Source organism: Pieris rapae, chromosome 8 (genome assembly GCF_905147795.1).
Source record: "Pieris rapae chromosome 8, ilPieRapa1.1, whole genome shotgun sequence".
NCBI lineage: Eukaryota > Metazoa > Arthropoda > Insecta > Lepidoptera > Pieridae > Pieris > Pieris rapae.
This window is the reverse complement of record NC_059516.1, coordinates 4,217,093-4,344,124: the sequence shown is the minus strand read 5'-3', so window position 1 is coordinate 4,344,124 and position 127,032 is coordinate 4,217,093. Positions and strand designations below refer to the sequence as shown.

Sequence of the window (127,032 nt, the reverse complement as noted above, 5' to 3'; positions counted from 1 at the left end):
CTAGTACATTTACAGCGACATCTAGCGTGTAGCGTATAAAGTGTGTTTGGTGTACATCATACATAATAATATTACTACAAGAACACGTGATAGTTATGTTATTTTCCCGTAGATGTCGCTTCAAAATTTGTGGCGGCGTAGCTGATGAAATACAATGTTTATTTTTAATAGTAGGATACTTCATAAGATGTCATCCAAAGTAAAAAGTGAAATATTAATAACACTGTGCCGTTTTTTTTTGTAAGCTTACATATTGTCAATCAATGTCACTAGAGGGCACAACAGTCAATATTTACACATCTGTGCTACATTTCTTATTGTTTTTTTTTTCGTTGTCCTCTTTTGCAACCCTGAATAATGGATAAATAAACCAATGTAGATTTTACATATAGAATTTAGGAAAAATACTTTGGCGTAGAAAGAAAGAAATCCGGTTCCTTAAGGACTGACAGACTCTGTCTGTCCTTAACGCTTAAATAAATCTACAATATACGAGTATACGGAATCATATTTCCTATTCATGTAATGTAAAAAAAATATTTTAATTATACTTGTAGTGATGTGTTTATTCCCAATTTATAGTGGTATTGTAGGGAAAACACCTAGAGAATTTAAAAGGAAGATTTAATTTACAATCAAAATAATTTTAGCATTTAATATTTCCAACGTAGGTTACAAAATAAATATAATTTAATTATAAATGATGGTAGAAGGTAGGTGGTTAGTATGTCAAACGTTGCCGTCGGAAACTACTTATTAAAGTTAAACTAAACTTATTATTTTTTTTTTTGAAGTATACTTCAACTCGTAAACAGTAGATATACATAAATTGTTAAACTATAATACACTCAAATAATAGAACAAGTTCTATTTATTTTATTTAAAAAAAAATTATTTACGGTTAATTCTTGAATCGACAGATAATTTATACGCTTTTTAAAAAGTTTTAGTACTTATAGTAGAGGCCAAGAATTCAGAATATTAAATATGTACTTAAAAAATGCATAACATTTTATCGATCCCATCGAATATTCACCTATGTTTTTGTACGTATTAAAAACGGTGCTTGGCGCCCGACGAACAGCTAGAACCCAAACAAAATCGGTGCGGCAACGTCGCACAAATCGATTCCTTTTCTTATGACCAAAATAAACACATCTTGTTTATCTTTTTTTATATATTATTTTTTATACGAATGTAAATTAAATTAAGAACACATTTCAAAATTCGAATTGTACTCTTCCAATTATATAAGCTATTTTTAAGTAAACTATTCACTATTAATAATTCAGTCCTGGTAGTAAGAAGGACCATGAAAATGGTTGTTACCGAAATTAATTCTACGTAAGACGCTTATTAAACGTAAAATGACCATTATACAGGTGGGTTTAGCCATCGACGTTGTCTCATAAAACTAAAATTACTTTAGACGATATACAATTAAATTACATTATATTATGAGACCAAAAAAGGTCCCTGTGTAAGGCCGAATGCAACATAGGTCCCTGATGTTCATTCCTCTCACAAGTATACACAAGTTATGAAAATAGGCTATATTTTTTATTAATAGACTTGCTCTTTCGCGAATTTTGTAAACGTTTTTGACATTCATACGCATCTAAACTAAATAAACGAATTTTGAATGATTTTATTGATTGATTGATTACACAATTATTTTCACAATCTATACGTCTTTGTAAGTTCTTGACCTGAATCGTGAAAAAAGCAGTTCTAAAGCACCCATGTTGCACACATGTTACACCATGCATATTGACTATTATTATGATAATGCAGGAAGCGAAAGAGATATGTTGGCACTGAGGTCTGTGGATTGAGGGATCTACCCTTTGGGGAAGAGTCTTAATACCGACTTCTATATATTTGTATAGAATTTCCAAGATTATTTGATATTAAAAGACCAATTATTTCATTTTGATTAGGAATTACTTTACAGATTATATATACATAGTACATACTTACATGTTGTTATAGCAAATGCATAGAAACCCTTTATTAGTACTTCATAAAAGGTCATTCTCGCTAATAGGTATGTTAATTAGAAGTGTTGTCCCTGAGGTAGGTCCTGTAGGTTCGATTCCGGGTATGAACCAATGGACTTTCTGCCTATCCGCGCATTTATTATAGAAACCGGCTAGCCTAAGACCCAAAAAGTCGAAGGCGGTTTAATTATATTACATCAGACTTGGCTTACTATGACTGTATGAAGACATGATTCACAAGACTAAATCAAAAACAGGTCTGAAGTCTGTAATAAAAAGGCGTTAGTAAGTTAGAAAAATGTTAAATAGTATTTTTTATATATGTATAAGGCGAACGAGCCTGCGGGTTGCCCAAAAATGGGTGTCTATATTTTTAGTGGGTGCGCTGCCGTCCTTTGAGGTAGGAGTACGCTCGAATTGTGAAAAGTTAGATTTCTCAGGGAAGACCCCCGCCGGTAGTTGATTCCACAGTTCGCTAGTTCGCAAAAGAAAATGCCTTGTGAGACGGACTGTGGAAGATTTCCAGCCATCGAGGTGTCCAAAGTGTTTTTCAAATCCGTAGCTGAAACTAATGGATTGATGCTGTCTGCCCTTAAAAATACGATATCTGAACTTACTGACTAGATAACACCAAACATAACTATTACCAAGATAGCCGCTTTCAAACGATATCGAAAAATAACGAAACGTATTTAACGTAAACGTATGCACTCTAATAAACACATATACTTATAGAGAACATACAAGAAACACAAGGCATGCAAGTGTGACATTTTAATCTACTTAATTTATTTAAATTTAGAAATACAAATATTAAATCAAATATGCAATAAAAAAAATTTAAATTTTTCTTTATTGCAATTAATATTAACTGCTGTTTTACTGTAAAATCTTAAAGTTTTAAGCTTGATGCACGTAGCAATATTGGACGTTAAGTATCCCTTTTAGACGGTCCCCACAGCTTTAATCAAACTTAGGGGAATCCCCTCATTTTGACCGATTGCGGACAGTCTATTGTTATGATGGTCTTACAATAATTACCCGCACATTGCATTGTTGTTTTCGCTTTTTGACAATTGCAACGATAAGATCGTGATTGATCATAAATAGTGCTCGTACTTTTTAAACTTAGCGTTCGATTGAAAAACGTTCATTTGCCAAAATGTGGCTATGACATTAATGTCAGAATAATGAGGCCATGGCCATGGTATGAAAATTACTTCCGTTTTTGGGTTATTATTGAGTTATTAGCCAATGGCGTTTTGATATCAAACCTCAAAATACAACTTGTCACAGATTACATTTGTTTCAAACCGATTCAGTGATATTAACGAAACATTTTTTTGAAACCAAAATAACTTAAGTCCATTATTGTACTAAAACTACGAGACATCTTGTATACAATTCCCATCTTCATAATTCTGTTACATAACACACAGTGTACGTAGTCGTAAAATTTGTTTGTCAGCATTTTCAAGCGACAGGCCGAGCGGTGAGAGATATCTTGAGACAAAATCACTCTTGCTTTGAACAACTGAGCCAACCTGTTGACAACGGTACACTTGAGACAAAACTTGCTTTTATTTTCTTCTACGCTTTATATTTTACTTTGGTATCTATTACATTTTAAATCAGTACATCGCACTTGATAATCCAGTTATAAATTTAAGTGCCGATATATCTTAGTATCGTAAAATATACGTTAAGTACGTATATGCAAGTAATATATATTTTTTATGTAAACAGGAAAGAGCCTCATCTGATGTAAGTCATGCCGCCACTCATAGACATTCACTTTGGAAAATGACTCGCAAGTGCGTTGCCGACCTTAAAATATAATACACGTGAGATATTTGTAAAATTTTTGTATCTCAATCGAAGAGAAAATTCTATTTTATTGATTTGGAGGCAAGGTTACGCCTATCGAACTAATTAAAGTATCGCCAAGAATCAAAAGTAATTATGCGGAGGAAACCACATAATAAAAATAGCGGAAATATGAATCAACCAAAATAATAGTAGAACATCAATCATGTTAATTAGCATTTGAAACTGTAATCAATGAAACCAATGATACCTAATATATATCAACTATACCTATAGCTAATCACGAGAATGGAGGTATTTTCCGAGTTTGCAGACATATAAACTAATAAATCTTTTTATTTTATTTACAACAGCTTACCAAAGCTCGGCACAGCGGTACATAAGAAAAAAATGAAGATTTAAACAAACACTTATAGGGATAGAAAAAACACGAAGGGAAAAAATAAATCGATTCATGAATTATAAAAACTTACAGAAAATATATTTCAAAGTGTGAAATCCACTCAGGAATTTAGGATATCCAAACCTAGCTCGTTTATCAAAATGTTCAGAATATCAGTAAGTTTCGAGCACTCGAAAAAAAATTCTTCAGGTGCCATTTTATGATTAAAGGTTGGTTGTTAACAGATTGAATTTCCGAGCATCTTGCGCTAGACGAAAAAACTCGGCTGATGTAATGCCGGTCCACTCCTATACGTTCCTTTCCTTGTTTCTACCAGCTCGTCTCTTAGCTATCATAAGCTGCAACAGTCGTATAGTTGATGACGTATACGAGATATACGACTCTCCGTATTTTTACAGTCTGCAACTTTCATATCGTTCTGAGAAGAAATTGTTCACAAGTTAAGTAAGATACAATTCACAGTTTAAAAACATATGATACTAATGTGCATTAGATAGAAATATATAAACCGCATTATATTTAACACTGTTAGTACTTCGCTGTCAATCTATATTTTATTTATAAATCAGGTATCTGGCTTCCTGAAAATAATATAACCATAGCATAACCGAGTACAGGAAAATGCATGTCAAGGTTCTGTACCCGCTTTTTTATTTGTTTAAATGTCATTTAATTTATTAGATCCTAGTATTGCCTGCAAAGGTCCTAAATTTTTTAGCTTTTTCTCAGTAAAACTAATAATTATTGTAGCCATAGATTATATGCCATTATGCTCCATTTAAAAATACGCAATTATGCATTAATTTCATAGAAATGAGAAAGTAAGTTTTTTTCTTTGGCTTCAAGTCACTACAGAGTATCGATATTATGTATTTTTAGATAGAGTTATTGGATGGCACAAATAAATCACGTAAAAGATATTTTTTTACGAAAAATCATACAATCAAATAAAGGTTTTATATGACATAAAATCATTATTGTACATGCAAATAAGTTTACATTGTGCTAATTTTGAATTTGATTTAAAATGTAACAAGTGTTATCATTTACTTTTATGACATAATATTTGTGTCGGATTAGATGTTAACTTTGCCTCAGTATAATATTCAGAACCAGTAGGTATCCTAAATAACTTGACAAAAATTATATAAGAGTATAGATGAAATCTCGTAAAATATTGTACATTTTTCGATAATGCTCAATAAAATGCATTTTGGTCGACTACTACCAGAACTCGCTGCTTTTTGGTACACAATTATATAAAAAACAGTGGCGCTACAACTTTTTATGTCTGTTTCGTGATCATTTGTATTTTTCTAATAAACAAGTAGCGACTTTTTGGGTCTAAGGCATGCCGGTGTTCTCACAAGCGAGTAGAACAGATAGAAAATAGTACTTATCAATTACGCGTTCAAAACAGACGAAGTTATTGAAATAAAGTTTCAGTAGAATTAAAGGTTTGAAAGTTGAAATGAATATAGTATAAATATTATATCTACCACAGTAGCATGTAGTTCTTTTGTTACTTACTCTTCAAAATTTGATTTGAAACCTGATAATTTAAGAAAGAAAGAAGTTTTTTTTTTATTCATAAAAATACTCCTGTCCGGCGACCCTTAATTGACAAGAGTGCACAATTAGTGAGTTGACGCGGTGATAAAAAGTCCATAGACCAAGGATGGAATTTTAATTTAATTAGTAAATAATAAGTAAATCATTAGTAAATCATTATCAAGCAATATTATAAAGGGAGTAATTTGGTCATCATTGTGTCATTAGTCTATTAGAAAAGGTTGTATTGCCACTGATTTTTAATATGAAATATGCCTACCACTAAACAGCGACTTCTAGTAAAAATAATATATTTTACGACATTTCTTCTGTATGTTGCAATGTTATTTTTGAAGATATTACACAAACTTCTATAAAAAAATCCGTTTGTCCCCTGTTCTATAAAAACTTCTACGTACGTAAGAAAAACGGCATCTAGAAAGTGCGTAAGGTTCTGAAGAGAAATTAAAAAAAAGAACAATTAAAAGTATGCATATAATATCTATGGCTATCAGGACTGACAGACTTGTAACGCAACTAGAAAGATTTATCGTTCGAGAAAAAGATTTGTAGTTCTAGACAAGAATTAAGAGGTTCTGTTTTACTATAATTACTTAAGGTATATCTATAGTATAGTAATGTATTACAAACCAGATCACAAATAGCTAGCTTTAATGTATCATTAGGAAACATAATAAATAAATAAATAAATAATTATCATTTATATGTTGAATATTGTATATCATTTCAATGAACTAATTAAAAATTTCCAAAAGTGATCTTGTTACAAATAGTTCGCTGGTGGCCAGAAGGAGGTAAGCAAATTATATTTGTCTCTTTTTCTCTTAATAACGTAACTGGATACGGCAATAAATAGACAGTGCCCCGTCTCTTTTTCACGTGTAGAGGCTTCTCAATTCTTGTCTTTTGTTTATCAAATGCTTCTACGAACCTTACCAACCTTGAAGGAGTTTGCAAACTTGGAACTGAAGTTCTAATATTTAAGTTTGTGTAGTTTTAGAACAATATTACACGATAAATGAATCCAAATAAATAAGGTGGAGCAAGCAATAAGGGGCAAGCTCAAATCTTAACACTGACCTAATAACTAAAATCAGTATGGTAATGATCGAGGTAAATTTTGACAGATCTTAAATCTATATTGAAGCTGTTATAAGAATTTGAGTCGAATGTTCCATTTTCAAATTTGATTGGTACTACGTCATTAAAGTGTATTTTGTAAGATTGACAACAATTGGTATAGAACTTTGATATCTCTGGTATCATAAAGCTTAATTAGATGAGTTTGTTTTAATTAATCAAATTAATTGTACTCGATTTATTTGGTTTGTTTTCTCACATACGAATTACAGTATTTTTAATATTATATTTTTTAAATTTTATATTAATATAAAAGTATTCAGCAAGACGAGTTGGTTCCTATAGGTCATACTTTTGTTGGACTTGTGAAGCGGGTTTTATTTTGATCGCGACGCGCCGCTGCGATGACGTCACGGCACCCACAGTATTATTTCTAACAGTGTTCTCAATTGCAATTTAAACATGACTATAATAGCGCTATTGTCTTGATAAACGAGAGCTAAAACAAGTGTGACAATTTGTTAATTCATGAAATAGAAAACTAATATAATGTATATTCTATAATTAATTTAATTATATATTTGATAGGTAATGGGAAATGTAAATTAAAATAAACCTTCCACTAAAATTTAAAAAAATGAGATCTATTTCGTTAAAGTTTGATACATGTAATAATACAATACATAAGTTTATAAAAGTTGAGATATGGATATTTGCTAAAGAACCAAACGATGCTAAGCTAGTTCCTGGCATCCACAGTAAAAATATTGATACTGAGCTGAGTTTTATTAACACGAATATTTTCTGTCATATTGTATATTATACGGTTTTTTCGTGAAAGTTCCTACTGATTGTGTTTAATACTGTGGCGCAAGCTAGCAGGGAACTAACTCCAAGTCTCGAGTTTACTGTTCGGTGTGATTGTTCGAAACTTTAGACATTCGTTAAAAGCCTTACCTTTCACGTTTCTTAGTTTTTTTGCCTACATTTAGATGCCTAAATCTTAAATATTTATAATACATATTAGCTATCTTGTTTATACTCAATTTTATTTTGATTTAATTTACCTTATTCATAATCTGCATTTATCGTAAAGAAATTAAATTGAAAATTATCAATTAGATTGCCAATATTTTTATTCTGTTATTGGAATCAGATGACGTTTGTGAGCTTTCAATATGACGTTTGTTAGTTGGCAGCTTTTAAATCAAATAGGTACATATATGTTTACATTTTTCCAAGTTTTCACAGTATCAACATTATGCGGGTGATAGCTAAATATACACATTTAGATTATATCCCCAGTTATATTGCCGTTAAATCGAAGATGTCTTTTCTATTATTGTGAATTAAATATCAATTCAAAGTTCGGGGCGTAACATGACCGTTATCATAAATTTATAAGAAACAATATCCATATCTTTTAGTAACATACAAACTATTGTAGAAAGGTGTAGAGTGAAGTGTTAATCTTTTAGAATTCGTCATAAATAACAATCAAACGTGATTTCACAACGAGTTTATTCTTTATTTGATTGACACCGCGGAATTTAAAAACGCCAGAGCGTATTCATTGCAAAACTAAAGGCTGAAACGTGATACGCGACTTTTCGGCGGTGCTTAATTACTAGAATTACTTCTTCATTACCCCTTTAAGCCCATAGCTATCCCCTTTTCGACGCCGCATAAAGTAATACCTGGCAATACCTCGAAGTTTGAAACCCTATGCTCTTCAAAGTTTACAAGAGACCGTTGCCTCGTTCGAAGAATGGCGGAATCCTTATAATGCAGGTTGTATACGAAACTTGTTTGACCAGAATTGAGGAAAAAAAAGTGGCAGGCAAGTTCGCCTACAATAGCATTCCGCTTCGGCCCGCCTGCGACCCGCCCTCTATGCCTCCCCTCCTCGTCCCGCTGCTCCAACGTCGCGCAGTCCGCGATCAAACATTGAGTACGAACGCGTGTGCCGCGCTTACTGATTCAACTATACAAAACTAGAAGCAATTACTTACTACCACTAAATTGTAAATAGAGCATGTAGATTTTCATTTGCGCATGAAACTTATCATTCCCCAGTGTGCATTAGGCTACGATATATTAAGTAGAGTGCACTATTTAGTGCATTTGTATTGCATTGTTACTGTGTGAAGTGTTATATCGCTCCAATTATTCGGTGTTATCGATTTTACGTCCACTCATCCCGAACAGCTGTTTGGGCATGCGAAGGACCCGGCTGCCTCTCTGTATTTTTCTTATTTTACATCAAATAAATTCATATTTGTACCGGTTTGGTGAAAAAGAATTTCTGTAATTATAAGTATGAAAAACGATAGTTGATTTTAGTTTCAGACGATGATAATTGGTGTTGTGACGTGAATTTGTCTCGTGTACTAAAAGGTAAAAACAAAGAAACAAAGCAATTTACGTTTTCTTACAACAGTTACAGTGTCAGTGAAAAGTGAAATTAGTGTATCATTGAAGTGAATACGCATTGGATTTTCAATTCGGATGAGGAAAAACACCTATTCTTAAGGTTAGTAATCGTCTTAGTTTGTATATTTCTAGTTTAAACGCTGAAAATACTAAAGATTGTGTAGGAGTCGGCTCCTGAGAATACCCGTAGGCCTATCCGTGGCGCGGTAATATAAACGCACTTGTTAGTAGTTCTTGCATTTTAAACAAATTTAATTCCAAATTCAAAATATAAGCTAATATAGCTAAATTCACCCAATTAATCTATGATTGTACTGAATTTTTTTTTGTACTTTGTAAGTCGAAACAGAATTTTTCCTTAAAATCCCTAGATTCTTGGATTCTTGTGGCATTTTTAGCTTGTAATTTTTAAACCTATGCAAATTACCTAAAATATCAATTATTTCTGTAGTGTTAAGGTATGTGTGATAACATTAATGCTAGGGGATGCCTTGTTATGCATACTTGAATTGGAAAGCTTATTTTTACAGGCATGATACTTCTTTAAGGTGTAGCCTGCTGGGATTGATCCATGTGGATAGTTCATGTGTAAGGCTGCCTAAAATGTTCTTTCTCTTTAAGGTACCATTCCATTATACAAAGTAATAATAAGTACATGAGTCAGAACTAAGAACACCTCTTTCCCACTATTACCTAATAAGGATCAGAAGTTATTTGGTTGCCTTGTTAGATTTTCATTTATTTCGAACTTTTCATGAGAAGTAAAGAAACCTTAAAACCAGATTTGAAAATAATTAGTCTGAATATGTTTAGCTTAATCTAATGTTATATCGGACCAAATGTAGACTTTTATTTACTGATACCAATATTTTTAACAAATACAAGTTTTATAAGAGACTTATAAATACATATTTCCATAATCCAATCTGAGTTATTGTATAACAGTTTAGGGCTTATTCTATTTTTTATAAATCTAATCCCAAAAGTCTTCTTGTGTTTTCTACTTATTTAAACAAGCTTTTTCTTGTTTGTTTCATTATTACTTAGAATTGTGGATTATAATAGCAATATAACTGTGGTAATTTCAATATAACATATATGTTATATCCGTTTTAGTTTGTTAGTTTTGGTAGCTGCCAACTACCATTGTGGTACTCCATAAGTCTGGCTTATATCCATTAACCAATAAGTATAATAATTTCTTCTAACAGTATTCTGAACTAAATGTATATCAAACATTGCATATTTTCTACAAGTGTACATATATCTGAGATATACATTTATTTTTGTATGGATGTAGAGAAGCTACCAATATTACTTAAAATACTAAGTATTACTTATTAATATTAGTACGTACCTTTTACTACTTCAAATTTAATGACCACCACGAAGTATTGAAATGTGCTGCTGTTATAATAATTTTTATCTAAGTAGTGAATAAAACATCTGGACAGCAAATGTGTAATGAAATTTTATTAACGGATATTCCGTCATTCAGTATTTTTTATTATCATGATACTCGTGGGATTCGTATTCCTAATTCTGTTTCTTATAATTCTTAAATGGGTTTGTTTTTCTCTCCCTCTTCATGACGTACCTAATTAATAGAGAAGTATATAGGAGGCCTATCGTCTCGTTAAGTTTCGGCATCACATAACTATTAGAAACTTCTGTGTTTTTAATATAAATAAAGCTATTTGCGGTGCTGATTATAGACGCACCTATAACACGTCTTAACTATCAATCTTATTTGTGCACTGTCAATGCTTTAACAATTAGGTTTCTTCTACTAATTGTACCTGATCCAGCACTGTAAAGTGTGTGTAAAACTAACAAGAAAAAAACAGTTTGACACCGCATGAAACCTAGATTATAGTTAGATTAGCGTTGAAGAATTTTGGTATAATGGTTAGCCGCTAAAAGAAGGTATGTCAATGGAAGGGTTTTAGAAAGCCGATATATCATTTGCGTAAAATATAAGAAATCGCATAGAACAGATATCGTCTACGTCGTATACTCTGCCTCAAAACGAGTTTAAAAACAAGTTGAAAAAATCGATACAACGAATTGCATATTTTTTACTTGTAAAAAATAAATAATGAGTTGCTGCTAACCGGAATTATAAAACTTCTAAGTACGATATTAAATTGTGCTTTTGTGGGAAATTATTGAAATCGTTTGTAGCATTTCGTGAGTGTGTATAATTTTTCTATAATAGTAAAATCTAGTACATAAGAAATTGAATGATTTGGATGTCTTATGAACTTTTTGTTATAAAGATATCGTCTTTCATGCCAAAATGATTTTTGATTATTATATATGAAGAAATAATGCATTGCATTGGGTAAAATTATTGTAGTTTTAGTAGGGTACCTTATTTTTTCTCTTGCAATTAAAATAGCCGATATTAATGATAACGATCGAATGGTGAAAGAATTTTTAAAATCGGTCCAGTACTTTTTGAGCCAATTCGTTATAAACATACTCACTTACAAATCTTTCAGCTATATAATATTAGTAATGAATAAAATCTATTATTAAAATCAGAAAGTCTATGTCTCCTTAGTTGCGTTTAGTAATAGGACCTCATTGAATTATGAAAGCTAGTGAAACCTAGTAAATGTCACAAGATCTATACTTAGAATTAGCGAATATAATTTGGACAGCATAATATATAGCCGCGGCCTTAGATTACAAATGCGATGAGTGACTTTAGCGTGTGTTCTTAACTGCGCACTATATCAAATTTTAGTGTCCATCCATTAGGAGGACTGGTTGTAATTAGAGATCACAGTGACGGTTATAGAATGGCGTTTTTGTCTGGCAACCGTTCGCAAATAGAGACTTTTGTTTAGAATATTTCTCAAATTTTAGCTTAGGCGTTAAGGTCGGAACTTGCTTATGATTGTGTTACCTAATTGTGATAATTATTACTTTCAAAGACAACAGCCTGAATACCGTACAGTAAAACTCTAATACTTTGAATTAAAAAAAGTTGTACCGGTCGCTGAATACCACCATACCTCACTGAAAGGTTCCCACTATCTACCAACGCTGGTGCTCTATATCTTCCAGAAACGATAACGAACCCGAATTCAGTATTAAGTTTTTTTAACATGTAATTAATATTTGTGAACTCGATGACTTCCCAAACTAATATAAGCTAAATAATCGTATGAAATATGCTATAACACAACTCCAAAAAAACAGAATCGTTTGCATGGCATTTACGTCTTAGTTCTTAATATTAAAACCGAATTAATGTATAGTATGTATATTTATTAAATTTATGTCGATGATAGTATTGTAGAGATGCATTTTTTTTAAATTTACCATGGATACAAGTTCTTTAGGCGTTAAAAGCGTGTTAAATTATTATTAATATTATTAATACATTTCCAGTAAATCACGTTGATTTGACCGTATTAATTGTGACGTACAGATTTAATGAGTGTAAGTAATTTGCATTGCAAATTTATTGTTATCCTATTGAATGTTTAATTATGACAAAATTTTGTTAATACTTGAATTACACGTTTCCTTAAGTAAAATCCAAACGAGGAAGTAACGAAGGCCTTTAAGAATAATACAAAAACTTTATTTAAGGAAAAGTCGATGTTAACGTATTATGTAGAAGCTTTTGAATTAATTTCTAGGAAGTCGTAAACTTACTGTATTGCTACTTTATTACCGAGTAATATGACTATATACATCGTGAGAATTGACTATGATTAATAAAACTTATACAACGCATGTAAACGCGAATTCATTAATCTTTTGAGTGCTTTACAGAAATCGTAGCCATCGAGAGCCTGACACATCAAGTTGACAGTTAACCATTTGACATTTCTGAGTACTAAAATGTTGATGTACTAACGCCATCTATCGCCTAATAACACTCGAACGAAGCGAGGGCAACTGTTACTTCATTTAAAATGAGAACGTACAAAGCATACATTGTATCGTGTACAGAATTTCCTAAACACGTAAAACATTCACAAACAAACGTATCAAAGAACGTATTATGTTGCCAGTATTTTAAACTGAGACCTATATTGTAGTCTAGTTTACATTGTTAAATGTTTATTGCGACAGGATCAGTTTTTTAAACCTTCACAGATGTTTATAAAGACGAATTGATTTGATATCTCATGTGATATCAGTTTTAATTGTGTATTCAAACTCGTGACAATTGCACAATTTAATGATGATTTCGTAAAAACATTGATTTTCCCGACCGCGTCTGTATAAAGGAATGGTTTAAAAGGATTTATTATTAAATTATTATTATTATTGAATTAAGCATTTCTTTCCTTTTTTCCGTTTTAATAACATGACCTGCAGTAGTCTCGTCATCATTCTAGGATTCGTGTCCTTACAACATCGACGGTAAGAAATACATAAAAATCAATCCAGTCATTCTAGAAAGCTCTAACCTTTCATTAGCGACACTCGTACAAAGGATTTGAATCATAGACAATTATAATTTTCAAGTATTACCAGAGGATAAAACTTATTTCTAAGGTATGCAGTCTATCTGTGCACGCCTTTAATTAAAATACAATTTGATATATTTACGCATGAGGCCTCATTGCGAGGCTTCATTCATTCAACAGTCAACATTCAGATTAATAATATTTCAATGGCATAATATTACTTTGTTCTAAGACTTTGAAAACTCTATTTAACCAAAAGTAGGTACACGAAATTTCGAAAGTACTGTCGGTTTGCGTTATGAATCATACAAGTTAAGTATAAAACTTAGTTTATAATACGAGTATTTTGTAACGTTTTATTTAAAATCGTTTGTTGTCTATTATAAACAAGCGTCAATATTATAATTGTTAAAATCGTGCCTCGACTTTGCTCGATGCGTCAAAGCTTACATTTACTTAAAACGCCATCTGCCTATCTAACGACATTTGTCAACTTGTACTAATCGAGTCTATTTTTAGACTTGTAAGATTTAGAAACAAGACTAAGCGCGAACTAAGAGTCCCGAATGTCGAAATGCAATATGTTTTTCGCACAAATATTGTTTCTGATACTATCGAAAGTAACTATTGTTTCGCCGGCAGCGCAGGACTGTAAGGTTACAGCCATGTTAAATATACAAAGAGAACGCTAAACATAACTAAAGCTCGACTTATGTAGATTATTACCCAAAAAACTCTCTCTCCTCCTAGCAATCTGATCTACGAGTATAAAAAAAGGGTACGTTTAAATGCACGTCAATATTATGGATTTTGACAGATAAGAGCAAAAGTACGCTCTAAGTCTCGTTTCTGAATCTCTTTAGCTTCAAAGAACAATAGTAATAATGTCCAACATCAAATATTTTTTCTTAAGAAACTGTTTACAACACAAAGCTCAGGAAATTTCATAATTGTGTCTTGACTAAGCCTAAATGGCTAAACGCTTGAAACTTTAGAAGTTGATGTTGATATGTGTAGCTTTCTGATATCTCCATTATTTTTTTAATATGGGGCACATATAATTAAGGAAACCTTAGTTGGACCGGAGAATGAAGTATGAGTTGTTGAAGTAAAAACCAGCAACCTTGGGTATACCGACGAGAATACCGACTAAGGAAACTAATTAAAAGAGTGCAGACAAAGCGAGAAGTTTTGACTACACCTAAACAAACTGAAAACGCGAAGATAACCGATTTATTTTGTCGGTTATTGGTGTCCTATAAGTTGTCATACAACCCACGCGTACTGGTATACTGAAAGATCTAGACATATTAGCGTTACGTCGGTTCTTTGAAGAAGATCCCAGATGACCAAAAGTGCAATAACATAGTTGCTGCGTTTATTTAAACACGATCTTGCTAGAAAATTGATCCTTCGAAACGGAATTTCTCGTTAAAGAGCAAGACAAAACTCGTTGAGACTAATACTTCAGATTTTACTTTATGGCGCTAGATCCTCAACAATACGAACATCTGAATGGAGAAGAATAGATGCTCTGGAAATTTGGTGTTCTAAGCACTTAAGAAAACAAACGTATCCATGCTAAGACAGATACAGGTAAAGACTCCTCTTTAGACACCGGATTTTTGTTACCAACGGTGAACGGATACTGAGTTTTTAGACATGCAACACGTACAGGACCAGAAAATGTAGAAAAACTTGTTGTGATCGTCATATTGGAGGGCAGTAGACCTCGAGGCCGATTCATGCTCTATCCAATGTAACCTGTACTTTTCACGTGACACTTGCAAGGGAAAAGGGAATTTGTTAATTTTAAAATATTTTATTTAATAGGCTTTTGATATAATATTAGCAAAAGCAAACGCTTTTCTATTAACAAATAAGGAATGCAGTTTCAAACAAGGTTCATGATACAACATCTCTATTGAAAATGAGTTTTAGAATTAAGGGTCTGAGAAGAGCCAGTATTAATAAAGGACTAATCATACAATTAGTATTGCATTTAGTTATTGTAATATCTATCTATTATTCAGGTGTTTAGATTTATACTATTTGATATAGGAACCAAGAACGAGTCGTCAATCGGTACGTAATTGCGTATAAACACACTCCCAACCCTAATCATTATAATTTGAACGTATTCTTATCAACGCACGTTATAATTACGTACTCACATCTCGACGTGAAATATTTTCGTTCCAACGTGCAGCTAGAAGCAAGCGGCCTCCAGCCAAGTGAAATGCACAAAATCCATTCGCTTTTATCTCGTTAACTTGGGCTGACATTAAAAATTAAACCCTAAACCCTTAAAATAAGACTCAAACTCCAACTCTGTTATTTTTTATTCTATAGATTCTGTGTAACGTGCCGCGATCGAACGATTTTGATATTTGTTGCGATGGATTTAAGAGTGAGTTTCGCTGGTTGGTTGAAAATAAGGGTCGAGTAAACGTGGTTTGCTGAAATGCTACTTCTATGCTTGGTTTAAGGTTGGTTTTTATATGGGTGTTATTTAAAAGTTCTTTATGGTGTTCTGGCAATCAGCTGTTTGGGCACGACGTCCCCTTGCCGCGGATGATGTCAGCTCCCTTCGTTGTATTAAATTTTGTAAAATTGCGTCCCCTAGAGGTTTAGCACAGGATAAGTGCAGACTGTAGATATGTTGTAAAAACGATATCGAACTATTGCCATTTGTGGTAAACATTTCTTCACTTCGTAATGTTTTTAGTCACAAAGACTTTTCTTTCATTAGTTATGACTGAATTTAACTTGAAATGATTTTGCACAACAATTGTACGACGGTTGGATTATTGTCTATTATAGAAAATATAGTTATTTTATAAATACAGCCAATAAACTGTACTCGTAAAACAGGATACGATAAATACACAAAGAAGTGACTGGACTTTAACATCAATAAATTGTTTGAATCTGTCTCACTGAAATTTCGTTCTGCAGTAGATAGATATCCTTCTAAATCAAACTAATTCATGTTTTTTTTTTAATTCAAGAGCGAGCAAAAAGAATTGGTTATACCGCGTCACTGGCTAGCCACAGGAGTCTGTAAGAGAATCAAAATGTAGTAATTTTATTAGACAATTTAGTATATTTACAGACTTCATAATATAATCTGTTATCATAGATTTGCTTTATGTTGGCTTCTATTCAGAAATAGTTTTGCGCCTAAACTGGAAGTTTCGGGATCCAAGAACTGTTCCATCATCCACCACGAGAAATTCTCTCTCTATCAGTCATTAAGTTAACGGACATTATAATTATTAACCGATACATATTACGAGAATTTGTAGGAAACTGCTTCTGCTGCTCGTAGGAAGAAAGCCGTAGGACCGCCAATATTTATTAAATAAAATAAAAAAAAAATCTGGGAAGAATTCGCTTGATAAAGCCGTCCGTTGCGTAACTTATGTAACCTGTTTTTTATATGTATGTGTATAAGGTGACGAAGTGTAAATAAATAAATATATTATTTACATTGATAATACATCTATTTTTAAATTGTTTACTTCGTATAGATAGCAAGCTTTAATTATGTTTCCTTTATCACTAATGTATCGTTTGTATGACGTAGGTACGTTAATTAGGCTCTACCAAAACAAATTAAAAGGCGCGCTGATCCGTCATGCATAATTCATTTGACGGCGTTCTAACGTCTACTTTCATTAACTATTACTGATTTTTCTTGTTTAAAAGCTAAATATGTAACCTTTAAGAATCTGCTTTTGGTGGTATGACCGCCTATTTACACCCATTTTTTTTAAATCTTATTGTTTGTTAATAAAGTGTTCTTGACATTACCCTATTCTTCATTATAACTAATTTGCAATGTTTTAACCAATTTTCGGCTCTTGCGTTAACGCCGTGATAAAAAGAGACGGATGAGTAGACCTTAGTAACGGTGCCCTGATTTATTTTTAATGAGAGGGTAAAAGCTGAATAAATATTACGCATTTGAACATTTTATTGGATTTAAGTGCAAATTTGTATTTTCTGAATTATATATATAATTTGATAAATATCTCTCTCTGCCTATCTCTGCCACGCGTTTTCACCTGCTTTCAGTTCATCGATAAACTACTAAACTTTTTGCTTCGAGATAAGCGCGTTCTAACAAACATATAAAACTTTATATTATTAGTAGGTATAGACTTTGCTTTCGTGATAATTGGCGAGTTTAAATTCTTTTTTAAATTTTATATATTGAGAAAGATAATAACTATCTTACTAAAAAATGCTCTTCTTTTCGACATGAAACAAATCTTTACATAAAGTACTTACTACTAGGTACTTAATAATTAAATCGATTGGTAACAATAAAATCATTATAGTCTTACTATCTTATTAGATAATATCTTTATATATATATATATATATCAAAGAAAGCAATAAGCTAACTAAAATTAGGTGATGAAAACATAGGGTAGTATTACTTATAATTACTAACTTATTTATTCCACTGAGATACTCAGATGTCAAAACTCTCCTCCGTGACACTAGACTTATGGCGAAGTTCAGTAAGCAGTAGGTACTTATTATATTGATTATTTATCTATCTCAATTTACATAATTGTCTATGTTATATAGTGAGTGTAGCTTAAGATCCGGTTGTCTTAGAATACACAGCTGAAACTACCTCCATAATTCCCCAGAAACATGGCGTTACAAACCTCAACGTTCAGGCACAATAGCGTAATTATTTAGCAGACTTTAAAATTCTAAACAATATCGAAATCAAAAGTAAAAAAGAAATAAATCGAACCTGACTATTACAGATGTCAAATGACAAATTTAATCGGTCCGAGACAGATTAAAATGTGATAAATATAACTGTAGAAGTATTACCAAATATGAACGTGCTTCTATATTTAAATTTAAATTCTACGCTCTGTGGACACAATTTAATTTATGTTCTGTGATATTCCACGGATCTACGAAACCGAATCATGGATGTCAATTTTATGGTATTTTGCTTTTAATACTTATTTTTATACTTCTACAATATTACAAGGATAGATTTGATTGTTTGATTGCCATGAATAGCATCTAAATCTCTAAAACTCAACAACAATCTAGAATCTCATATTTGTCATGATGGTATAGGTTAATATTTTTTTACGATAAGGGGAACTTGTAACAGAACAAAGTGATGTGCTACCGTTTAAAGGAAACAAAAAAATCATACTAAAATTTTCGCCTTAACATAACTATTACAAATTATTTACGAACCATTCAGGTGTCCTGAGCTGGGATTAACTGCTGGTATTGCAATAAAATTGTTTTGTTAAGAGCAGCAGAAGCCAATGTTAAATGAAGACTTAACTTTGTATAGGATATTGAAGTTAACGGTTATGGACGAAACAACTTGCTACGCCGTGGCGATGTTAGACTTTGTACTGAGTTGTCTACTCTTACTAGTTACAACTTATATCGTCAACGTATACACGACATAACGGTCGATCTATTTTGAAGTAAGTTTAAGTACAAAAAAAGAGTGTGAACTAATGTACACGCGTTAGAAGTTATACTTCTTTGGCGTATGGAAAAAAATAACTAAAATGCAGTAGTTATTAACGATAAATATTAAAATTAATCAAAAAGATTTATTTAAATAAATAAATTATTAGTAAAACTATCACCATCGTATATGAAATTGATTTAAAAACACCAAAATAATATTTATTTATTCACACTGTTTAATTGTACTGTTACGAAACACGTATTCTAAATATAAAAAAACTAGAATATACAACTTGAACATAGTTATCGATTTTCATGCCACCTAGACCACACTTTACGATGTCGAATTAAGGTGTTGGTGTGCGCGCGCATCGTAAAAATTCACTCTCATCATTTTCTCCATCGCGCCAAAAGAAGTATAACTACAAAAATCCTTGACAACGACTCGTTAAGTATTTCACTTTTAGTAATGCGAACGAGTATGATTAAACAATGTTATAGTAACGTTACTTCTGTGAAATGCATTTGCTGTTCACACAATTGCTCAAATGAAAATCCAATTATACAATAACTAAAATTTAACTATTGTTGACGTGTGAATGAAGATATGTGTCCTTTTAATGTGGTTGGCGGTGTAGTCGAACCAATTGCAACATTATCTTCTTCAGGTGTGACTTTACTAAAAATCTCTTAACAACTTGAATTTTCAGGTATCTTGCGCCAGTCTAAAAAGCTCCTCGGCCACCACGACTTCTTCCTTCTACCAGTCCGTCTCTTGCCTCGTAGATATGCGACTTTCTGTATTTTAACAGTCTGCATAAACTAACGTGTCGTCTGGATATGTTGAAGGACTTCTACATTCGTCACTCTCTGAATACAGCTGATGCGAAGTGGTGGTGACACATCTCAAAAGCTTTGACGCGATTTTCGTATAGTGAATATTGTTACTGTATTTGTTTTATAAAAACATATTACAACTGGAGAAAGAAACCCCGAACCAGCACGATTATCTTTAAAAAAACAATATTGCAATTTATATATGAATGTGGGTTTTAGGAGAATTAACATTCAATGAGTCATTCTTGCCTCCTAAAAATCCCAACTTGTAGTCAACTCAAGATTCCTTTTAAAGGGCTAAAAAGGTTTCCCAGAACGATCTGTTCGGCTAACAATAGATCGTTTTGTCGGAGATAAATGTATTATTTACGTTTAAGCGGCAGGTGTTATTTAAATGTTTAAAACCTAACAAAGTTTTGTAGTTATGAGACAAATTTGCAGCTTTTAATCGGATTTTTTGTATTGCATTGTCGATCAAACTGGTGTTAGGTAAAAGAAGTAGGTATATGCGTACCAATGTTATAGAGAGGAAAGATTTTTATTTGTATGTGTTATAAAATAACTTGACTGATTTTAAAAATTCATTCACTATTAGAAGCGATATAATTTAAGGTCTGTTGTTACAATATTGTTGCATTTATTTACATGTGTTGGGACTAATTATTAGTATACTTCTATATATTTTATTTGTTTCCTACTCTTACTTGTATGGCATTGTTTTTCCGGAGACATTTAAGTACATTTCTCTAATAATAACTGTCAGTTTATATATATATGTTTGTGATTATATGTTTTTTTTTATTGATTTAATAAGTATTAAATAAATAGTTACATAGGTAAAATATGTCCAAAGTATTAAATGTTCATGTTGTAACAAACAGATATATAAATAAATAAAAAATATGTGATTTTTAAAACGTACTACGACGCCCTTTAATAAACGGTGTCAGAAATTAAAGTTCTTCATAAACTGATGCATTCTCCAGAGTGTAATGACCCGCTGAGCTCTTATTGATCCGAGCATTCGTACTACCTATATAACATTATACATAAAAACCTCTTTGGATACTACCTTAATATGTAACGTAATTTCAAATGCCATATTTGGCTTTGTTTGAGTCAATTGATAGTCCTTTGAATATTTAAAAAGTAACTCCGAAAAATATATGTTACCCTGGTTATAGGAACTCTCACTTCACCTCTTTAGATATATGCCGGTTATGAAAACTGCTCATAAAAAAATAGCGCGTACGTATTCATCAAACTATGTTTCTGAAGTTTTTCTGCTCAAGACGAGACTTTGACTTGAGATAACAATTGGAATATGACCCTAACTCGTAGTTTGTAAACACATTTTATATCTTAAACCTATTGGCACTCTGCTGTCTAGTCGTGGGCATGTTTAATAATTTTAATAGTTTTTGATATGAAATTAGTGACTGCAAAAAATGGTTTTCTATCCGACTCCGTAATCATAGGTTGTAGAGACTCCAGCAATAATTGAACGATTTTTAAGTCAATGTACTTTAAACTTTTTATCAAAATTTTCCTTGATTAAAAATTCTTCGCGGATTTTAATGTGGAACTTTGGTCCAACTAAGTTTTTCATTAAATAGAGTTTTAAATGTTTCTATCTTAATTCGTAAAACGTATTTGGCAGCATAAACCTACCTATATTATGTGGTCCGTTCATTGTAGATTCGTATAGTCCATTTTAATCATGTTGCCTTGGTACTCCTACCTAATCAGTATTAAGTGTTAAGAGGGATTTAACTATTTTAAATATTTATGTAACTAATTTAGTTTTGTTTTTCCACGTTATTTGTATGTCTAGTTAGTTATATTTATAGTTATATTATCACCAACAATTGGGACTTTCGCTGAAGTCGGTCTGTATCGATGTGTGTGTATAATGAAGTCCATAGGCATATAATTTAAGTGGCAAAACAACGTTTTCCGGGTCCAGCTTGTAACTCTACATATAAGAAAAATAAATTAAAAAATAATCGAAAAATATGTTGCTAAGCCCAAAACCATAAGACGTCGGGGCCAATTTGAGTCATATTCTTATTCCTTGAAATTTGATGAATTTGATTATTTAGATAGATATTTGAATGATCAAAAAACGGAAGTTTAGTACTTAGGTATTAGTTCCGGAAAAGCCAACAGTGATTGGGGTCGCATTGTAAAATGTTCCATATACTGGTATGTAGCTACTACAATGGATGGATATGTAAATAAATCATATTAAAACGAAACAAAGTTCGCGATGGTCAGTAATAATAAATGCAAGGACTTTTGGTAGTGTTTGTACCAGTTTTGCGGCCGATTACCACTTCTCTATGCGATTGTTTAAACATGCGCACGCATCCGAAACACGCTTGCGAAATCTAGACTCTGCTCTACTATTTACGAATCATTATTTCTGATGTTTGATTCATAGAAAAGTCTCATTACATACATGCAGAAATCAACAAGCACTTTATCCGTTGTCTTTACAGTATAGCTTTATGAATTTATGTTATCCGTGTAAAATATTATTTGGTGAATTAAAATATATTTGACAAGTTTACGCCCGAACCGATCGATCTTTTTCTATCTACATCTCACACCAACCAAACCCTACGAAGACAAACCATTTTTGACTACTACTTCGCTCTTCACACTCATATTTGATAATCAATACAAATAATATTAAAATATACATGTCTATGTTTAAAAGATATCCAATAGCTTTTTAATTATTAAAAAAAATTGATGTAAGTTAAAATCTTAACAAAAGGTTATTTGCACAGTTGAACTGTCATTTTCATACAAAGGTCTATGATCCACATACACCGATCCGACCTACCATGGATAGCTGGTATCGATAGATTTCTATTACAATCCGTCGATTGGTTATTTGAGCACACCTTTATCAATATTTGGATTAAATTGTCCATCTGAGATGGTCAAAAGGGGATTGAGATAGGTTATTGGGTTAGGGTGTTAGTCTAGATAATTAGCTATGAGAACTTTTTAAAAGATAGGCATCTTTATAGGCGATTGATATACGAAATGAAAATGAGTTAGAAAATTAACATAGCAGTAAATCTGGTTACGAAGCCCTTATCCGTAGGAAGTAATCAATCAGCCGGTTATCTTGAAAGTATTACATGCCAATGTATCCCGTATGTCAGTGGACAAAGATTGTAATTCGTGTGTATCTTAATTTCGTATAAACAGCTGTGATGTGTGCATACTGTTTACATGTAAAGTGCTATTTGCATTATGATTAAATAGAAATACTGTTTTATAATTTTAAGTGGGAAAGTAACCAAGTAGCTGGGTGATAAAGCTTTAGAAAGAAAGACTTTAAAGATAAAAGCTAATATAAATCTTGATGAATTTTACCCAAAACGCAGTAAGAAAACATGTTTTCTGGATTTTCTCTGATAGTTTTAATTAACTACAAACATTTTTTAGGAAGTACTTATAATAAAAATTGCTATTTTTTATTAAATTTAACGTAGTATGAAAAACTATTGTTTCTTTATGAAAAACAATGAAACAAAATAAATGATAAATTATTTAAAATATAATAATAATACTTTAAAATAGAATTCCTTCTCTAGAGACGAGTTGAAATTGAGTTTATACGTAAAAGTAATATAAATAATAGCATACCATAGAACGTATTAAGGACCGCACAGGCAATGCGGGTTACGTGTGGTACAAATGATAAACTTTAGCGATTAAAAAATTTATACCTCGTGACGCAAACTGAGCTTTGATTATTTTTCCAATAACAGATATAAAATGATTAGTGCGTGTGAGGCGCAAATGTGTTGCCTTATGAAACGGGATATAACTAATCACAAATGATTTAAGATGAGGTCTGGTACCACTGACTCTCAGAGCTAGTAATTTTCTCCCTAAATGAATCAGTGAGTCAATGCCGCCATCAAAAAACACTACCACAGGAAACAATTCTTAGTTTTCGTTGGATACAAGATGCTTTTTATTTTTATTATAACTTTGTTCGTTGAAAAATTTGCATATAAGTATACGTAATACACGATTGAAATTTAAAAGATTATATTGGCTGAAAAGCATTCAGTACTAAAACATGTGCATCTTCATTATTATTAACTTTTCTCTATTATCTTAAATTAACTCTCTTTGACTCTATAAATAAAATACTTTCTGATAATTTGTGGGTAGCATACGAATTTGGTAGGCCGCGAACTCTTTTAACTTGTATCACACGTTGTCGCACTAAATAACTCGAGGTCCCGGTGGGCAGTAAAAACGTTCAGCTGTAAAAAGGACCATTTCGTCGCTTTACAACGCTTATTGGCCTTACCATATTTACCTAGACATATTTTCAAATCATATTATATGTACACTAATTTTAGAATTAAGTAACATTTCGTACTCAGTTTCGTACATTGAATTAACGGTTATCGTAACTATTAAGTATGTATATATGTTTTTTTTATGGAACAGGGGGCAAAAGGGCAGAAGGCTCACCTGATGTTAAGTGATACTGTCTCGCCTATGGACACTCAATGCCAGAGGGCTCGCGAGTGCGTTGCCGGCCTTTCAAGAATTGGTACGCTCTTTTCTTGAAGGACCCTAAGTCGAATGGTTTTGGTTCGGAATTATTAGAGTAAGTAATAATCTCAACTTTAATGTCCGATTAAGGACTGATTTAGGATTTTCCTTTCTAGCTCCTTAGATTTGTAGTGAACTTTTTAAATGATTTGATTATAACAGCTGAGGCAGCTTTCAAGTCACGCAATTTTTGGAGATTCTTGACCCCCCCTCCATGTAACGTTTTTCTGTACCCAATACTATCGTTACCACCCAGGTACTCTTTATACGTAAAAGTTACTGTTTATGTGGTGTAAAGTATCGGAAAGTCAAACATTAGGTGTGTATAAGTACACATGTACCAGTATATGATCACTCCATGTATTTGTTATATTCACACCGTTTACAAACTGCATACGTGCTATATGATAATATAAATGAAAATCTGCGTTTACTGCATAAGACGTTATGAGAGAATTGCCATCCGAAGTTCTAAGTACTACTATACGAATACATAAAAATCTCGATCTCCCTTTCTCACTCTCTCTCAATCGGTCTCAATCGCTCTCTCCCTGTTCTTCGACAAAAACGCTGCACATCTTCGTGACGTTTTATCCATAAAAATGTTACCCTCAAGCGCCTAAAGAAGTTTCACTTCAAAAATAATTTTCCTTTCACTTCTAATTTTAGAATTATTTGATCGTACTCGTGGATTCGATTCAGAAACGATAAGTCTTTTCAGAATCTTTAGATGGCTTTTATGTGCTTTGACAAAATTTAAGACGATTAACCAAAACAAGTCACTTGTGCTCCTTGGAGCAGAATAATTCTGTTGACTACGAAATTTCTAAATACAAATATGTATGGACTTTGAGGCGCCAATCGTTATATACATAATTAATAATTTTGTTCATTACCATACGCGCTTCAGGAAAATGCTAAATCAGCCGTTAAAGATAATCGAGTCTCTTTTTCTATATAATTTTAGTTATTATTACAGTTAATAATTCAGTTTCGAGTGCGACATAATGTACAAAACTGTTTTAGTAAATGCATTTATCCTGCCGAAATAATTTGTTTTAGGCGGCATACTTTGATTAAGTAGATACATTAGGAATGTGGCTTCCGTAAGATCCTGTCATTCCGATTTCAATTAAAGTAGTTCACGCCCAAGTTCTTCATTATCAGAAAGCTTCCCCCGTGTCTAGACATCGCGGGAATATCGAAATTCTGAACTGTTCGTGGATGGGACGCGTAATTTGCTACTAAATTAAAACTGATCTGTTAAGAAAATGGCTTCTTGGATTAGTTAAGAAAATTCATTATATATGTAAAATAGCTAGCTCTAAAAAGCCTAAACTGTGTAACAGATAATAATAATTGGTTATACAGAGTCATTTGAGGTACACTTTAAATTGGATTCTTTCACACACTTACACTTACTCTCACATCCGTAACATTTACTATTTTAGCTAAGTCATGTTAAGTAGTCATCGCTTTGTATATTTTATGGAAGGCTGGCGACCTGTTACACAGAGCTTCAACAGCTTCAACATCAGCATCTCACAAAAATGGTCAATATTGCATGTGAAGAAAAATGTTGTGAAGATTTTAAAGGCGACTAACAATGTTAATATTGTATTGATACGATTGTCAAAGGCGACATAAATTTTAAATGTCTTTCGTTATCTACGGTTTAAATAATTAATTGATCATTTGAATTTTGACGAGTCGTATTATTTACGCGTACTTTTTTATATCTGTACTTATTTATATTCTAGGTGAAGTCGAGGTTGTACGGGGTCATCTCTCGATCTACTGTACTAAAAACCAATAGGAAGTTTTGTACCTAATATATATTATTAATTAACTCTTTGAGAAGAGTTTCATGTTAATCAGATTTGAGAAAATTGCGAACCAATCAGCGATATTATATTATATTTAAAAAAATCTCTACTGCGTTTTTTGTTTCTGTCCGTCATAAACTCAAAATCCCTAATGCACTGACATAAGCTGACGATATTGGTGCTGAAGCAACAAGTCCACTTATCATGTCATTTCATGACAGACAAAAGAAGATGACTGAGAAGAAGAATTACGTGAAAAAACCAAGGATAATATAAATAATAATGTTGATTAACATTATTTAGAGTAAGTCATAAATAAGGCTCGATCTGGGTCGAGTTGGACTGGCAAGCTAATTTGATCAAGCACATTTGCATTTGTATGTGTCGAGCATTTTTCGTTTAGGGCGTTACTTGGCAGACAATCCGACGAAGATGAATGTCAAATTTTATTCGTCTTATCTACATACTATTAAAAGTATAGACTTTTAACGTGTATTCGTCCACGAAAATAAAGCGCAATACATCGATCTTGAACTCCGCATACGGACTCGCCTATGCCGGCAGCGAATCTTATTTTGGCCATGCAATCAGTGGCATAGCTTACCTTGGGTGGTACTCGGTGCGCAAGTTAGTGGTGTCACCACATCAGTGAAAAGCAATAAATTTTATATGACAAAGGACATGGATCATTTATTGAAAAATCACGAGTGTGGGACAGGCAATCCCCCACGACATCGTCAAGCTCCTTTGAGGGAATCCCCGAATTCTACATACGTTCGAATAGACTTTGTGTTGGATTGTGGATTTTTTTAAAAGGCGATGTATCATGTAAGTGTAACTTAGTTTCATAATAAGCGAGCTTATTTTGATACGTACGAAGTTAAGTAAAGCAAGCGGTTGCTCTGTTACTTCCGAGATTGATTCTTCAAGATTGGGTTTTTGTAACCAATTCCAATATAGTTCTTTCAATATCCGTAGCGCCGGTCTCAAACATTGGATCGCGTATAAAGGCTCTATGTAGGTTTTACAAGTTACAGAATAACTGTGTATTAGGTCCCAGGGACTCTTTAAGGATAATCTTTTGTAGCAAATTATATATACTATATTTCGTAGGACACTAAAGGAAACACTAATTGAAATTAATGTAACGACGTCTTTATCTCGAAGCAAAAAGTGAAGTGAGCGGCGCCTTACGTAACAATAACGCAAGCGATTACAATTCATTGCACAAAAGTCCATTGACCCGTCACTTTAGCAGAGCCTCATCACTATCTGTCCAGCCGAGCGAGGCGCGCTTTACCTCGTCAACCAGCCATTGTATGCAGATTGGACAAAGAATCTACTAAATCTATCTACAGAGGCGTTTTTAAGTTTTTAGTTTGTACTGAATTATTTAGAATTTTAATTATTTGATTCTACTTAAATAGATATATAGATTATATATATTTAGAAAGAAAGAAAGTGGCATGATTTTCTTAGGACAGTCTTGTATGTGTGAGTTTACAAATAGCAGAGATACACCCATATGTATGAAGATATAATTTTTAGGTTACAAGTACCTTTACAGTGGACATCTTAAACTCTTTAGCTTAGAATAGAAATTTAATAAAACTAGTATATACATATTTACACACGTTTGTATGTATCAAACTTATGGTGTCAAACCATTTTAACTAAGTTTTGCTACGAACTATGCACAAAGGTAGACTTGAGAAAATTCTACCTTTTGCTTTGCGTCGATTAATAAATTGTCTATACTCTATGGTAAGTTTGAGATATGCGCCGACGATAGTGCTGACTCCTGAGGTCACAAGCGTTTCGCGCCAACGCCCCATTGTGACGTCACCGGCCATATACCATTAACGCTTTGAAATAAGAATATAATACCGCATATCGTTAATCTATTGTGAACATGATTATAGAAGGTGTTTGCTACCTAATGAACTAATATTTATTTATTTATTTATTAATTACAGACATGGCTAAACTCAATATTGAAATGTAATTGAAAAGAGTTGTGTTTCAATGCACAATAGTTTCATTTTGTTTGACATTCTAAACCCGTTACAAAATAATCGTTCTATAAACAAACTAAAACAAAAGGTGACATTTTGAACCTTTCACACGATCCATATAGTTAATTCAATGTTTGTAACATAATATGACATATGATAGCAATGTCGCAACATTGTTTTTAAGGCTAAACAATAAAGCGAAACAATAGTGATATTTTGAATAACAATGGTAGTTTTATGGTCACCTGGGTCATGTGGCATCAAGTTCGTCACGATTTGAGTCTATAATACTTTAAAACAAAAACTACACGAAGATTTTGCGTTTCGTTACAGGAAATTTTTGGATTCCTAAACAACTTTTAATTTTTTTACTTTAACTACACTAGTAGTTTATTAACAGTATTTATAGTTTTACTAGTGGATCCGAGAGACGTTGTCCTGTCTACGCGTCTTTAATTTCAAAATTTCAATTTTTAATAAGCCATTTTGATGAAAATTATTATTCAAATGTTATGACAATATCTAACGATCCAGCACATGGTCACACACGATATAACACAATGATAACAAAACTTTTTTTTAATTTCGGGACAGACTAAAATTAAAATTCGAATATTATTTAAAATTTGACACTGCGATGGTAGCGCCGTCTGTCGGATCCAATGTAAAACACTCCAAAATCAACAGCAACTAATAAATTGAAAATTAATTAAAAAAACATTGTCCAGCGGACAAAATTGTGAATCTAAACCATTCCCAGATCCCCTTGAACACACACAAAAAATTTCGTCTAAATCGGTCCAGTCGTTTAGGAGGAGTTCAGTCACATACACACGCACACAAGAAATATATATATTAAGATTATTATTTTGTATAACTATTTATTTTTATATTATTATTTTGTATTACCCGGATATCATGAACAGTCAGGAGTCAATCTCATGCAATTATCAATTAGGTTAAATATCTTATACATTCTATGTTTAAGTATCTCATTGATTAATGAACGGTAATGTATAGTTAATTAGAAGATCACATTAGTTAGTTTGGACAAACAAAATTAAATTGTAGGATAAACCAGCTAATGAAGGTCGTAGTATTACACTTAAGTAACTTTGCTAACTAAGTTTTGAGTAGGCAACTTTACTATACTTCGTTGTTGAAGTTTAAAACTTACATTGTGAGCTGAATAGTGTTATAGATAAGTCAAACAGGGTAACGATAGAACTTCACTAGAAAGCTCTAGATATTCAATATGAAGTGATGTTGCAAATTGCGATATTCTGAAATATATGATAGCCTAGTAGCCGTAGCTGAGATTCGCGTTTAAGACTCTAACATACGCCGATGACTTTGAGGATTTGACCTCTACTACAAACAATAATTTACTAACGCCATCTAGTCTAACAAAATAGTGAATAGTCTAACAAAACTACGTGAATACGAAACCAATTATTAGCTAAAATATAAAAATTTATAAATAAATATTGGTCTAGAAAAAATGGTGGCTGCCAATGATTTAACTAGTACATACATGATTTTTTTACATGTTTAATTCGTTCTGAGGTTAAAACTTTTTAATGTCAGTATTGCTAAAATACCGAAACCGAGTCATCATCATCAGCTGACGATGGACTCTGATGGTTGGTACTGGATCTCGAGGATGGTAAGCAGTAGACATACCGTCATTGAGCTCGTTGCAATCAGCTCAGCGAAACGATACTAGAAATGTGACTATATGAACCTGATGATGGACTCCGAAGGTGAGTAGTGGATCTCGAGGATGGTAAGCAGCAGACATACCGTCATTGAGCTCGTTGTAATCAGCTCAGCGAAACGATACTAGAAATGTGACTATATGAACCTGATGATGTACTCCGAAGGTGAGTAGTGGATCTCGAGGATGGTAAGCAGCAGACATACCGTCATTGAGCTCGTTGTAATCAGCTCAGCGAGACGATACAAGAAATGTGACTATATGAACCTGATGATGGACTCCGAAGGTGAGTAGTGGATCTCGAGGATGGTAAGCAGCAGATATACCGTCATTGAGCTCGTTGTAATCAGCTCAGCGAAACGATACTAGAAATGTGAATATATGAACCTGATGATGGACTCCGAAGGTGAGTAGTGGATCTCGAGGATGGTAAGCAGCAGACATACCGTCATTGAGCTCGTTGTAATCAGCTCAGCGAGACGATACAAGAAATGTGACTATATGAACCTGATGATGGACTCCGAAGGTGAGTAGTGGATCTCGAGGATGGTAAGCAGCAGATATACCGTCATTGAGCTCGTTGTAATCAGCTCAGCGAAACGATACTAGAAATGTGACTATATGAACCTGATGATGGACTCCAAAGGTGAGTAGTGGATCTCGAGGATGGTAAGCAGCAGACATACCGTCATTGAGCTCGTTGTAATCAGCTCAGCGAGACGATACAAGAAATGTGACTATATGAACCTGATGATGGACTCCGAAGGTGGGTACTGGATCTCGAGGATGGTAAGCAGTAGACATACCATCATTGAGCTCGTTGTAATCAGCTCAGCGAGACGATATGAACTATGAATATGACTATATGAACTTATTAATATTTAATATTAAATAAATATTAGGTAATATTTACTATAATACCACTATATTTATTTGAGTTTATTGAAAAAATAATCAATTTCAACGATTCGTCTTCCAGTTGAAATTTTAAATATTTTTCTTGGTTCTGAAACCTACGAGTGCAGCATGTTATATCTAAGCCCGAAAATGAAATCAGAGTCAATCAGACCCAGTACCCACCTTTGGAGTCCACCATCAGGTTCATATAACACATTTCTAGTATCGTCTCGCTGAGCTGATTACAACGAGCTCAATGACGGCATGTCTACTGCTTACCATCCTCGAGATCCGGTCCCCACCTTCGGAGACCATTATCAGGTTCATATAGTCAAATTTCTTGTATCGTCTCGCTGAGCTGATTACAACGAGCTCAATGACGGTATGTCTACTGTTTACCATCCTCGAGATCCGGTCCCCACCTTCGGAGACCATTATCAGGTTCATATAGTAAAATTTCTTGTATCGTCTCGCTGAGCTGATTACAACGAGCTCAATGACGGTATGTCTGCTGCTTACCATCCTCGAGATCCACTTCTCACCTTCGGAGTCCATCATCAGGTTCATATAGTCACATTTCTAGTATCGTTTCGCTGAGCTGATTACAACGAGCTCAATGACGGTATGTCTGCTGCTTACCATCCTCGAGATCCACTACTCACCTTCGGAGTCCATCATCAGGTTCATATAGTCACATTTCTAGTATCGTTTCGCTGAGCTGATTACAACGAGCTCAATGACGGTATGTCTGCTGCTTACCATCCTCGAGATCCACTACTCACCTTCGGAGTCCATCATCAGGTTCATATAGTCACATTTCTAGTATCGTTTCGCTGAGCTGATTACAACGAGCTCAATGACGGTATATCTGCTGCTTACCATCCTCGAGATCCACTACTCACCTTCGGAGTCCATCATCAGGTTCATATAGTCACATTTCTTGTATCGTCTCGCTGAGCTGATTACAACGAGCTCAATGACGGTATGTCTGCTGCTTACCATCCTCGAGATCCACTTCTCACCTTCGGAGTCCATCATCAGGTTCATATAGTCACATTTCTAGTATCGTTTCGCTGAGCTGATTACAACGAGCTCAATGACGGTATGTCTGCTGCTTACCATCCTCGAGATCCACTACTCACCTTCGGAGTCCATCATCAGGTTCATATAGTCACATTTCTAGTATTGTTTCGCTGAGCTGATTACAACGAGCTCAATGACGGTATATCTGCTGCTTACCATCCTCGAGATCCACTACTCACCTTCGGAGTCCATCATCAGGTTCATATAGTCACATTTCTTGTATCGTCTCGCTGAGCTGATTACAACGAGCTCAATGACGGTATGTCTGCTGCTTACCATCCTCGAGATCCACTACTCACCTTCGGAGTACATCATCAGGTTCATAGAGTCACATTTCTAGTATCGTTTCGCTGAGCTGATTACAACGAGCTCAATGACGGTATGTCTGCTGCTTACCATCCTCGAGATCCACTACTCACCTTCGGAGTACATCATCAGGTTCATATAGTCACATTTCTAGTATCGTTTCGCTGAGCTGATTACAACGAGCTCAATGATGGTATGTCTAATGCTTATCATACTCGAGACTCTGTACCCACCTTCGGAGTCCATCATCAGGTTCATATAGTCACATTTCTAGTATAGTCTTGCTGAGCTGATTACAACGAGCTCAATGACGGTATGTTTACTGCTTGCCATCCTCGAGACCCAGTACCCACCTTCGGAGTCCATCATCAGGTTCATTTAGTCACATTTCTAGTATCGTCTCGCTGAGCTGATTACAACAAGCTCAATGACGGTATGTCTACTGCTTACCATCCTCGAGATCCAGTACCCACTTTCAGATTCCATCAGGTATCAGGTTCAGCAACTTATTTTACTTGGTTGTACAAGTTGCACTTGAAACTTGACAACTCTAAATTTGAGTTTTGTTTGGGTAGGTACTTATATACATATACTTATAACATACAATAATTTCCGAAGTTCATGTCCTCGTCTCACTTGATATTTCTTTTTATATTTTGGCATTTCTAAAAAAATCCGCGGGTAAAAACTAAAACACGCAAATATTTAATTATTATTGGCTTCGACACATAAGCGTAGTCCTCCCGTCGCAAAGCGTTGAGGTGGACTGAAGACAAGCCGCATGCAGGGCTCGCGGGTGTGAAATTGCGGAGGGAAGCCCATTGCGCTTGAGTTTATTTACCTTTTATTACTTTCCATGCCCAGGAAACGAATTAATACAATATTTTTTTTATCAAAATAATAATATAAGCTATATCTAATAATACGTGTAAGATTAAAATAAATCGCATAAACCGTTTTGGAGCGAATTTGTAATTTATGTCTAATCTACGGTTCGATGGTAAATTTTTTTTTGGGAAATTGGTATTGCTTTTATCTTTTTTGATTTTATCAATCGATACAGTAGGCTTCAACCCACAATATATATTTTTTTCAAATGCATATGAGCGACAGTTCTTCCAACAATTTAATTTAAACTAGGGCTAGTTGACCGATTTGAGCACTGTTCAAGCCTTAACAGACGCCGTTGTAGAAAATCTATTTCCCGCCTGACTTTTCCGTTAGTTCTTAGGGCAGATGTGAAAACGGTTTCGGATATATGTATATAGGATAGATAGATAAATGAAAATGAGAAATACTAACACATTATATTATTATTTGATAATTAGCTAATTTAATATTACATTTAACAATCAATATACCGATTTTATAAATTTAAAATCCATTCCACATCTTGTTTATATTTGAATATACACAATAAAAACTACGTACATCCTCCATATAAGCACAATTCTGCGATGCGTGTTGTATTGCTGTCGAATGAGCTTGTATAAACCAGTAACGACTTTTATTTGAATAAAATATGTACAGGATACAAGTGGAAAAAAATTTGTTCAATGGAATGGAAAGTTTGCGATTATTTGTTAATTTATTTATTATTGTTTTTTTTTTGCAGTAGGTACACGTAATATAAATTTGTATGTTAGTAAAAATAGGTTTTAATAAAATTTGTTTTTAATTTTGATTATTGTTATTTTGTTTGTGTCTATGTCTGAAATCTTGTATTTTGAAATAGATACTAGGAAGTCATAAATTTTTTGATTTCTAGCACGATACATTCTGATTACAATTAATGTTCTTTAGATTAGAAGAAAGAGAAGAAAGATTATTTAATTCACGATTAACTGTATGGCAGTTAATGCGATGCCGTAATTATACTGTGTTTTACTATAACTTATCTGTATGTATATATTTCTACATCCTGTTATGACTGCACATAAGCTCTATTGTTTTCCTTTAGATTAAAATAACACAATTGTTTTGTCTAGCTATAATTCCCTTTTATTTAATTTGCAATATCTAGTGCAATGTTTACTAACTTTAGCGCTGTGTGGTCAAGTCAATCACCATTATTTAATTAATTTTATGTTATAAAATAAATATATTGCGAACGTCCCTTAGTTTTATTCTCATTGATCTTGAATTAATTTCGATACAAATTTGATATTTTTGTATTATGTAAATAAGATAAAGATACTTTTTGCGATCGTTGCACTTAGCGAATTCTTTTAAACTGATAAGTTTCCTGCTTCGATTTCAGTCCAGTACAGGATTATTTATTAAGTAATATTGTGTTAATTAATCTCTAAGTAATCTATTGATAAAATAAAAATCAAATGCAGACAGCCCAGTTAGTCTGTTCTAGCTGCATGAAAGCTGATTCATATCCACATACTCTTGTATCCCTAGTAGTGCTGTGAATGCCAATTCCATTCCGAAGAAAAAAAGGCGTTTACTTCTTTCAAAATCACACGTAAATCTCAAATTACACTTGAAATGCGTGCCATATGACACAATTTAAATCTTATTTGTACAACGTAAGGTCCGATATCGCTAATCATTAAATTCAAACGAGATCGCAATACGAATACGTTATCTTAATTTTGCATACCACAAGCGAGGCTTAGCAAACTTAGTGTTGCGGTTGTGAAAATTACATTTCTCTATGCAACATCTTAATGTAATGTTATAAGGGTTAGAATGGCGTGTTAAGGAATTTTAGGGTGTGGATATCGATGTTCTGTGGTTGCTACGGCGCATGCGATTTGAACCCAGAAGCGGCACCTGTGACCTTCGTCAGTGACATTTTGATAGCGGGGGAAAGAGGATGTCGGAAATAATATCGAGAATTTAGGTGTTATCTTCGAGTTTCTGAAAGAAATTCATGCTTCAAAAGACATATTAAAAATTACACTAGGACAACATGAATAACTTTTAAACAGAACTGATTACACATTATTACATAGTATGTAATTTATTATTTCTTTATCTAATTAAATGTATACGTAAAATGCAATAAGGTATTGTTTATAATAAAATAATTGGTAATAATGAACTTCTTAAGGCAGAATGTATATATTATATTAAATCTACTTGCTGTTGAAAACAATAAAGTTGCTTTGATACAACTTCTTTTAATGTTCCAGTTTACTAGTAGTTTCGTAGTCAACGTACTGTATGAAGATTTGTCCGCCCATTGGGAGCAGACTTTCCTGCATCGGTTTCCTTGAATTTCATTTGCCAACTAGGTGATCTTCTACGACGATTTTTTAGGTCTGACACATTACCGGTTCCCTCACGATGTCTCCAGCTATCTAGCAAGTGTTAATTGCGCATATAAAACGTATGAAAAGTATTCTTGAATTTATTAAAGATTTATCATTGAGAAGACATGTTTTGTGATTAATTCAAGTAATAATTAATACCTTATCTATTTTATACAGATGTAAATGATAATTGAATCCTGTATGCAAATTATCAAATGCGCAGGCTTCTAATTGAATATTATTATTTTTTTAAAGTATTCTTATAAAAAATCATTTTCTGCCAGGCAATAAACTGCTCTTTCTCAGTTATAGAAGTAACAAGACGTAGAAAGCCAAATCTTATTTCGGGCAAGAATTTCAACTTATTTTTAATTGCATTTGATTTCACTTGTTATTCAAATCTTTCATTTGTTTATTTAAATTCATAGCAACGGTATTTTTAACGTATTTATACAATGCACTGTAACACTTTTTGTTTAAGGCAACATTTCCATTATTTAACTCGTTAATGCTAGAAATGAACATTTTATTTTGATTTGAAAAATATTTGGTTCATGTCTTTGATCTAGTGATTACAAAAAGTAGCAAAGCATTAAATATATATGAATTCTTTTAAACATTATTAGTAACCTGTCCAACTATAAAAAAAAATTATAACCATGGGATATCATTATTTCTCTAGAAACGTTTTAATAGTAATACAACATCTATTCACATACATTTCACTTCAATATGACATGATTGTTATAATAACCATAATAATGGCCTTTTGACTCTTAATGCACGAATAGAATATACCTATGTTCCTTCCCCAACGCTGATAATAATGAAGAGGTCATTGGAGATCAAGAATAATGCATGAATAGATGAATTGAAGAGTTCATTTATAACTACAAAATATTGTTTAGCTATTGCCAACTATATTTGAATAATCTTGGGTATATTTAAAGTTATCATAAAAATTAACTGAATGGAGAAAATTTTTATCAAACTAGTATCCAAATTTTCGTTGTAAGACACTATAGACGATGTGTTCGATAACAGAGAAAAAACTCAATATCGCTATCTCTTTTATCCCTAGGGCTCAATTGACCAATGAGTAATGGTAAGCCCCTATACTGTGTTGCTACCCTGGTGTGGTGTAGGTTACAACCTCTAGCGATGTGATGAAGTCGGCATCTTTTTAATTTTTCAGATTACATAAATTTGTATTGTATTAATTAATAATATCCATCTTATATGTTTTTGAGTTCTATAGTGTACATCTATACACTGGAGAACTCGTACGTGGATGTATACAGTATAGTCTCTAGAAAGTCTCGCGTGTCACGTCTTTTAAGCCTTAATGGTGAGAAGTACACAAAACATACAAAATAAACTTTGAAATATTCTATATAAGATGAAATGGCGTCATTGCAATGCAATTTCGGTCCAATTTATGTTGTATTTCTTAAATCTTTTGTTGAGTAATCTACCATAGAACGAACAATTCACGTACAAAAAAAGCTACTATACTACTTATACTATACAATTTACGATTCGTTCAAAACGCGTGAGAGAATTATCGTAATTCTATGCGTAACGTATAAATTATCTTATATTTCTAATTTCCAAGAATAATCGAGAAATACCTTAAAAGAATTTGATTTAGTAGTTTTAAATTACGTAAATGTAAATTTTATGCGACTCTTTATTGTAGTTAATTTAAAATCCGACATTTATTACACATATAATGTGAAGTAGTAAAATGAAACGTGAATGCTTTTTATTTGTTGTTGTTTATGATGTCTTCGACTGTATATCGATTTGTTCCACTTTCGTATTGTAATGGTTTTTTGACAGAAAAGATGTTCATAACTTTTCATTAGTGTTTTTACGTAAAAGGCACTACTAATCACTAAAAACTATTCTTTTAATTGTCCTACTTTATTTATTTTATGAATGCTTCAACTAAAGTTATATTGTAGCTGGTATCGAATGTCATGCGCCGCACTAAGAATATATTTCTGCGTTTCTCGTCTAGGTTGTAATTTAATTTCTCCTTAGACCTCAATTAGTAAGAAGCCACTTTGAAACTAGTTGATGAAGATAGAAGACGTGTCATCTAGTAAAACTATTCTATTGCTCATTGTTTAAGAATGTTGATGACCGTAAGAAATAGAGAATATTGATTTATTTTAACACCCTCGCGCTAAAACTTTTCGTTTGAATAAATGTCAATAGTTCATTTTAGGCTTGAAAGCAAGACCGGGGTAGCAATACGTTTTTGTCATAGGCGTCTTAGTTTCGAATTTGAATCTTTTTCTTTCATTGAGGGGAAGATATTGTTCTTCTGTGACCAAGAGACCTTAAAAATTGAATACTAATTAATATATAGAATAAATATTTGTATGAAAAATATCGTTCCAGTATATATTAGTAGTTGAATACCAAATGAAGACAGTCTTACTATTGGTATTCACCGTATTCCACAGAACTATCGCTAGTAGTAGTAACTTAAAAAAACTAAATAAAACAATTTTCTGTTCTATAAAAAAATATGTGATAAATACTAGGAGGCCATAAAAGGAAGATTGTGGCGATTTCAATTACGCTATTATGTCTTGTGTCGTAAGTGTTGCGAACTTACACAACCGGTTTCAGTTTCAATGTTTCAATTCACGTTTCTGATAAGAAACTTTAGCGTGAGAAAGTTGCATGTTTTTATTTATGTTTGTAATTATTTATAAAGAATTAACTGATTACAGTACCATAGAGTTCGTATGTAGAATTTATGCCGAAATATTTGTGCGAATTTAGTTGTTTTTTTTTAATTCCGCATTTTTAAAGTTCGATAAGAATATTTTGTTAACTGTAATAGAGATGATTCAAAATGTGTTTTTATTATTTTATACTTTATTTTATCTTTGTTAGGTCGCCCAATGGCTGGTTTATTGATATAGAATAAACATTTGTATTAATATAATAATAGAGAAATGTTACTTTTGAAGTATATTATTACCAATACTTTAAATTGTTTTTCTTGTTACAGGTAAATAAAGATTCAAGCGGTCAGAGTCCGAAATTTTGAAAAAAATCAAGTATAATACTCATATCCAGTCGTCAATAGGACACAATTGTGTCCGGCTTTAGTAGGTATTGATTTTCCTATGAATATGTTTTCGTATGTATATCTTTAAGTGTAAAAATATATCGGTATAATTGGAACGTTTTAACGAAAACTTTTCTGTGTCTTTTCATTACACGGTTAACTCAACTTAACAGAAAGAAACGAAGGAGTACTTTAGAAAAAAAGTGCAATTACACTGTTTTAGTTCTAATAAGGGGATAATATCTGCAGTAAATTCCTTTTGGAGGATGTCCCGTATACTCAAGGTTTTTTTTATATTTCTATTGTATCGTGTAATGTCAAATTGCCCGTATTTTAAAACACATTCACATCATACAAATGTGAGAATTCTTAAAAATGCCCATCGTTTTGATTTAAACATACTTTGATAACGTCTTTATTGCTTCAGTAGCTGAAATTATGTATTGGACATTAGCTTTGTGATTTTTCTTGAGTCATACAAACTACAGTCTAAACTCTATATAACGACACACAAGAGACTGTGCTCATGTTGACATTACAAAGACTCGTTGTTAAGTGGAATTATTTCAGACTAGTGTTCGTAATAACAACACAATTCTTATTTGAACGCTATTGCGTAGTGTGTTATTTTCTCCTGGCATCTTTTACTGCACCAGAAATTACGTTGTATTTTTTACTTATTTTATTAATATCTTGCGATATTGAGGCATCTTGGTGATAGATTTATCAAGCAATCCCAATTTGTATTTAAAAGGACGGATTTCTTAGAAAGTTCGGTTCGTATTATGCTGATAGAGACGAAATAACGTCACAACTCCGCAGTTTTAACTAATTTCGGCAATTTAAAAAGTACTTTTTATTATTTAATTATCCATATTCTGGGTCTCTCATTGTATGGAAGACAAGCTTAACCAACCAAAGCAAAGTGATTTCGACGCTTTAGGAAAATTGTTGTTAAATGGAAGTACGTTACGTAGAGTGTACACTGTAAATGTTTAGCCTGCTCATTAAACCTCGAGCATGACATAATGTTCTAAGAAGCGATAACGCTGACTCAGCGTACAGACTGATTCAGTACATTGATTCATAGCTTTGAAATGCCAATGCAAGGTTTCTAAGGGTTGCATTTAATTTGTACGGAATTTCTCAAAGAAATGGAATTTACTTGATCAAGAATGAATGGAAATTTTGAAATATCGGATATATTGAACGACTTTCGAGGTTTACGAGTTCCAATTTATAAACAAAATTTAAACATAAACTTGCAGTATTAAGTATGTCATAATTGACACTGACCAGTAAATATTTCAGATAATCTTTTGTATACAAATTATTGCGTATCAATATGATACGATATAAAATAAAATAATTAATTACAACATTTTTAGGTCTGGCGTATCTGTTTCATGATCATTTGCCTAATAAGCAAGTAGGTTGCTTGTACCTGACACACTTCATTTGGCACTAAGGCAAGCCGGTTTCTTTCACCGTTCTAGCTAATCTTAAATGCGCACATAGAAAGAAAGTCCAATGGCGTATAGCTTAGAATCGAACCTACGAACTTAGGGATTAGAGTCGCAGCATGAATCCTGACCTGAATCCACTAGGTGAACTCTGCTCCTATACAATGTACTTAATAATACATTCATAAGTCCTCAATTGCTGCGCGAAATCTTTATTATTCCTCTGATAAGGACTACTCCACTGCTGATCTCGATTCTTCCCATATTTGTTACCTATACAAAAAATCATTATTTAATGAGCTACCTGCCCTATACAACGACTTTAATGATATATTTATATGCTTATGACACTATCAAAGATTTAATGTTACCTAATGAAGTCGACTTCAATACATAAATAAGGTTTCAGTCGTAGTAACAGACGTACCTAAATAACCCAAACTCTACGCACATTGTCTCTGTCATATTTGTCAAGTCTGTAAATTGGTTTCTAATTGGCGTTTCGATTATATTTTGTGTAAGGCTGTTTTTCTTAATAAATAAATGTTTATTTTTTTATTCACCATTGTTTAGAAACCTGGATATTATAATCATTATTTACGAAACTCATATTTCTGAGTTTGGACTTTGAAACGCTTTTTTTTGCTTAATTGTTCGAAATTTAATTTTATCCGCAGTTTTTACTTCGATTATCCGTTTCTGGTATACCAGGATTGTAGACATTCACAAGAGCCCTTTAATTAGATCGTTCACATAATATTGCATATGTACAACAAGCGTGTGATTGCAATAAATTGCAGCTGAGACCCTCCATAACAGAATTATCTTTTCACCTGCCGCAGGAAGTATGCGCTTAGGACCGGCCTTTGTTGATAATTCGATTTATAAACATATGATCAAAGATACGGTTTAGTTGCATTATGTCCTACGTCAATAATATAATTTCCTACTCGTATAGCAGTGATTACTTACTCCGGCTCTATGACATTATTATTATTAACTAGCGGCCCGTCCCGTCGCACCTTACACTTTAATCAGTGATTGTGTAGTATTCCAATGGGGAAAGAATTTTTAAAATCAGTCAATTTCTTTTTGAGCCAATTCGACAAACTTACATGCAAATGTTTCAACTTTATAATATTAGTACATACTTAAAGATGTCATTGTGTTAAGGAAAAAACTTAGCGATTAAAAATGGTGGGGGAGAGTTTATTGCCAGTTATTCTCGTGCTTTTTACGTCCATGATTTGAGAGCTGGCAGTAAATGTAAAATTAGAAGCATTTAGTATTTCTTTTTTGACGTTTATAAGTGTACATTGTGTTACCTATGAATAAATGATTTTGGTCAGTGATTTTGATTGAACAGTTATGCGTTCACAAAATCATAAATATTGTTTAGTCAACAAGAATGGATCACTGCTTAAGCAGACAGGGGAGATATTGGCTATGCCAATAATTAATTTGCAATTGTATAGGAGAAAATCACCGTTGTCTGGCAATCAAGTTTGAAAATTTACCAGACATTCAAAGTTCGTCCTACTAGAGACTTAATGGATTAATTTTGGAAAAAATTGGATTATTTGGCTGAAACATTATAATTGATATTATTTTGATGACGTAATAATATATTTTAATAATGTAAATGTAACTTCTAGTCTACCTTTTACGACAAATTTGTATTGGGCATGTTCATGCGTATTTTTATTTTACCACATTTTTGTACCATACTCGTGCAAATAAATTATTGCTATTGATAAAGAAATATAGTATAGGTTTCTTGTTTAATATGAAATATAAATGAAAACTTCCGTTTCTTACCGTTATAATGATTGTGTCTAATAGCTTGTTAAATTATTACCTAGTTTGACTCGAGCATCAAATTAGGCGAAATTTATTTATGAAATGCGCATTTTCTAGGAATAATAATATGTAAAATGTAAAACATTTCAAAGCCAATTAAGTATTCATAATTATTATAATACACATGGAGACAAAATATTGCGTTTCCTCGGCGGCACATTAATATTGCCAACGAACTTAAGCATCAATTTAATAATAATTACTATGCAGATAATATAAACATTTACATGCTATAATATTTATGACAGTTTTCCGTTTTGACCACACACCTGCACTAACGATGCTTTTGCCTCGTTATATTATTAGTGGGTTGTTTTATACTAGCTACCGTCTTATAATAAATTACTCTAATGTGCTTATGTTTTCCTGGTTCAAGACAATTTTTCACTAAGTGTGAAATTACTAATAAAAAAATCAAATTAATTTTAAATCGCACTCGCCATATGACATTTCGTTGGAGCACTCAAATCATGAGTTCTGTCAATATGTGAAACTATTTATATTTTTTTTTGAACAGCCAATTCAATTTTGAGCCAAGCTTTGTTCGTTGTGATTAAAGTTTTTGGCTTCTACTGACAAATAATGCATCGACACCAGCCATGGTTTCTTTGGCCATAGGCAACTCTGTATCGTGATCCATAAATTTACGTTAAAACAGTCTTTTAGTTTGGTTAAGCACAGAAGGCTCTACTATCACTGAATACAGAGATTTTTCTTTAGAAAATGACATTGTAATCATGGCAACAAATAGTACCTAAACTTTGTCGAATGCTAAACATATATTATAAATACCATAAAGCTCACTCAAGGCAACACAACCCGCAGCAACGAATAATATGTATGTAAGAGAAGAACCAATTCTTGACACTTTTCACTAAAAAAGGTTTACTATGGACGTTTAATATTATATTTGATTTAAAAAAAATCGACAAAAGTTTACTTAGCTATTAAAATTTCTTCTTAATTATTATTCTTCACTTAATTTACTTACTTTTAAAAACAATAATGTCCTTAACTAGTAATTCCTAAAATCCAATATATCAACATAGCGTCTATCGCGATATCGGTGTGTTCTAGGAACCGCCTACCTCTGCCCAGGTAGCGCCCTTGGTGTTACCTCGCTAGTGATGGAGTATCGATTGTCGATAAAAACATTAGTAGTTTTCCTGCTAAATTTCTTTCTTATAAAAGTTTTCTTAAGAAAGTTTCGTTGATCTAACGAGATAAACACGGCGACGTCGGATAGATGTTGTGCAAATAAATCATTGTGTTGGTAATGCGTGTGCGCCAATATGACTCGATTCTGTCTGAAATATCATCTAAAAGAGATGGGTAATTTGTCCGTTTTCATATTTAGAAAATCTTCTAGATATGAAAAACAATGACAACATTTTATTTTATATTAGATAAATACATTCAATAAAAATGTACAAAGTAATTAGTTTTAAATATCAGTGCGTGTTTTGTTGCAATTTATTACTTTTAAAATCTTAGTGCAATTTAAATGCAAATTTCGTATTTTAATTTAATCAAGAAAAAAGTAATGAATGAAGAAAATTAGCACTAAGCTCAATTAAATAGATTAAAATGAGATAAATGTTAAGTAGGATCGGTTTAATTGTGATAAAAAAATAACAGTCTTGTGCCGCCTCGTTGCTTCACACACCATGACAATATAAAGGGTACCAGTTATCTAACAAACTGTAGTGTCAGACCTTAGATATCTTTTAGGGAGTCATTAGTAAGTCTTTTTATGGCTGTTAAATTCTATTTTAAACAACCGTAAGTGATTGTTATGTAAATTACAAAAGCAATTATCTTGCGAGATCGTACTTAATTGCACGAATGCACCAATGAGCTGGCTATGCCGTGTTCGCTCAAGTATGCCGGAGTGTGCCTAATTGGTACGGTAAGCGATGGAAATGTTCTAAATAATTACAGCTATTATCATAGATTCACTGTTTTTGTTTGATTTAGATGTATGAAATGTTTTGTGTGAAACATTCATGGAATTTGGAAACGTTGGTAATTGTTAGATTTACATCAGACATTACGGAAAAGGCTCGCACAAAAACACATGTTTGGTTTTTGCTTAGTTTACAGCGATACAGTTATTTGATCATTATAGATATCAATTTAGATTTAAATTAATCGATAAATTTATGACTTAAGGTACATCTCTATTGAGTCTTAGCCGTAACTTCCCGCTGTGATGAGATGTTTTTTTGTTTTTTATCTTATTCTTCGAATTGCATCGTGTTTTTTTTATTTAAATCAGGCCTCTCTAGCGATGTTTAATTAGTCATTTTTTTATTTGGTCGTAGTGCCGTCGCTTAAAACTTAAAAAATATACAGCTTAAAACTTAAAATATATAAAGTAAGTAGTAAATTAATTAACGAATTTATTGCGTTATATTAAGTTTCAAATAAATTTGTTGTCTATCCGTATCAAAACTGAGCTCTATGTCAGCTTCAGTTTTTTGTGGAAAAATTACGTCGAAATTTTTCCTTAACTCCGCCATTCCCTCTTCTCCCTCTGAAATAGCTGGGATAATTACATCAGTGAGTACCAAGGCCGCATAACTGTATAGACGGTGGGATAGCTACCACCCCTACGCAAACATTCTGTCTGGACGTGGATTGTGCACTCATCTGTGTGCGTGCATTCCATAGTTTTTATTGTTATCTACATGTTAGAAATGGCGCCGTAGTAATTAATTATTAAAGCGTCGTTTTTATTAAGAGTACATACACTTCGTTACTCTTGTGATTGTTATGTTGATGCTATGAGGCTAATATTTAACTATCTTCAATATCCTATGGCATGTTTAGGAAGTCATAGATATAATATCACCATAATAAATGCAAAATATATACATATATGATTGGTTTTTTTGTCATATGATTTACAAGAAAATATTCGCTTTCACGAACTATAACAAAATAGCTTTATATTTTTGTGTAAATTATAAAAAAAACAATGTTAAGTAAGCATCGTATGTCGTCATTTTTCATTTTCCGTACTCAGACTTTGTATTATAAATATTTTAAGTAACTACTAACCAAAGCCGTAAATTAAACTGTTAACCGCACAATGACGTCAAATGAAGCTGAAAACAAACGAACGATAAGTTATCGGTTCCGGCCGATAGTGGCTTGAGCTACGATAGAAAAATATTTCGAAATTTCAAAGATTGCATGCATTACAATCGTAAAATTATTGAATAAAGTAACATTAGTATGTATAATACTTATTCGTTGAGTAAGATACTTGATATATCATTAAAGTACGCCTTGCGAATTTATTAAGGGCTAGAAATTCTTCAAATTACATTTTAGATCTTTATATATCTGAAAATATCAAACGATTTTTATATTATTTTTCTCGTTGATATTTTTTCGTATCGACATTGTTAACTTTTAAAAACAAAGTACCAGGATATCAGCAACATTAATAAGTTAATTTACACGTATAGCAATCATCACAATCACTTAATTGTTGAACTCCGCTCTATAATATCCAGTCGTGAGGGACAGATGTAATATATAATTAGTTTTTATTGGTTTTAACATCCGTTTATGAGTCCTGTGGTGTGATCGGAGTGGAGTCAGTAGGTACATATATCTAAATTGCTGGCAACACTTTGATATTACGTTTCTAGGCATAGAAATGATCCGTTACTAATTATTACTTTTAATAGAAATAAATTTAACACTGTCACAAACTGCACAATTTATTCATATCTTATTGGAAAACATGTTTTCTAGAAAAATCTTAGGATTTCATATGATTAAAAAACAATAAAATATGTGATTTACCAGAGTTCTCGAGCGTTCCAATTAAGAAAAGGAAAAAGTAGATTTCCTCTCTAGAGGGTGCTGCCTGGCAACCCTCTTGGATACTCCTCCGAGCTCATGACTCATGACGTCACTATCTGCACAGAAACGCTAGAAAACAGTAATTTTTAGCTTGTGGAACTGTAATAACTATTATTATAACAATCAACAGAAGTCGACATACCCATTAAATATTTGAATTTCAAAATATTTTTTTTGCCAATTGACCCCTACGATGAAAACAAACCGAAAGTTATATAATATATTTTGAAATTCAAATTATTACACAATGTATCACAATAATTTATTACAAATTAGTATCACAATGATTGGCTTTAGCAGGCGTAAGTAATTTTCTTTAAATACATTTATCGCGCATTAATATTATTTATTTGAAAGTATATATTAGTTTGCAATTTGAAATTTTTAATAAACAATCACAGGAATCACATTCGAAATTCGATTTGTATTCTTTTATTTATGCAACTACGACAATTTCAAAATAGCGCGCGAAACGTCGGTAATACCTAACCATAGATAATCAATGTTGCCAACATAAATACCAAATTAATTAGTGGCACTGACACAAAAAGTGGATAACTAGGATTTAATAACAGTTTTTGATATAATGTCATGATTATAAAATGTAAAAAATTCTAATTTGGATTCAACTCAAGTATCTACAAAATTAAGAGGTTATTTATGTTTCGCGAATGAATTCAAACTAGCAAATTATCTAAAGAGATCTTGAATGAACGACCCTTGATTTTAGACTCTATACAAATGTTTTTGAATCGTTTGAAAGGATTATGCAGGAATATTTTTGTTATAGTGGTAAAATGGGTTATTTAAAAATAAATTAGTTGCTAATTAGCGTAAGGATAAATGTATTTTGCATTTTAAAGCGCGGCCGGGCTCGATTTAGTGCTGCCAAAAAGAATTTCCCTTAAAAAATAATTTTCTTAATTTCCCTAATGTTTTCTAGTATCTAAACATAAATGAAGAGTCGTTGATTGATAAAATATAATTTTGAATATGACGTCAACTCCCAATGGCAGGCATAAATGTCCTTATGAAATACTAATACTATAACTATATTCTAGGAAGCGCATACGACATATATAACTTAAGTTTTATTGTAATTTGTCAAAGTTTGAAACGCTTAATGTAGAGAGCAGATTAGTCAGATCAGTGTATTAAAATCCAATAGATTATTGTCATGGGTACCTATGCCAGTCTTTGAATCTGTAAATTCTTATTCGTACCTCTAAAGCATAAAAGGAATCTGTCAAATATTGAAAGAAACACTACATTTCAGTTATTCTGTTACTTTATTAGTTAAGTATTTTGTTCCTTGTACCTCGTAAGAGTCGAAATACAGAAAGGTAACCAAATTATTTTTAAAAGCCAAACATAGGTTTAATTAATAAAGATTAAAGTAAATAAACAAAACAAACCATTCTTCCACTAATAATACAAGTTGCACGTTTAGGTTGAAGAATGTTAGGCAATAGTTTGACAAAGCATCAAGTCTTTGATCAGATGTGCTGCATCTAAAATTAATAGCCACTTGGTACAGAATACCTGAGGGCTTTGCCTTAGGTGCCTCGCGATGTTTTCCTTCACTGTACGAGCAAATACACTCATAGAAAATCCAAGTGGTGCACTGTCGGGGATCGAACCTACTTCCAATACAAATTAATGAAACGAAAATTGGAAATACGTATAAATCCAATACGTTTTTTACGTACGGGTGTCAGCTACAGTTCTTTTGGCTTTTGGCTTTTGGCTCTCGATATATTTAAAATATACCATGTATGTGTTCAAAATGGCACGTACAATCAGTATAGGTATATTTTTCGTGTGTGAAACGAGTAAAAACTAGAAATGGTTCGTGTATTCTTATTCTTTATTAAATATCTAAGTTAATAGAAAACTATTAGTTACTTACTGCTATTTGTTTATAAATAAAAAGTCAAACTCATAAAATTATGGTTAAAATGAGTCGTAAAAAATATCAATTAATAAAATAAAAAAATTATAGACATTACAATAATTATTACTCACACGCACACAAACAGAAACCCACAAAATAACAATAATCAAATAAAAAAATAATGAGGGATAACATTTTTTTTCTTTTCAAAAACAAGGTACGTTTTGAGTGTGTAATGCGTGTGTTCTGTGATTGTAATTGGCGGCTCAGTATAATGCTGAGGAATCAGACTATTCCACAGCATAATGAAACAAAAAAACATCGCTTCCTATTCAGATTCCTCGGCCATACTTTTCTTTTAAATCGAATTCGACGAAGTCCAGATAAATCGTCCCTTGGCCCTTACAAAAGTAAAACGGGTTATCGTTATTTATTATTCACACTTTTTTCCTTTCCTATAAATAGACATTTTACTCCTTATTAAATGGTAACACGGAATAAATTAGCTTTATTTGGTATTTTTTTGGAAATAAACACAATATTAATAAGAAATAACGCAAAAATGTTTTCTAAACTGTGGTTTAGTTGTTAGGAATTAATTAAATCGTGAATACTTTTTACAGATTTCGTCGTTCAAATAGTATTTATAGAGTAATTGTAAATTCTTTAAAAAAATATCTTGTAGTATACGGTTGTTACGTAATCTACTAGAAGACTGCGATAATATTTCCAGCGTATAAAGCAGCATAGCCAACATAAATAGTCATTTATTAAATGTATGAACATTGATGCTATAATAAGTATGTTTGTCGCAGGTGGTGAGGTGGTTCAGCACGAGGGGCGATGCTGGGCGGGGCGGCGGGGGGCGCCCGCTCCCGCCCGCCCTCTGATCTCCAACAAGGTATGTGGCTCTGGTACTTCGTTTTATCCTAGTTTCAGTTCATATGGATTTTTGCAATTGAATAAAAAAAATATTATTTTTGATGTTTTATGCCACCCTCGTGGCTAAGCTAGATGTAAGTTTCCAGGCCTAAAAATACTTTATTGCCTGTAATCAAAAAATTTGAAAACAACTTTTTAAACAAATAAAAAATGTGTGCGTGTACACACGTAGAAAGATGTGAAATTTCTTTGTGACCTTTTTTTCGCAAAATTACTTACTATATGCAACTTTACAGAAATTGGTTAAATTATATATTTTCGTTATTAATGGCGTCGAATTAACCGTGGTAGGGACAAGAAAAGATGGCGCGTTACGGAAAAATGTGACGCGTAACCGAAAAATATAACGGATTTTTTTTTCCAACGCCGATAAAGAAGTTTCACTTGTAAAAGCTTTCCACTGTATGTTCCATCGCTGGCTCAGCGACTTAAAAACAGTCTTGGGCCACGGAAACGAGAAACTTCCAGCGTAGCTCCTGTCTGTAAGGTTCTCAGATAATTTACGTGATTATTTTATTGACATTTTATTTATTTTTCATAGGTGTTGCGAGATTCCCGCTCTACTCTTTGTTCCCGAATCAAGGCACTACTAACAGGACCTCAATACATAAAGGTAAACCTTTAATGTAATGTTCTATAATATAACATAAAGTAAAAATTATAGTTTTTAATAAAGGTCTACAAATACTTAATATGTATATCTATTTTGATAGATTTTGACGGTAAGACCGAAACTATTAGAATGGTAGTTTTAAGTTTTGGTTAAATATTGGACGTTGTATTAGCATTACCTGCCATAGGCTATTTGACAGTTTGTAAAATAAAGTTTTTTTCAATTCTGTGCTATCTGTATAAAACATGTCTTTAAACAGCGTTATAGGCTAATATGACTTGTAAAGTCTATCTATCTTTAGTCTATCTATATATAAAATTCTCGTGTCACAATGTTCGTCCCCATACTACTCTGAAACGGCTCGACCGATTCTTATGATTTTTTTAATGCATATTCAGTAAGTCTGAGAATAGGCTTCTATCTTCCAAACCCCTAAAAGATAAGGGGTGTCCCAAATTTTATTTTTTAGCTTATTTTTTTTGTTTTTATGTTTAACGTACAAAAGTAGATACAACTTTTAATTTTTATCCCTCTACGATTAACCTCTATTTTTATTTATTAATTAAAAACTTATGAAATGATCTCTGAGGTTTTTATAGAGAATAAATCACAGAACAACCTAAAAAAAATTCAATCTCTGGGATAGCATAGCAAAATGTTCCATGTATTAAACCAGTAAGTAGGCTAAGTAAAATCACATAAAGGAAAAACAATCCTTACCTAAGCGTTGATTTTTATAAGTCACTTAAAACTGTCACAGATTAGTCGAATCGACGATGATGTAAGCATTAATATGTCTTCGCCTGACTAATCCTAATACCGTCTTGGAGTTTTATTTCGTCAAAGAATGTTATTGTTCGAAATATTATATGTATGTGTGTAATTTAAAATTGATAATTGAAACGTAAACAACTTGACGTTTGGCAGGCATGGTTCGTTATAGGGTCTGATGCGACGCCATTTTGTCAAGCGTTTTGGCGTTTCATTTGTATTTTTATAAATACTTACATATTGAAATTTCGAATTTATAGGTACTTAAGTCGCTAATAAATAATCTGGATTGGATTTTGAATTTCAATTTTCAATCCAATTCAATTTACTGCATTTCTGTGGACATCTCGAGTTCGTAATGGGACAAACAAATTCGAACGTCATAGTCGCGATAAAGACCATAGATAAAATCGTAGAATTCTGTCACAGATTGTAATTTATTTACGGAAAATATCGGTTTATTATCGAAATCTATGAGTGTTTAAAGTTATATAGAAATCACGAAATCGATTTTGAAAAGTATTTCAGTTTTTTTTTAATAAAAACAGGGTGGCTTTGAGGCCTCAGTATTCTGTATCTGTGTCGTGAGCATTTGTGCTTGACACGCGTGGTCGAATTTTCTAGTCAAAGGCATGTTGGTTTGCTTAATGTTTTTTTCACCGTTCTACTAAATGCTACTAAATGCGCACAGACAGTCCTCGAACGAAAAAAGATCGAACAAATGACCAACACTCATTTTCTCTATATATATACATATACTATTCTCGTATCATTATGTGCGTTTCCATACTCCCCCGAAACGGCTTGACCGTTCCATAATTAATTTTTATGTATATTCATTCAGTAAGTGAGAATCAGTTACTATCTATCTTTCAAACATTAAGTGATATTCAAATTCTTAAGGGATAACCAAACAAAAAGTTTATATTTTAATACAAAAATATATACATCCCTTAATTTCCATCTACTCTCTACAACCAACCTTATTTTTTATTTGTTAGTGAAGAAATTATAATTTGAACTGTGAGGTTAGTATGGAGCAATATAACAGAAAACCATCTGGGGTAGCATAGCAATTTGTTCCATGTTGGTCTGTACTAAAAAGTTAGGCTAAGCAGTTAGGCTAAGCAGCAGAAAAACGAAGTTCGCGGGGGAAGCTTCTATGTCTATAATAATATTAAATTTTTCGGATAATTATATAAGATAAGTCGAAAATGCTACAAAATACTCTCACTTTATTTTACATAAATGGGTAAACATTTAGCAAAACATTGGTTTCCTTTTAAAAACGTGTGTGTTGGGCTTATTATTATTATTTATCAATCACGTGATAAACAAGCAAAAATGTTGCCAAAGAGAAACCATTGATTTGTGGTTTAAGTTCGGTTCAAGCGTGACAAATTGGCTTCCATAGAGGGACCTAGCCAGCAATGAAAAAATTCTATTACACCGGGATAATGGGGATTGCGGTGTTACGTGATACTTTTGAGTGACAGCGACTAATTGATTGGAAATCTACTTGGATGAAATCAATTTGATTTAATTCAAACTATTTCCATTTAAGCATGTAAGAATATTCCTTTGGTTTGATAAAAATGTAAGTTTTTTTTTACATTGTTCATTTAATAAATTTTATTTCATGAAGTCGAAACTATTTTCATCTTGCAGAAGAGGGCTGTCTTCTTTGCCGATGTAGGGATGCCCATTCAAATTTAATGACGTGGATAAGTTATACCTGTATCTAATATTCCAAAATAAACATATTTTACTTTTTTCTTAGTCGATCAGACACATTATGATAGCGAACCGCTGCTTTTGGCCTTAGTATAGCCGATAGCGACAAAGAATACTAACGCTCAAAGCCAATCACCTATCTGAATTTTTTGACCATCTGAGATAGACATCTATCCAAATATTGTTAAAAGGTACCAATAACTAATCGACGGATTGTAATAGCAATCTATCGATACAATCTATCCATCGTAGGTCGGATCGGTGTATGTGGCCTTTCTATGAAAATGACAGTTCAACTGTGCCAACATCTAATATATTAAGATTTTAACTTACACCAGTTCTTAAAATTCTTAAAAAGCTATTTGATATGTTTTAAACATAGACATGTATATTTTAATATTATTTATTACGGTTTTATTTACATTATTTGTATTTATTTACATACTTTATATTGATTATCAAATATGAGTGAAAGAGCGAAGAGATTGCATTCTATCCATCGTAAAAATGGATTGTCTGCGTAGGGTTTGGTAATTGGAATGCAGTTAGGAGATCGATGGACTGTCATGGTCTGATTCAGATTTTTTTCAATCTGAGATTGTGGATTAATTATTGGGTAAGCTTGTTCGGTACCAATCTCCCCTGCGACCAGTCGTCTCATATGATACTGAAACCTGTTTTTTTCTGAAGCAAAAAAACGTGCTCTCCATACTTTCGAGTGCAAAGTATTTAGTATGTTTACGATATAGAATTTTATAACATCCTTGACGATGACGACATCGTCCAATTCATAAATTGCAACAGACTCAAGTGGTTGGTATATGTGCATCGAATGATAGAAGTTCTTACTGAACTTCACGCTGGTGGCAAGAGAAAATGCGGTAGGCCGAAACTTTGTTGGCGGGATTGAGTCTCGAAAATAGGTTGAAGACGCAAGATGCACGAAATCGATTGCAACGGTGAAATGTCCTTGCGGAGGATGAGGCTCACGAGAGGCTGCAGCCATTGATGATTATGACGAAAGTAGCGAAAAGCGATTCAGTCTGTCTTCATATTACTTAGTTTTGAAATAGATTTTTGTGTATAAAGGTATTAATTGTATATTAAAAAAAATGTCCATCATGATCAGACTGACTGACGACGACATCGCTGTTCCAAATCGTTTAGTCCATCAGATTTATTCACTTCATACAGAGTGGTCGTGTACTGATTATAGCTCACGCATCACTGCCTATAAACTCGTTTCACAGAATCGATAACCTACATTGCTAGTATACTATAGCTACTGTTATGTTGCCCTAGTGTATTATTTACTTTGTGTTCATAACATTTTTTAATAAATGGACGTTTAGTTTAATCATTAAAAAAACAACTTAAAAATGTTATTAAAATTATACGAGTAGTTTGGTTCGTGGGTTCTCTGTTATCTCATTTTTATTCTCCTCAAATCATTTCAAATAATTAACAAAAACATGTGTGTATTTATTTATTTACGCGTTAGAACTTAGACTTTTTTGGCGTTGCGATATAAAAATCTTTTAAAAAAAACGACACTAACAATAGAAAAATACTAAAATTTTGACTATAAAATAACTAGCTAATTTCAAGATGTCGGTTTTTTGTGACGGTGTGCGCGCGCATCGTTATTATATTATTATTATTATTATTTACTCTGATCATTTTTCCTGATGCACCTAAAGAAATATAAACCTCAAAAATCTTACTTTATTTTTATTATTTCCTAAGCTTATAAATTTAATAACAGAACTTCCTACCATTAATTTTGTTTCAATGTAAGTAAGAAACTTATAAATTTAGCTAACCGGTCAAATTGTGGTCAATTAAGTAGTATATATATATTATCTATTTCTTAATTTGCTTAATCTTTAATTTACTTTTATACGGAGAGAATATCTGTGGAGTGTCAGGCGTGTAATGCAGTGATGTGCCGGCCACTCAGTTCATTTCAGAATATTTGATTACCGCGACGAATTTGATACGTTATGAGAATTGTTTGCATTCTTCAGTGCGTCATGGAAGGCATTTTAATGGATTTAATAGTAGCTGACCTCTAGCTATTTCTGCTACCCTGGTAATAATGATGAAACCACATGACAGGCAAATTTTTGAGATTTCTTTTTAATACGAAAATTCCATTTTTAGAGACAGAGGGTTAAGTTTCACTTTCATCTTTCTCATTCAATAATCGAACTTTTCTTAACTAATTAATTTCCCGTTCTCAGGCTGGTGTATAAGTTTTTAAAATGGGATTTCTACATGTGTTGCCCGGGGCGCCTGACACGAACTTAATTAAGGTCCGACTCCCGAGGGACTCCCGAAATAGACACTGATTCACGGCTACGTCAAAAGATTTAAGCAAGATTATGGGATTTTAATATGCGTTTTAGGGAGAAAATTTCGTGTAGAGGGTTCCACATTTAATTAAACACCTATTATTTACTATGCGATACAGTTACCGTTTGATGACTACTTATGTGCCTACAAACTAAAAACTTGATATCCTGGTATCCAATGTACTAAAGTATACTTTTAAAGTTAATTTAACTATTTATTTAATAAAGAGACTCTTTTATTTTAAATCTCATTCAAGTCGCTCAATCGATGTTTAAAACAGATACACCCTTGGGGCAGACAGCCCCGATTTTTCTTATATTTAAATACTTGGACGTAATTAGCTGTTTTAAATTGCTCCCGTTTTATTCCATTATGAGGTTAATTAATAATAAAAACATACTCATATTGATCAGAGTTGGACTCGAACTTTTTTATGCTCGATTAGTTTACGTCTCTTAAAATGTAGCATAACAGTCTGTAAACTTTTTCGCTTTCAATTAGATCTATGGTAATTTTATTTAAATTGCCTTAGTAACATTTTAATGTTCATTACCACTTATTCTGGGTGCAGATGTGAATATAATCTTGACATACGATAATTGTTAATTCAAACTCGAAAATTAGAATCCGAATGAGTAAGAATTGAAAACTACGTACGTTTCTTTGCTATTGGAAATTAGTCGATGCTATAAATGTTTTGTCGTTTCAGTCATTAAAGATAATGGTATTTCTAATATAGTATTTGAAAAACAATTAATTGTCAAGTTTGGTTCTGAGTTAATAATAATAATAAAAGTCTTTATTGCTGTGTGTGTGTGTATGAAATACGAAAAAATTAAAAATAAATACTAATAATTAATCAAGTCGGTTGATTTCTGTTATACAGCTTGTCCTAGGTCATAGGCCTCCTCTAAGAGCTTCCACTCTTCTCTGTTTCGAGTTTTACGCATCCAATGAGGGCCAGATGCTCTTCACAAATCATCTACCCATCTTTTCATTTATCTTTCTCGTTTTCTTTTGCCATAGAGAGGAAGCCATTCCGTCTCTTTCTTCGTCGTTCATCCTTCATCTTTATCTTCTCTCATAATGTGTCCTGTTAGTTTCCATTTCAATCTTACTAGAAGTAACAGAATTTCTAAACTTTTTCATGTCTTTTTTATTTCTTCTAGTTTTACTCTATCTTTCAAATTCAGACCTAGAATACGCATTTTGATACGATTCTGACATAATCTTAGTTTGTTTTCTATTCTTGTTTATCAGTGAGTGACCAGGATTGACATGTCAAACATCAAATACTTTTCTTGTGTATAAGTATAACATTTTCAAGTTTCTGTTTTTCATCATTTCTGATAGTGACTAGTATCTCTTCCAAGTCTCTATTTCAAATACAATTAATTGTCAACTTTGGTTTTTGGTTCTATATATATTTTGCCTTGCTGGTAAATTGCTGCTCGTGTGTCGTTCATTTTTACTATTATTATATTACATATATATAATTAACAGTTATTTAATTTTCGTAAGTAATTAAATATCCCTTTGAAGAATTATTTCAAATTACTTTAAGAAGTAAGAATCCTTGTGTAGGTATCTAAATGAAATTAAATAATTGAAGGCCTTAGGATTGAATTATTCCCATATTATTCACAACGTTTCGCATTTTCTTGCTTATTTCTTATACATTTTGTTACAGTAACGGAGAGCCTTTTTTCAACATCGCTGTCCACGTTTGGTGTGCCAACGCCGCCGCCAAACTCGCCATATTCGCCGTTGCAGTTAGAACTACTCAACTGCAACCGCCTGCTGCTTGCTGACAAGTAAGTACATTTTTTTGGTAAAAACATTCACACAATACTTTTGAATTAAATTGAAAGCTTGACAAATCAGCGAATCGAAAAGAAATTGTTTATATCATAATTATTGTTTACTACTTAATTGTAAACTTGCTTTTTATTGAACCAGACCCAAAAATGTATGCGGAGTATATGAAGTTGAAGGAATGGTTATTTAGTGTGCTACATCAGAGTAATTTTGCTAGATTTTTCTTAGTCGAACAAGGATTGTGCATTTACTTTTAGTTAAAGAAACTTTCTGCTCTCAACTTGTAAAAACCATGCTATTATCAAAATAAAATAAATGATTGAAATATGTATATGTATGTATCTCGGCGTATTTTATTTATTAATTTTTTTTACAGGGAGAGTAGTAAAATGGAAGAAGCCAAACTGGGCAAATGTATGCCAGAATCTCTTTGTTGCCCAGACCAACGACAAATTATGGAAGGTGTCAATATGATGCAACCTTTATCTATCAAAACCGAACAGGCGAAGCGGACCTGCAACACATGTCTTACTAATTCACCTAAAAAGGTATTATATATTTATTACTCTGCTTAATTTCTTTAAAATCCATCCAATTATATTATTAAAAATACACATCTTAATTAATCTTTATCCAAATACATAGTACAGGAATCTTTCCGCCATCTAGAACGCTAATATCTTTTAATAGCTACCTCCTATCTCCAAAACTCGCATGACCAATAAACTAAAAGTAGGTATAAAAATATCACTCGTTTTCTTAAACAGCCTTATTTATGACTGGTGGCATTGGTGTTGTAATCAATTAAAGTTTGAAATTATTTACATTTAAATGTGTTATTTACGTTTAATTAACAGTAACACTATTTGTTAGTTGTTGTTATCAATATCTATCAATATAAATGAAATATCAAAATGTACATAGTAAATGCAATCTACACGTCAATCATTAAGTCCTAGTACTATTCTATGTAGGTTATCCACACGGATGGCGGCTGCAGTCGAACTAATCCTGTGACGTGGCTTGGTGTGGCTGGACAGAACGTCCAAGTGCAGGTGAAACGAGAGCCTCAGCACGTCCACATGTCAGAGCTGGTGGCTGTGAAACTAGAGCAGGCCTCTCCTGGCAATAAGCCTGAACAGCCCACGATTCCTGTGTCTCTTAACAATGGTGAGTACCGAGTGTCTTAAACTTTACTGACAATTTTTTCATGTCCATAGGCTTTGGGAAAAGTGTAAAAAGTACAACAATTTCAATCAATGAAAATATAATTTGTAGATAGTAGTCATTATACTTATATTATGTTGAAACTGCGTTTTTTAATGCAATTAACAAGGTAAACATAATGCAACTTATAGGTATTTATTTAGCAATTGCCTAATTAATTATAAGTACATAACCACAATAAAAAATGAATTGAACAAAAAAACCTTTAGTATTGGGCGCGTTCCACTCTTAATACTTTCTGTTGTTCTGGTCAATGGAAAGCCACAATTTGTGTATTATCACGGTGAAGGTTGAGAAACGAGGTCATCCAACACAGAACCGAAGACAAGATAAGATCGACAAACTCTATAGTCGAAGAATATTGTATCTCTTTGTAATTTATTATCGCCTAGTAGTTGTACCGTACAAATAACGGTTCAGTTAACTCTATTTACGTCACCGAAGATGATGATGATGTCAGAGGAAAAAAAAAACAATACATTAAAAATATATATAAACAAACGCCTTTTTTTACATAAAGCGGTTATAATTAAAAAAGGATTGATGTAAAAATATTAGAAGATTTTAATGTTCCCAAAAAATATACATACTATTTTTACTTTTTCCAGGGTCGATTCCCGTGGGGATAGCGGTTGCGCGGCAACGCGTCGGTGATGCCGGTCTACTCGCTGCACTCTCACAAAAAGATAACCACCGCCTACATGATATTGGTAAGCTAATACTTTTTAAACAGATTTTACGGTACCTACCATGAAAATTTAATATGCAAAATCTTCCCTAAACAAAGCAGAGTTCATGAGAACAGTAGATGAATGAATTAGTCGTTATTAATAAAATTAATATATAAATAAAAATAAAAAATAATTAAATAAATAAAATATTTTATCCAATGTCCTTTGGGTTGTTGTCCTTGTTGTTGATGTAATAAAGGATTTCCTCTCATTTGTTGTTAATATTATTAATATTTCACTTGAGGTTCGGTTCGCAACGTAAGCAACATATATACATATCTACATCTTCGTTAGTTCTAAGAGCCTGGTAACACTATGTATTTACAACGTTTGCGATATTTATAAAAAATGGTGCCATTTTTTTTATTAACAAATAAATCCATCCTCTAAAATTATTGTTATATCCCGTCCCGTTGGTGTTGGTGGCCTTGAACCAAGGAATTTTTATTGAAGAAAAACACGTCACCGCCATATATTTACTATTGGAACCATAACTAAACTGTTGGTTATATTTCTTTACTATGAAGTAATTCTTATTTATTTATCATCCATGTTTTTTTTACATAAGTTACGAAATCGTTTCTTTGTACTGGTACATGATATCAATATATGTTCGAACCAGTATTTAATTAACGTAACCAGTCGACGTTAAAGGTCAATGTGGTTCATTCATAAATATTTTTAAATGAGGCGCCGCGATTGGTTTGTCGGTGTTTAAAATTCAAATTGGACTCATTTACAGACGATAAAAAAAGTATCGTATTCTTAACATTTTTAATGAAACTTTACGTAATTAAAGAAAATTTATAGATATGTCTTATAGAAGTCAATTTAATTTTTTAAGCATAGAAGGTAGCGTAACATTTTTAGGTCTCAGATATCTGTTTCATGATAATTTGTCAATGTCGTCTTTGGGTCTATGGCAAGCCAGTTTTCTCACGATGTTTTATTCGCCGCTTGAGCTAAAGTTAAATGCGCACATAGATAGAAAGTTTCTTGCATTTTGAACCGAACATTTTGACCTCGGGAATGAGAGTCGCATGCTAAAGCCAGAAGTCCGCTCTCATATACATTTATAGGCAGTTCTAATACTTCCCATCATTCGTAGAAGCATTAATTTATAGTTGCAATGCATAGTCTTTGAGATTTATGACCAAGAGCGATTCGCATCCGACAATTATATGCTAATGGCACGCCTGTATATAATTACACGAGTACGCAGTTAAGTCTAATGTTACTATAATCTATTTCACCTAGATTTTACTACGATTTTGCACAGGAAGCGATTTCTTGCACATTGTGCGTTCTTTGTTCAACATATGTACTTGTTTCTACGTTAATATATTTAGTATATCAATCAGGCTGTAAATAACTAACACTTCGATAGAATTTGTTTGCACAAATTGCATAAATATCAATAAATATCAACATTGACAAATTAACCTAAGAAATGGAGATGGGAGTTTGAATTTTTTAAATACTTACTCGTACGGTGAAGAAATCCTGTGGAAACCAACATGTTTGTCACAAAGACAAAAAATAAATGATAATAAATAAAATAAAATAGAAATAAACTTTCGAATATTGTTTTCCCTATCGAATAATTAAAAACAAGATTAGTCTATAACCCTTCGAGTTATGATTAAAATTTTAAATTTTATTGCAAGGTGTTTTTAATTAGTAATTGCTCATACATATGTCGTTTACACCTGTCTTGTAAAAATATCATAATATTTAAGGTACAATTTTTAAATAATTTGACACTGCTGACTGCGACCCAAATTACTTCATTATATACCTACATTTTATACTATTTCGTGCTGCATTAAAACAATACATTGCTTTAAAGAATAATTACTAATAGTACATCTAATTTAAAAAAAAAAACATTTTTATTATGGAATGAAGTAAGATACAGGTATTTTTCAAATTTGCCGCAAAGTGTCGCGCGGTTGCAGCGCTGCAGCCGCACTGCTATCGCTAAGTTTGAGAATCGTAGTATAGTACATAGTTTAACAATGGACTCTGACGAAGAAAGACTTCTGCTTAGTGTTACTATTAAAACGAAAAAGGATTCATTTTGATAGCCCAGAAGGTTATTTGTCTTGGCCAGAAATTAAAGAAAATATGAAATGATTGTATTAAAAATATTATACTTACGTACTTCAGTTTTTTCACTTGCGGTTATGTTTATCTAATAAATTTATTGCATATTTATTACCATATCTTTTTCTTTTTAATTTTATTGCTGTACTTTTTGGACCTCAAATCCCATATCGCTGGACGACTCTCAACGTCATTGATAAATTCTTTGACCTGATTTTCGTTCATGTTCAAGCGCGCCTTGTGGATTTCCATAGACTTATAAAGAACCGCGGTCGCAGCACTGCAGACGCGCTGCCACCGCGCGGCACTTTGCGGCAAATTTGAAACCGCCCTTATTCCTCGTCATTAAATACGTCGTACTCATACGAAATAAGACAGTGGGTGTGAGAGAAATGACTATGGCAAACATAAGAAACCAGAAGGAATTCATCAACTTGAATAAGTTCAAGTTAGTAGTAGAAGTCATTTGTCCAAATCAGTAACGATTCTATTCAATAAAACAATAAAGTCATACTCAGACGCAGGTAAAGCTAGATAAGAATCGTACCGGATGTAGGCAGTAGGCACTGCAGGCGAGCCAATTACATGCTAATCAGAGTTTACAATTACGATAAATTGCGGACAGCTTTTATAGCTTGAAGAATTTTCACAAACCCGATTTAGGGTTCCCCTCGTGTTTATTGTGCAGGTTTAATTAATTTTTTATACTTTTCCTATATCGATCCTGGCGGTTGAGATGACGTAGTGACGTCATCGTACTAATTGAAGCATAGGTATCATTTAAATATTAATATTGGAGGAAGGAACTGTAATATCCGCTGAAAAATCTTCAAGTAAAATCAAATTTTCGTCGCAGTGATAAAGTGCACTTACTCAACAAAAAACCCACGATATCTGGTTTTTAATCTGCCCGAAAATATTGTTCTATTTCTTATTGTAACAATTATTCTTATTTTTTTATTTATTATTTTACCAAACGTTTACACACAAATCTTCCAAGACCTTTTCACTTATACTGTTAATTTTTTGTATTACCATTGCTTCTACTATTATTATTATGACATACTTGTTCTGATTTTGCGTCTGAGGCGCAAACTAACTGTTTTGGTCTCTGGAAGAAAAACTAGCGCTGTGGAACGTCTCCTCCACAGACCACAATATACCTACTGCTGAGCCAGGGCTAGCTACTACCAGAACACACACGTTTTAAGTGTGTAATAACACTTAAAACGAACATTATTCCTTTTTTCCTACCCTACTTTTTTGTTAATTTTCTATTTTGATTTTATTATGTCTGTTTTGTTATAAATAAATGTTATGTCTATGAAAGAATTATAGTTGAGAATTAATTTGGTGTGGAATTGAAGAATCACTATACGTGTGAATTGTAAGAAAGACGCTTTATTTTTCTGACAAAGAGTGGACTTTATACGTAATATATATATTTGGATATAAACATTTGTTGTTGTTAAGTAGCGGTAAGCAATCAACTTGGGTATTAACGGTAAAGGGTCTGGACCATAATATGTAATTTGTAGATGTTTCGATGGATCGTGGATATCTGGGGGAAAAACAGAACTCACACTTTTAATGTTCTGATGAACATTATGAATTTATACTTTATTTATTATTGACGCAATTATTTAAAAAATTTTTGATTATTGTTAAGAAGTTTGTTCTTTACTATAAAGTCTATAAAAACGTGAGATTTTACATGAACTAACCTATACAATTATTATGCTAACGTAATTTACAACATATTATATTAACAATCTTAAAGTGTTGTATTTTTGCACTACAATCGTGTGTCCGAGATAACGCACTCGCACTTATATTCACTTCACTACACTAATTTCACTAACTCCAAAGGTTTAGTTAATATATCTTGTTCTCGTCTCAAGAAGTGCATTGCCTCAGCATTCATATTCAAAGGTTGTTATTTTTAAAAATAAATATTTTTTAATACAATTATTTTTTAAATATCAAAATACCGGAACCTGTAATAAAGCCATAACCGACACGCACTTGACATGTTTATTTTACTTTCAATTCGCGTCACGTACGCTTATGACTATTAGACATGCGAAATGTGCATAAGTTTTTGTTAATATTTACAGAAAAGTACGATTTCATTTTTTGAAAAATGTAAATACTTATTCTGTATGTTCTCCTAAAAGGCAAAATAAAAAAAATACTGTTTATTTAATTAAGGGGCAACACCGTACCGTTAGCTAGGTACATATTATTATACCTAAGTATAAACCTATATTGATATTTTCACAAACAATATCGGGAATTCGAACCATAAACACCTTATGCGACCCTCCAGCTATAAACACATTATTGCTTTTTTTGATTATATTCCTCACTGTTTCTTCTACTCTATGGTTCCTAGAATAAGGTTCACTTTTAAATACCAGGCTCACATAAATTCAAAGAGTGATTATTGTTTAGCATGACGCATTTATTTTAACGTTGAAAGAAAGTGACCTCTATATGTTTGAAATAAAGTTGATTTTTGCATTAAACTGTTACTCACTTTAACCGCAGTGGTTGACAACGTTGGGGGCAAATGACAGAAATATGAATTGTTTTTGATATATTCCTACCGGTTTAGAATTGATCGTCGAATGCCTTTTGATGGTAAATGTAAACAAAAAGTTTGATGCTCATTAGTAAATTCCGCAGTTTAGGTATAAAATTAAAATATTATAATAAAGTTGTAGAAATATTATATAGACTATGAACAAGAACAAGAATATTTGAGACGTGAATATACCTAATTTGAAAATAAATTTAAACAGACTATACGCACTTTTTATAAGAAAGTATTTATTTATTTCTTTGAACTGATTATATTAAACTATTATTTTTAAGAAATAAACCTAATGAAGTCAGGAGCATCAGCTTCTTTGTTCTATGAAAATGAATTACAAACAGGAACAAACGTCAGTTGTTTAATTTGTAAGTCACATTAATTTCATGTACATAAATTAACAAGTACATACAAAATGTTATGTTGTTACGTGAAGTGCTAGATATAATATTTACCGAATTTGGTAATCATTGCCTAGGTTTGGTTAATGTCACTGGTTATATTTATTATGTATTTTTTATATAATTTAAAAATAAATTTCTTCTTTAAATTTTCTTCGATAAATTGTCTAAAAACGTATAATTTATAAAGTTATTTTAGTTTAGACCTAGGTAGGTAGGTGGACTCATTTTCCGCATTTAGACTCAAATCTGGTCCGTTTTGCGTATTAGTTCAGACCTATAAAGATATCCCTTTTGACATAATTACATTTACTCTAACCTTCTGTTACTTGCTTATGCCCGGGTATTGCATTATTAATATTACAATTTTTTGTAATATTCATTAATTAATATTCAAAAAATATTTTAGAATTTTTTCTTGTAATTTTTTTAATTATTGTGTTTTTGGAATGTTTTTGTATCACTACATAGTATAAAACAAAGTCGCTTTCTATGTCCCTTTGTATGCTTAAATCTTTGAAACTACCCAACGGATTTTAATGCGGTTTTTTTAATAGATAGAGTGATTCAAGAGGAAGGTTTATAATATTATAATAAATACTATCCATTAAATAGTGGAGAAGTACTGTTATTTTTGAGGTTTCTAATGTGATGCAAATAATTACATTTTTTCCGCTTACGTTGTAAACGCAGGCTGAACCCTACGAGTTTTATCAAAATAATGTAGGTACTAAGTATTGTACACATTGAAAAGGTCTACAGAAAAGTCCGTGATAGTATATGTCTATATGGTATATGTCGCGTATATTATCGGAGCTTTCCAGCGACGGAAATAACAATACTTACATAATAAAAACCTGCTTTTCATCAGCATTGTACCCGTGCGAAGCTGGGGCGGGTCACTAGTTTTAATATAAATAAACAACATTCCGCGCTTCCCTTATTTCCACTTCGGTTATAAAATCCATTTTAGTGTTAGGTGCATATATGCCATTGACGATAGCGCCAAATTTTACCGATAATATTCAAACAATCCAAGAAGGTTTATGATCTGTATTTAATATGTAGTTTCTGTCTATTTTAACTCACAATTAATAATATATGGGCAATGAATTTATCTCAATTATGAATTATACAACGGTAGACGTACTCTGTAACTTCCAATAGCGGCAAAGACACAAATTCGGTGTTGTTCTCTCTCCATATCCGTTAGGTATTTTTGTTAATGTCGCAGCCTTGGGATCAAGCTAAATAAAAATGAAGTGAACGAAAAACTTGCATATTGCATGTGAATTTCCATTGCATTACTACTATTTTCCTTGAGTTGCGGTTTTCCCTATATTGCGGTTTTTCGTATTTTCGATTTTATAATAAACAAGTTTTGAATTAATTTATTTTACATGACTATCGCTGGGGATTTTCTTTTAATTTAACGATGATCAAAGTAGAATTAAGTAGTACCACTTTTACATGAGTTTAGGATTCGTAAAGCGAATTTGTATTTTAGCAATTTAAAATAATACTAGACAGAATCACTACGTGTATTGTTTCATGAGTTTATGAGAGTAGGTCTATATTTCGCTACAACATTTAAATATAGAATGTCGAATTCATGTCATCATAACGGTTTCCATGAAAACTAAGTCAATCTCATTACGCAGTAAGACTGTCTTAAACGTCAGATAATTTTACTACGTTCTTATCTACGACGGTTTTTAAATTCCTTTTATTATAAATCTTTATGGTAGACATTTCTTTGGGTTGTGCATTACTCCTATTCTATACCACCAATCCTTGAATTTATCATACAAAATATATATGATGTGTCACGCGTATGCAACGTAATAGTAAATTGTGATGATAGTCTAGTCGCTGTAGTATTTCTAATCACGTCGCAGCAATTCGGGCCGGTCGGCCGTCACAAACATTTGGCGTGCTTCCCGCATATAGGGCTGACTATTTTAAGAATACACGCAAAGCCAGAGATAAAAAAGCTTTAGAGCATTCAAAATGAAACTGTCTACTGCTGTTTATTTACCTTATTTATTTATTATACAGGGAAACGTTTACACATAGGTACGTAGTATTTATGTTTTATTTCTTATAACAAGGGGCAAACGGGCAGGAGGCTCACCTGATGTTAATTGATATCGCCGACCATAGACCAGTCACATTACCTCGCTTGCAGATGCGTTGCCCGCCTAAGTCGAATTGGTATTAATCCGAACAACTCTGAACACTACACAAATTAATATTGTAACAGAACGGATACAAGGTATAAAATACATGTATATAATATATTCTTCATAAAGGTACATTTAAGAATAAAACATAAACGATATTCGGCAAACACGATATATTATTTGTTTTTATCATAAATATTTGAACAAAATAGTTAACAACCCTAGTTAAGCACCAGACCCTAAGATATGCTCCCTCACTCACGACCCTCCATGCGGGGGATAGACTCACACATACAAACCCTACTACTAGTCATAATATTCTGCATTTTTGACCCGCATAGTTTGTAAACGTCATTTTTCATCTTCTCTGTATAAGTTTAAATCTGAGGCGTTACCTTTTGTAAAACGAATTATTGTAATAGATTTAAAAAAATAATGAAAGTTTTTTTTATTTGGTTGTCGTTAACCTACGTTGTTCCTTTTGTTGTGGGACATTTAGCCGTTTTCTATGCCACTTCAATTAAACTCGCTCTAGTGGGCTGTGGCCGCTGTTACTATTTTTAAGTTACGCTTCACTACTACTACGCAATAACACGTTGCGTTTCGTCGCGGTCGCGTAGTTAATTCTAGGATGGCGACGATATTTAACTGCCCTAGATAGACTTGGAAATGAAAAATAAAAAATAACGACTAGCACTGATGAGCTTTAAGTTCAACTTTAACGTAACGACAACGTAAAGTTTTTTATATAACGTTGATCGCAAGCTTTTGCGGAAAACGATTATTCGGAAAATCCTAGGGGCTCTAGCGCCATTGGGCGTCGGATAAACCCTTTTCTTCAGCGCGCGAGATACTAGGCTATCAGAAGTTGGCGGGAGGTGTGTTGAAGTGTTCACGCATTGTATCGCTACGTGCGAGTGAGAGACTCTTACGGTTGGAATGCTAAAGAAGGAAAAGGACGGCTATACTCCGCTTTGAAGGTCAACTGATAGGCGTACGACGTCGGTTACAGAGTAGTTAGTTATAGTTATCACAGACGTACTGAAAAATGTGTTGTAAATAAAATAATATTAATTTTTTATTAGGGGATTATAATTTGTAAATATATGATTTAATGATTTTGTGATTGTTGTATTGAAAATATGCTGTAGAAAAAATAGAATATCAATTGAGAAAATCTATAGTAAAATGTTTTACTTTTATGTCAGACATTATTGTTCTGTTTTAAAAATAATGTTTTATTCTCAATAAATATAATATTTAATAACTGTATCCAAAAGTACTCTGTGCTATTACGGCAAAGAAGTACGCTTGTATATGTGGGAGTGAGATAGCGATACCAGCACGTGGTATTGCGTCGTAATTGTTGTTTTGCTCCGCGTGTCTCTGATGCTCCGGTAACACGACTGTGAGCTGTTTCGTAAGACGCGTTTATTATTCTTAAAATTTTCTCAACGAACTTTAAAGTAATTTCTGATATTTTTTCAAAATCCGCTTATCATCTAAACACGTCTACAAAAACGAATAAACGTGTCTATTTTATGTCGGGTCCGCAAACTTTCGGTTCAGGTTAATGAGATCTCAGAAAAACTAAAAGTTCGTTTCGGAATGTAAGTTTGCTTAGTCACAAATTTTGGTGAGAGTTCAAAAACATTTTATCAGATTAATCAGTAATATTAAGCGTATACATACACACATTGTTATTGTTAATTCTGTAGTAGGGTTTATAATTCGTGATTAAGAAACCCGCCAAAATTCTCATGTCAAAATGGCGTCGCATTAGTCCCTGTGACGATACCACGCTTGTGAAGTCATACGTCAAGATTTAACAGGTGACCCATGTACAAAAATCAATAATAATGCTTCTTTAAATATTTTTTTCTCTTTTTAAATTCATGTTTTCATACAGACTACAAAGAGTCTTTTTTTCTCATACTGCCCCAAGCTTATTGGTATACATTGTACTCCGTTATTTCGATATACTAACCTAATATGAATTCTCGTTTGCAAAAACATCGAAGTCATACTGCAAAAGAAAGAGACGAATATGACTGGATAATATTAATCATTAATTAGCTTGACGTATGTATAAGTCGAGTAATCTCGTAACGGTCACAATAAAAAACAAGCTTTAAGATCTGGGCCTCAGATGTCTGCATCTGTTTCGTGATCATTTCATTTTTCTTAACAGGCAAGTCGATGCAGATGAACAACGAAGTACCTATTTATGACGGTTACAAAAATTTGAAACTTCAATATACAAACGCGTCTTACGTAAAACATAAAAGCCGTAACGCACTCGCGAGACCTCTGACATTGAGAGTGTCCATTGGCGGTATCACTTAACATCAGGTTTTTTATAATGTGCCTGACACACACCACGCCGTCGACTGTTTGATTGTTTCAATGCGTACAGTCTTTGTTTTTTTTTTAATTGTAATAGTTATAACTTTGCCAGTTTCAATAGTCTTTGGTTTCTTTTTAGCCAGTAATGATAATCGTACCCTGTGTACTTAGCCGATACTGCTCTAACGCTATCAAAACCTTACTAATTAGGTTACGAATAAACCTCGCCTTTCTATTGATTACTGTCGGATTTCACACAATAGACCTGTTACATTCTCCAGGCCGGATTAGTGTTAATTAACAATCAATTTTGTATTCGGAATAAATGAGAAGAATTTTATTATTGATGTCCAGTTCTTCTGATTCCACTAAGTCGTAAATCACGATACTGATTTCAATATAGAAATTTGCGTGTTTACGTCAATAAAAATATATAGGTGACGTGATGAAAATTATAAAATTACGTTACATGCAGTCGGGCGTGGGTCTCAAAAATAATTTCGTAATATCCCTATTTGATAATATTTGAAAAAATGCCGTTTACATGCAGTCTTTATCGATTATGATACTTTGAGATATAAATAAAATAAATAATTAAAGCTCTCTTGCCGTAATTACAAATCAAGCAATTTGTATATACCTATCTTATATAGGCCATGAATCTGCATTTAGGTCCGTTGTGCGAACCTACTGACATAGGCATTTTTGACCTTTTAATATAGATATGCGATAAAGGCTTATTAATTAATTGAAGATTATTAATGCGATTTGGTTAAGTTCTATTCGGTTACTAATAAAAAGAATTTTATTAGATGTTGATAAAAAACACAGGGATTTTTCGATTTTTCGATTAATCGTTGTTTTTTGATAACATCCCAGTTAGCAGAAAAGGAACCGGTGTGCCGGTTATTAGGACTAATATGACAGTAAGTGTCAAATGTCTAACTTATCGTGTTTTTTTAACATTATTTTGATTTAAAAATAAATAAAAGCCTGTTAAATTTCGAATTATGAATAAAAAGATATAGGTAACACAATGTACACTTAGGGACGTTAAAACACAAATATCCATATGAAATGTTCTAATTTTACATTTACTGCCAGTTCTCAAATGCAAGAACGGAAGAGAAAATCTTGCAATAAACTCTCCGCCACTCTTTTTAATCGCCATTTTTTTTACACGTCTATAAGGAGCTGCACCATTACACCATGTTCTACACGACATCTTTTGTAATTAATAATAATAATAATATAAATTAAAAACAAACTTTTGTCTCAGATTGTCAAAAATCCTCTATCAGCTGGAGGCATGGTGAAATAGGAGCACGCACTTACATTCTCGTGGTAACAACAAGCAAATTCATAGTCGAAATAACTTACATATTATCAACATTTAGGATATCTTGTTATCCATATATATTATATCCTAGCCACCTTCAGCGCTGTCGATATGAATCCCTTCAAGGGTAAGCATCAGTTTATTCCAACTGAATTTGTCTGGCTTTCTTTCTCCATTCGCTTCCTGCTTCCGCTTATATTTCTTCTATAGGTACACCTTTTTGTGGGGCGCCTTCTCCGTCTTCCCTTGGTAATTTTCGGTTCTTTGACATGATTATTATCGTACTATAAAGACGTAGGGTAAAAGTGGGATAGACGCCCTTGGAGGATAGACGCCGCACCTTAATAAAAGAGAATTAAAAACCAAGTTCACACTCTAGTACCAAGTTCCTATGACAGATCTCTCCCTGCACGGCCCATGCCGCGCACGCGTTTCGACAGGACTGCACGAGTCACCTCTTGAGTTAAAAAAACGTTGCAAAGTTTTATCGCGCTTCCACGATTCTTGTGACAGTGACATTTTGACGTGTTCAGAACTTTCGTTTTCGAAGGTAAGTTTTAAGTGTGTATTGTTAATTAAATAATATGTATCATTTATATTTATGTTGTGTTTATAAAATTGCGAAATTATTTAAGTATTTTTATTTATTTGCTGGGGCATCTATCCCTACTAAAAAGGATAGAGGCCCCACTACTGACTGAGTATAGACGCCGTTAGAGGCATATATCCTCTATGGCTTATTCACAGGTCCCAAAAATTCAAAATCTAGATGAAGGAAACCTTGCTCAAGACCAACCAGATGCAAAGGAACTTGACGCTTATGCTGATGTGAATTTATATTATGTTGAGCCCTAGCCTGGTCTAAAAAGAAAAGACCGAGGTTTAGCTCTGAAAGTGAACAAGAGTTCGATGAATCAGATTCTGACCAGACTGAATCTGATAAAGAAAATACTCAATGCAGAGAATGTTTTGAAGACTATGCAAGTACCAGGTCCACGGCGGACTGGATTCAGTGCCTGATGTGTAAACTCTGATTACACGAAGATTGCACTCTATATGGCGATTACTGTAATAGATGTGGACACAAGAAGAAGCTTGCAGCTCTAAAAGCTAACCTGGCCAAAGTGAATTCAAAGAATTAGTAACCTGGCCAAAGTAAACAGTATATCTATATTTGTTGATTATTTAAAAAATTTGATTACTGTTTTTTTTAAGGAGGAAGCTCTGTTTTTTCCCAAAGAAGTCTTAAGGGACGGATTTGTTTTAAGTTTTATTATTCCTAAATTTAGTTCTGTAGGGTTTTTAATAATGTTTAATAAGACGTTAAGTTGCTAAGTTTACCCAAAGAATAATTGAAAGACTGAGCCATTTGTTTCCATAAAAGTGTCATTTACTTCAGTTTACGGTATATTTAGATAAGAAAACCTTATTATATATTATTGCAACTAAGAAAGTAAATACACATTTTATTTAATTTTCTACGAATTTTTTTATTTTATTACGGAGGCATCTATCCCATTGTAGGGCATCTATACTCATGTCGAAAATTTTCCAGGGGCAACTACCCCATACAGTAGGCGTCTATCCTCAAACAATAAGTTTTTTTTAGAGCCGAATATCTACAAATCTACGGTATGCATTGAATAATGATATGAGTGGATAGTAAGTATAAGGACTATAGTTGTTACAAATAGTTAACTCACTCGAATAGTGCTTTAAAAAAAAATGTTATAGTCAGCTTACAAAAAGTGGGGCATCTATCCCACTTTTACCCTAATAGTCTTACGACGTCAAATAACACGATTCTCTTTCCGCATACATTATCAACGATGTTCTCTAAAATGCGCAATTCGTGAATACAGTTGAATTGAATTATGAAAATACATTTTAATGATAGTTATGATTTTTGCGAAAGTAACCAATGATTTTTCGTTTATAAAACAACAGTTATTTGTGCCGGTTTTTTATGCAAAATACGTAATTAGTGTTGTTGTTTACACTTTTTATCATAACATAGTTTTGAACAAGCAAAAACACAAATTACATATTTATTCGGATTTTTAGCTCGTTCGTTCGGTCGTCATAGTCTATGTTACATACAGTTTTCAAATTAAAGTTTATAATTTAATGATTACAGCTTACATATATTTTTGTTTTTCTGGGAATATTCATGTTATAATTTGTATTGTATATACATCTTATGAATTAAAGCATACACAAAAATACCTTATTAAAGTAATTTTTTCAATTGTAATTAGTGCTTAATTAATGTTTTTATGTCTTTTAGTGCACGGCTCAAAATCCTGAATGATGAATATTTATTGTTATTACGTAATCATCGAACATTGCGTTTCGTTGCAGATACAGCGCAGACAGCCATGACGGTGGGCGTGGCCAATGTGTTGTGCGACGATCGCTCCGCCCCTTTGGCGTGGCCTACCCCTGCGCCCGCACCCACCGCACCCCTCTGGCAGTACCCAGGTAAACATCTACTGCTGATTCATGCTCGCCTGGTAACTCCGCGCCAACTGCGGTGCGAGAGCGCGGTTTTGGCGATGTCAGTCGCTTGCTATTTAAGAACGAACACCTTCTACAGTGTTATGTCAGTTTGGTATTGGCATTGCAACTGAGATCGTTTTCACGACGCTCAATCCCCCCGATGGTTCTTTTAAATAAAATGTTTTAGGAACTTAGGCTGTAAAAGTAGGATATTATTTATATCTATCTAGATATATATATCTATACTTATTGATAAGGATAGGATAGGGATGAAGGTCAAATTAAAAAATAATCGATCAATTAATATTTTTCATACCTACATGAATGAATAATGAATGAATATGCGAGTAACAAGTACCATCTAACAGCGACCCAATTTATTTTTTTGTGCAACACTCGATCCCGTTTATTACGGCCACCGGTTTCTTTCATGGAGGGTTTTGTTTCTCTTGTTTCGTGACTAGCCCGCGCCCGCGGTTCCATTCACGTGGAAGGCGACTGCTTCATTATTGTTTTTTTATTTTCTACTAAGAGCAATTAGGATTTTAATGGACGTATTGAATTTCTTTCTAACAAATTATGCTTTTATGCTCAATCTTTGGACACCATTAGTTGGGATGGGAAGTGACAATCACAATTGTGTTGTGTTATGATAGTAATTGCCGCAAAAGCAGCACACAACATTGTTAAAAAGGAAAATTAATTTCTCAACAAGTGTCAAATCTCATAAATAAATTTGTATTTCCAAGTATCAAAATAATGCTATCACTGTTTCACTTTGCTAACAACTAACCAAACAAGGCGAACGGAAGAACTATTAAGAACGGAATTTTTCTAGTTCATAAAACTTAGCTCAGGAATATTTGTTTATAAGTTTAAGTACATAAATAATATGACACGAAAATGGTGATATTCTTTATTCATAAGTTGACTGCGGTAATTAATTCCGCTTAAAAATGTGATTTTCGTCGTAGTTGTAAACTTATAAACCCATCGCTAGCCCTAGCAACCGCCAAATCGTTTCCCACACGGAACTCGTGTCACTCCCAACACATAAATTATCCATCATCCGAAAAAACAAAAAGCGTCGTAAAAACTCATTTATCGATAACCACTCTCGACTGCAGGCAGCCCTAAACACTTCGCCGCCTACTTGGCTCCGCCTCATTCCTGCGTCTCGACCAATGATGGCCGAGAACGAAAAGAAGGCAGGTCGTGATCGGTGCCCGCCTTCACCAATTTTAGTGTTGTATTAGTTTTTTTCATAATGGCGATTATCGTTAGTGCTTACGGATTGACACCTCACGCGATCTTAAGTAACACAGTTGCTTTAGCGTGACAGAAGAAAAAATATTTTCTCTTTGAAGGCATTCGGTTTTCCGCTCGGAAAGTTTTTGATGGACGTCGGATTAATTGCCTACTAGAAACCAGCCAGTCGTGGTAACAAGGACATGGCGGCAGCAGTATGATTATATAAAATCTACAATCTTTATTAAATTATTCACTTTTTTATTCAAATTTTCTTACAAATATTCGGACTCTTAGGTATGGGAGCACAAACAAAACGTCGCTCGGTGCAACTACAATATTTAACGTAACTATTAATTCCAAACATTTTTTTTCTATGATATAATCATAAGGAAATTGCCTTCCCTAGTTTCCAATATTATTGTTATGACAAAAAAAGACAAATTTGTATATTCCTACAAAAGGAATACGAAAAAAATTGCAAAATTTTGCTAGACTTACTGGGTCATTAATTTTATATACCTAAGTATATTCTATAAAGATTGAGAGAACAAATTCTCGAAATATATATCATAACGATTGATTTATCTATTATATGTAATAATAATGCAACTTAGCTACGCAATTCTTATTAAATCTCAATCAATCAATAATTCAATGCCTAAATTAACTAAGGACACAGAAAAACAATTAAGTTCCAATTACACTTTTATTGTTGATAGGATTCGTCTGTGATAACCAAATCCATAATTATCCATGAGGAACGCAAATATTCTTAGTAACAGATAATAACATTTTATGCTATCTGTAGCCAACATTTTGTATATGAAATGTGTTTCTCTATCTGGAAATTGTCAACTGACAAATAGCAGATCGCGCGTTGTGCACGTTATACGATATAGCACCTAAGTTATTACAGTGTAATAAGCGCTAACCAATGCGCAACTGATTCTTATTAATCTCGAAGTTCCGAGTTGCCTTCGGTTCGCAAGTGCGTTGCCGGGCTATCAACCCTAAATAAATAAAAGCTAAGTAGAAATATTATATTTAAATTATGCAAGTCGAAAAAACCTAAAGGATTTTTACATTTATTGGTAGTTGTCAGAACGAACGAGAAGAACTCTCCATCACTGCTGTCTGAATTCAGTCTATTCTCTTCTGTATATAGATACGATGTGCGTTAAACATTTGCCTTAGTTGCATTAAAAACGACATTTCCTATGCGATTCCCACACAAATGAAGTCACGACCAGTTTAATCGGCTCAAGCGGCTAATAAATTATTTATTAGAACTGAACAATGCGTTGAATTGATTACAGCTCCGGAAACTTTTTGATCTAATCGCTCGTTTGTCTCTCTAAAATATTCTGTCTTTGTTAACGTTAGGACGTAAAAGTAGTTTAGTATTGTTAATACACTGAATTATCAGCAGTGAGCAGTGTTGGCCTAGTGGCTTCAGTTTGCGACTCTCATTCTCAGGTGGTTGGCTCGATCCCCGGCTGTGCACCAATAGACTTTCTGTTTATGCATTTAACATTCGCTCGAACGGCGAAGGAAAACATCGTGAGGAAATCGGTTTGCCTCAGATCCAAAAGTCGGCGTGCGTTAGCCACAGAAAGCTGATCAATTCAATTCAAAGTCATTTATTCATTTAGGTAACTTAATGTACACTTATGAACGCCAATAAAAAAAGAAATATACCTTAATAGCTTCTAATTTTACGTTTACTGCCAGTTCTCAAATCAAGGGCGTAGAACGGAAGAGAAGAACTGGCAATATACTCTCCACCACTCTTTTAAATCGCCAAGTTTTATACAACGTTTGTAAGGAGCTGCAACCATTACACCATGTTCCATATGTCATCTTGAGTAATAAAGAATAATAAATTAAATTAAAAACATAGATTTGTCCTCTATCAGCAGGAGGCATGGTGGAATAGGAGCACGCACTTACATACTCGTGGGAACAATACACAAATTCGTAGTAGAAACAACTAATGTCACCGCATACACGAATTCAAGTACGACCAGTCACCAATCGACTATTAGATATACAAATGGTAATGAAACAGATACAAAAATCTGAGGCTCAAACCTAAAAAGGTTATACCGCCATTGATTTATTTATTCATTTGTAATACACTGAATTAGGTTTGTTTTGTATGGTAGGTATAGTGGATTTCCGTACTTAAACGTAAAGTCGTGTCTCAAAGGCACAAATTCCTAAATCTTATTATTACCTTTTTATATGGGAAAGCAGTCTTATGTTGTTGACATTGGGTATTAATATTAAGACGTATCACATTCTTTGCACTTTTGTAGCACATAGGTCGACTAATGCATGCAAGTGGAGCGCATTTATAATATCAGGATTGTCATTAAAAACAATTTACATAGACACATTTGCTATAAATATACTTGTACAGGTATTTGCAATGTAAATGACACCATGCAATACGATTTGATAGTGTGTTCATTTTCATTATTTTATTATATTCACTAAAGTTAGTTCGCATTCAGACGTTGTACGTCGCGTACGTTCGTACTATTATCCCAATCTCATCTCAACCCACTAGTTTAGTCCATTGCTCTTTAAATAAATATCTTTATAATTTATCCCAACCATGAGCATTGGTCCTTCGAGCCGGATCTTATTTCTTAATTGTGAAAGGTAGTCGATTTTGGTTAGATTTATATAAGAGTAACAAAGCCTTTTACGAAATGTTTAATTGTTTCATGCTTCCGTATCCCTGTACTTGAGGAATTGAATGTTTAAAGGAAATTGAGCTGTTAGAAACCTGTATGAACATTGGAGTAGGTACCATTTCCCACATTAACATTCCTACACGCTCCTCTCCGGAAACGCGCCACAGAATACTAATTATTCCCGCGATGATCCCACCTGTATAGGCAATTTAAAATTTAATTAGGTTCGGCTTTTAGTGTTTAAACCGCAATTTCTATGTCCAAAATATCAGAAAGAGATGAGACAATATGTTGATAAAGGCATTGTCCATGGACCAGAGATGAACTGCGCTTTCCGACTTAGTTTTTAGCTGCCTTAATTAAAATTACAATAAATACTCTGTAAAAACATTCACTGTATTAAATAACAATTTATATTTGTATTTATTGGTATTGTTTTCTGAGAATTAAATGTACAATGTAAACTCTATATAGCGACAGTCAGACTGTGCACATTTGCAAAGAGTTGTCGTTAAATGGAAAGAAGAAAAATCTGTAATTAAAAAGGAAATAGTTTATATTAGACTACTGTTAGTACATAAAATACCAGGAATGATGCTGTATTTTTTTACTTTTTTACTCGTATCTTGCGATATTGAGACATCTTCGGATAAAGTGCGTTCAAGCAATGCCATGTAAACAAAAGCACGAATCTCATAGAAAGTTCGGTACGTATGATGCCGATAGTCTTGTTTATTTCAGGCTAGGACAATAAAGCGATAAAATATCGTACACAGCTCCGCATAATTAATTTTCCACCTAATGGGGACAATTAAGCCAGATTTCATCATGTTAAAAAGAGTGACGATTTTTTTTTATAATCTACTACGCGGCATATCCTTTAGGAGGATTTTATTTATTTTATTTAAGTATTCCTACAGCTAATCACTAAACAATATTCAAACATTACACACAAAAGCTAAAACGGAATACACATTGAAACAGAAACATAAAGCATAGTTTTACAAAGCACAATTCTAAGATTGATTGATTGATTCATAGATTATAATATATTTAATATGGAGGAACAAACACGGACATTATTAGTAAAAGATACCTGAGATTTTTAAATATTTTTTTAAGAATTTTTTAGTCACATTAAATATATCGATTTGCTGGTAATTTATGTTGTAATGTGTAGATATACGATACATAACTGAGTTTCGTAAATATTTCAATAAAAATTCGAGGTCTTAGATCGAGGAATTTCGAATAATTGGGTTTACCTTGTAGTGTGTGATGAAGGGGTCTTAAATAGCTAATTTATTTCAGAAATACACACATTAACCTTACAGCCTATGTCAATACGATAATGGCAACATTTAATAAAAAAATATGAAATACATAAAAATTAAAAACAATATAGTACACAATATCGCTACTGTGAATTCACTCTGCGAGCATACAAGTATTTTTATAGTACACAGCATTCAGTAGGCGCAACTGATTATGTTCCGAGCCGTGGAAAATCTCGGCTAATATTATGTACTTAGACAAAGTTTTTTATGTTTCAATTTCTGCTAAGTTTGCGTTTCCTTAACTGAAATTTTAACAATCTACTCATTAAAATTGACTACCGTGGGTTATTATTTTTACGTTAGTGAATGTCATATCCGTGAATTGTCTATGGATATGGACAACGATACTCTGTTGTTAGTTATTCTTGGTTTGTCTTATTGTTTAATTTTTTTGATAATGCTCTAAAGTTTGCTAGATTGTTAGATACTTTTCGTACTTATAATCTCCTCATCGCACAGAGTTGTCATATTGAAGATAGAGCCTTTTTTTATGTATTATTGTAAGATTAAATTATTTCATAACACCTTTAATACAGGTGTTTAGTATTCCACCGTGTACCGCGTGAATTCATTAACATTTCAACAATACAGTGTGGTGCCGACTCGTAATTATACGCAATTTATAGTAATGTCTAGAAGCACGCTTGTATTTCCTGTATTAGGTATTAATTTCTTGATAAATTTACTTGTTGATTCGATTATTTCTATGAAATGTCATATGACACCAAAATATATAATAATTATGTATAAACATACTTAGTTTACCTATTTATTTCCAAAATACAAACATTTTCAAGTTTTCTATTGGTAAATCCATATAAAGCCGATATTTTTTGAAAGTCTTAATATTTGCAGCTGCACAAGTAATGTTGCCGGCACAAGGGCAAATGTTTTAATATATATACTAATTCTCGATCACTTAGTATAAAGGATTTTTGTTTATTTCACTAATCATAGTACAACTAAACCTGACTCACGTAAAACGTTAAACCAGGAAATTGATTTTGAATACTTAATTAAAATTGCTTTTATCTCGTTTCAGCACAAGTATCAATGGACAGTATGATGGTGGGTGGCGTCGGCGGCGTCGGGATGGGATCGGTTGGCGGTGGCGTTTCGTCTATGGGGGGCTTCCAGCTTGTGAGGGATCCAACATCTGGAGCGCTTCTCTTACTTCCAGCGCCACCGGATCTTCCGCACACTGTAGTGTGGGGTGGCATGCCTTACCCTTCCGCTCCCTTACTCTTACCCCCTGCACCACATCCATCTCATCACCTACAGCTTCTACCAGGCGACCTCCTTGCGTCAACAGCTACCCTCCAACATACGCACACACACTCTACCCGCCTGGTAACTCTGGCTCCTGCTCCTCCACCACAACCGCATCCAGCTCACGTAGAAAAGCGGAAACCAATCATGCAACCGCTCATCACGCCGCACACGTTGATCAAAATAGAACCTGAACCACCGCAAGAGAAACCACAACCTGCCTTCGTCCAAGAGCCGCAACCGCAACCGATGCTTACCACGCATCTTTATTATCAACCCGAGTTTCAAGAGCAACCTTGTAGGAGTCAGGCCACGTCTCCCGCTGCACCTCCAACTCCGCCTCCAGAAGCTCCCGAAGTTCCGGGACATAAAGATGCCTCAAATCAAACTGATCACATTGATGATGAAGACGAACAAACCAACCAGGTTGATGAGGATGAAAGAGATGTGGCCTGTATTGGTGTCGCTCATATACCTGAAGAATCTAATGTAATACAGCAGCTTCAGATTTTACCCCCACCTATTGATAGTGCTGAGGAATCCTCGTCGGAAGCTTTAGCATCGTCTGCGGTGGCAGGTGCAGTGGAAAAAGCTATTGATGCAATAGAAAACGACGATACTCTAGATAACTCTAGCAGCGGTTCCCATGAATTGGTTATTGATACTGGACAATCGTCAAGTCCTCAACCTTTACCCACAAGGCCTCCAGATGACGTAAGTGGGTTAGAACTTCTATCCAATAGTATTGAACAGTATGAGCGGACTACCCCTGGGAACAAATTGTCAAGTTTAGAGCCACTACCACTTACAGTTGACACCAGAACATCCTCGAAATTAAATATCTTAATTAAAACTTCGCCGAAATCTCCACCGCGCACTGCGGATGTAGAACAAAGAAGGTTTGAGTTTCCATCAACAGAAACATGTGGTTCCCAACCAAAACCATCACTAGATAGATTAGGATTGCTGTGTGAAGTCATTTTAGCCGAACAACGTTTGATGGAAGAGGGTGCAGATACCGTTACAAACAGACCATCCACATCAAGGCCATTTATAAAAACAGAGCCGTTATTAAGTCCCACCGATATACCTTCAGAAATTAAAAAGGAAAAGCATAAACATAGAGAAGATTCAACTAATGAAGGAAGACGGAAACATAGTCGTGACAGAGAAGAAAGATTACGGCATAAGTTAGAAAAGATGAGACGACACAAGCGCGAAAGAAAAAGCAATGATGGAGAAGATAGTGGAGGGGAACTAGAAGCCAGTTTGAGACGTGTTACAGCCTGCCCTTGTGGCATCGCGGATTGTTCACACACCTCTAACGTTCCATCAGCTCATGATCTTGTTAATGCTATTGAAAAAGACATGCGAAAGCGATTACAAGATTTGCAAAGACAGTGTGACGAGAAGAGGGCACAGCTTAATGCCTTAACTCCTCCTCTACCGGTTTTATCTACCACTCCTACCCCATCACTCCCCGCATTATCTCCAGACTCCGATAGAGGGTCATCTAAAAAGCGAAAAGTTGGAAGGCCCCGAAAAGTTTCAAGTCCCGATTCCACTGAAACTATCGTTGCAAAAAAACCTAAATCGAAGAGCAGTCTAGTTGGGTATTTACTCGCTAAAGGTAAACTGAAAGGTGGAATATTGTGCTCACGCAGCGAACCTTCAAGAGAAGAAATCAGTCGAACCAGTAAAGTTAGACCCAAGCTAAAAGCTGAACCGATTTTAAAAGTATATTCTGAAGAAGATGAAAACGACTGGAACCTAAACAAATCTGCTAGCTCATCAATGGAAAGTTTAAATGAGGTCCGGCAAAAGAATCGTGAGAAGGTAGATAGCTTAGCACGAAAACATTCAAGGGATGACTTCTCTGAAATCGAATTAGCCATACGCCGTGCCAGTGCTTCAAGTGACAGTGAAAAGGAGAGGCGAAAGGCCAAAAAGAGACGTAAGAGTCATAAATCAAAAGACAGATCAGAACAGCCTGTAAAGAATAAAGAACCCGAAGTGGATACTCCTAAACCTGTGATATCTCGTTGTACATTAACAGAAGATAAATTAGATTCATCGCCACGAGTACTTACTGCTAGAGGTGGTCTATTTTATGCTGGTAAACTAAGTGCAGTACAGGCACCTGATGTATACGCTATAACATTAGACGGAGAAAGAGGAAATAAGCCGCATATTCTTTCAAGAGAGGAAACATTGAAAGATGCCGTAAGTAGAATTAGTTTGATGTTACCTATTTAATTTATGAAGTTCTGAAGCTAATCATTGTTAATATGTATTACGTACAAAAAATCGAACTTCATATAAAAATAACGGAAGTCTTTCTCTTTATTTCAGAGACTAAAGATGGATCTTAAATTTCAGATTTTGGAAGTAAGTCCAACATCAGTGTCGGAACTGCCATCAGGTACCCGAGTGTGCGCGTATTGGTCTCAGCAGTACCGTTGCCTGTATCCTGGGACTGTCGCTGTTTCGTCCCCTGACCCTCATGACGACAAGTTCGTGGCTGTGGAGTTTGATGATGGTGACTCCGGTAGAATAGCAATCGAAGATATTCGTTTTTTGGAACCGAACTACCCGATTGTTGGTAAGTTATAACTGCCTAAGATTTTAGTAGCAGATGATTCAAACTCAAACACAAAAGCTTTATTGTGATAAATTTACGTTTTAAATCTTCTGGTTGGATTGCTTTATCCTTTTAAAAAGTGTATTTTTTTTATATATTATTCTGTTTATGAAATTATCTGAATGTGTATTTTAGGAAAATTAAAGAGAATACACATGACAAAGTTTATTTGTTAGCTACATTATGTTTATTTCACGAAAATAATATAATAAAATCTTTACTTAAATAATAAATATAATTCCTATTATTTTCAGAATATGAAAACACGCTGTTCACCCTTGGTAAGCGGCGAAGAAATACAAGTGTAACAGAAGATAAAAAAAATATAACCTCGACAAGTAATGATATAAAACCTGAACCAATACCGGTACAAAAAGAGAAAGAAGACACTGAAGAAGACAAACACAGAGATAGAAAAAAGTTGAAGAAGCACAGAAAAGAAAAAAATAAACGTCTAAGCGAGGACGACCCCACATCAATGGAGTACATTAAAAAGAAGAAGAAAAAACACAAATGCTGCGAAGAGCATTGTAAACACAGACGGCATCATAAAAAACATCACAGAAAACACAAGAAAAGACACCATTCGAGCTGCAAAGAACATTCTAGCTCATCAGGTGATGATCATAGACATAAATCGTCATCAGATTACATCGATTCGAACAAATCTAACGAAGATTCTGTTGATTCTAACGAAAAACTCTCGACTTTAATAGCCTGTGAGAAGTCACCCGAGGAAAAGATGAAGACCGTAATTAAAAAGGCAGTTTTGCAGAAGAGTCTGGTAAAGACTCCGGTGTTGGACTTCAGTACTATCGGAAAGATCACGTTGAAGAAGGAGGAGCAGAAAGATAATATGAAAGATAGCGGCATAGGTTTATTGGACGAGGAACCCTCCACTTCCACAAATGAATTGGTCAAAAAGGTAGGTTTTCTATCAATCCTGTTGAGTTGAACTTGAATCAGATAATTTACTTCTTGCTTTCTTCATATAGGTTATTATAGAGTAAACATCTTCATTGATTAATTTGTATAAATCTTTTCAGTTTTGTGCGTAATTGTCGATATAGATAGTGCAGTCTTCGTGGATTGCACTATCTATAGGGCGTTAAAAATCTGTATTATCAGAGTTACATTAACATGTAATAAAAAGTGTACATACTAACATAACCTCTATCCGAGAGCTTTTTTAAGCTGAATTCTATGCTTACAGAAGGTAAAACGACGCACCGTATCCTCGTCATCCGACGGCGGTGGGGGAGTGAGCAAGATGGCGGCGTTTCTTCCTGGAGGAGCATTATGGCGCTGGCTGGGACCGCCATACAGACGCACTGCGAGGCCCCGCCACAGAAAACTTTTCTATAAGGCTATTCAGAGAGGAGAAGAAACGCTGCAAGTAAGTTCATTCGCGAAATGATTTGTTCACTGTAGATATTCCAACTAGCATCCATATTGTACTATTTTCACAAAAATCAAACACTCAACTGCATATTACAGACTAGACTAATTTATATTCAATATTCCAGTCTAAGAGTAGGCATGATTATAAAATCATGCCTTTGAATTTTCTTGAAATTACATAATACAATTAACTAACACGATTTCTTCGCGAGTCAACAGTAGAACTGGCAATTTTTTTTGAGTATAAGTTTTACAACAACATCAGTATTGAATATCACATGTTCAATACTATGTTTGAACATTATGTTTCACTAAAGATATAAAAATATTATTTTGAGTTCGTAAGAAAAACATTTTTTTCATTGAAATTAAGGCCCTATGTATGTTATGTCTGAGTTAAGATTGCAAAAAATCATACATTTATTTTCGGTCGGTTGTAATGTCTATAAATATTGTCCCTCATTACAGGTGGGTGAATCAGCAGTATTTCTATCCACGGGTCGAGCTGACAGACCCTACATAGGTCGTATAGTGGCTCTTTGGCAGGCGAGGGGAGCTATGGCAGTACGCGTACATTGGTTCTACCACCCAGAAGAAACAGCTGCCTGCACGCCGCTTTTATTACCGGTTAGTATATTGAATCCGAGATATTTTGTTTCTTTGAAATCTAACCTGTCAAGGAAATTACGCATAAGTAATGTAAAAATATGTGCATACATGCGTATTCTGTTCGAAGGTTAAAGCTTGTAAATTGTATTTCTTTGCCACTTATTATGTCCTAGTACCAGTGGTAATGTAATGATGTAACATTTGTGTATGTTTTGTGTTGACGACCTAGATTGTGAGTGGTCTCAACGTCTCATACATTAAACACAACTTTGGAGGTCGTACTTTCAAATCCCGACTGCAAAAATTGATTTTCCATATTATCTGTGAAATTTGCACTTGCTCGATTTTTTAGGAACTTTATTTAACGTATGAAAACCGATGATGTATACGAGACAGACTTTAGTTCTACTAAACAAATGTTTTTAGATTTTATTTTACTAAAGAATCATTTTTTTAAAACTAATTATTTGCCTTTATTGCAGGGTGGTCTATTCGAATCCCCGCACACAGATGAGAATGACGTGCAAACAATATCACACAAGTGCGAGGTTCTACCGCTAGCTCAATATAAAGAGCGTCTAGGCGAGGATCCCGCGCGGTACAACACCGTATACGATAACAATGACGTCTATTACCTGGCGGGGCATTACGATCCCACGCAGCAAACACTTCGCATGGAACCGGATATTCCGTTCGCCACATAGCCTGCCTGCGCGCCTGGTACTATAAATACACGAAATTTGGATAGAGTGCAATTGAACGATCTTAATCGTATATTTATTTATTAATATTTCTTCAACAGATAGTGATTTTAACAATCTCGGTGTTAGTGTTTTTATCAGTAGTCGACTTAGCTTTCAAAATCACATACAGGTGTTAAGAGTACAACGTAGATTTTCGAGGCTCAATGTGACTTTTTACGGACGTTTTACGTAGACATGTTAGTTACCCTTGTTACGTTTTGTTGGAATGTTGTTTCGGGGGGCCGAGGGGGCTGAGGGGGCCGAAGGGGCCGGGAGGTGATGATGTGATTTATTTTTATACTTGTAACGCTGTAATCTCAGTGTATAGTTAGATGTATATTTCTTGTATATTCTATTAGATTTTCTATGTATACATTTTGTAGTTCTTTTCATATATACGCAATACTGTCACAGCTAGTCCTTATTTCGTTCGAAATTGACCAGAGATCGTCAACGATTGATATTATAATTGGAAATTGATAACCAGCTTGTTATATTCTTGTTTTTACTCTAATTTTTATATTATTTTGGTTGATAATATTATGTTACTCGATGTATACCTTGTCGAAATGGTGCTAGACGCTTGATACTTCATTTATTTGTTCGTAATTAAGATTGTAAATATACATTACTAGTGTAAGTTTGTTTCCACGCCATTGGCGCGTTCAGGTCTGCACGTTTGAGTTGCCATTTTACCTAGCGTACTGTTTCATTATATTATTTTACAGGGTAATTAATCCTGGCTTTCACCTTTGCCATGAATGTTTGAAGGGACTGAAAAGACAGGGATAGCTAGGTTGAGGTTTAGGGAAGTAAGGTTTTGTACGAAGTGGCCAAAACGTTTCTAGAACGGTGCAGATTGTCTGTAAGTTTTGGTGTATTTGCCGGCACAAGGAAATTGCAAGTGGTCTTGGAAAAACTGTCAATTGCACGTTTCTTTACTAACACATAACAGTATTATATTCCTAATTTGATATAGTTCAAACAAATGATCTGTAATTATTTAATTAATGCAAAAAATAAGTAAGTACAGATTATGTCAATTGATACATAGTACCAATTTATCTGTGGCAATGGTAAAATCCAACAATAAAATGTAGGTAAAATAATAATAGTTTCTTTTCACATTGTTAATTGGAAAATAGTTAAATTAGTCATCTGTGGTAAGTAAATGGATTGATTAAGATTATTATAGTTCGCTTATACCAACCATTTCAATTCTTTGCAATTTCCATATTATTTTATTTTTATAAAACTTGTACAGAATATTATCTAAGACCATTTTCCTGAAAGGAAAATCCAGTGAGATGATTTTCTTATTTTTACCTTTGACAGTTTATCTTTCGCCAATTAGTTGTATCCATTCTACGTATTTTTGTTGTAGTTTTAACATTATAACAATTAGGTTCTATTTAGTTGTAGAGTTAAGATTTTATTTTGTAACAAACGATACGAGAAATTTAAAAGCTGAGATATTTGGAACAAAATTGTATCTGATATTGAGAATAAACGGTATTTTTATATATTGAGAGTAACGTTATTATTTAAAATGTAAATTTAAGTACAAATTTGTTAGCGAGTGGTTCTCGGCCCAATGCTGTATACTAACAATGATTTTATAAAAGTTAGAACAGATTATCAAATGTTAAGTCTGTTCTAAATTTGAATATATAACCGTAGTGTGTAACAAGTGGGAAGCCATAAAATAATTATTAGATTTAAAGATTTAATTATAATATATCAGCATTGATAATATAAAGATTATAAAGTACGCTTAAATAAAATATTTTTGGCTGAATTGGAGTTTTATTCATCTTTATTTTATTTAATACATTTCTGCCCACATACATATACTTCGAGACATGGACAACTTACATCTAACATTTACTTAAACCATCACTAATAATTTATCAGCAAATACTTATAGATAAAAATTTGCACCAATATCTAACTAGTTTTTTGAGCAATGATTACCCATATATACAAAAAGACATTAAAAATATAAATCACCAGTCCAAATTATTACTCATAATAAAAAATTTAGCAATAATTTGATTTGGAAGTGTTTAAGTTCATAAATAATTTATAAATAGGGTCAACAAAGAATTTCTTTTTTCCCATTACTTATAATCTCATATGTGTCGTCGTCTATTATTTTATACACATCCTGTCGGTAGCTTTGAATGTTGTGGAGGAAACGAAGCGAGCTTTCTTCACGTATCTTGGTAATTACGGACGGTAGATTATCCGTATCCGCCTCGGATGCAAGAGATGCGTAGTATCGCTCCTGTAACAAATTCACATTTGAAGTAACGACTATATCATAATTGATTAGTTGTGTATATTCAATAAACATATTATACGATCTCATTGCAATAAATTGTGCAGGACACAAAAGGCGTACTTATAAACTCAAGGTTGTCTTGATAACCCGGTAGCTCTCAGGGCTAAGTACCACTTGTGGAGAATTATAGCGGCAATTATTATCGTTTCTCAAATGAGGTCGCAAGCCATAGCAGGATGAATACTGAAACGATCAAGACGTTGTGTGCGCGCTAGTAAAAGTGTTTTGCAACAAGTTTCTATCAGACCGGACTGACATTTGAGAGGCTCCGTTCGTTCGTGGACTCCTAGTACTTGTAATAATTTTGTGTTTTCTATTTTGACGTAACTCCTACCAAAAAAATTTAATAATAAACGATTGTGGTTTTGTGTGTTTTATTTTCTATAATTTTAAGAAATAGTAGAACTTGGTACGTTTAACGAATAATCTAAACAAAATAGAAAGTTTTATTAGTTAAATTACTAAAGTATAATTTTTTCTCAACTTTTTTTATTAATTAAGAACGATGTGTTTTGTTTGTTTGAGTTTGGTGATAATGCTAATTTCAAATAACGCATGGGTCGTTGAACTGTGAAGTAATAACAGCTGTTCAAGGTAGTTTCATTCTAAACTAGATAATACATAATATACAAAATACGTAATAGCAGGTTTTAATTTCTTGGCAAACGAACGAACGAATGTTTTTTATTGGTCCTATGTAAAATTTCTATGGTAAAGATTACGAAAGAATCTTTTAAATGTTTTTTGTCTTTTAATTTAGTTAACTAGAAATTAAATTTTAGATTGTTTGTTTTACAAGAATGACTACATCTTTCTGTAACTTGACATGCTCATACCGAATTTTCAATTCAAATATATTCAATTCAAATATATTCTATAAAAAGAATATTTATTTTTTAATGAAATTGTATGAGTGAAAAGTTGTACTGATTGAAGTATTAATATTATTTATTTTTCTGCATTATCTATTATTGTATAAATTAATTATAATATATAATTTTTACGAAAGCGGTTAAGAAGTGTGATGCTGCATAACTTTGACATTTATATTATAAAAAAAACTAAGAGTTTATGAATTTATCACGTACCATCAAACCAACTCTTCAAGGTATATTTACTGTTAAAAGCAATAAAACATTATTCTAGTATTCTCCATTTTCTTATTGATATGTAGGTAATATATACAGATTATAAATTATAACTTCACGATTAAAATTATAGATGTTTATGTAAATATGTTACATTTTCTATTAATAAACATTGTTTTAAAAAGTTTTTCTTTAATTATTAATGCATACATTATTTATGTGTCATTTTTATTCCGCCCGATACTTTGATTTAATTACATTTTAATGTATTACATACAAAATTCTTATCGTCGATTAATATATAGACATCATTACGATAGTATGCAAGGTTGTCGAGGAACTTCTGGCTGCTGTCGTTATGTATGGCTGTGAACACCTCCGGAAGGGGCTCACACCCGCTCTCCATTGATAAGGATACGTAGTAATCGGCCTATTAATCCATCAATAATATTTAGTGAAAATTAGTAAATATTAAATAATTTAATGTACGATTATGCTTAAGCTTTATCTAATGAACTGTAAGTTGAGTTTTAATATGACAAATTTCAGTTTGATAGAATTAATTGCTGAATTGTCTCATAGAAAGAGTTCATTTCTTATATAATTTTTGAATTAATATTTTATTTACATATTAAATAAAAAGGCGAATTATTTAAGCTTAAATTGGTAGGTTAAATATTTTTACCAGGCAGACAAAGTATATATAAATTATAATTATTTTAATCATTATTAATTTTTCTAAATAATAATTTGAATAAATAGGTTCCTTTTGTCTGCCCGTTAAATTTTAGTCTTACTAATTATTTTAGTAGGTTATTTTAATTACTACTATTTTAAGTACAGCCTAGTATTTCAAATCGGTAACTTGGCATGCTGGGGTGAGTGACTAAAGACAAATTAAATAATGTTTTTAGCAATCACAACTGATATTTTGTAGCCACGGAGAAACTGATATTGAATATCTTGCATGGACGGCCTCGCGTTCGTCTACGACTTATTAAGTGGTTTCTAACTTCCGTGACAAGATTATCGTTTCTTCAACAATTTTCTAGATAGTCGTAAAGGGAAATAAATAACATTTCCGTTTTATTAATATCCAATTGAAGCAATTGAACGCTATTAGTATGGGTCTTAAGGTCGTCTGATACATTGCATATCGAGAAGTATAAATTATAAGAAGCATATATCTAGAATACATTAGGTTTAGGCATTTTACAATACTTAACCGGGCATTTTGATAGAACCTACTAGAAAAATAAATTATAAAATGAAAAGAATACAAAAATCATTTGGGGGAATTTTCATTTAAAAACCAGTTGTCCCTGTAATAACTGATGTAGACTGACTGACTGAACCATTTTTATAGCTGTATTTTAAAATCAATAATACATATAAAAATGAGACAAAATATATATGAAAAATTAAAACTATGCAATTCATATGTATCGTATTAAATTTTGAATCTGTAAAGTACGTCGTGATATATGGAGAAATATTTTAGTAATAATAAGTTCTATAACGGTTACCATGTTATCAAAAACTCATGAATACAAAAACTTTTTAGCCCTTAAAGCAAAGGTGAGTACCTGATCAGGTCCCATCATATGCGCTTGCCGCTTAGTGTATCCTCGAGCTGCTCGTTCCAGCTTTTCTTCTTCCCAATGTTGTATCATCTCTTTGGAAGAAGGAAGTTTAAAGACACCCGTCATTGACCTCACATAATAACGAACCTGTAAAACATTTTATTATCAAGGAAACGGAAATTGAAAGTACTATGCAAGGGCTGATGAGTTGACTACCTTGAATATTTATTTTATATCGCCTTATTTATTTATTATATCTGATTATATGTAAATAAATTTATTTATATTTATTATAATATATATATATATATATATATATATATATATATATACACGTAAAGTAAGTAAGTGATAAAAACTCTTTGTCTCTCTCTCCATTAGAAAGAAGGCTTCACTTTGGTTTTAAATTCTACTAGGGAGTTAGCGCGTCAAGAGCCCATTCTATCATTGAATTTCCGACAGGCGTCAAATACAATGAATTTACGTTCGATTTAAAAAAAAAGTTGCGGCTTGACAAATGCCATCCATAATTCACAGTTAATTAAAGCAGGTGGCTACCTATACGGCTGCATATGCCAATTATTGTATTTGTTAGTACGAAATCAAGTCTCACCTGCAAGTCAAACATAGAGAATGCACAAACATAGTATGGTACTCCAATGAAGCACATTGTAGGGTGATGAATATTTACGAGATGCTTATAAAGTGGCTCCACGCAGTTGTCCTCCACTACTATGTCGCATGATTCGTGTAGGAACGGAAAATTGTATAGGTAACCTAAAAACATTAATAATAATATACCTACTACGACATGGTAAATTTATTGTACAGATGATTCAAAACAATCATATCAACTATCTATTTATAAATATTATTTTATTTAAAAAATAAATATATTAACAATATATTATATGCAAATATGTGATTATTAACAAGCTAGGATAAACACACAAGAGTTTGTGGTTACAATTTTTTTTGAATTAATTTTATAATTTGGCTTCTGTGGTAACAAATTACTTACCAGTACTCAAGAAAACAACATCGACTTCATCTTCAGTGCCATCCGCAAACGTGACTTTCTTTCCATCCAGTTTCACAACGTCTGGTTTTAGTACTAGGTTGTCAGGAAATTGGCTTTTCGGCTCTTCTTTTAAATGGTGACTAAGGATGACTTTTGTGGTCACTCTAGTGATTTCGAAAGCTATGTCCATGCCTGATGGACCAGCCCCAATGACGAGTACCCGCTTGCCCGTAAATATTTCAGGTACTCTGTAGTCGTGGCTGTGCATTACATCTCCTGTAAATTATTATTTCCTTGTAGTTCAAATTGTGCAAAAGTGAAAACATGATGGAAAGAGATTAAGAAATGTAATAAATAAATAGATACATACTACTTTTCAAATCTTTTGTTATATATAATATTCATATTATTTTAAAGTATATGTCATCTTTTATGGCAACGTTGTTTTGAAATCGTGCGTCGTACGTCACTCGAAATTAAAATAGTATAAATAATATCGCTTCCGAGGCGGACACTACTTTTTATAACCTTTATGATAAAGTAAGAGCAAAGTACATATTATTTGTAAATAACAAAACAAGCTTTATAACGCATTTTACTAGAACCCGTTAAAACATTCTCTGGGGTATTAATTTTAGTATCACTTAGGCTTAATCTAATTGTACTGAATCCGAATTTGAACAAAAAATAATAAAATAAAGAATTTGTTTCGAATGTTTTTACTTTTACCAAATTGATTTATTTTTAATTTCGTCTACGCGTGGTATATTTTTGACAGCCTTTTAACACAATGTTTGTGATCGATCTCTTTGGTGATAGAAACATTGACTAACAATATCCACATTCCAAATTCAAATTACTTTCAATCTCTTGAAAGCATCAAGAAACATTCTAGCGTTTAAATCGCCAATATCGATTAATACGTTAAAAACACGGGATATTTCGATTCGTAATTAAGATATATACAATATTCGAAGATAAAAACAACAGAAAATGTCCTTGGATATTCACCTTGAAACTTCTTCAACCCTGGTATATTAGGTATGAACGGAGTATTATAGTGACCGTTACACACAAAGACGTAGTCATACTCGCTAGTCACACACACACCGGTGCCCAAATCTTTGTATGTGACGTCCCACAACTCATTCTTGGGTCCGGCCTTAGGTATAATTAGTTGCACATGCTGCCTGAACTGGAACAAAGAGAATAGATTTTTAATTATTCGGACGGATATTACGTAAGTGAAAATTGGTTTGTTCAAAAAGTTATAAACTAAACAAAAGCGCTATGATGGTAGCTACAAAGAAAACTTATTAAGCCTTAAGCTAATATTTTTTTATAGAACTGTGCAAACGGGCAGGAGGTTCATCTGATGTTAAGTGATAAGTATCCGACGGATACTCTCAATGCCAAAGGGCTCGCGAGTGGGTTGCCGGCATTTTAAGAATTGGTACGCTCTTTTCTTAAATATTTTCGCTTCTTATCATACCTTATTTTATAAGAGCTTTAACACCTTGAGGTTCGATGTTAATTTAATTACTTAGTAACATTTATATTTTTAGTATTGAATATAAATCACTTGTTATTTAAGAAAGTTTATTTTACGTATTGCTAAAAAAAGAATTTCGATATAACATTAGATTTAAGTTCGACGACGTATGTCTGACATAGAAGGCTGATCACCTTTGACACAATAAAAATAAATGCTCACGAAACGGTGACAGAAATAATAATATAATATCTAGAAGGTTGTAACGCCACTGGTAAAATTTTGAAAACTGTAAAAATGGAAACAAAATAAAAGCCTTTCACTTCCTTTGTAATTTTATCATATTTTTAAGAGTAAATTTTGACTTACTTTGATGTGTTTAGTAACGCCATTTCTGTCAGCATACAGCTGAAGAAAAGCCAGCATATCTTTTGCGGGCAGATAGGATTTCTCGCTCTCCGGTACAGGAAAGTCTGGGAAGCCCATTATTTCTTTAGGTAGATTCGTTCTGTAATCAGTTGTATCTTATCAGTAAATTTATTACCTTCTATTATTATTAGTGTAAGAACCTTTTCAACAACTCTGTTTTTTATTTGTTAAGTGTTTCTAGTGGCTGATATTGACGATAACACGCAAAAACTGGTTCAACATTAATATATTTCTAGATGAATGTTCTATAGACGTTATGATACCCTGTGACCCGGTAGCATGTCGTAAGCATACATAAACAGCTGTTTACAGCATTATTATCAATACCTATATATATGTATATATATTATTAATACCTAATAAACAGTAAAAATCGACAATTAAAATTACATATAAAAAAAATTCGAGCCACAACATTAACAACACAGTTTTCTTTCTTAGTTTAGAGTACTGAAACAGCATTATCAAGATCATAATCAAGAAAATAATGCTCTTCTATCATCTATAACGCAAATATAAAATACAGTAACAAGCAAGCAATATAAAAATTCCCTTAAGAGACATACCTCAAACTCTTATACATGCTGGTATGTATTGGCAGACCGAAGTCGTCATATCCTACGTTCTCGGTATACACCCATGTGCCACCTAGTGCTCCAGATTGCTCTAACACATCAACTTGGACGACGCCCGGAGTTACCAGGAGATGACGAGCGGCGCAGAGACCTGCCGCACCGGCTCCAACTACGCAAACGCGTGTCATACTGAAAAAAGATACATACATTCTATAAATATGCCATAACTTAGCGGTGTTACATAATTAGGGCCAATTTGATTATAAGTCATATTAGATAAATAGGTTTGAATACAAAAATGTAGGTAGACTGGAAAGTGCCTAGCGCCTGCAGCCGTAGTAAGATATTTAACTACTAGTGACTTATTCTTCTAATTTTATTGTTTATGAGATGTAACTTTTCTTTAATTTTGTTAATTAAAAATGAAACAAAATTAAAGATAGAAATAATATGTTTTATGATGACATTCGTCTCCCTCTTAATGTTTTGTCTTTAACAAAAATCATAACTGTCGCGATTAGGAATAAGTCAATGTACTATTACATAGCTAAGATATTGTTATCGAAAGTTCAAATATTCAATTCATACAGTTCAAGCCTTAAAATTACTGTTACTAAGATAACTTTAACCCTTAAAAAAACTTAGAGATATGTAAGCGAACATTTTTAATATATTGTCACGGCGGTAATGAAACTCAAACTTACACCGAAAACATCGATTTTTGTAAAACTGCAACATTATTTTTTTAAATATCTACAAATAGTAGATTTCTATGTAAATGATGTTCTATATTTAAAAAGCGTAGTAGTAAAAAGAGGAGTATTATGGATATATAACCCAGGTTTATTAGTCTCTGGTGTCCACTAGTAAGTAATCACTATAATTAGATTTAGCTTAGATAAGTCACGTCAATTAATCAATAGTTTCGCGATTGCAAAGGGCAAAAGCTTAATTGAAATTTCTAATATATAATCAAAGTCAAAGTTACTTATTTTTATTACTAAACACATCAAGGAAATTTTTAATTTTAATTCCAAAGATACATATTTCAGTTTGTAATTTTTTTTGTTAATAATTTACTTACCTTTGTAATACATACTAAACTTATATTTTTTTTTTACTTTTTAATTTTTTAAAAAAAATTTGAGATGAATTAAAATTCCACAATGTAATATGCTACACATTTGCTAACTGACCAATACTTTAATAAAACCGAAGATAAAATTGTATATAATTATATAGCAAATTATTACTATTGTATAATAAAACTATTTATTCCAAAACATTCATTTCAGAAATTTATTCCATCAAGTACCTATTTTTGGATTGTAGTTATTTTCTTATAGAAAGCATTATCGAGAAATAAATCGAACTTTTTGCCGTCTTCGTCATGCTTAGTATGTATTTGTAAAGCGCATTTACATATAATGTCAACATAAATACCACGAATAGGAAGAGGAAAAGGGTTTACTTCTAACAATTTAATAGAATTCTATACATTTTCCGACCTATATTTGGCATATACAATTGACGTTAAGCCGTAAACATTTTCTACGTAGATATATATTTTCTTAGAGACAATCCAACATATGAAATAAGGACAAATCAGGGAAAGAAAATATGATTAAAATAATTGAAAATTTATAGCATAATGTTGGACTTATAGCTGATTTAATATGGCTTAATTATATTTAAAACTGAATAAAGCCGGGTCCCCTAATAAACAATATGCAAAGGATTGCATGATATAATTAGATGGATTTTAATACTTAATCAATATCGTCATAGTAGAAAATCTGTAAAATATTTTATTACTTTTCGTTGAAATTATTGTTATTATAAACTTGTAATTACCATTTTAAAGTTCAAATTAATTCTGTCTATTAAAACGTTTTACGAGATAAACACGTATTTAAAAAATACCCATTCTTATTCATCTTTAAATTAAACGAAAATGTATAAAAATTTACATCCATTAGTTTATTATTTTCAAAAGCAAAAGAGTTTAAAAGCAGCAGTACCTACCTGAAAAAATAAATAAAAGTAAAATAAAATCACAAACTTAGTCACTGCACTACACTGATTGACAAGCTCTCGAGTCGACTATCAGAAGCTAAATGGCGCGACGAATGATCACACAAGAATTTATGCACCCAATATCATAAACATAACCTTTTTTACTATTTACTATAGTAATTAAGAGGTATATTAATTATGATATATACATTTCCTTTCATAAATTATTGAGCGTGTAAATATAATATTTGTGGTAAGTACCACCATATTATTTATAAGTACGACCACTTTTTAATTAATACATTTGGATAGTAAAACTGCGTTCAATGTGCTTTATAGCATAGACCATCAAATTGTTTTTTGTTTTTTTTTATACATAACTTGACAGCAGTTTCGCCATTATGACCTATCTAGGAGATGACTATTTATACCCTATATAAATTTCTGTATTCAATTATATTTCTAAAGACTAAATCAGTTTTAATGCCGTCTTTTGTTTCTTTCTGTAAATTTTTGTTTAAGCTAAAAGAGACAGATGAATACGTACTTTAGTTAAAATGTTGCAATCAGAGATAGCACTTTTCCATTTCTTATCAATTTTCGTCCATTACTGTGGCAGATCATTTGCCGAATATAATATATTATCACCTTATTAATGCATGGGTAGAAATAATGAATGAGGCGAGTGTTTGTTTTCACGTGGAAATTATCACCAACTTAATGAGATACAAAATACTAACCAATGGCAACGGTTTCGGTTACATTTGTAATATTTTACAATACATTTGAAAGTAAAGTACATACATATAATAAAGTGTATCCATTATTTGGTCTTGTTTTGGGTTAGAGATATACTTGAAGTCCCCCCTGCATAAGGGACAAGCTTATTAGCCTTATTTTATTAATATTATAATTCGACTTAGGGACTCTTCAAGAAAAGAGCGAGCCCTCTGGCATTGAGAGTGTCCATGGGCGGCGGTATCACTTAATATCAGGTGAGCCTTCTGCCCGTTTGCCCTCTGTTCTATAAAAAAAAATATATATATACTCCTAGAACCTTGCTGTCCAGTTATAGTAAGAATTTTCCGAATACCTTGTGGAATAATTTATTTGTTTTGAAGACTTTATTGGTCAGAGGCCTTTCAAGGGTGTGGCGATAATGAAAATGATTAAACTGTTATTATTGAGCGCTTGTTCTAAAATTGATTTCCATTTCTCTCACTACTACTTATATAGTAAAATAAATTAATTATGTAATACTAATATCTAGTGTCATTAGGCCAATATTTACAAAAGATAAAGTTTGCAACTTTCTGATAATATAATATAACTGTGCTACAACGTCACGGTGTTAACGTGTATTTTATAAAATATAATTTAACGCATGTCATACAAGTTTATTTTCAGCAAAAATTTTCATACACAAAATCTAATAGACATGTTTTCGGGTTACGGGGATTTCGTTTGCGTAGAAATAAATCCGTAGTTTTGAATTACATTATTCTTTACTAATGAGTAAAGCTAGTGAAAGCGACTTCATTTTATATGATTATTAGCTGACCTGGCTAACGTCGTTTTGCCATGTATATCGTTTATAATAAAAAATAGGGGTTGATCGTAGAGGGGTGAAAATTAGGGGTTGCATCTATTTTTATAAAATTAAAAAACAAAAATCCATCTTAATTACAAAAAAGGGTTGGACTGGACCACGCTTAACATTTAGGGAGATGAAAAATAGATGTTGTCCGATTCTCAGACAGACCCGATATGCACACAAAATTTCATGAGAATCGGTCAAGCCGTTTCGGAGGACTTAAACTACAAACACCGCGACAAGAATATTTTATATATATGATTATAGTATAAACTCTTGAAACATTGTAATGATAAACGTTAGCGACAAATTTATAATATAACCCTGACGTAGAGGTCGGATACAAATAAGATTAGTGTCAAACTTAATAAAAAAATAGCGTTCAAGTCAAAACATAATAGGTAAGCGTATCTAGAGTTTTCCAAAAGCCGGTGACTTACTTGCGAGCAGTCTCTGTCCATGGGCGAATATATCTCTTAGTATAAGGTGAGCCATCTAAATGTATAGTTCATTGTTCGCTATTTTTTTTATATGTTAGCTGTATGAGTAAGTAATAAATAAATAATCATATCGATCAATACATACATAGGTTACCGTCCAAAGTCGCGATCGTTTTAGTACAAAGATCAAACTTCTGTTTCAATTTTCTTATAATCTTTATCTATCTATATATGTGGTGTTTATAATAAAACTGCGGTCGCTGACTCGGCATTCGTTTCAAGTTCCCAAAGCATGTGATAGTGCAAGCGCGTTAGACATTGCATCATTGCCGCTATAAATGTTGGCTAACACTAATCTAGTCACTGCATTATACATATTAATCGCCTTACGAAGTATTTGATTTATAATTCAATGTCTGCAAATATTCTGCTGTAATCAAATGTTAAATTTAAACTAGATTCATCGGCCGATTTCTATATATCAAACAACTAAATACGAATTGTAGATATTTCTATAAAAAGTGCATTCGTTAAATGAATGTGTTATCTTGACTAATTAGTAATACGAAGGGTTTTTTGTACGTATAGAAACCGGACGTCAATACAGATGGAGGTTTCTATCGATAGACGACAATTTCTTCTCACTTATTGTTTCCTGTTCTTTTTCGCTATACCTTACCTACGGTATAAATTGTGTGATTTTAAATGTTAAAAGTTTACATAGATTCTATTGAATTAAAACGTTATGTACTGCCTTAATTCCTATTAAAATGAAATAAATGTGCGGATAATTTATTATTATATGTTTTAGATATTTACACTAATTATAGTCGTTATGACTGATGCGTTTCCAGCACATCATACTTAATGCTATGTCTACGGTATAAGCTATCGATTCTAAAATATGTATGATTAGTATAACAGCGGATTAGGTATGAGATAGGCATCCAACAATGCTTTCTTTAAATTTGATCAGCCCCCTACTGAATATATCCGCTACGGATCCGTACTGTTTAATACGTTATATTCGCGAAGAATCTGAATGAGTGGGTTGGAAAATTCTGCTGATTTTAAACCTTGGGAATGAAGAGACGTTAATGTCCTGTAATTGTTTGCGTTGTTATAAATTATTTGATCTTATTTTTCATCCTACCAATGAAAAACACCTCTTCTAGTACACAGTAAAAACATTCCACTTCAAGTGTTTATACAATATAATTTTATTAAGTGTTACAATTAAAGTTATTTTTCGTTATCCAAAGCTGATTTTTTTGTGTAATATAGAAAACTAAATTGTTGCCTTTAGCTAACTTCAGGGTGTCGTTTCTTTTTGCATATTAATTTCCGTTTATAAAAACCATAGACGACGGAATTCTTGGAAGTTAGGCGTATGCGATATGATGCAACATTTTCTAATCTAACAAATCTAGAGTGAGAGAGAGCACAAATATTTTCAGCCCCTCCTTGTCTAGTGCAAGTTTTTGTTTGCATTACATCATACAAATTTGGCCTACAATATGGTTAAAGTGGGTTACATTTTTAAAGATAACGTTTTGTTTATATTTTTAGGTTTTTATTAATTACTGATGTTATGTTGACTTCTTTGTAGTGTATTTCATGTTTCACATGTTGTTAATCAATTGTCGCGTCGGGACAACTTGTTAATGAGAATGAGTGGGGCTTGCTCCATGAGGTGTAATGGAAAACCCCAAGATCCCATGTACTCGCTTTTGCCACCCTTATTGATGTACCAGCATAAGTTCTCAAGATTCAGATCATACGTAAAAATGCATCAGGGCGTATGTAACAGAAGCATGCTTAAGATGAGTGTCATTGTATTTCTAAGTCTAACATGTATATTATAGACCTTTATTTAATAAAATAATTATAGGTACATATCATCGAGTGACGTTTTTATTTATATCAATTAGTAGTATAATAAATTGCTGACTCCCTTTTCGCTCTTTTTTTGTAAACGATTATTAATTTTAGCCAGTCCTTAGGATCATTTACATAAATACATTCCAGGATCCATTACAGGATCAGTTAAATATCTGAAGTGTAGGCAATAACAGGTAATGTTATTATGTTAGACGTTACTGTTCCTTCTTTAAGTGTTTCAAGGTATTTCTTTTTCCTCAAGTCGTGCTTATTCTTGTATTATATATATATATATATATATATTCTTGCAAAAAACAGTCGCTACTGTTACACACAGATTAGTATATTTATACAGAAACGAGTTAAATCCCTATCTTACATGTGTCAAAATCAATCAATGACAGATGAGGGCAATAGTTCGCGCTGAAATATGATCTCGTGCAATGTTACGAATGAAACTCATATTAAGATGAAAGTGTATTACAATAATCTGTAACACAAACCAGTTCAAACCAGTTTATTAGATGTCTAAGTCAATTGATGCATCATCAGTGACATTGTTATGTACACACATTTTAAATCAAAACCCCGGGTTCCATAATATGTCATAATGATTGAAATGCAATCGCATAATTAAATAAAGGTTATAATATAATTGACAAAACAATACTCGCAGAAGACGATATAATTTATTTATTTCTTTTTTAACACACATATATACGAATTCAGATACATAAACATAAATAGATGAGGCACCGGGCGATATCGTTACAAGCGATCTCTTCCAGGCAACGCTAGTAAGGAAAAAGAAAACATGAAATACTAACGGCAAAGTCCAAGTGCGAAATTATCAAATCAATTTTTATTTAAATCAAAAGAAAGTAATTAGACACCACTCAAATCTAACAGAGCTCCATAAATATAATTAAATCAAAAGAAAGTAATTAGACACCACTCAAATCTAACAGAGCTCCATAAATATTATCACTGTCATTTAGATTATTAATATTATGAGTTCAACACGGCAAAAGACAGTTTCAAATTCGAAGGTATGCGGTTTTAACTAAGCTTCAAGGCTCGGCAGAGTGTGAAGTCTTATTTTTTTATTTTCCATGATTGTTCGTTATCTTAAAACGTTGGTACTTTATCGCTTAATTGAAATTACATACGACCTACATAGAATTAATATTATAGGCGCATTGACGTGTTATTTTCATTGAAATAGGGCATTCTTATCGAAGGATGTATTGACGTAATGAACTGTAGTATGGATAAAACATTCACAATATTTACTAGGATTTTCCGCGTGCATAACGATTGATGCTTTACATCATCGCTCGGGGCAGAATACGAAATTTTATATCTTGACGTCCACTCTTCCACAACTGAGCGTTTTTATGGCACTCTTTGACGCGCACCATCTTTATGTAGAACCGTTTCATAGAAATATATGCCTTAGGATCCTTAAAGATACCACAGTACCAATTCTTAAAAGGCCGACAAGGCAGTGGCGAGGTTTAGAGCCTCCTGCTTGTTTCGTTCTGATGTATTTATAAATAACAAACAAAACATTATAAATGAAAGAATGTTACTGGTCAAAAAGAGAACCTGAGTAATAATTTATTATATACGCACAAATACATTTGCGTATAGGATGAAGGAATCGTGATGAAAACAGCATCTAGATCCAATAATAGACAATGCATACCAGTCACAAAAAGATGTTTGACAGGAGAGACTAAATACAGTAAATATGACTAATTCCGGTTAAAGATCTTATTTTCTTTAACGGATTACAAGTTATTTTATTCTCTCTTTGTGACGTAAAAACATGCTAATTTAACTCCATCGTACAATCTATCTGAAACATGGTACAGTTTTAATACTACTAACGGTGTACCTATATTATAAAAAGTGCCGTTTTAGTTTCAATAGTGGATAACGACCGTGGCACATTGGCGCACATTCCTCTTCGTGGAACCAGCTGCCAGTAAAGGTATTTCTGAATCGATACAGGACTTCAAGCCCTAAATGGTCGGTAATATACCCGATACGTCGTTGCAGGCATCCATGGACGGCAGTTTCTTACATTGAAGTCTCACTTTGATCAAATTTAGCCGCGTCATCGTTTGTTCCATAAAAAAACCCTGGGGTTTTAGGTTCAATTCTTAAAAATACCCAGAAAAGAATTGTGACTGGCTCGCCATAACGTGAAAAATACAGGACGCCGTTATATTTCCATTCCATGTCACGATCTATTTTATTATTTAATACATAATTTCTTAATTTTTCAAACCAATTAACTCTGCCCCAAACTGCTTCGTGGCACTAAGGGTTATCAGATATCAGAACTAACTTTGATTCCAGGCCCGACCTACTTGCTGTTTAAACTGTTTCATAATTATCCGATTTAAATATAACCTATTGACACTTTTCTCGATAGATAAATAAGTAACATGATCGAAGAAATAATTATATAATATATAACTCCTGTGCAATTTTCATGGGCAAAATCCGTTATCGACGTGAAACGATATTACGGGGCAAAGTTAAACTAGAAATATGTATTCTTTTGTAGCGCTTAAAAACTAAATTTAAATACTCATTATAATTTTTGAGGCAAATTTTGTAAGTGTTCAAAAATCTGTGCGATATTATAAGGGTTAACCAAGCTAAGAATACAGAATACATTGGGTGCTATATATTTGAAATGTATAACTAGTTCATATTTTACCTCCGCATTATAGGATTTAATTTGAAAAGTCTCCTTTTTCTTTTTTCTTTAAAATAAAATTAAAATATTTACATTATTTACAATTATCGCCACAGTTAAAATGCAATAAAATTATACAGGTAGGTAATTTAGGGTATATTACTAGTGAACTGTGTGAAGTAGGTATGTAAGTAAGTAGGCATACAATAAGTTGCCTTGGCAACAAACTTGTTATAAGAAAAATGTGGAGTGGATTTAAAAATGTCTTACATAAAAGACTTGTATTTCCTTAAAGTAAATAAAAGCGTTAAAAACTGATCTGTCTTTCTAGTCGTTATTATATATTTTTGTTATTAAAGGCTTTGCATCCCTTCGAATCATATCGTAGGGACAAGAAACGGACGGCGCGTAACGAAATAATGTGACAATAATTTTTTTCCCAGCGCTGAAAAACAACTTTCAAAAAATTAAATATAAACCCCAAGGAATTATTGTTTCGGTTGTACTGTATTCCACATTAATTTGATTATTATTATTAGGACCGTTACTAAAAAATATACCTTATTATTATTTCGAATATTATTGTTAATTAGAACGTAAAAACGAAAGAAGAAGTAAAGAAGTAAAAAAAAGAGTTTAAATTGGTGACAAAAATAGTGCTCAAATAACAAAACTTCCCGGAGAGCCAAATAATGTTTTAAAAATCCCCATATATATATTTTTATAATATCCCCGTATGGGTCAAACACCAAAATTTGTCCATTAATGTAGAGTTTTAAGATCTAGAACTTACCTTTTTCGATAAAAATCAAAAAATCCTCAAACTAAAGCTCTCCACCAATATTTGCCTCTTCGGGAATTATTTAATATTAATATGTATGTTATTTTAAATGTCTGTACTGAACGGACTATAATAGAAGGTTCTTTAAACTTTAAACCAATTCGGGACAAATGCACTGTACAGAGAGTCTATCAAGTTTCTCATATTATATCTTTCTTCCAAAAACTTAAAACTGGTAAAATATAAGGCAATGTACTCTGTGGAGTCAGATCAAGGTTTTGAAAATGGCATTTGGACAGTTTGACTTTGACTTCTGACGGAGGTTTTGGCAACAAGACAACGTTAATAGAACAAAGTTAATATGCTTTGTTATGAAAACTAATAGATATGTTTAATGATAGTAAATTATTGTATAATTCATTATGTTTGACCTATTATAAAACATGAAATGTAAATGAGATTAGATACGTCAAGTATCTACCACTAACATGTATAGCATTGAAAATGGACAGCGATGATCCACGCCAGCCTCTCCTTGGTAAGATTCTTTTATATATTAAGGGGTTTATTACAACTTTTTTGTTAATTTATTTATTATAATACTAAACAATCAAATCATATTTAGAATAAGGCTAAGGCTAATAAGAATGATGATTAATCAGGCAATTGCATTTACATCATATGAATCAGTGTTGTGGAATATTATATATCTAAAAGTTTTTTTTTACTAGATAGTCTAAAACAAAGATTAGTTCATACATAAAGATACTATAATTTGCTACTTTATCCTATACTCTGTCTGTCCAACATAACATTATAATAAAAAAATCTCGTAAATAAAGTTACAAAATTGTATGGCAATCTATTGTTCATAAATATATTACTTCCACACTTGGTACTGTTATGCCCTAGGATTACTATCATTATTAATCTTAGTCACATTTTACAATGTGTAATTTCTGAGCATGCTTTAACAAACTGATTCATTGTCAAAACAAAATTAATCTGAACTGATTAGAATAAAGCATTGTACAATATTTGTAGACATTAAGAGGATTGCTTTTAAATATTTATTTAATTTTTTAAATTTAAATTTTTAGTTTTGTATCTAGAGTATTTTATTTTTTAATAAGTTCTAGTAGACTTAATTATTTTTTAAGTTAAGTATTTATGAATAATTTAAGTTTTATAAAATCTTAAATTGATCATATCTGGGTAAGGAAAACATGAATGAAAGACTAAAGTCTTTAAAAAAACTAACTAAAGTCTAAAAATTATGTACTTTGCAGTCTATTTATATGATGGTTTAGAAACTAGTAAGTATATTACTACAAATCTGAAATGTTGGTTATTTTGAGTGTATTAATAGCGTAAGATTTAATTGGACTAACTACTGGACTACTTACATTGGTTTAAAGGCAAGTAATATTAATGAGTTCAACAAATTGTTAAAAAAGTTTTTGGTTTAAATTATATGAGTCATGCAAGAATATGTTTTAGATAGTTTTTAAATTTTAACTAGCTGCATTTTAACCAAAAAAGTGTTTGAAACACTAACTGCAAAAATATTGAACACATCGGGCAAGCCATGATAATGTTAGCTATACACCATATGGGAATGTCAGGAGTGTTTGTACATATTTTATACTAAATACAGATTAAAATTCTAAATAAATGATATTTTTTTAAACCTCTTTAAGTTCAGTAAAGTATAAGTATCAACTCACATATATACACATTGTATATTTGTATGTGGAAATAAGCTGTGAAAAAATAAATCAATAAAAACATATATATTTATTTATACTATATAACATATATTTTCATCTTTCTTTTTTTTCAATTATTGAGACAAGTTATGCAAATGCAGAATAATGCTGATATCATGGTGATTAAAAACAACTTTTTTTCTGTGCAAGAGACAACATAACTTTAATACTTAACCAGTTAAGTAATCTGTATATTAAGATTAAGTTCGGCTGACAACTATAAAATATTTTTAAGTAAGTAATTTTATTGTGTGAAAATAAAAAAAATAGTCAAGTACCAGACAATCTAAGTTATATTTACCTGGTGTTGATAACTGAAGACAATAAGAAATTGGTAAGAGGAAATAACTTTAATATTGACTTTGTATACATACATAAAATAAATAAAATTTATTGAACGTACATAAACGCAAAATAACATTGTATACATAGCTCGATTTTTCGAGTAGTTCTTTATAATAGTCGCAGCGAGAAATGTAATTCCCGTTCGCTCTTAAGTAATTTGAAGAATGAAATTATGCTTGCTTTTATAACTATCAAACATGTAATTATCAGATAGGTGTAATTAGATCGACTTATGATTCATAATAGTAATTGTAAAATCTGCGCATACGTTGCGTTAAATGGTTCTCCGTTAAAACACAAAACCGCAGTACATCATTTTTCGGAAGCGCGTGATCTGATATTAAAGTGTTTGGTGCAACACGCTTTAATAGTTGTTGAGTTGACTATGCATCTTATATTATCATTAAGATACGAAACGTCGAACCTACACAACGCGAAGTGACTTCAAAATGAGCGGCATTATTGGTATGAGATTTGTGTTAAATAGCGATATCGTGAGATCTATGTTATGTTATTGTTTATGGACTTAAAAGAGGTTCTATATTTGTATATGTACAAGCATTTGAATTATTTTATAATTATAATTATTTGTTTGTTATTATATTTTATTTTATTAAATATTATATAGCCATAGTCAATCGGTGATTAATTGTTGAATAAACTAATAGCTAATTAAAATTCGTTATGATGTTTTAATTAACATCAGCCTCGTATATTTATTAATTAAACCGGTATACTTAAAAATATAAAGAAAAATACGAAAATTGTGTATTTAAAATATTGTTAAACTTTGTATATATGCAAACAAGAGAGCGGTACATTTTTAATTAAATCTGATCTTATATTTACAAAATATATAATTTTTATAGTTTTATCTCTGTCAAATTAAGTAATATAAATATATATATTCAAAATGAGTTGAAAAACCATTTTTTTTTAATCTTTAAAATTCGTACTGCGACGTGAGGCATAGGTTTCGTTATTCGCTTTTTGAATGTATATTGTATTATTCAAAATCATCATCTTAAAATACCAAAATGTCGGGAATTATTATTTATTATTATCGGGAATTATATTTATTTATTAAGAAATTGTCAAATGCAACGAACGAAATTTCGAGGATACAACTTATCTTAATAAAGCCTACTTGACTGAGTTATCATCACATGATATCGATGATATGCCGATGGTCTAAATTGGTTGTAGTCTTACAGGCTTATGTCTTTAGCGGTAACAGGAAAATTACTACGACAAAATTTTTATAACATTTTGTCTGATTTTTTTAAGTTAAAACCAATTATAGCAAAGTTCAAATCAAAGAAATAATCTATGATAGAGTTAAGAGTATCTGGTACAAACAAAAACCCCGAAAAGGAATAAATGAAATCGAATTAAATCTAAATTTTTATTAAAGTTATGTTTTGGAAGTAATGTAATAAAAATGTTGGCATGGCCAATACCAATCTATCTTTGGCTTTGAATTGGTTATAGTCTCCGCAATCCCGTAAGTCATGTTAGAATAATTCAATATAAAGCTTTATTTATGTCAGTTTCATATTTCGCCATTTATTTCGATGGTGAGGGTCAGGTGTATTGAGACTCCAAACTCGAATAGAGGATACAAGTATGGTCTAGGTCTAAGGTCAGAAGATTCGAAAAGAAATATCAACGATACGCCTGAACGGTGATGCCTAGCGAGGTAGTGTGAGCGCATTGACAGGTATAGTCCGGGAGGTAGCGTTGCAAATGAAAAAGTCATAGTAAGCCGGCTGATATTGACATCGATACTTGATCTTATATGACTAATAAGTAAACCGACCGTCAGCTGCTCAAGTAGCGGTGGGTGCGGGTGTGGGAGGCTGCGGAAGATGTAAAAAAAATATATATATTAAGTAATAGTACGCTGGCTGGAACTTTTTCCATAAATAGTTGACATTATACTGAGCAAAAAAAAAAATCGTCAGCTGCATGGTAGAGGGGGGATTATGCGTCAGCTGCCCGCGTGAACTTGTAAAAGAAAAAACGTAAAATAAAGTTATAATACGCCGAATGAAATTTAAGTACATGATTCTACAAATAATTTAGAGTACGAAAACAACAATCAGCTGATTGAGTAGCGGTGGAAAGACCGTCAGCCGACCCAGTTAAGATTTAAAATTTTGGAGTATTGCTGTGAGGCTGTTTTCTTTCAAACACATAATTTGACATACATTCTGGCCTTGCTTGAACCCATAACACGACCTTCGGGCTACCTAAGCCTCTCCCCCTTAAATTTCAAAGCAGCATCTGCCTGAATTGTAGAAATGCACTCAAGTTGCAGATCGCCGCACAACATGAAAAAACGGAATGGCACAGATCCCGGGATATTCATGCCAAAGCTTAGAAAGAAGAAACAATGCTTCTTTTTAAGTTTTTTAAAATCACTTTTTATCGATTCCGCTAAAAGCCAACTATTTATGGAAAAAGTTCCAGCCAGCGTACTATTACTTTTTTTTTTACCACTTCCACAACCTCCCAATTCCACACCCACCGCGGGTGCGCCAGCTGACGTTTGGTTCCGTTAAAAGTAATTCGCGATAAATAGTAAAATAAGGCAAACGATCGGCGTAAAATCACTGCCGAAAATGCAACGCTACCTCCCGGACTAGTAGAATATTTAGTCAAATTCCATAAGCGCCGAAGATGAGATAGTCGCCCAATTAATATCGCCGTTTGTGGCAAAAATATTTTCTATTTGGTCGGAGCTCATTAGCGTACACAGTTAAGTAACTATATGTATATAGCACCTGTATCTTGATAAAAAAAATTTTAAATAACTCAATCCATAGTTGCTTGTCGTTTAAAAAAATCAAACACACAACGACACGCAATACTCGTCGAGCGAGTTTGCTTATCTTACCGAAGCCGCGTACAAATTATTTGAAGAAATCTATTAGGTATGAAGGTGTGCAATTATTTAACCAATTACCATCTCAAATTCGTAATATTGGAGTGTTTGACAAATTCAAAAAGGCATTAAAGATGCATGTTAGAATGAACATAGCTGACTAAAATTGTTACGGCTAATGGCGACGTGTATCTCGCTCGTATATAATATATACATATTAATATTAAGTTTCTCATGTAAATAAAATATTTCTGTTTTTGTAATGAGAAATAAAGTTCTTTAAACATTAACTATAACAAAAACCGTAACATTAGTAACTTTTATACCACAACAAAATTACGATTCGGTTAAACGGTGGCAGATGGAATTTCTCGATTGTTGGCCAAAACAAACTGAATTGTTTGGAGTAACTAGCGATATGCTGAAAAATTTAGAGTATGTTTTTAAGCTCTCTCAGGTAAGGGAAATAGGAAAAATAATGAAATCTAGAATTTACCTGGAGATGCCAAACCGCAAGCGAACAAATTGGGAGATAATTTTGATCTGAAAAAATGACAGGCAAAAAAAGAACATAAATGAAATATTTATATATTTAAAAAAAATCGACCTTTGTTCTTCGTTTTCCATTGGAATGTGAAATTGAACAGCCCGCGGAACAGCGGAATCGATGAAAGGTGGAATAGTGATATGGGGATTCCCCGAAGCCTGGGGTCCTTTTAGAGCGCTCAACTTACGTCTTCAAATTTGGCCAAGTTTACCGGGAGTGATGAAAACTATAAAGTAAACCTTGACCTGAACCTTGACTTGACAAGTTCTTAACACAGAAATGGCTGTGGCACCTATTCGGTTTGTACATAGACACAGACTAAGTCCAAGATTAATTTGCGAATTCATTATACGTCGACCGTAAGCCTGGCTAGTAACGCGTAGCTCGTAATATCAGGTACGATTTCCGGAAAAAATATAAAATATTTATGGTTAATTGCCTTTAATATTGAAATTATGGTATGTCCTACTCTGCCTCTACAAAAAGTTAAAGTTTGTTATGGGGATCTTATGATATACCAAGTTTTAAAAAAATAGTTACAGCAACTACTTGATAATTGCAATTAAAACAGTTCAGTATGTTTAACGCACCCAGGCTGTACGCCGATGTATTTTTATTAAGTTCGCAATAACGTATAAAATATGTAAAGCGTTTTATATATCTCGGAATCGACTCCAACGATTTTCATGAAATTTAGTATACGGGGGGTTTCGGGGGAGAAAAAACCAATCTAGCTAGATCTAGATCTAGGAATTATGATGGATTTTTTCTTTTATATAACCAGGTTATATTTCTATATTATTCTGTCGGTAAGATCGAAAAATAAAATTCATATTTCATCATTTTATTAGTATCATGTTATTCGTACTTAAATATAATTTCCAAAAAACACTATTTATAAAAAAACAAATACCGAGCAAGGCTCGGCCATCCAGGTACTATGTGTAAAATAATCAGTGTTGGGCTGGTGGTTTCAACGACACTCTTCCCTGAGGTAGCAGACACGATTCCAGACTAGGCGCCAATAGATTTACTACCTATGTCCGCATTCAATTCTCCCACGTTGAAGATGAGATGTCGAGCACAAAAGGGTGCTCATCTACTGGTATAATAAAAAAATATCTCGAACAGATGCATCTCAGTAAAATTGAAGCTGCCATAAGATAGTGGATAATTTAGAGAAATCTCCATTAATAAGAAATGCAGTGTAAATAAATCATATGACAAAGAACAACTCTCACATGACATCAATTATGTGTTGTTGATCTTTTATCACGCTGTCTCCTAAATGGCTTGATTGATTTTAAATTCGTCTTAAGTGAGGGAAGTAATGCCGGTTTGTTTTTCTATTGAGGCTTTCTTATAACGAAAGACGTAATAGGAAAGCCTCAATGGAAATTTGTAACTAAGTCAAGTCACAAATATACTTTTTTGTTGATAAATTTTCAGATTTACAAATGAATGTGTTTAATAGTTATGGTAAATCTTCACAATCTTGAAATTATTATTCTTGCCATCATCCACTTCGTAAATATAATAACTTTACGATCTATCTTTACAATTGGAGTACCACCTCAGGTAATTGTTACATTGAATGACTAGAATTTAATGTAATGCTATTATTTTGGGTCGGTCTGTGCCATTTCTAGTGCTGCTGTAGTCTATGGCCATGTATGGTAATGTAAGTAGGTTAACGGGTATTTTTTATTTTCAGGTCCGAGGCGAGAGAATAAGTTTCGGCGGGTGGCCTCCAAATTATGTAGCGTTCAGTCATGGAAGAGTCGACTTCCCATCACCATCTGGTTACCAAAATATAGGCTTCATTATCTTGTAAAGGATCTCATTGCCGGTAAATATTCTTTTTATTGTCCTTTTTGTTGGACTTTCAGTTAGAAATGTTTCTGGCGTTTTACGTGCGAAGGATTTTTTTATGCTTACAGGCTTTTCGAGTTAAATACAATTGACAACTATGCCACTGAAACTAAAGCATTGTTATAACTTAAGTATTAAAACAGTGTAATAGAACTTAATTTTTATAAAGCGCGATTTGTCAATTTACTGCTATAGGTGAAAATTATGTTATGTACATGTTATTCAGTGAAATCATTTAACAATTTGTTAGAAATGCTGTGTCTGTAGTTTATACTAAAACCAATTTCAAATAGAATCTCCGCACTAAAAAATTACTATATTTTTAAAGATAAAAGGATGAATCGATATACGATTTTTGATTTGATTTTTTTCTTATAGGAACTATCTAGTTTTTATATAACCTGCACGTGCACGGTTTAATATTACATCCGCTTACATTAAGCTGAGTGATTAAATATATAATGGAAATAATAACTATTTTACTTCCATATTACATACATATCGTATCAATTTATCAAGAAAGACCGTTAAAATATTATTTAATGATTCAAATGTAATTTGAGAAATACTTTTAATTTGCATTAAAGTAAGGTTTTCATTGCATTTTTAACAATTTGATAATACACATAACAGATAAAGAATTCTGTAGCCTAGACCTAATAGGTAGATCTTGTGATGCTGGTTCTATGGAGCATATTAATACTCTTATTTTTATGTTACAGGCATTACTGTAGGATGCACTTCGATACCTCAAGGAATTGCATACTCCATGGTAGCTGGAGTACCACCTCAGGTAATTGTTACACTGAATGACTAGAATTTAATGTAGTGCTAAATATTATTTTCTCTATGGCGAAGATAAACTATATGCTTGTATTAATTTTCGAAGAAAAGTTTACCTGTCTACTTATCTATGGAGCAAGGAGGTTTCGTAGACGACCAGAAAATTCTGCATTTATAGAGTTATATAATTTGTCAAATAAAGCGCTTTTTACAAAGTAGGTACTTAGTTTTTTTGTTTAAAAGGCGGTCCGTGATATATAACGCTAGTATCAAATCCCAATTCTGAGACAATGGTACAGTCGAAATGGTGGACGAAGTGTCGCAATCATTCGCATAGTTTTGTATAACGTTTCTCATTTGTTATCTACCGCCCATGCTAAAAGTATTTTGTTTCTCAGGTGGGACTTTATGCGAGTATCTTCCCGGGTATGGTGTACACGATATTCGGTAGTTCAAAGGACGTATGCGCCGGTCCGACCGCCATTTTGTCCGTATTGATCGCTAAATACGTTGCTCTGTCAGTTGACTTTGCATTTTTCGCTGCTTTCATGACCGGTATTATTATATTGTTACTCGGAATATTACAGTTGGGTAAGTAATAATAGTTGTTATTGTCCATTGTATTAAAAAAGTAGCGGAGAGTTTATTGCCAGTTCTTCTATTCCGGTCTACGCTTTGATTCCAGAACTGGCAATAAATGTAAAATTAGTAGCATTTCAAATTTATATTTATTTTTTGGCGTTCATAAGTGTACATGGTGTTACCTATATGAATAAATGATATTGAATTTTAATATTTGTACCGAAAAATATATTTGTTACTTTTCATAATTAAAATTATTTCAATAGGCGATTTCTGTTATTATTCATATAAGATATACATAATTAGAAAACATTCTGTTTTGAAGGAAAGCGAAACCAAGAATCAGGTTATGTTGGTTACCATATTGATTTTATATATAAATGACGTGAAAGTAATAAAATAAACACCAAATTTTATAATTTAATAATAACAATTTATTTTCCAAAAACGACCTTAAACATTCAACAGCATTGCATCATCTATACAAACCTAATAAATAGACGCTATACGCAAAATAAAACTAAATTATGGTCGTATTGAACTGTTCAATTGAATCAATGCACAATTTGGGAGTAAAGAAAAAGAACATTTCAACTAACTTCATTCAGGTGGATAATGGATTTCATTGTCACATGAAATTGTATCGAATAATATGAGTGTTTTTGGAAATTAGTTCTTGTAATATGTCCGCATGGATCTTACTTATCTTATTGCAAAAGCATATAACTATCCTTTTAAGATTAAGGATCGGATATTCTTTAATTTAGAAATCTTATCATATATCTAATTCAACATGTTGAATATAATTCAGTACATATTTGACATCAAAAAGGTGAAAATTTGAAACGCATGTTTATCTTGTTTACTTAAAAATATACCAAGATACAGACAGATAAAGTTACCTTGCGTATTTGTACTGGAATCTTGCCGATTTGAAAATTTCGCTAAAATCTATTATATCATGACTCACTACGTTACTTTTATTTAATTATTTAATATTGGTAATCACACGTTTACAGGCTTTCTATTAGACTTTATATCGCAACCGGTTATTAGCGGATTTACTACGGCCGCTGCCTTACAGATAGGTGCAGGGCAGTTAAAGGCACTATTCAGATTATCAGGTGAGAAATATTGAATGTATTGTGGCATTGGGTAGACACATTTTTGCGTCTGCTTCATGATTTAGCAAGCAAGAAGAACTCCTTTTGTGTTTAAACACAACGTAAATATTTTAGTATATAATCTGCCGTAGCAATAGATTTTAATTTATATAAAAATCCATCCATCAGATGGGTTGATATTTGTACGGTGAATAACTATATTTTTATTCCTGGCAACACCATATTCGTAACTAAAGTAACTATTTCGTATTGTGCGTTGTCAATACTTTCGGCCTAAGGTTCGGATTAGCCGATTTTAATAGGTCTAGTACTTCTAGTATTTTAAAAAAATCCAAGGAATTTCGACTGTTTTCAGCAATAGATGTTGTGTTCGTTTTTGATTTGCTAGAATACTACAAGTAAATACATTCTTACCACCGAACGTTGAAAGCTCCTTATATACTTACAATATTAGTTCCTTTGTTTCAGATTGTTCATAATTTATGTTAAGTTTTAGTTTATGCTTTACAAGTTGTTGCGAATAAATAAATTCAGTATCTTATTTTCAGGATCTTCGGGTGAGACTTTTATGAGTGCTATAATAAATTTCTTCAAGAATATAAGCACGATTCAACTGTATGACACATTACTGGGAATTATATCTATCATACTTCTTTATATCTTTCAGGTAAGAAATATTCTTTACCTTTTAACCAATATATATAAACTATATATTTTATACATACATCGTCGTGTTAATACATTTATGTATTCAGCCAGTTGTAGTACATAGAAGATAATTACCACTTAATTGGTGAATTTTAATATAACTAATAATTAATGTTTGTTTATATAAATATCCTTCAAATCCGTTGCAATATGATAAAATAATAAATAATTTCAGTTTTCCAAAGTTCGGGCACCAGAAGGGTCAAGCACGTGCCTAGTGAGAACGTCCCGTGCGTGGGTGTACGTAGTGAGTGCACGTAATGCGTTCGTAGTCCTCGGAGCTTCGTTACTTGCGTTCGCGCTTTATCGTTATGATATCGTGCCTTTTAATTTAACCGGTAAGTTTATGAGTAATACATTAGTTAGTTGAGACATATACAATTAAACACTATGTATCTGCATTATATATAATAAATTTAACTTAAACTAAGTTTCGTGAACCATTACAGATTTAAATATATAATCTGTTCGACTGTTGGATAATGAAATATAATAATTAAGTTTCTGTTGAGTTCTATCTTGGTTTCTTGGGGAACTACCCCTTTTTTGTTATAAAAAACTTAATTCATATTGAAAAAATAAAAAATTCGAGCATTTCGATCTTATTAATTTTTCTTTTCCAGGACACACAGTTACTATGAAATATTATCCATACTTTAGATAAATTCATGGCTAAATTCCAGGTGAAATCCAAGGCGGTCTTCCCTACTTTGGTCCACCGCCCTTTAGTACAGTAGTGAACAACGTGACGCTCGGATTCGAACAAATGCTTGCGGTGTTTGGCCCGAGTGGACTTGTCATGCCATTGGTTACAATTTTGGAGAGTGTTGCTATTGCTAAAGCCTTTGGTAAGTTTAACAAATACACGTCGTATTCATATTTACCATGGAGAGTGTTCAGAGAAATTGTTAGGATTAATACCTGCAGCTGAGTTTCATCATCGGACGTCGAGGCAGAATACGAAATTCCACACGTATAACCTCAACGCCCGCCGTTCCACAACTGCGCCTGTTTCAAGGCAGTTTTTGACGCGCACCACCACTTTGTGGAACCAGCTGCCCACTGAAGTATTTCCGAACCAATTCCACTTAGGGTCCTTCAAGAACAGACCAATTCTTAAAAGGCCAGCAGCGCACTCGCGAGCCCTCTGTCATTGAGAGTGTCCATGGGCGGTATCACTTAAATTCAGACGAGCCTCCTGCCCGTTTGCCTGACAACATCTGTCGGGTCCACTAGTAAATTATAAGTTTTTTCACTAACTGTGACCTGAACTAATAATCTAACCTTAAGAATTTATACTGGCATGTTAATTGTGTCGCGCTAAGCATGATATAAATTTAAACATGGGACTTTATAGAAAATGAAAAATACCATTTGTTGCCATGTTATCTTATATATCTAAGGGCTTTTAAATTAAATTTTAGCTGGCAGCAAACCAGTGGATGGTACACAGGAAATGATAGCAATAGGCGCGTGTAATTTTCTTAGTTCGTTCGCGTCCGCCATGCCCGCTACGGGATCTTTCACGCGAACTGCCCTTAATCATGCAAGTGGTGTGGTTACTCCGGCAGGATCATTTTTCAAAGGTAAGACGGATGTAAGCCTTTTTCGAAAAAAAATACACTTAATCTTATATCTTTAAACGAGCAATTCTTGTATATATATATAATTAGAATCTCGGAATCGGCTCCAACGATTTTCATGAAATTTAGTATACAGAGGGTTTCGGGGGCGATAAATCGATTTAGCTAGGAATCATTTCTAGAAAATGTCATTTTATTTGTGCTTTATCAACTTAAACAATAGAATTGCTTGTTTAAAGATGTCAGTCAAATAAAAACTTAAATATGAAATATCTTTATTCATTAATTATATTCATATTTCATAATTTTATTAGTATGTAATTCGTACTTAAATAAAATTTCCAAAAAACACGATTTATAAAAAAAAAATACCGAGCTAAGCTCGGTCATCCAGGTCCTTGTATATAAGACATTCATATTGATTTAGTCTATAAGACGTTTCATGTTCAAGAAATGTCCTAACCATTATTTTTATTGGAAGTTATATTTGACAGTTCTCAAGTGGGCATCCAGTCTTGAGATACCTATTGGAATTTGGCTTAAGTGCGTATATTATTTATTTTTAAATTTTGTAGCCGTATCTTTAGATGTTAATAAATATTTAAGGATACCTTAAATCAGTCATCACATCACACATCTTTAGTCGATAAAAATTTACGTCCCATGAATAATAATTAGTTTGTATTAAAAATACGTTTTTATATCAATTCGCAAGACCTTTATTTTTTTTAAATTGTCTATTCTCATTCCAGCTTGTACCGTGTTGTTAGGTGTGACGTTATTATCTCCGGCGTTCTTTTTCATTCCGCGGTCAACGCTTGCCGCAGTGATCATTGTGGCCATGATTTCGCTTATAGATGTTGCCATCGTTAAGAAGCTTTGGAAGAATAGCAGTGAGTGCAATTAATTTCTAAGAGTGAGTGGAAAGGGAACCATCTTTCACCGAATAAATTGCAGTCTTTTATGTATGACTAAAATATGTCACTTTAATAAGTAATATTTTTGTATTTAATTAAAAGGATATTGAGAGATAAGTAATTTTTTGAAATATTATTTTATTGAAATAATTAATTTTCATTCATTAATAGTATTTTTCAACTCCTTTGTTAACACTATTTAGTCACTCATATTTGAAATGCTAAAGATAGATTTCGATTGTTTTATAAAAGTAGAAATAGACACTTATTCTATGATATATTTTTTAATTTTCCTACCATATTTCAGAGGCTGAGTTGTGCGTTTGGGGTGTAACTATACTTGTGGGCGTGTTAATTGGACTAGAGTATGGAATAGCTGTTGGTGTAGCCTGTGACGCCGTAAGGGCATTGCTGGCGGCTGCCCGACCCAAATTATATACGGAACATATCAAGGTCAGTTTTACTCACAGAGATACGATTGTCTTTCATAAAATCAATCGTATTAATGGTAAATTTAGTTATTTTTAAGCTTTAATGTATGAAAGTGAATTTTAACTCACTTCATTCGCTTTGAGATTTAATTGACTAATCACTCCACATCAAACTCCCAAACTCTAATGACTTTCGTCTTTAACTAACTTTTATTGACCACCTCAAGAACTCAAACGTTTATTAAAATATTGATTATCGACGTTTTTATAAAAAAATATTTATTTATCCAATTTTTAAAGTAATAAAATCATTGTAATGTACGTGGTATATAGTAATGTTACAATAGCAATTTTGTCAGGTGCGTGGCAAATGCATATAAAAATAATTTTTGAACTTGTTTTTTATGATGATTGACGATATCTATATAATTATCTGATCGGACTATTATCTTTTTCCGGAGAAATAAAACAGATTTTAAAATAAATTCACGCATTTCCCATACCCTATTGTAGGACAAAACCTAGCCCGCGTCCAATTTCGAAGAAGGCTAAATTAAATATTTATATAACAGGTGGGTAACCATGACGTCACGACCGTATCGCTGGTGGGCACGTTGTCGTACGCGTGCTCGGAACATGTAGTACGCACCGTCAGTTTGCACGGTTACGAACGCAATGTTATAGTGTTGGATGGAAGGCTGCTGATGTCATGTGATTTTGGTGTCGCCCAGGTATATATTTTGTCCATAAGTTTTCTATCAGGATTGTACATTAGTATAATTTTCTTATCATTCAATTCCTGAGTGTCTTCCCTTAAAAGTAGTACTGACGTAAGTAAAATATATACCTCCGTTAATTTTATATTTAGTTTTAATTTTAAGTTTGTTCTTTCTCATTTATTCGTTTTTTCCAGTACAATTTAATATTATCGCTGTTCATGAATCCGTAAGATTAGCTTTTTAATTTTTAGTTTGTTTTTAACTCTTTGTTTTACTTAAGATAAAGGTACTATTATTTTTTTATAAAACACTTTGTTATGCATTTATTTTACTTTATTTTTCTGGTTTTAGTTTTATCTTACTAGGGTTGCCTGGAAAAGATTGCTTGTTAGCGATAAGGCCATTTTTATGTATTGTGTTATTTGTATTTTTTTTGCAAAAAAGTGTTAATAATTAAATAAATAATATGAAAAATAGGTATTTTTCTTAAGTATCAATTTTGAGTAACAAACATGTCCTTGTCCACAGAATATCATAACATTAATATCCGACTTGGATGCCGCTAAGCATCGTGTATTGTTTTGGAACTTTACTCCCAAGATACGGAAGCTTTTCCAGGATTTAGCTCCGTCTCTTGAGAGGAACTTTGTTAATGGACCAAGTGTTGAGCCCTTTGTTTTAGGTTAGTAATTCATGATAGATATTTTTTTCATATATGTGTGAAACTACCAGTTGAAGTAAATTTCTAAAGGGTTTGTTGCAGGGGAGATACTTAGGCCCTCATTTATTGCTTTCCTATACTGTTGGTATTGGTGACGCCCGTTAGCATACATTTTCTTTGTACCAAAACCTGCATGAACAGCTGTTCAAACTTATATGCAGAAGTTCGAGTCCTTATACAATTAAATTATTCTTGTTACAGTTTTTAACTATTCTCTTTCTATTCTGTTGTCTATTGAAAAAAATAGAAAACTGATTTATTATTTATGAAAAATTGTCTTTTAAAAGCATTTCTAACTTCAATTTTTTTTCAGGTTTGGAGACGGATAGACAAGACAATAACTGTAATTCATAAGTGTATATAATACAAAATAGTCATAGATAAGATGAGATATTCATATTTTACCAAAATGTATTAAAAATTTATACTTTAGGCTTAATATCTAGACAGTGAATAAAGATAGTGATTTATTATTTGTTTTATTTTCATACTAGCGACCCGCCCCGGCTTCGCACGGGTGCAATGCTGATACTAAATACACTACAGAAAATCTGTGAACGTTGTATATAAATATGTGGGTTATCCATAAGAGATAGACATATACCATTATGGACTTTTCTGTAGACCTTTTCAATGTGTACAATACTTAGTACATTATTTTTATAAAACTCGTAGGGTTCAGCCTGCGTTTGCAATGTAAGCGGAAAAAATGTAATTATTTACGACATCACAGTAGAAACCTCAAAAATAACAGTACTTCTCCACTATTTAATGGATGTTATTATACATATAAACCTTCCTCTTGAATCACTCTATCTATTAAAAAAACCGCATCAAAATCCGTTGCGTAGTTTGAAAAATTTAAGCATACAAAGGGACATAGGGACAGAGAAACCGACTTTGTTTTATAATATGTAGTGATACAAAGCCTCAATTAGTTCCCATCCAGGATGAGGGCGTCCCAGATAAGACGTGTTTGCGCTTCAAGCCTCCGCTTGTATCAGTACTCCAAATCAGATCATGTTATGTCTACAAGCATTTGTGTGATGTGACAATATCTCTTGCTTGACTTGAAGTTCAATGATATGAGAAAATTGGCACTGCAACTGAGTTATTATTTATAGTTATTGCATACAAAACAAGATCACACTAAAGAATACTTATTATGATATAACACGTATAAAGTCTGACGTAAGACCAGCATATAAGCTACTGAATTATTTTAATGCGTTACCAAGATGTTGGAAGGTGCTGTCCACATATAATTGGAGATGTCCATAGATGTATGATGCACTACGTGTGAATTTGTATTATGTTTTATTTATTTTTGATGTGTGTTGTCATTTATAGATTCATTATATATTTTCTCTTATACAAGTAAACACAATGTTACAAGTATTACTACCGTTTTATTTAATTGCAATAGCCACTAGTCCACCCTATCAGAAGTTACGTTAACTTTTTAAGTACCTGACGATATCTTACACTAATCTTTAATACTTATGAATTCCATCATAAAAAAAACAATAATGAATTAATATATCAAAACATCTGAAAACAGTTTTAACTTCGGGCAAAAAAAACATAACTACGCATTTAAAATGCATTTTATACGTATCTCCAATATAGGAGTGATTAGCAGATAACTGTGAAATTCTATCGCCGAAAACTTGCAAAAGACCAGTGGACCATAAAAGATTGGAAAAGATTTTAGGTTTATTGGAAAGAAGTCGACCCGGCTAGTGGCTCGCACGTGCGCCCTGACACTTATTGCACTAGTTTATATTCAGCTCTCGATTGCAGACAGTAATTATATCGAGTGCAATTACTTGTAATCGGGTAGTACTGGGCAAGTTGTTGCTAGTTGTAAGAAATTGCATTATAGTACTTTTAAAAGCGAATAAAGACAAAATGAAACAGATGTTTCTTACGCCAGAACGTACTCGTTAATGTATGAAACTACTTAATGGATTGCTTTGCGGTTACAGAATAAATACATATTGTGTTGTGTCATCATGCCGGAAAAGGTTGTTGAATTGAGTGCGTGTTGTAAGAGAACAACACGTGTGTGCCGTCGCGAGCCACATTATGACATTTATTTTACTACACAGCCTCATATATAAGTATTACATAATTACATGGGTAAAAAAAGGAGGAAACACATCGGGTGTTTCCTTAACCAATTGAACCAAATATTTTTTTATAGAACAGGTGGCAAACGGGCAGGCGGCTCGCGAGTGCGTTGCTGGTCTTTTAAGAATTGGTAATCTCTTATCTTGAAGGACCCTAAAAGTGTGGGTTAAAAACACATAATATTTGGAAGACTTACGATAACTGTAAGGACTAGTAACTGTAGATACCTACTACAACTACACTTTATGTTGATTAGTTTTTTAATCGAATCATTGAATAGTTTCCATAATTATAATCATCGTCAATGATTTGAGATTACACTGAGCATTTGATGTAAGCATCGATTGACGAAAACAAATGACCCATCAAGTCTATCTTCACTTTATGACTACAGTCCAGACAAAATACAATAACGGTTTATTAATAGATGCGCGCTAATAATAGGTTAATTATTTTAATATTAATTAATAGATCGTCACTGCTTTAACTTCTGTGGTTACAGTAAGACAGGCAAACGGCCTAGATTTATTTTATTTTTTTCAAGACAATTTAGCTGTCAAATGTACCAGCTACACTTCTTACGTATATAACAAGAAACAGATATCAACGGCGTTTAATTCATATTCAAATATGGGAATACATTCTGTTTTATAACGAGAATTCTCGCCAAGAACATCAAATTCTTGCATCGGTTATTTATGGAGCGTCAATGTTTAAATTGGTTTATGACGTTTTGCTAGCAATTTTAATGGTTATAATGTTAGAGTGTATATGTTCATGGCCTTATTTTTTGAATGTATTCGACGTTCTGGTGGACAGAAAAACTGTGTCCAATTTATGTTTCGACCAACTTCTTTTCTATTTAAGATTATGTATACAGTAAATAAATAAATAAAACGAATAAAAGGGCATTGCACCAAAAAGATGGAGACATTCTTGACATTTATCCTCTATACCCTTGATTTTAGAACTGGTACTTAGTAAATGAAATTTAGGTTCCTTAATTTTTTGACGTTCTTGTAACTCAGAAATCAGAAATGTGCAGTCTTTTAACGCTATGAATAAATTATTTTATTTGTCTCTAAATTCGTAACGAAACCAGTTTTTGCACTCACACGGAAAAATATCGTATAAAAGACATCAGAAGAAAATGTTTCTTTCTGTCAAATCTAAAAATGAAAGTATATTTCCGTAACGATTTACGCTTGGCAGTTTTGCGTAGCGGGTCTGGCGTTAAACGACGCGGTCTGAGCCTCAGCCAATCCCTACATTTATTTTAAATCGTAAATACGCCTTTGGGATATCGTCTTTATGCTATGTTTGCACTCATCATGTTTTAGTCCCATTTATAATTTTTTATTCATACTTATCGAGGATAAGAAAAACGACATGAATGTTTTGTAAATTACGTCCGTTTCGTTTCTCCTTAAAAATGAAGAAATAAATTGGTTTTCAAGGTTACATACCAACAATAAAAAGACCGGGCAAAAATTGACCTTTATGATGTTAAAAACATGATTAATTTGATCCATTAGTTTCAGTGTTATATAATCAGATCACCAATCATATCTGCCTGTAGGCGTACAGAACTCGCGGACTTAATTTTAAATGATTTCTTTAGATTCTTTGACTTCATGTATTTAATTTTATATTACTCTTATTTTATGTTATTGTGATATAAATAAAGTATTAATATTATTATACTTTAAGAAATATAACTACATTTCTTGGGCCTTTTCAGTATTAAGGATATTAATTATATCAACGTATATAATATTAATTAAATTAAGATCAAGTTAAATTATAATAAAATGTTACTTTGTTTTAAGTGATTTCCACGTTAAATTTTTATGCAATAACAAAATCTCAGATACAAACCATTCTGTAAAGCAATGCCTAAATTCCTGGAACTCGAAATAATCCGGCATCGTACAAACGAAGCACCAAACTAAATCCCAGTTAAAATTCAACGAGTTAAGCCAACTTGAGTAATGGGAGACAAGCTCGCTGTGACGTCTATAATGTTTCGTAAATAATTCTAATAAATAATAGCAATTTGTAATACTATAAGCTATGTTTAATCGGCTTTGTAAATTAGAAACATTGAGATATATTAATGACTTAACATACATTTATACGAAGCATTTAATCAGGATGTCAGTGAATCAGTCGATAAGACCACTCAAATGGTTTTTTTTAATGTAAAAAATGCTATTGTCTTTCACAAAATTTTGTACGAACAAATTAGGATTATTATGAAAATTAAAATTGCATAATAAAACTAATTTGTTATTGAAATTATTATTTAAAAAATAAAATTATATTTAATAGAACAATAATCTAGTTGAAATTTCACAACAAATTACAATATAATTTTAAAGATACCATGACGCGGATTTCGTTTGATCTCTTTTAAATCCCAAAGTCAGCAGTTTCATAAAAAACTGTTCTTAAAAGCAATTATATGAATTATAGCCTATTGCTGAGCCCGCCCAAAGCAGATAAGTAATTGAAATTTCCAGTGCACGATTCAGAAAATCCACTTAAGTATTTGTTCAAATATAATAATCGTTCGAAGGCTGACCGAGTTTTAATTCCCGGGAGTATTTTTGAGTCGTGTGTTAAATAAAAACGAGTAGTCTGAACACGTTCTGAGTAATTTACGAGCCGGTTGTGCGAGCGAGGAAATATGGACCCCGTAGCGAAGATTCGTGATATAAAAATACAGTTTGAGAGGAACCTGTGAGACATTAATATTTTAAATGCTATATATATGTGGACGCAATATGAAGTAATTTTAATTCGAAAAGCCGACGCAAATATAAATTACAGATAGATAAAATAGTTTATAGTTTTGGTGGTGAATATTATTATTTAATAACCAGCTTTTTTTTAATCACAGTGGTTGCCTGTAAGAGATCGCTCGAAAGCGATAAGGCGGTTAGTTGTTCTCCATTTCATTTAATTATGTTACATTTTTATATTGTAATGTAACGAAGTATTAATAAAATAAATAAATCAGTTTTCTGAAAACGTATTACACGTTGTTAAGTTTCTTAGTATGTTTTTTCGTGTATTGAATTTTAAACAAGCCTACATAAGAGTGGATAAAAAAATAAAAATATGTTTAGTATTAAAATCTGAAAATTATATTTTCACTTATATATACACTATAATTCATATCTTAATTTCAGCAGATTATGCATTTGCTACGAAGTCGTAGCACTTGTATGTGCGTAAATTGAATCTGCTACGCGACTAGCTACAAATGTGCTACACCAAATATACGTCCGCAAATAAAGAATTAAAAAGTTAGTTTTAATTTCGCACTCATTAAGCATTCTGTTATTTCAAAGCACTAAGATAAACCGGACCTGGCCTTGCACTGTAAAATTATTGCTCTAATATTACTGCTGTCCGTGACGTAACGGTATTAACCATGGTTCACACAGTTTTTACTAGTATTTTCAGATGTTTTTCATACTGCTGATTAAATATGATGTCGAGTTTGATTTGTTTCTGGTAATTGTTTGTTTGAATTATAAGTAATTTAGGTATCTTTAAAATGTAATTACAAAAAATACATTGCCATAGGGATCTAAGTTTTAAATTTGTTTTATTTTTCTATTTTTATTAATTATTATTATTAAAACGTAGGTTAAGAATATTCTAAATACAGTATATTTGAGTCTTGGAATTTATAAGTAATTCTTATTTCTTATAGTAAAATTACTAAGAAGAAAATAATTAATTAATTAATTAAATTTAATCAGTTAGTTAATTGTATTAAATACTTTGTTTGTTCCCTTTTGTAAATCTTTTTGTTATATAATGTATCATGTATTCCATCTGTGGCTATGTTCTCGGTGTATTTGTTTGCTATTATATGTAATTTGTGTTAGCTGTAGGAGTACAAAATAAATAATATGTAAAATATTACAATGCTTCAGCGAACTTCGCAAATCGGACTGTTGAATATGTGACTATGGCAGGTGTTGAATAATCCGACATTAAAAGATAAAGTCACTCGCCATACAGTCCTGACGTGGTGCCCTGTGACTTTTATTTACCCTGAAGATGCGGTGAAAGCGTACGAAATGCCATAAAAGAGACCCCTAAGAAAGAATGGGCCCACTGCTTTTCTTAGTACCTCCATCGAACGTGACAACGTAGAGAGGAAGCTAGATTACTTCCAAAAACAATTATAGTATTAGCAACTTTCTACATTAAGCCGTTTTTCATTTTCAAAATGTATTCAGTGTTACCCACGTATACATGTTAATAATAATATTTTATACTTTTTTAAGTTGAAATTGTTTTTATAAAAATAAACGTTAGCTTCGTGAATGTAGACACGGGTTAACACTGGCGATTCGCTGCAAACGTCATGTTGAATTATAGCAAATTTTCGAGCTCAGGGAATCACATCTCGCGATATAAATGCGGTATTCAAATATACGAGATGTGTATTGCGACTACGGTGCTTGAGTTGCGGAAATGTGAGGTATAGACGCGGAAACTGCATAATATCTACAAGAAATTGTTGAGTTCTTCATACATTTTTTATAAAATCTAATACGAAAGGATAAGAAAGTTATGATATCGTTAGATTTATCGATAAGTCATGTTTAGTTTATTTTTTGACTTACGTATTTTCCAGAAACAAGCACGAATAAAAAAACTTAAAAGGCCGGCAACACACTCGCGAGCCCACTGGAATCGAGAGTGTCCATGGGCGGCGGTATCACTTCACATCAGGTGAGCCTACTGCCCGTTTGCCCATTGTTCTATAAAAAAATTTAATAACTTACTATATTATGATTGAAATTTTTTTTATTTATTATGATTGAGAGGGATTATGGGCCACTTTTACTAAATAAAAGTGAAAAACCGTTCAGGGCAGAGGAATCAGTCACCGACATAGTCCTGGAATGCGAAGCCGTGGCTTTCCAACCAGCAGGGCTGCGAAGTGCCCACGAAACTTCTGAGCTTCTGGAAGGAACTAAGCTGGCTGTGTGTACTGTTAATTGGTCAACGGAAGTTCGGAAGTTCTGTCCACACCACTATAATAAGTCCTACTTTATTTATATTTGGACCAGGCTTTTTTATGTACCTACAAAATATTTTGCATGTTCTTCTTGTTTTATTCGCAATGAGAAGGCTCCGCGAGTAAGGCCTAAGAGAAGATGAATGGTACAGCTCTATTTAAATCAAAACACACAAATGTATCGAAATTAACCCCATCAAAAAGCAATCTATTTAAGCAACTATTAGCTTATTTCACAAGTAATGGTAAATTAAAGTTGAAAAATACTTTTTTTTATAGAACAGGGGACAAACGGGCAGGAGGCACACCTGATGTTAAGTGATACCGCCGCCCATGGACACTCTCAATGCCGGAGGGCTCGCGAGTGCGTTTTTAAGAATTGGTACGCTCTTCAGTTTTAGTTTTAAGCTCCGAGCTCACTAGGGTATTATAAAACGCCACAATAAACTGGTGAATTGTCTCGTGAATAAACGTTAATGTCTACCACTGTTAATTTTGTTGAATGAGATGATTTCGTCTAGATAGCTGCAAAGCACCCCATTGTCTGTGCTGCTCAGATTTAATCGGCTTGTTCAAGAACGTAAAGCTTTGTCCTAGCTCGTCATTGTCTCCTGGTACTTTAATATCTCAAAATACTTATAAATAATTGCTTGCACACCATTTTAGTATAAAATCACTTAATAAGAAACAGAGGAGAATCCCTTTACAAGAATTGCAAATAACAAAAACTGTCTTCAACAAATGTATTTTTTTATATTAACAGCATATATTTATTTTTATAATGTCAATATAAAAATATATATGCATAGAGCATTGACATTATTTAACATAACGATCGAGCTAAATTAAGAACTTATTAAATTTAATGTAACCCACTTTACTATTTTAAGTTAATATTAATAACAGAAATAGAAAATACTATAACACTACTTACAGTCCCTATTAAGACACTTCGTTCTTGTGTACAATTAATTTCCTACTTACCACTGTTCAAAACTAAAAACTAACGTGCAGTCAGACTAATTCAACAAATTTATAATGCAAATATTTTACGAAATATTTTAAATAATATTATAATATGTATAAACAAATTTTGTGAAAATTCATGGTTTATTCAACTGAATTTCGTAGTACACCAAAAACAATAATTGTGTACGGTGACTACGTACGGGATTCCAAGTACGCTTTATACGTTCAGATAGGGCAAGGTGAATATATGAGTCCAATGACTCCGGTTCTACAGTCTAACCTCTTACTTCTGCATTCTAATATTTCTCGTCAAAAAACTATTGCGCACGAAATTGTTGTTTTGTTTTGCTAATGATTTTACTTTTGTGTTGCCAGTAAAGTTACATAGTGTAAGATAATGCAACTGCAGCGAGCGGGGGTCTGTCGAGCATGAGATGTGCTAAAGTCTCGTTTATTCGCCTGAGGCACTGACCATACCACACGCCGCACGTCACTGCATCCGTAGATGCACTGACGATTGCATAATGATTCTTCGCTTTGTTCTGAAAATTTTGGTCCTTCGATCCGGATCTGAACAATTTCATTGTGCAGAACGATGCTAATCGTGTCACCCGGAGACGTTGTTGTCCAATCACATTAGCTGAATCTTACACTAACGTGACATTAAGTAGTATGTAGGCTGTAAGCTACATTAGGAGGTGACTTAAGGATTAAGACATAAAACATCAGAAATTTTGTCTGAACCACTTTACAACCCCTCGTAAAGGCGTATTTTTATGGGCACTAGTTCATGGCCGCGGCGTCGCGCGTTATAGCGTCGTTACGTGTTTATGTTTCGTCACATTATTTTGAAAGCGACAATAAGGTTTTATGCTTTTTTAATACCATATTTTTTATGTAAACGATTCAATAAATATAAGACCAAAATATGTCTTGTTAGGTTTTATGGGATTTGGTAAGTATAAATTTACTTTATGGGTTAAAAATTAAGACTTTAGATATATTTATTGACAAATTTTCGCGCGCACAATTTAGTTTTGAAAGAGACACTCATACATTAAGCAATACAAATTTTCTAATGAGATTTTTAATTGGATACTATAATATATAAAAGTGTTTTTGTTGTGAGCTATCTATTGATTTACGCAAGCTAAAACTCTTATGAGATATGATTAAGAAATTAGTTTGGAAATGTAATTGCGGCTTAGGATATTTATTTCTTATTAAGAACATTAGGGACTCCATTCACTTACATGAGAAAATATGTACTAAGGCAATAATATATGACCCTTGTTAATATAATAATAATATATTTTATATTTACAATCAAGAATACAATAGTTACAATTTTCTTAATCTGCAAAGTGAAAATATAAATGTTAAAAAATTATTAAAAAGTGTACCTTTAACGCTGGCATTATTTATTATTATAGCATTTCCTTGCTGTATTGTATATGACAATGGAAAAAGAATAACTACAGACAAGAAACAGAAGACTTATATAGAATAAGAAGTCTTCTGTTCTAAGAAAAATAAAGTGCATCCAATTACAATTCTATCGATAGTTACTCAACACAAAGTAAAACAAGAGTACATAGAAACTCAGACAACAAAAAAGACAACGATAATAATTAGAAGTATTTTAACAAATAACACTATAAGGGCACTCAAAACGTGTACTGTTTTATTTAAACATCTTATAATATAACGCAAAACGTATAAGTTTAGGAATTTGTCATAGTAAATGAGCGGAGGCAGATTGGACAGAAAAGCAATGATAACAAATTTCGCGACACAAAAAACCATTACACCCCATTCTGCAACACGATTACACGCGAAAATGTGTTACACAGAGTAACAATAACCGCTCGATAACTGTTTCTATATAAACATTTAGTAAGGAATCGTGACTTTAAGAGATTTCTAATCTAAAACAACAGAAACAGAAAAGTATTTTTTACGAACGATTACAAACTAATAAAGTGAATATATAATAAATAAAATAAAAAAAGCCTTTTAATTCTTACAGCAGAACAAGAAGTTGGTTTAATTAAGTTACATACTTGTGTTAGTTTTGTTAGTAATTAATTTGTATCCTAAATTTAGTTGTGTTAGTTTTTCCTACTTTAAAACTATTATTCTTCTGTAAAAACTCCTCTATAGGTGAAGTCCTCCTCCAAAGATAGCAAGTCCACTCTCCATTGGGCTACTTGAATCCAGTTGGGACCACCTGATTTTTTTATTTCGTCTTCCCAGCTAGCCACAGGTCTACCTCTCTTTCTTTTGCCTTGTGGACCCGTCCCAGTGGTTACCGTTTTCGTCCATCTCTTGTCACGTGGCCGCGCGACATGTCCAGCCCACCCCCATT

The 127,032-nt window shown here is 32.7% G+C and overlaps 3 protein-coding genes across 8 annotated transcripts; 2 read left to right on the top strand and 1 right to left on the bottom strand.

Moving 5' to 3' along the window:
• Positions 1-8,822: 8,822 nt before the first annotated feature.
• On the top strand, positions 8,823-85,337 carry LOC111002797 (protein winged eye). 2 transcript variants are annotated; one of them, XM_022273026.2, is made up of 14 exons: positions 8,823-9,415; positions 48,772-48,857; positions 49,440-49,511; positions 56,062-56,185; positions 56,566-56,737; positions 57,164-57,359; positions 58,025-58,126; positions 71,480-71,599; positions 77,950-80,399; positions 80,529-80,778; positions 81,072-81,742; positions 82,031-82,213; positions 82,687-82,845; positions 83,310-85,337. In XM_022273026.2, exons 2-14 carry the CDS (start codon positions 48,800-48,802, stop codon positions 83,529-83,531), a joined length of 4,779 nt encoding a protein of 1,592 aa, XP_022128718.2. In that variant the 5' UTR covers positions 8,823-9,415; positions 48,772-48,799; the 3' UTR covers positions 83,532-85,337. The 2 variants fall into 2 exon arrangements, with proteins under 2 accessions (XP_022128718.2, XP_022128720.2); XM_022273028.2 differs by having other exon boundaries at positions 80,556-80,778; positions 83,310-85,336.
• A 31-nt stretch (positions 85,338-85,368) lies between these two features.
• Positions 85,369-94,250, bottom strand: LOC111002798 (senecionine N-oxygenase). Of its 3 annotated transcripts, none has more exons than XM_022273030.2 (8): positions 94,128-94,250; positions 92,094-92,291; positions 91,468-91,606; positions 90,618-90,801; positions 89,607-89,882; positions 89,199-89,362; positions 88,589-88,732; positions 85,369-85,857 (listed from the first exon to the last, which is right to left on the bottom strand). In XM_022273030.2, the coding sequence occupies exons 2-8, from the start codon at positions 92,288-92,290 to the stop codon at positions 85,666-85,668; spliced, it is 1,296 nt and encodes a 431-aa protein (XP_022128722.1). In that variant the 5' UTR covers position 92,291; positions 94,128-94,250; the 3' UTR covers positions 85,369-85,665. The 3 variants fall into 3 exon arrangements, with proteins under 3 accessions (XP_022128722.1, XP_045485300.1, XP_022128723.1); XM_045629344.1 differs by having other exon boundaries at positions 92,094-92,300; positions 94,138-94,241; XM_022273031.2 differs by lacking the exon at positions 85,369-85,857 and adding an exon at positions 87,199-87,432 and having other exon boundaries at positions 92,094-92,300; positions 94,136-94,240.
• A 7,600-nt stretch (positions 94,251-101,850) lies between these two features.
• On the top strand, positions 101,851-116,988 carry LOC111002816 (sodium-independent sulfate anion transporter). Of its 3 annotated transcripts, none has more exons than XM_022273061.2 (14): positions 101,851-102,065; positions 108,790-108,924; positions 109,670-109,740; positions 110,129-110,321; positions 111,332-111,436; positions 111,985-112,103; positions 112,320-112,482; positions 112,828-112,992; positions 113,569-113,730; positions 114,480-114,620; positions 114,952-115,097; positions 115,648-115,806; positions 116,323-116,476; positions 116,829-116,988. In XM_022273061.2, exons 1-14 carry the CDS (start codon positions 102,032-102,034, stop codon positions 116,867-116,869), a joined length of 1,788 nt encoding a protein of 595 aa, XP_022128753.2. In that variant the 5' UTR covers positions 101,851-102,031; the 3' UTR covers positions 116,870-116,988. The 3 variants fall into 3 exon arrangements, with proteins under 3 accessions (XP_022128753.2, XP_022128754.2, XP_045485139.1); XM_022273062.2 differs by lacking the exon at positions 101,851-102,065 and adding an exon at positions 103,990-104,106; XM_045629183.1 differs by lacking the exon at positions 101,851-102,065 and adding an exon at positions 108,525-108,653.
• Positions 116,989-127,032: the final 10,044 nt, after the last annotated feature.

Coding starts and splice junctions, on each gene's coding strand:
- LOC111002797 (XM_022273026.2), top strand. CDS start 48,800: ATGCTGGGCGGGGCGGCGGGGGGCGCCCGCTCCCGCCCGCCCTCTGAT. Junction 56,186..56,565: donor CGCCTGCTGCTTGCTGACAA/GTAAGTACATTT, acceptor TTTTTTTTACAG/GGAGAGTAGTAAAATGGAAG. Junction 80,779..81,071: donor ACCGAACTACCCGATTGTTG/GTAAGTTATAAC, acceptor TATTATTTTCAG/AATATGAAAACACGCTGTTC.
- LOC111002798 (XM_022273030.2), bottom strand. CDS start 92,290: ATGACACGCGTTTGCGTAGTTGGAGCCGGTGCGGCAGGTCTCTGCGCC. Junction 88,733..89,198: donor TCTCTATGTTTGACTTGCAG/GTGAGACTTGAT, acceptor AATGTTTTACAG/GTTCGTTATTATGTGAGGTC. Junction 85,858..88,588: donor ATATGATGGGACCTGATCAG/GTACTCACCTTT, acceptor AATTTGTTACAG/GAGCGATACTACGCATCTCT.
- LOC111002816 (XM_022273061.2), top strand. CDS start 102,032: ATGGACAGCGATGATCCACGCCAGCCTCTCCTTG. Junction 102,066..108,789: donor TCCACGCCAGCCTCTCCTTG/GTAAGATTCTTT, acceptor TTTTATTTTCAG/GTCCGAGGCGAGAGAATAAG. Junction 108,925..109,669: donor TGTAAAGGATCTCATTGCCG/GTAAATATTCTT, acceptor TTTATGTTACAG/GCATTACTGTAGGATGCACT.